The sequence below is a fragment of the Coturnix japonica genome, chromosome 7, assembly GCF_001577835.2.
Source record: "Coturnix japonica isolate 7356 chromosome 7, Coturnix japonica 2.1, whole genome shotgun sequence".
NCBI classification, from domain to species: Eukaryota; Metazoa; Chordata; class Aves; order Galliformes; family Phasianidae; genus Coturnix; species Coturnix japonica.
Window position 1 is genome coordinate 26,574,994 of NC_029522.1, and position 144,179 is coordinate 26,719,172.

At 35.0% G+C, this 144,179-nt stretch overlaps 3 protein-coding genes across 5 annotated transcripts in view; 1 reads left to right on the plus strand and 2 right to left on the minus strand.

Moving 5' to 3' along the window:
• Nucleotides 1–230: 230 nt before the first annotated feature.
• Nucleotides 231–18,602, minus strand: SLC38A11 (solute carrier family 38 member 11). Of its 3 annotated transcripts, XM_015868845.2 has the most exons (12): nt 18,422–18,602; nt 16,660–16,777; nt 16,253–16,327; nt 15,059–15,193; nt 13,685–13,750; nt 12,032–12,138; nt 11,597–11,676; nt 8,376–8,446; nt 7,850–8,011; nt 6,084–6,196; nt 5,318–5,449; nt 231–3,075 (listed from the first exon to the last, which is right to left on the minus strand). In XM_015868845.2, exons 1-12 carry the CDS (start codon nt 18,464–18,466, stop codon nt 2,830–2,832), a joined length of 1,350 nt encoding a protein of 449 aa, XP_015724331.1. In that variant the 5' UTR covers nt 18,467–18,602; the 3' UTR covers nt 231–2,829. The 3 variants fall into 3 exon arrangements, with proteins under 3 accessions (XP_015724331.1, XP_015724333.1, XP_015724334.1); XM_015868847.2 differs by lacking the exon at nt 15,059–15,193; XM_015868848.2 differs by lacking the exon at nt 7,850–8,011.
• A 26,663-nt stretch (nt 18,603–45,265) lies between these two features.
• LOC107317008 (sodium channel protein type 2 subunit alpha-like) lies at nt 45,266–114,433 on the minus strand. Its single transcript, XM_032445798.1, has 30 exons — nt 114,185–114,433; nt 107,872–107,914; nt 106,019–106,147; nt 105,187–105,469; nt 99,123–99,437; nt 96,853–96,971; nt 95,881–95,970; nt 94,756–94,884; nt 93,971–94,062; nt 92,755–93,027; nt 92,411–92,474; nt 91,241–91,382; nt 90,876–91,082; nt 87,336–87,635; nt 83,670–84,017; nt 81,977–82,109; nt 80,580–80,818; nt 77,677–77,850; nt 76,135–76,491; nt 73,435–73,920; nt 63,379–63,499; nt 62,653–62,807; nt 62,218–62,391; nt 58,227–58,349; nt 56,098–56,379; nt 53,113–53,166; nt 51,919–52,056; nt 50,249–50,353; nt 49,510–49,780; nt 45,266–48,556 (listed from the first exon to the last, which is right to left on the minus strand). Exons 5-30 carry the CDS (start codon nt 99,384–99,386, stop codon nt 47,364–47,366), a joined length of 6,033 nt encoding a protein of 2,010 aa, XP_032301689.1. The 5' UTR covers nt 99,387–99,437; nt 105,187–105,469; nt 106,019–106,147; nt 107,872–107,914; nt 114,185–114,433; the 3' UTR covers nt 45,266–47,363.
• Nucleotides 114,434–123,073: 8,640 nt separating this feature from the next.
• The window catches only part of LOC107317007 (sodium channel protein type 2 subunit alpha-like), a 68,235-nt gene continuing 47,129 nt past the window's right edge, over nt 123,074–144,179 (plus strand). The window contains 3 exon segments of the mRNA XM_032445889.1: nt 123,074–123,352; nt 140,860–141,179; nt 142,350–142,468. Of these exon segments, the coding sequence (XP_032301780.1) occupies nt 140,913–141,179; nt 142,350–142,468 (386 nt within the window). The 5' untranslated portion in view covers nt 123,074–123,352; nt 140,860–140,912.

Here is a 144,179-nt window from a genome sequence, read left to right on the forward strand (position 1 = left end):
TGAAACATTCTACTTACTACAGAAAGGACTAGAAGATGCTACACTAAATCTAATCATAAGCAAATATTACTTATAATACATTCTTATCTCAGCAATTTAAAATATAGTCCAATGAAATACAGTTTACACTGATATAGCACTGGTGTTAGGTACTGGAGATCCAAGAGCTCCCAGCTTACATCTAACTATAGCACAAGAACAATGTTGGGGTTTTTTTGGCTCTCATGTTGGAAGCATTAAAATCAGTTGGGAGTATTTGCAAATTTTCAGCGAAGTTCCTTCCTCAGTTCCAAGAGGCTCTTTCTTTGATGTCTTAACTAAAGTTTCAGGATGTTTAACTTGTTGCATCCTGCTTTAGTTCCAAGGTGTAAAGCCTCCTGGAAAGCCCCAGAAAGTTCCAGTCTTTCAAGAAAAAAATTACGAGCAAAAGTCCATATGAGGAAGAAATAAATCCTAATAAAATAAGGTAGGAATGCACTACACGCAATTTATTACACAATATAGCATGGAATAAAACTCAGGGAATATTTCTAGCTAAGTCTTTGCTAATAAATGCAGTAAATGTTCTTTAATGTTATAGTTTGGTGTATTAAAGGAAACAGTAATCATATCTATTAACGAAGTTTTGCATTTCAAATGCTTACATCAACATCTGCATTCAGTTGAGGGTTAATGAGGAAGCTGCCAACAAAGTCAAGAGGCTATTTCCAAGTTTCTTTGTAATGTCTCCTTTTCCCTGACATTTTAACCAATTGTTGCAACAACTTCAAAGTAGTTAGAACTACCTGGAACCAATTCCAAAAGGCTGAATGTTTACAGCAAGCAGACTTGTGTCTTTACCACTGGTATTCTCAGGCAGTACAATATCAGATATTTGTAGGAAGCAAATAGCGTTATCAAGTTCTTAATTTAAAATAACAAGCTTCCTGCATAATTTTCTGCATTTCTGCATACACAAAAAGAATGAAGTGGGGTCTCTTGTCCAGTTTCAAAATGAGTAATTATCCTGAAGTATAAAGGTATGGGTATTTGATGCATACTGGAACCTAGTATTTATAAACCAACGTGAGCACACATGTCCATGAAGTACCCTCTATAACAACCAAAACAGATTGAGACCAAAGAATTTCATATAGCAGTAAAGTCAGAAGGTATCCGACTAAGGTCATTAGCTGAATGCAGATTATGATTACAATACAGCATTGAATGACAAACAAGAAAACTTTTACTTATTTCCTTCACTATCCTGAATTCTGTTCTAAAAAAATCCAAACATTGCAACAGGTCAGAATAGAAGAACTGCTTTTCAAAATTAGAACTCCATGTAAAAACACTATTACAAAAATACAAACCTTTTGTGCACTGTTTTTTTTTTTTTTTTCTCCACAAGAGGGGATTTCTCCCTCCTTCCTGCTATGGGAATCTTGTCAGTCTCATGTTCTGTACTCACAATACATTTCTTTATTCTATTATTTGTGTCTTTTTTCTCCTACTAGTGTTAAATGTTTACACCAGAGTCCTATTAAATCCTCATACTACATTTTCATTTGCTATTCACAGTAACACTGAAGAGTTAAATCCTTCCCCCACCAGATCCAATTAATACATCTGTTGAGATATAAAAATTGCATGAAATAGTGTCACGGGTTTACCGAAAATCAAGCAGGACAGAGACAGAAATCATCGCAATTTAGCTGTATAAAAACTGAGTAACATTACACGACCAGTTATTGAAGTCTGGTTAGCAAAAGGAATCCCAAAAATCTAGATAAATAAAAAATTGACATGGCAAAATACACAGCATGACTTGATAAAAAACATTTTTGAAAGTCCAGTGTTTATAAGGAGGATAAGGACAATCCTTAAGATTTTTACCAGTAATAAATTACTCATATTCTATAGGCATATGTGTATATTTACATCTCTCTCAAACATTAAAAAATCCTTAATGTTAAATGAATTTTGAAGAACAAGATAAATCAGCAAAATGCAACAAATCATGACCAAATCTTAGATAGACAACTATATACTGAAATGAATCATATCCTGGGTGTGTATCAGTTCTTCAGACCAGTTCCAGAAATAAGTTATAAATATAAAAATCAAGATGTGATTGTTACACACATCATTTTCTTCTCGACCTTACAATTTCTACAAAGGATGTTTAACTAAATCTTTTAAAAATTCAGGTATGTAGATTGACTCATGTGAAATCTTTTTATCTGAATAACACAAATTGTACAAATTGCAGTTGGATTCTATCAGCTACAGCTCAATTAGATTACAAAATTAACATTGAATGGAGAGCCAGTACAAAGTATGCTTTCAGATCTAGAGAACACCTACTGTAAAATAAAAGACAATTAATAGATGTTTTTCATTTTAACAGCACAAGTTGAATACATGGAGAGAGACCCAGACACACTTGTTCTCAGGGTGGCAAAAAAGCTTCATGCTATAGCATACTAATAAGTTTACAGTTATTTTAAAATTAATAAAAATAATGAAAGCAATGAAACATGGGAGATGTTTACATTTCTACACATTTCACATAGCTTTTAAGCAGTATTGGTGACATATTAACATAAAAAACACAGCCTTTTTGATAGGTTTGGCAGGTATACAAGTAATGTCCACAGCAAAGCACCTCTGAGAGTTTGTTTCAAAAGTTAAATGTTTTATCTGAAACAGGATGGCAGTATAAAAATCAAGCAGGTAAGTTTATTTGTGTGTATATGAAAACAAAATCTTTGTTCCAGCTATGTTTAAAGTGGAACATATGGCTTGCTGGACGATGTCCCTGATCTAGTTCAGAGACTGGAGCTTTACCTATGGGGGAAGCGTACCGTTGTGAAAAGAAACATTACTAGCAAAGCAGTAAAACATTTCTTTTCCATGGCTACATTCCTGGGGATGCAAGATAGTCAAAACAAACCCAACTGTCATCACTAGCACACCGACAGCAAGAATCAGGCAGGAGATGAGGTTATCTGAATGGTTCCAACGCTCTTCAGACAGCCTTAGATAACACGCTGTTGGGATGATAAAAACAAGTGGGGTAGCACTCAGAACTCCCTGCATATGGGAAACAACAAGAAAACTCTAATAAGCATGTATATTTAGTGAAGAACCTGAGTTTGTAAGTAACTAATAGGCTGATGCAGCAGTAAAGCTGGAGAACAGAGGCCTTTACCACTGTTGCTAAATAGAAAACCTTATTTTCTAACTCACAAATAGCTTGTAAAAGACTATTTGTGCTTTAGTGATACAAAAATAGTATTTTATGATGGAAATACTTCCATTAGATCATTAGATATGATTAGCGGAAGTTTCTAAGCTTCAGAAGGTCCAAGCATAATAATTCTTCAATATGGCAACTGATGTGAAATATTTAAGATGTTCCACTTAGGAGTCTAGATCTGCTCAAAGAAATGGGAATGGCATGCAGCAGGTCAAAAAATGGTGATAAACTTATAATGACTTGATAATGACTTGATATACAGCAACTTCTCTATGAAAGCTAAGCTCCTTTATAGAGTGAACATCCCTTACTAAAATTCAGCTTCTCTTTAGTCATTACACATAAAAATGTAGATTAAAAGCAAATGATCAAATACTATAGAAGAGACATTGCTGATTAACATATGAGTAACAAGCCAATACATCATTTTATGCAAAAATTTTGAACACCTTCTGTCACAAACTAAGAAAGTTTTTAAACTAAGTTATGGTGAGGTAGCAATCCAATCTACTGAATATCTTTGCCTCACTGTACACTCTTTCGTACATCTTTATGATAGAACCTGTTAAGAGTGATCAGTACTTGTAACAAGTATCTTTTATAACAAAAATAAGGCTCATGATTGTGTGAAGTAATGCAAACCAGTGTTACAAGCTGCTAAGTCTATAGATGCTCAACTGCCACATGACTGAATGTTTTCCCTGGAGAACTGACAGCAGGCAAACATGAAGGCTTTGCTTTGTTTTAAAAGCAAGAAACAGTGAAAAGGTAAGCAGTCAGAAGTAGCAGCAAATTCCGTCTCCAGTGAAGAACCAGAAAACAGCCCTACTATTGGAGCAAAATTCTGCTGAGAAGATCAGCTCTCCTTCATATGCAAAAACTTAGTCCATTCGCTAATATCAAACTTGGGTCCTTCTATTAGCAGCAAACAAGACTCCAAACATTCTTTGTAAGCACAACTGCATCCCAGAAAGACATGCATCTCTAATGTCAACTAGTCTCAAGATATAAGACATAAGCTACCCACTCAAAAGCCTGGCTAACATCTTCTGTTTGAAACTGAACCAAACTGTTGGCTTAACTGTTCTGTAAATGCTTAGGCCTCTTTGGGTAAACACGTTGCATTGATTGAATACTTACTTTTGAGTAGTTACTTTAAAATAATTCAATCCTAAATAGGAATCATATTTATTCATGCTAAAAAAATAAGTAATTATTTATTATTCTCTAATGTAAATTTATTCTTGAAATATAAAAACTTAATACACATACATAGAAATAAGATGTGCACACACAGTTAATGAGGTTCATTTTACCAGGATTCAGATATTTGATCCAAATAGGCATGTACGCATGCACAAGTACAGATAATTTTATTGGTGTGTATACGCACACACAGATCAATTTCATTCAGTTGTGATGTAAAAACAGGAGGAAAAAAAGATAGAATATAAATTACCATGTCATTAATGAGGACCACTGCTTATTTTCAGATAGTTACAATTTGGAAAGGGTTAGCTGAGAAGATACTTGTGTAGGCAATATTTCAAACAGAGGGCAATTAGGTAGCATATCTGAATATTCAGACCAATGGTATAAGATTAGTCCAAGCATGCTCTGCAATATCACTGCTACAGAATCACTCACTCCCTCTCAGTCAGCAGATAAACTGCACAGTAGATTAGAACAATATAAACGTACTTGAATGCATCATGAAGCATAAAGAATAACTCCCACATACAGTTTGGTAAACAAAGCAGTTCTTGTAAAACCAGGTTATGACATTCATGTTATGAAATCATTCAGTTTTGCTCCCTGCTAAATCCAAGAGGTCAAGATTCCAAGTTGCTGTAAATTGCTAAGTAAAATAAAAAAACATCCAACCATTTGGAGTTTTCTTCTGAAACATTCTACTTTAATTACATTGAATAATTCCCTTTTCTTCTATTGACATTTCTATCCAAATACTACATTGAACTGCGTAAGTTTTTTACTAGAGCTACGGACATCTCAGAACTCGGCTTGATTTTTTTGAAAAGTGACAAATTAAGTATAAGAGTATAAAGGTTCACTTACATTCAGTTCTAAAACTATTCCAAGGCAATCATACACTAATGATACACCAGTCGCCACAGCAATGATAAATACTGTCACAACAATATGGAAAGCAGTTGAGAGGTTCCCATGGAAAAATACATTGGCAATCACCTGAAACAAAACCATAACTTTAAAACTTGATTTTACTCTCTATCTCAACAAATACCTTATAACAAATCTTCTAATGTTAAGAAACAAAAAGAACAGGTTAGAATATACTGACTGAACCTTACCTTTGTTGCTTCATGAAAGCATCATCTGCTTCCCAAAGTAACTCAGAGCAAACATTAACAAAATTGCTGAACACTTTCCAGACTGGCTTAGAACATCTTCAGGATTTGTTTTCCTCTCATTTGGCTGCTACAGAATAAACCCACTTTCTATTGTTTATTGAACAAATGGATTTCCTCAACAGAAATACTTTAATCAAGCAAAAATGGGAGGCCTAACAAACATGCTACTTTTAGCTATTCAACATAATATCAGCAGTAGCATTTATACCTATACAATCAGCTCTTACACAGCCCTTTTAGCTATTATTATTAACATATTGGAAAATAAAATAAATGCAACATTATATTGCCAGAATCTAAATGGCACATGCACCATCACATAAAGAACAGCATGCAGCAGAATAAGATAACATTGATAATTATTACACATCAGCCATTGACTCCAGCAACAGTAAGTGAGAACACTAGTAATATATCAACATTGTTAAAGGGAGAATGTAATAAATGCTTACCTCTCTGGTGACAAAACATTCAAGAGGGAAAGTCAGAATTACAGTAACTCCATAACAAAACCTTCCAAAAGTTGCAAGGTTGTCATCTCTACAGTAGTTTTCAAATATATCTCCTGAGGTTTAGCAAAACATCAATTAGATTAAACTCTTATATTTTGCTTATTTGTAAAGTGAAGAATATGTTAATAGAATCACTGGCATAATTGAGATTTCCTAATCCCCTTTCCTCTAACATCAAGAGGAATCTTCACCTTAACCTATTAGCAGGTTTTGTTTTTTTTTTGTTTGTTTGTTTTTTGTGGTTTTGTGTTTGTTTGTTCTTTACTTGGAGCAGAACATCTTACAGAAATATTTTAATGGATGCATATCAGAGTGTCATTTGTCATCCCCCCCTTATTATCAGTTTTGTTTGAAACGCTGGTGTTTACCTTGGTAGGAAACAGAAAAAGCTTCCATATGAAAGACATATTTCATTTAAAAATGTAAGACATAGAACAATTATACAAGGAGACCAGGAAATTAACCCTGCATAACTGTATTTCCCTTACAGTATCTTATCATAGCTGGTAAGCTGTAGTGAAAAATTTCAAATATTCTGATCCTGAACATATGGATTATTAACCTGTACATCTGGTTACAACAGAAACACTGATAAAGAATTCAAATCATCATCTTGCTTTGTGGTTACAACAATGAATTTGGAATAACAATCGATGTGACTTAAGAAAAACCACCAGACCACACTAAGACAATGTATTACATCCTTTCTACCTGGTTATTATACTGTTCTACTATTCACTACTTTCAGGATTATGATGGCACTAAGGAAAGAATGAAGCGCGCTTGAGAGAAAAACATCTAAAAGATTTTGACAGGAGATGCAGAAGGCAAGGTGGAGCCCATCTCCAATACAGTCATAAGCTGAGGGATAGTTGCAATCAGAACTTTCTTGTTTGAAATGTCAAGCCAGTTTGCACTTACTCTACCTATAACTGTGTCTAGGACAGTAAGTTATTCTGCATTAACATTACAGAAAGTACAAAAAAACAAAACCAAACAAACAGGTAAACCAGTAACCTCCATCCCACAATTCCCCTGTTCTCAGCTATATACCTTTCATTACAGATTAGACACCTTCTCCTGTGATTTGACACAGCACTATTAAATAACAGAAGAGCTGACTGCAATGTGTATTTTACCTTGAAGAACTAATACACTGAGCAATATTATGCCTTTTCTTTTGAAAGCATTTCTCCAATTTCTTTTTAATAAAATCATGTTAAATAGCATTACGTATTAATTACTTTATATATTTACATATTACATACACACAGAGAGATTATGGAAGCACTAGTTATGTCAGATGGCTGTTGTAAAGACATCAAGTATCCCTGAGTCAGAGCTAGGATGCCACATTTGCACAGATAGGAGAATGTACACTAGGCACCTTATACAAAAAGACAACACTTTCTTCTTCCTTCTCTCTTTGTTAGAAGGCCACATGGCTAAGTTATAAATGTTTAGTCCTCATCTGGATGTGGAAGCACTCAAAGGGGATTTTCACCAGTGAGGCTTCCACTATTAACATCTATCTGACATCTTTGTAACCTGCCTTGGTTGATGGGTAACTAAGAGAAATAGCTTTCCTAACTATTCAGGTCCATAATAGGTGCAAGAACACCAAACTTATACACAGCTGTTAGCAACAGGACTGAAAGTGTAAGGACTGTAAGCAAGCATGAAGATCGAGGGATTGAGAAGTTTACCTTCTGTGTATCCTGTAAAAGTCATGTATCCACATACAGCAAATAGTACGCTGATAACAACAGCAAGTAAAACAGACACATGTGTGATTCGAGACCAGTTGTTTAATGTGGGTTCTTTCAGAGAGCCATATATTAAAAAGCTGTTATGGTGGCAGATGAATGCTGAAATACACATAACAGTTAAAGGAAATAAATGAATCCATGTATATGTACATATGAAATAAATTAATGAAGTGTATATCCTCCAAAGTAGGAGAGACACAGCAGTCTGATACCACTCATTACTGAACACAAACATTAAACCTACAACGAATGGAACTTCTACTCATTTGATGAAAATTTATAGTCCTCTTAAGATAACTCTGAGGATATTACCATAAAATACCACAGTGTTTCTTCCCCTCTTCCCCATAAAGATTCAAAAAAACAGCACCCCAAAATAAGAAAAAAAGACAAAACAAGTTTTACGTTCAGAAAGTCATTTCTTAAAGTTGGTCTTAAGACTGAAAATATGAAAATGACTTACCAAAAGACATCACCCCAATGGCTTGCAATGCATTTGATTTTGCAAATACCCATGCATTTTCTGATTTGGGTCTAAAACAGAAATTGTCAGTTATGTTATGCCCTTTTCAACCATAAGTTACTAAAATTAATTTTAAACATCATGCTATAATACAGAATTCCTATCTGAATTAAGGCAAAGTGTTCATCAACAATAAGTTCAAACCAAAGAGATACTTTTCTCATCTCTTGCTTTGAGAAAAGTATCCTAGGAACTACTTACAGCCAAAACTGTCAGTTTGTTTCAGCAACCAGTTATGTAAATAAATTATTCAAGTCATCACTTATCAAGAAACAGTAAATGAGAAGGTAAATGCTGTCACTAGCTTTGGATGAGGTTTTCTCAACCCAAACCTTCCTCAGACCATATGAAGTCATTTTATTCTTCTGAATTTACACACGTAAGGCATTGTTTCTAGAGACTTATTTGTAAATCACAAATCAAGCGAGGCAGTTTGTATTTATTTACATCTTTTTCAACTGGAACAGCTGCCCAGGGAGGTGGTGGAGTCAGCAGCCCTGGCAGTGTTCAAGAGGCATCTGGATGAGGAGCTATGAGATATGGTTTAGTGGCTTGTTGTAGCTACGGTAATAGGAGGATGGTTGGACTAGATGATCTTGTAGGTCCTTTCCAACCTCATGATTCTATGATTCTATAAAAACTATGAATTACGTAAATATTGTGCATTTATCTTGTGAAACAGACATTCTGATCAAACATAGCTGCTGCATCTCCTTATATAGAGTAGCAGCCTCTAATTTGATACTAGTGATTTCAAACCAGTTGAAGTGCCTGAATAATTCATATTAATGATTTTGAATGCTTTTATGAGGAAAATATTCACTTTTGATTCAAGAAGCAGTAACAGTATCAAATAAAGAGAGACTACAGAAAATAACATTACAACAATTCAATCACCACTAGAGGTCAGCTAATTTGATATCAAATATACAGAATGGAAATCTGCCATATTCTTCGATGACAGAATTTTTGAAAGTCAACTTGTGTTTTTCTGTTCACACTTAGTATTTGGATTATCTCATGCCCTACACAGAAAAAGTAGTTCTGAAACACAAAGAATGCACATACATGAAGCGCTTCTTTATCAGTGTCATGGTTTTATAATTTTGTAATTTTGATTTGTATCCAGCAATAAATGTTAGCTTCACTTTTGAAACATTATTTTTTGCAGTACAAAGGTATCTGAAAACACAGTGTGAGTTAACTCTTTGATTACAGTAGATAATTCCCTAGCTACAAGCAGGTGTAAACAGAGCAAAGAATAGGCCATCTAAGTGCATTTTTTATCCAGCATCTTAAATAACTGATAATAAGCTCTGGGTCCAGAACACCAGATTTTATTCACAGGAACATAACATCCTTCAGACAATAATAATAAAATACCCAATCTAATCAAAAGTAGAAAAAAGGATCTCAACTTCATCTTTGTCATAAGAGGAGATAAATTAAATCGAATAATCCCTCAACAGAAATATGTCTTTTCCCCTCATAAGAAGTAACAAGAAATGAACACTCATTACATTCCAGAACAACTCAATTCCCAAAGCAACTAGAAAATAAAACAAAATGCAACACTCATAAGCCTCATAAGTGCTGTTTCCAGCCTACAGTTTCAAACGCATCAAATCACCGCAAACAATAATTCTACAGTAAACTTCATGAACAGAGTAAAAAAAAAAAAAAAAAAGGAAAAACCGCCAGCTCATAGTTCTGCAGAGAAGAGTTCATTATTTACACTAGATTGCCAACTCAAGGCATCAAACCACATAAAGTGGAGCATTACAGTCCCCGAAGAACACATCTGAAAGGGGCTTTGAGACACTTTGGATGTAAGATGCATCAAACACTACAGCAGAGGCACCACAGACCGTACTGCAACTGTGTTTATTGAATGTATAGAAAGAATCACCAAAGGGAAACAAATTACAGTTTATTATAGGAGTTTAGGCATTCAGAAGGGAAGGAATAGTTTGCTCTCCACATCCAGTGTGGTTAGGCTGGAAGACAATGAACATGAAATGTAGCAGGAGAAACATGGGAAAACTTCCTAAGGGAATGCCAGTTAAGAAGAGGACTGGAAAATCATGCAGTTGTCAAGAATAAGCTGAATAATACCTGCCAGCAGTAACAGACCTACAGCCTACAGTCAATTCTGTAACAGAAATTAAGTATCCTCTCTTGGCTCCATCAAGACTTGCTATGGTTGAACAAGTTATTTTCCTATTTGGCAAACTTGGGTTGTATCATAATCACATTTAAAAAAAAAAAAAAAGAATCTCAAACTCCTCTTCTATTGAGAAGGACTCAAGTAAATGCATTACTTGTTTCACCTGCTGAAATACAAGATTGGACACATTAAAATGTGTTCTTTATTCTCACTATAAAAAAGGGAGAATTAACTGCTAACAAAAAGTTAGAGCAGGTCTTTAATAATTCAAGCATACATTACATAAACTGTAACAGACATCAATGCAATGATTATGAGGTAAAAAAGTAAATAATAGTTTATCAACATGCTAGATGAGCTTATTTTTATAAGTAGCATAATAGGAAAACAAGAAGCATAATGGCAAAAAGTCACTAAGAAATTAAGTGGTAAGACTAAAAAATTCTCAAAAAACAACTTATTTTAAGAGATAACAAAGCCACATATTTCATATTTTGATGCACCACCACTGTTGAGAAGAAATGTTACCATAGTAACAAGGTCAGGAGTAGCTACTATATATAAACTTCTTCCTTTTTCAACAGGGAATTTTGAGATTTACCTTCCAAGTACACTTAAAAGTGTGTTAAAACACAGTAAGAAAAACAAGTCACTTAAGGAAAAATGAGGGCAAAGGGAAGAATACAGGCAGAAATCCCATCCTGTTCCAAGGTCTTTTTTTCTGTGGATGATGCTACCTCTCTGGCGCAACTTCATAAACTACTCTTTTATTTATGTTAGAATCATAGAATGGCCTGGTTGGAAAGGACCGTAATGATCATCTAGATTCAACCCATTTTTTACTACTAGCAGTCGAGATTTACTTCTTTAAAAACAAGAAAATATGTTCCTACCAAAGCAACCACATTCAAAACTAAAGAATCATAAAATAAGAATGATGCAAATGATTATATATCTCAAAAATTCACTTTCTAGCAAGGGTAGGAATACTTACATCTGTGGATCAAGCGTTACTGTCCTCACCATCACAATAACCAGGATGACAATGGTTAAAAGCAGAGAAACAAGAGATACCTGTAAAAGAAAACAAATTCAGTCAGTAAACTGCTGAAAATCTCTCTTCTTAAAAGTGCAATTTTTTAAAAATTCTTATTAGCCAACTGAAATCTTAAATATTGCACATGGAATACTTATATATATATATATATATATATATATCCATGGCTACTAAGAGTAGATGGAAATAACTACCCACTCACGTAGAGACCAAAGTTCTGTTTATGCTTTTCTAATTTGTCTGATACTTCCTGGGGTAGAAGATGGTCTCAACTTCAAAAATATATGCTCTAGTTGGATGCAATTCAATTCAAATACTTTGAGTTACACATGACTGGTGCTAATTTTCTAATAGCACATAAAAAAAGTTTACCTTTCCCAATTTTGCTATGTCACGATATAAAGATAAGGGCAACGTAAAGATGACAGTGGTGAAAAGAATTATGAAGCGACGATCAGTAAGCACATTTTCAGATCCAACTGAAACAAAGAAGCAAGTAGGTTACTTCTCTAAGAGACTGACACCAGAATAGAATAGTTGCACTCAGAAGTCTAACAGCTATAAACTTTGACGCTAATAACTTTTTTATCCTCTTTATTCCAGATGAATAACAGTGAAATAAACTCTAGGTATTAATAGGGAAGCCATACACAGACATTACACAATCAGAGTTTTTCTGCAAACTTAACCAACAGTTCATCCTATATGCTAGTATAATGCTATAATTGTATGATAACAACAGAATGGTAAAGCCCTTAGCTACAGCATTTGAGTACAGCTCAAATGTACAGCTCCCTGATCCTTTGGGAGAATATAATGCCTTTTCCACTTCTTCCTAGATAAGCATTGTACCAGCCAGGTGAAAAGACATGATTCCTTCCATTAAAAAGTCATACTGTATATGAATCATTTTCTTTATCAAGCTGAACAAAGCATGACAGTTAAAACTGTATTCCATACTTTGCAGGCTTTTCCTACTTAACATTATAGTCTTCCTAGGGAAATCAATCAGTTCATACAAACACTAGTTACTACTTCACTGCATACATGCTCTTTTTAGTATAATTTGTCAGTGAAATATATCTGAACTTAGGTGGCTTTCAGCTGAAAGAGATGAATGCCTACAAATTACTCCAACAATTCCACACTGAAATCTTACAACCACAAAAGGATAAGGAGTACACAGATTAAGACCTCAGAATGTTTTTACACTATCTGTAGCAATTGGAGAAGTGAATGCAATGGGAAAGGCATCACAACAGAGGTGTGATGGACCAACATGATAGAGAAGTACCATGAAGAATGGGAAGAAGAGTGCTCACCCATATCAGAAGAGTCTGGGTTTGCAGGGGAAAACTACACAAAGGAGGGAACTCTAAAAAGAGATTCTTCCCCAGTGGCAGTCAGCCCTTAAATAAGGTCTAAGAGAGGGGCAGCCAGGCTCCATCCCTTCTGGTCATACAGCTGAAATGCCTTCACCCGTGCTTCCAAGTCTCACCAGATCTTTTCCCCAGGTACTCAATCAGTGAGCCTGGCCATGACTCAACAGTTCCCATACACTATCCAAGAGACTATCTGCGGTTACGTGCACAGTTTATGACCAACCATACAAGCAAGCAAAAATACAGATTAAATCCATTATACACAAGTCATCCAGAATTATTCACTAAATGCAGTATTAGTATTTAAATATTTATTATATCAAATATCCAAAAATATGACAAAATATGATCTTATTATCATATAGCTGTGGAAGACCATTTACTTAATATCTCATTAAATAATGTAACCTCTCTATCAACATTGAGTTCAATGACAACCAAGGATCAGGATTTATAATTTTGCTATTTTTAAAAGAAAAACACTTCAACTTCATAAGTTGATTGACATTTAAGAATACTTCAGACACAGAGTAACAGGTAGATTATTACTTCAGTTTGCCACAATATGATAAGCCCTAAATAAGTATCCTATATTCCTACCTAATAATTTTCTCCCATTCTGAAATTTTAAAATGCATCTTACCTCCAGGAATTCTCAGGAACACTTTAGTTAAAGTGTCTCCAGTTATTATGTTGTAACTAATCATAGCTTAAAGAAAATTTAAAAAAAAAAAAAAAAAAAAAGTTAGAACAAATCAAATATAGATTATTTGATAAACCTTTAAATAGATGTATTGTGTGGGCTTCAGGGTGGCATGCCACAATCCCCTTGTATGAATTCTAGCTAACATTGAATTTTAAGATTTAGGCTGAAGACAAAAAAATAAAAAAGCTAGCAATTGCCTTATTTCAAACAGGTAAAACCTAACAAGAATCTAATCTGATAAGCAAGGCCACTGTGCTATTACCATATAAACTTAATACAGAAGGGAGGAAAAAAGGCTTCAAAATTGCTTTGTTCATTTCCAATTTCAATTCTTTGTCAGCTGATTTTCAATCTTCTGTTTCAATTTAGTAATGTTTCTGTATTAGCATAATAAATCAGTCCTGCAATCAAATGCACAGGGTTTCCTAGTTCATGTCAAAAGTATGTGGAATCTTTCAGCCCAAGGAAAAAATACGGGTATATAAGAAGATAATGAAAATGGACTTCCATTACTTTCCTTCATGAATAAGGACTATGATTGTAATGTATTCTGCACTGAAAGCACGCGTGCATACACACATGCACATATACTAACATGGACAATGACCTTAACTAACACATAAACACTCACTGCTGTGAAATGGTAAGTTATTAACACTATGTATGTAAATAAATTCAAGCATATTTTGTAACTAGTTTCATGGTGAGGACTGAGGTCTTCACAATTATTTCCCATATTCTCTGTGATGTAATAGTTACACTCTTTTAAGTCAGCCATAATGGATCAGTATTTTAAGATGTGATTCACTAGTTCACTTTAAAGGATGATCCTTGATAAAATAATTAACAGGTACATGCAGTATTGTTGCCCACAGTAACTCCAACCTGACTCTCTTAAATATCTCAGCTACCTAAAGTGACTTCAGAATAATCATAAGGATGAACTTTTCTCTGGGACATTTCAGTTACCAAACTCAGATTCTTACTATCTCAAATCATCACCTTGAGCAATTCTATATACAGTGCACTGTTACTCTGGAAGTCTCCCCTTTGCTGTTCTCATAGTTACTTTTGCCATTGATTTTTAAGAATGTTAATGTTTTGTGTGATCACATTTGAATTCATTTCTATTATTCTGGTTCTCAGATTCAGTGAATTCTTCCTCAGTCATTCTTCAGCATTCTATTAAAAAACAGGTGCATACAGTTTACTTTTTAGAGTTCTTGAAAGTTGTCTAATGAAAGAATAAGATTGTGTGAAGAAACCTTACTATTTATAAAACTCAGATATTCATATTTTATGTCATCTTACCAATAAATGGATATAAAAACTGAAGAGTTGAAAGAATTAGATAACCTAAAAAACCATATGTTTTTTTGACAAGCTCTTGATAGGTGTTGGTGCTGGAGAGATTTCCTCCCTTGATCAGTAATATAATGGAATAATCTGTTAAAATAGAAAATTACTGTTAAAGGCTGGCAACTAATTAATGAAATGCTAACAACTAGCAGTTAGTTACTACTCGTTTTCACTCCTTAAAAAAAAAAGGTGTGTAAAATGAAAAACAGCAGTGTTGGAAGACCAGAGAAGAGAATGGTAAGGGAAGTCACAACAAGAGAGCAGAAATCTCATTATTTTTGTAGATAACCAATAAGGCTAAAGGGAAACTACTGTCATAAGCACCAAAAACGTAAGATTTAATAAACAAGGGAAAATTATACTAATTAGGTGAGAAATTTCATTATATTTGGGTAGAGTAAAACATGACCAATGCCTTTCATTTATCTTGAAAACCATGGACTGAGCCACTCTTGTATGAAGAAGCAATGTGCCTTGACAGAGAGCTTATGTCATAGATGGAATGCTCCAAGATAGAACCTCATCCTTTTATGAAGAACAGTATGGGATGTGCTGTTCTTGCATGCTATGCTTTTTATTAATTGTTTGGGTACCATGTAATTTTTCAGTCCGGATTAGTTGTACCACAGAATTTACTACCTTGAATAGATGTCTTGACAAATAGGGCTAGACTTCATTTATTCTTCATCTGGCTTTCACTTAGCTTGTAATCTGTGCTGCAAAAGGAACAGCTCCTTTCAGCATCAGTGTTTACTATCTTCTAGGACTTATAAAAAAGACTTCTTTTTGAAGGAAAATCCATGTGCTGTTTTGTTTTTTTTTTTAATGAATCACAATTAAAATGTTCAAAATTATAGTTACTCTGGAAGGTTTTAATTCCACAGTACTACTCCAAGTGACATACAACCAACTCAATAATACAGTAGACTAAAATAGGTGATTATAACACACAAATAAGATCTATTCTTCTAAATGTCACCTTGACCTAGTCTAAGAAATTAGGCTTCACTAAATAAAAGGTACACAAAAAGCAGCTTTATATGTTGTACAGAGTAACTCTCTACTTCTACTAATCGGCTCTGGGGATTAGTGAGGTGAAAATAATTCCCCATTTTCACATTATAACACAAACTGCTTTTACAGTACCTGTGATATAAGCAACCCCAAACAGAAGCAGCACTCCTAAAGGAAAACCAGCTTCTTTCATTGAGTAGGGCAGTCCTGAAAAAAAAAAACCAAGAGATTACAGAAGAACTTTTACAAATAACTTCAGAAAAGGTTAAGACAATGGGCCACTGTGTGAGAAGTAAGCACTTGCCCAACCAATACTTTATGGCCATTACAGCAAAAAAAGGCCATAGGGTATTTATCACAGTCTCAGACCTGATCTCAGCTGACAAAACTGGATTTTCACATAAGAAGAGACTAAAAGTAGAAAAAAAGACTTCAGCAATGAGAGCCCAAATTAAGAGGACAGCACTTTTCTCAACACTGAATAGTCACTTGTGCATAAACAAGGCTGAACATATGATAGTGTAGAAAAGTACACTTACCTATAATACCTGATCCTATGATGGAGTTGATAATGTTAAATCCAGCTGATGCCAGATCACCATTTCCTCCTTTACTCCTGGGCTTACTAACCAGAGCTGTATGGTCATCTGTTTCTATCTGTTTCAGGAAGACAAGAACAAGATTAAAAATAGGTGATAACATAAATTTTACACGTATTTAAAAAGGTTGATTCAAACTAAAAAAAAAAAGTTTACTTCCATTGACCCAGATTTGTAGAGGTATTTTGATAATTACATTTCATTTTTTCCAGTGAGAAATCAAAGGGGTGCGAAGCATCTAATTCCTTCATAAGCCTGAGCCATAATCTTCTGTAATTAATTCTTCGCTGAAAAAATATAAGTAGAAGAACAAAAATCTATATAAACTCAGAGTTAGGCTGATAAGGAGCTTTTTAGTCAAGTTCCAAAGGCAGAAATACTAATCAAGTATTTTGGAAAATATTTTGGTTAATCTTACAGCTCAGTAAAAATAGCTGCCTGAATCAGGGGAATTAAATCAATTTCAAAAGTTACTTGTGAAGTATGTCAGTGTATTGAGATGCTCTAATTCAAAGTTTTCTCTGGTATTTTCAATACTCTTCTGTCTTTTCAGTAGTTTAGTTCATCATGAAAAGTAAATGGCACCACAGAATTGGGTAGCCTCAGAAAGGTTCTGTGGGAAAGTCTAGTACAAAGTAAATTTAAGGTGCACATTTGTGGCAGCTCCAACAACTGAAGTAATTATGCTCAAAAAGCATCACTACATAGTCCTCTACTTAGATCAACACTCTATTGCCAAAGAACATTTTAGCTTTGCTAATGTCATGGCCCAAAACAGCAACTGAGCACCTGGTGGGAAGGTGCCAACCCAGGGGAGCTCAGGTGTATGCAATACCCCTCAGTGACTGGAAGAGGTGAAGGCAGGATCCACTCCTTCCTGCCTGCTTGAGACCTCCTGAAGGTAAGCAGATTTTCTTCTTTTGTTTTTGTGGCTGTTGCATTTGGGCTTGTTCTCATTTGTTGTAACGTAAAATTGTGCCACTCTGTTATTATTGCTATACTTTGTATTACACTTACAGCATTACAAAAGGTTGCATTCTTCCTTTGTGGAGTTTGTTCTAGAATTGTGAATGGTACATGTTATTTCATCACTGATGCATGCAGTAGGAGCATTCTCTCCTTGATCTCCAATGACTTTTGCTTCCTACAGCTCAGCTCATGAGGAATTCTACCAAACTAGAACAGCCCACTTTCCTGTTTTGAGTAATTACTAGAATAAGAACACAGTGCTTTCTGTACAGCTTGAAAACTTTATAGCCCTTAGAGCCAACTACCATAGCAACAGGCTCTTGGAGTGGCTCTCAGGAACTGTGCGGCCAGCGTCTGCCATCAAACAGCCATACTGACAGAATCAAAGAACTGTGCCATCATTAAGGGTGAAAAAGATCACCAAGACCATCTCATCCAAGCTCTCCACACCATGCCCACTAACCACATCCCTCAGTACCGCATCTCCAAGTACAACGACTCCACCATCCTCCTATGCAGTCTGTGCCAGAGTAGTACAACTCTCTGAGAGTTCACCAACGTTATATATGGGTATATATGGACTCATCAGTTTACTTTTCTCTTATTCTTCTCGGCGTTAAAGAGAAACTCAGAGATAACAAAAGCTACGGCTGCTGCCAGCAAACCCCGACCAGAGCCCACATCGCAGCATAAAGCTCTGCAGCCTGACAGAGCTGAGAGCTGCCCATCTCACCTGCGGAGCCCTGTCCGGCGGCTGCTCGCTCCCGTCGCGCTCCATGGCCGCGTGCTGCTCCCCCTCGTGCCTCCGACCCCACGAGCCCCACGGGAGGGAGCAAAGAGGCACGGGGCGGCTCTCGCGCTCCTCTCGGGGCGGGCGGAGGTAACGGCATCCGGCTCCCTCCCACACAGCCGGATGGTCTCGGTCCACAATGCCCGCATGAACCGGGGCTATGCTTATACGCAGAGCCGATACTGCTTTCGTTGTTTTTTCTCTCTGTTAGGGTGAGCTACGCGGAAAGAGGTAAAATCACCGTGTCGATGTTTGGAATCCTTAGTTACTTCGTTTGTCTTCTGCTGAGAGAGCTCTCACTTTGCGACTTTGCAAACATACAGGAAAATGTGCACGAAGAAATGTGTATCTAAAGCAAAGCTTTAAATTAATGACAGCAAAAAGTAATTGCAGGCGGTCATTAACTTCATGAGGAATTCCTGTAGGCAAAATGTAGGGTCTGTGCAGCTCAAAAACAACATTGAGAGCTTTCTCCAATCTCTGGAGGGACAAGTCAATGGAACTTGAACACAACATTTTAAATAAGATTAATTTATTAAAGCAGGAAAAAACTAAAACCACAGAATTAAGAAATATGCATTAAATAGCAGAAGAAAACAAAGCAAGATAGTTTGCTTTGCATGCTCTTAACTCTTATATTTCACAATATTTTGCTAGGTTTGCAATGGTTAAAGGAGCAAGTATGTTGTGCATCAATAACTTTGTCCTTAAAGATCTATGATGCGTGTGATTTAATGTGAAGAACAAAGTGCACACAAAGAGCATATATGATATATTTGTTATGTAGCTTAAGCAGACAAGCTTCACCTCCTTCAAAAAGAAATCTGTAATTAACTCCATGACAAGCTGCAAATCTGACATGTATTGTGGTGTGACCAGTCAGGTGACGCAAGTCAGCAGAGAAAACCAGAGAGGCCTCAAGTGCAAAGATTGTCCCTGTGATTTAGTAGCAATTTGGGTTTTTTTCAATTTTCTTTAGAGTTCTGTGCAAAAACAAGGAAAGAAGCTGAAGCTGTTTGAAGGCAGAGTGTAATAAGTGATATTAGAAAATTGCCAAGGTAACATTAAGGCTCCAGGAAATGATGCAGGAAATTACATAACCAATAGGCCTGACAACTTCATTGAGCAAAATAGTAGAAACTGTAGTAAATAATAGGATACAGTGCCTTCGAGTATGTTGGCAGAGTTTTGTGGAGTAGCCTTATATCTGTTGTTTGATAATGTTACTGCTAAATTGCTGAATGCCAGTAGGAATGATCATTCATAAGTACTAAATGCATTAAAGCAAACAAGACATTAATAAACAGAAGAAACTCAGTACTTGTAAGTAAGCTGCTGGTGTAGTCCAAGGATGTGTTCCAGGTCATCTGAAAACTTAAAAGAAAGGAGGAAACTTAGATATAAAGCTGGCATAGAAAGAGAAAGGCCGTGTGATATGAATTGACAAACATAAGAGAGTTCTTTGGCTGTTATCTGTTTGTTTAAATGAATGACTAAATTAGAAGTAAAAGAGCATTTTTTGTAAGGGGTGATACAATCACATGACACTTTAATGTCAAACTCATTAATCCTTCCTGAAAAGGTCAATCTTTTACTTTTTAGTAGTATCTTTGTCTATGAGGCATATGAAAAGAGCTGCTGTTCTTCTCAATACTGGTTTAATTTAGCTTGCATGCTACTGCAAGTTGTTATGGACCACTTTTAAAAGAGGTATTGCTGATAAGTGAGGTGTTGTAATGTGTCTAAGCACAATGGAATGGAAACTGTCCCTCTTAATTGACACCGCTGAGAGGACAGTCAAGATATACTAGGGAATGCGACCTCCCTGTCTTGTAGGTCTAAGCAGTCTCCTAGCCCTGCTTGGCTGACTAGCCTAACCTCCAAGCAGCTGGTGTAAAACATTACTGGGCCCCTTCAGTGCTTGATAATGGAGACACTGATGCTTGGCTACGGCCTTGGATTATTAAGTCGGCAGGCTTGTCTTTGTTCTCCCTTGGAGTCTCTGGCTTTTAGCATTTGCTGTCTTCCTCTTATTCTGAATTTTGCAGCTATTTCTGTTATACCCACTTTTCTTCGCATGCTCTTATTTTAACATAATTCCTTTATATTGCAGGTGTTTTGTTTTTAGGTGGTAGGGATTGCTGTTCTGGTGATGTTTAGAGGAACTGTAATATGAGGTGTATATCATAGGTTGCTTACTGGTTGTGAAATAATGGATCAATAGGTGTTGCCATGAGATGTTGATCCCAGTGCTCTTCAGGCCTCTTATTTAAGTTACTCCTCTCTTAAATATAGAAAGATATTCATTTAATGAACATACTCCTGATTAATGGTATTTTACACTGCCAGCCATGCAATTATTTTAATTGAAAGAAAGCTAGTGAGCTATTTTAGTGTACGTTAAACTTCAATTCCTGACTACAGGATAATAGACATAAAAACAACACTACTGTATTATTTTAGATGTAAGAATATAGGCATAACTATGACAAGTAGGAGACTTGGAGGGAGAAAAGTAACGTGTGAGTGACTGAAAGCATGCAAGCCCCCAGCCAGCTTAAAGGCATTCAGTTATCAGAAGGATAGAAGGTAAGGGCAAGGATGTATGTTTCTCTAGCATAGATATTTGTGTTTTTGTTAAACGTGTGAAGTTTCTTTGCTATGTGCATAGCTGATTTATGCTGAGTACAACTGTACTATGGTTACCAGTTAGTTGGCTTAATTGTTCGGTTCCCTTTCTGAGCTGTAGTGGAAATCAATGTTACGTAAGCGCTGGTATTCTGCTGCATGTTAGCAGTTCAGTAATCACATGAAGTGCAGTACTGCAGCCTTTATTACTGTATTTCTCCAGTGTCCTGGCAAGTCCTGTATGGAAGTAAAAACCAGTTTTTTGAGCAATATTTATTGGCTTTTATTTTCAAAGGGTTGAAATTGGTGATGCTATATTAATTTTTTACTAGCTCCTGCTGCTTTGGTTCCACCTTCCTTCAGTGTCTTCAGAGCAAACACAAAGCAATGACATGATTTATTTGCTTTTTAGGGATTATCTCTTTTGTTTTCTGAAATAGGTAATGAACTGAATATATACTTAATGTATAGTGATATATACTTTATGTACACTTAAATGCTAATGCCTTCAATGTGACAAACTATGGCCTCTTTTGGAAAACCGAAGTTTACTTAAGATTACCTAGTATTTTTCTTCTAGATAGGAAACTTAGGTTAAGCTACTTCTACTCCATCTATGTTTGTAAATTGAATAGAGTTATTTTTCTTATACTGATATGCATTGACATTGCATTTCTAGCACACAGTAGTAATTATTTGCTAGTGTTTATAATTCCTCTTTGCAGAAATAAGTGGTTTTCACATAGCAATATACTCATTCAACTCCTTTCTGAGCTGTGTCGTAACGGGCTCAGCCAGCAGGGATTTAAGAGCAGCTTTTTCTTGGGCCTTGAAATTGTTCATTGCTGCCATCCACTAGGTGTCTGCAAATTCCCTTTGGAAGACTGTTGCTGAGAAACAAAACTGATATCAAAATGTCAGCAGTCAGTAACGACGTGCATCATCCTTCAGGCACCAGGGGGCAATATTTGACTTCTTTTAGTTGGGTACTGTCAAGGGCTAGCAGTCCTAAATAGGCTATTGGCCCGTGTGGTATCTGGTGTATGCTGAAATCTGTCAGGGTTGTCTTTTACTTCAGTTACCACTTATACAGGCCCTAAAGGAAGAAGCGTGTGTTTTGTTTTGTATTAATAAGCACAATGACAACTGTAAATTAATAGTGAAAACAACCCTTTAACTCATAATATGTGGGTTCTTCTGATACCCTCAAGAGAATTGGTCTAAAATAGAAAATTTAAAATACAGTAATTCTATTCCAGTCGTTTTTCTCAATGACTGACATAACGTGTCATAAAATGCTCATTACAGTCTTAGGAACTTGACGTACCTTAATGCAATCTCATGTTTCTCTGTTTCTTTGCAGAGTAAGGAGATAAGGTGGTACAAATCTGGTGAAGGAAGTTGGTGTTTGAGTCAAGCCATGTAAGTACCTACACTGCAAAATATTACAATTGCTACATAGATTATAGTTTGATTATTGAGTTACTAGACATTTCTTTGCTATACTTTGGAAACTGTTAACTCCCCATAAGTCTTTCTTCGTTTGCTGTTCTTTTAAAGTTTGTCTTATGGACACAATATTAATGATGAAATCTTGACCATAGTGAAGTCAACAGTATAACTCTTAAATGCTCTGATATTTTATGAGTATAGCATGAGAGTTCACCAGTTACATACATCAGAAAGATATAATCAAGTATCTCACTATGCTGCTTGTTGTAGCTTGTATATCTGATGGAATTTTTTCTACCTGTAAGGTCCCCAATTAGGTGCTACAGTAACGCAGATTTGGAGGACATTAATCAGTGTAAAGATGAATGTGTTTTGAGAGGGAACAGAGAATGGTCAGCTTTTTTTGTTGTTTTTGCTTTCTTCTTTGCAAAATGACTAACAAGGGGAAGAAGGAAAGAAGGAGAGAAGTAGAAATGAATTGTGGGAAGTAATGATTTTAAAATGGTAGGACAAAAATAAGTAGGAGGCAATTGGGCTTGTCAAATGCTGTTTTGCTAATGACTTCCCTGAAATTTAGTTTCTCTTTTGATAGTGTTTGCTGCCTTTCAGATTTTTCTTTCAGAAGTATTTTTCTGATTTGCCACTCATAAAATTTTATCTCGGTTAGGTGACTAAGTGCTTCCAATCATGGTTCAATTTGTAATCATATCTGATTGCTTATTTTAACATTCAATGAATGCACTTTATTGTGAAAGGCAACCAAAATTTTTTTGGTGACGTTTCTTATTTTAGAGAGATTGAAGAGCTTCATGCAAATATGACTTCTTTATTTTTTCCATTATTATAAACAAAGAGAAGAACAAGGAGTTGATAGACTTTGATCTTACTTCCCTCCTTAGACAACTTTCCAAATGTGTGTTGTCAATTTTAACTTCAGTGAAATATTACAGCATTTCTAAAGAATCTATTCAACGTTTTCCAAAAATTTGAGAGAGCAGTAGTTAGTCAAATATATTCCTGTTGTTTAGGAGTATGTATGTATAGGCCCTGTATACTGGAATACAGAGATTTTTCCATTAGTAGTGCCTTACAAATCTCTCTGCATAAATTACAGGGGGCATCAGTGAAACCTTAGTGAGTCTTCTGCTTCAAAATAACTTGTTGTCAATTAATTCAGACTAGGAGTTAATTAAATTTTATGTGGTGGTGGTGATTATTTAGTATTTCTCATAATAATTTGTTAATATATGACAGAATGAATCCTGATCCACAAGTGGGTCTCTTTGCCTTTAGGGATAGTATGATGAATAAGAGCAAAAAATTGTTTAGTGTTCCATTTAATTAACCTCACAGAACAGGAGAAAGTCACATAACATTGTTTTCCAAAATGTTTAAAAAAATAGGAGCAAGATAGACTGGGTTTTCAGAAAGGTTTATTTCTCATTTTAACAGTGTTCCTGTATGATTTTGAACATGCATTCTGTGTATGAATTTCCTACTCTAAAAGTGACAAAAAATGGAACTTTCTGTAAGATGAAATGTACCATTACTTTTTTCTTTAGATACAGGTGTGATGGGTACTATAGAAATTACTCCAGGAAAAGAACAACTTATTAGACTTGATCTCTTTCAAATACAAATAAAGTTACTTTAAGTCGAAAATTAAAGAATAAATTCACTTGCAGCAGGTAGCTGAATTTATTTCAGTTTTGGTCTGTTGGGAGTGACTTATGTAGGAAGAAATGAGAGAAGTTCAACTTGCTAATGTGGAGCCTGCATGAAGTTGCTAAAAAGGAAAGATATGTAGGAAGAGCCTATAATTTTAATTCCTATCTTTAGTCTTGGATTAATGCCCAGAATAGTGACAAATAAAACGTCACTGGGAAAGACTAAGAATCATCTCCATTGGTAATAAGAGCAAGCTGAAGGAAAGGATAGCTGCATACAATTAAACTATTTCCTCACAAAAACAATCTTTTTTCGTTGTTGTAGTTCTATTTTCAGTACAGATAAGTGGAAAGAGATTGTGTTTTTTTTTTAACACTCAAGAAGCAATTTCATTGGAGGGGAAAAAAATGTTGATAATTACACAATTATATATTTACAATGTGCACATTGTAAATATATCCATGATATATTTCCCACACATACACTTAACTCTGGTCCTTAGACAAATTCAGATGAAGGTATTAGTATCTCTCTTGAAATCTGGAGCATGCTTTCTGTAGGGAAGTTATTAACAGAGGCACTTTAAGAGCTTGGAATGAAAGATTCATGCTTTATGTGAGAATGTATTTTCAATAGAAGTAGAAGCAGCTTGCATCATTTATTTAATTTTCCCCTCTATCATTTAAAATATACTTCCAGAGTATGTGCAGGTGCTCTAGTTTAATCATTAAATAACTTTCTGCATGCTTTAGTCCCATACTGCTGCAATAACCATCCCTTTAGAAGCCTGAGTCTTTACCCTTTCTTCCACAAGAAATGCTGCCTTAACTGCTATCCCGTTTCTGCCTTCCTTCCTCTGAGGGCACTGTGAGCTTATACTGATGGGTGTGTATTTGAAATATGCATCTTTTCCATATCAAGGTAAAAGGAAATATGATTCTATCATATTAAAGGAACAGGCTACCTTGTACTGGATCAAAATAGCTCCTTGTGCTGCTAATTTAATAGGCTTGGAAAAGTGGGTAATAGATTTTTCTGGTTATCCTCATAGCTGGGGAGAATAATAGTGATCCCAGTAGTTCTTACCTCCTTTGTTCCAAATTTGAATAATTATTTATATCTGCTTTTGAGTTAAACTGTTTGTAATGGCAGGATGTGGTAGCTCTGACCGTCTTCTGAGAAGCTTTAGGAAAGTGAGGCTCTGGTGGAAGAATGATGAAAGAAGGGCAAAACGTGGGGGAAACTCTTATTTTGACATGAGTAACTGTATAAATGATTCTTTCAAGGCTTTGTGAATTCCAATATATAAGTGAAAGGGAAACAGGTCATACCAGCTATGTTTATACACGAAACAAGATGTTGCTGTAGTACTGCATGAAGAAAATCTTCCCAGGTCTGGTTTTAGTTGTCTTAAGGTGTTTGTTTTTGTTGTTGTTGTTGTTTGATGTGGAGGTTGAGGGTTGTGGTGTTGTGCTTTGTTGTTTTGTTTTTTTTTATGCTTTTTTTATATCACTAGAAGCATGGTCAGTCTTAAATGAATACAGAATTGTAAGCAGTTCACTGCTGTTGTCTAGAAACAACAACCAAAATCCCCCCCAAAACAGCAAAAAATAAAATAAAATAAAATAAAATAAAATAAAATAAAATAAAATAAAATAAAATAAAATAAAATTATAGGATGATGGGTGCATCCAGGTTGGGTCTATGCTGAGAGATCAGTTTCCTTTGCCTGAATTCAGTTTATGTTCAGAATGACTAAAGGCGATCTTCTAATGCACCTTCCATTATCACATGGTGGTATGTGTATACAAGAATGTAACTAAAGCTGGATACATTATCTCTTCAAACACTTGTGTATCCTGCACCTGGCTTTTCAAATAGTCATATGAAATTTGGTAGCAAATGTAACTGATTTATTAGTCCCTATAAATAATTTTTCTTACCCCCTCTATTACATATAATGAGACAGTATTAAAGGCAACATCAGATTTACATGTGTATACTTTAGATGTCTGCATATTAAATCAGTGTTAATAAGTATCTGGCTTAGTACTAACTGGTAGAGATCTACATCCAGACTGAAAGTTGTAAGACCTCAAAGTACCGATATTTCTGGGGATGCAAAGGCATATTTTAAATATTAACTGGTATGAAATATCTTGTTGAAGCCTGTTGTTGACACACATTATTTAACAACAGCAAGAGTGTTTGCAAGCAGAAATAGGAATGTGATGATACAGCTGAGCAAAATACAACTCTAGTTATTATGTGGGGTTGCTAAGGATATAAAACTATCACCGATATTTCATTTTTGGAGGTCAGAGAATGCACTGTGACTAGTTATTAATGATGCACAGTGGAAAAAATGCTGTTAGGGAACAGAAGGTAGAATCATTTTACTATATGCAGTGATTACCTTGCATAAGCTGTACAGCCTTGAAGTAGGGTGGGTGGAGGTGCAGCTGAGTGGGAGGCAGTAAAAGGGATTGAGATAACATGATTTATGTGGGAGAAAGACAATCCTGTAAATAAATGTTAACATTAGAAATTTAACACTGGCTGGGTTATGAATTTCCAGATGCTTCCTGCATACTGATAATAAAATTGGAAATGTTTGTATGGTCCAGCTGATGGCCAGCATATTTCTAGTACAGTTTACCCAACTTGGTTCAGAAGCTCACTGATGTAGTCACAGTCACTGCAGGCAGGATAAGCTTAGATTTTCTTAAAACCAAGAATCACATTGTCATGAAGGAGCTGCATACCTTGATTCCTGTTAAAACCAAGAGGTGGAAATATGTGAGTTATAGTAGTTTATTTCCATTAAAAAAAACAAGCAAACAAAAAACAACAAAAAAACCCCTTATTTTTTCATAGTTTTTCAGTAAATATTCTTACTGATCCATTAGATGATATTAAAAGCCAGACTGACTTATTTGTCTCTTGTCAGTTTTATATACCTAGTGCTTACTCATCCTGATGTACAGCAGCTGTTCAGAAGGGAGTAGCTGCAATTCTTTTTAAATCCAGCATTCTTGTTACATACTCCAAGAGCAGCAGATGAAAGTCAAAGAGTGTAGCTATGTCACTCCTTTCCCATTGTGCATCTCTGTGTAGAAGAAAACATACTAATGAAGTAATCTTGAGCTGCTGCGTTACCACGCTAGCTCACAAGAGTGCAGTGTAGGGGCAGGCTGGAAGGATGTCGCAGTCAAGAATTAAAGCATAGCTGATATAGTAAGTCTAATTTTAGGTGTAACAGCCCTGTCTTCACAAATAAGAGACAGACTTAAAAATGATCCCAAGAGGTATAATACATGAGCTGTGTTCTTTATAGTGTTGTTTTACCAGTCTGTAATACATGTAGATTTTTATTTTTTTTTTTGTATATCTTTGCATACATTTAAAGAAAGTGCTTTCCCTCTTTCTTCTGAAATTGTAAAATATTTCACTTAAATTTCCATTTGCATCTGTTCGGGTGTTTTAATACTTTCCACAGCATCACATTTTAAATCACGTTGAATAACATAGGAAAATATTTATTTTACTGAAGATAAGTATAACCTACAAAAGGACTTTCTAACATGGTAAATTCTAAAAACACTTTCTTGAAGACTTGGTTTTGAATAGTTCTTTCTGAGAATTGCACTTCATTTAAAATGACAGTAGCTTTTGTACATACAGCATTTTAGAGGTGTTAAGCCATTTAATGAAGTACTGCAACACATCTAGTACGTACATAGCTATAAATACTCTGAGTGGGTAGTGAAGATCACCCAGCTAGATACATGTGCAAAATGCATGCCGCAGTATTGATCAAATCACTTAACTGCTATAAATAGCTAACAGGCAAGGAATCGATGTAGACAATTTGTGTCTTTTATTCTTACTTTGCTGACTTTGTTCATTAGATTCAACTATATGGAATTCTCCGTGCTATGAAGTAGATGAAGACAAAGAAGGACCTTATGAGTAGTTCATCCTTGGTACCAGGGCTTTGCTCAGTATTAAAGATGCTGACCTAGCATAATCCAGTTTCTGAGTCTGGTCCTTTCTAAGATGCCAAACAGTGTTTACAGGGCATGGAAGAATTTACAGTCTTTTTTTTTTTAATTTTTTTTTTTATTTTTTTTACAAGGATGTTTCCTGGTTTGTTACGTTTCTCCATTATATCGCCATTTTGAAAGGTCATTGAGTGATGTTGGTCACTACTGTTTTTTTTCTTTTTTTCTTTTCCTAAATGAGCTTACATTTCTATCTGTTTGATCTAGAAGGCCTATGATAGAGCTGAAACTCCAGTAACACAGGCCTTGATGGTTCTGGAAATGAACTGAAATGTGGGATTATGAGCAGGAAGACACACAGCAGGTGTTTTGTAACCTGTTCAGACAAAATTCAGACATGTTTCCTCACATGCTTTTCTGCCACTTCTAAGTGGAAAAAATGGTTTAGGATGAAATTTAAGAACAGTGTTGATTTCAGAAGGGAATGGCCTTTCACTTTTGGCTTCTTTTTAAAATAGATTTTTTTTTACCAGCACTGAGATAAGATGTGATGGTATATGGGGGGGAAAAAAAATCTGAAACTTGATTTTTATAGTTATATTCATTAAACTTACTTTTATTCTTCTTGTCAGGATTTTCTGCCTAGCTGTAAGCATGTATGAAGTGTCAGTTTTCTGCTATAGTAGACAGAAATTTTCTGCGCTTGTAATCTACTGCCAGTGGTGCAGCTACTGGCAGTAGATAATGTTTTAAGCATTTGCATCACTGAGCACATTTTACAAGCATTTTGAGCTACCCTACCATGCATTTGAAGGAAACATCTCTCTCTTTTTTTTTTTTTTTTTGGTCTCTCTTTTGACCACAAATTGAATTTACTTGCAGGGCTCCATTTTATAAAATACAAAAAGATGCTTGTTTTCTAGCAAATTTAGTTTTGTGCTTTTCTTGAGATAAGCTGAAAGGAATTGTAAACTAGGAAAATACTTTTTGATTTCCAAAAAATGAGGTGAAATAAGAGAGTTGAATAGGAAGTGATTATAGGGAGGAGGGACAGATAATTGTTTTTAAGTAGAAACTGTGACATGCAGGTCTAGAAGCTGACTTAGTTTGCAAATGTATCTGAAAACAATAATTTATAGGGCAATGATGTGCCTATCTGTTCTGAATGTTTCCAGTTGTATTTTGGTGTAGCCTGTGTATCTTGGTGTAGCCTAGTGTTTACTCTTGGAGGATTACCATTCTGCTCAATTCTAGTTTAAAAGTTTGCCAGAAGTTATTAGCAAGTCGTTCAGAGACTAAGAATTTAACAGCCTGTAGATTCTGAATTAATCCTGGAGGTCTCTTCCAGCCCCTACAATTCTGTGATTCTGTAATTTCATGCTTGTAATTTTGAATAATGTGGAATAATTGCCCTAATTTCAAATCTTTAAATGAAACAGTTCTGTATTCTTAGTAACATTTCATTCACCTAGTTGACCCTTCAGTAGTAATTGTGTCCTATTTCAGTACAGTTAATGCTGTCATGTATAGCTGAATTCTTCAGTTATGCCAAAAATGGTCAGTTTACTCAAATATCTATGGTAGAACTCAAACCTAGAAGTGGATGGGAATCAGGTAGCAACAGAATCTGAGAGAGAAGAGTGTTGGGGTTCCATATGTGGTGTCTCTGTGGGAGTCTGACAGATTAGAGGTTTGACTGTGATGGAAGTTGTGTATGGTGGGCATTTTAAATCTAAGTAATGATCTCAGTTTTGATTCTTTGACAGTAATTTCAAGGTTTGCATTTCTTTTACATGATAGGTTTGCCTACTGCCATACCCCTTTTCTTTTCCTCTTAAGTGTCCTAAGAAAATCTCTCTGTCCTACTAGATGTTGCATCATAAGTAGTGAAATTCTGGTGGATCCAGTGACTCAAACAATGTAATTTTTTCTGTCATTAAGGTTTTCAAGTTACAAATACACTGGGAAATCCAGAGTTTAAGGATTTTCCAAAGTGATGCAGATCATGAAGTATTTCAGTAGATTAAGGTTTTTTTGTTTACCTTTCAAAGGCTATTGAAAATTTTCTTCATCAGAAACTTTTTTTGTCCTGTGGAGACTGATATATATATGAAATTTTCAAATGCTGGATGAATATGAAAGTGAGTAGAATGGAGGGAAAAGTGCTGTGGACTGGTCAGTCCTCAGTGACAAGCAGTCAGAAATTTTCATGAAGTGACTGTTGCTCATCTTAGAATTGAGCTCATTTAAATGCATTGAGTGTCTTGTAAACCTGTTTACAGTGCATAAGCAACCTTCTTCCAGGAAACAGGATTTAAATATAATAGGGATGAAGCTGTGGTATAAGCGTAGCTTTGTTCTGTTTGCTGCACCAGAATAACAAACTAGAAAGATGAGGGCCTACCAGGACAACTTTTCAACATTTAATCACATGAAAATACATTCATATGAATCATCAGAATTATTCACAATTTTTCCCCTAATCCTAACGTACAAATTCTGCATCGTTCTCACCAGTAATAACCTGCTAATAGGAATTATTTCCAATCTCTCTAATATCTGAGTTGGTTTTTTTAATTTCTCTTAGAAAATTTAGAATTTAGTAGATTATTTAAATCATTTATAATAAGTAGGAGAAAGGTATTTGATATCTATGATGTTAAAATTATTTCTTTTGCAACTTCAGGTTTTTGAAGTGGGAAAAAGTTCTGTTTAAGAGTATCATGTAAAGGTCCAAGAAATGCTGACACCATAACAAACTACTTATAGGGTCTATTTGAACTCCAGTGAAAAATAGAATTTTTGGTTCCTGCTTACATGACTTTTTTCTATGTCATGTTGATTGCAGGTACCACTCAAATTCAAAATATGAGAATTTTCATTGATTCCATTGTATTTATTCATAAAAATACTACGTGAATAAGTAATCTGGAGGTTGAGGAATGCAGCTGAATAGTTACTCAGCCTAATAGGTACTTAACATTTATTTCTACATGTAAATGTTCTGGCTTTGAATATTTAACATAATGCAGCACATCAACATAGGAGATGAAAATAGTGTGAGCTGTTTCTGAGAGAAGCCTAAAAGCAGCAGACAGATTGGAGATAAAAAGAAAATATGACAGGCTGAATTTAAGGACTAAGAAAAGGGAGAATCCAGAGTCTAATATTCAGTCAATTTTTACCTTTATGGTTTGTCCTTATAATATAGAAACTGTACTACCATGGTGCAAAGTTACTGTTCTTTTTCTTGCATATTAAAATGTAAGAATATTTTAGTGACAATTCAGTAAGGAGAGACTGGATAAAGAGCTTGTGTGTTTGTGTGCCAAATAAACTCCCAACACCACTACACTATTTAAGGGCACATTTCTTAATGGTTGCTTCCTCCCTTAGACCACTGGGGGCTCATTTTTTTTTTTAATTTTTTTTTTTCTACTAACTCTGTATCTAATCTTGCCCTTCTCCCTCTCCCTCTATCCATGTCCCATAGGGCTCGATAGGTTCCAGTCCTACAGGAAGATATGTTATATATAAGAATGCTTTGTGTCTTGTATAGCTGATCAGACTCAAGATTAAGTTGTTTAAAATTTATGGAGCTGCCAAGTGTCATTAAAATTTATAAAGTTAGATAGAGCTTTTAGGTCTGAAATACATTCCTGAAGTTTTACTCAGTTGTTTCTTTGTAACACCTGTGTTATGTTTTCTTTTGGCAATAGACTTTATAATTCTTATTGAATGTAACTAATTGTCAATGACAGTTATAAAATTAGGTCTGATTTAATTTACTGAGGGAGCAATATCTGTTTACATCCTCAGAAGTATTTTTTCAGTACATTAATCTTTGCTAAATCTTCTGCTTTCGATAATAAATAACATCTGTATGTGAAGCTAAAATTGTATCACGTGACTTGTGTGATTCCTTTCTTTCTCCTGGCCTTCTATTTTTCTTTTGGTTAAACTGAGTTTAGCAATGTAGTTAGTTTTTACCATGTTTTTAACTGCTTTACCTTAAAAATTAAATTATTAGCAAAGTTGACTCCATGTGATGATTGTAGACTATAGCTCAAATGTAAGCGTTCACCTGCTAAAACTCCATGTAAATTCTATGTGAAAAGAATGGGGAGCAATAAAAGTATCATGTCAACAATCTGTCAGCTAACCCAGCAAACAGAGATGGAAATGTCAGCAGCTTCTCTGCCAGGAGGGATGAATCATTTCTCTCCCTGTCTGGGGAGAATCACTGAACCGACTTGCCAGACCATCTGCCCAGAGGTGCTACCCAAGAGGAGAAACAGTCTGCTGACTAATAGGGTTATGGATGCTCACCTATAATTGTTGCTCAGGTGGCACCATAAGCAAATCAACTGCACAACAGAATGAGGGAAGGGTAGAAAGAGTAAATCCAATGTAAGTCAAAAGCAGAAATGTTTCATAAAAAGATGTATGTAATGTAAGGAAGTATCTATTAAGAAATAATGCTGCTCTAATTGGTGAAAAGGATTCTTGAATCAGGCAATTCAACCAAATTCCATTATATATAAAATTAAGTGTATGAGAGTAGAGTTAAACTAACTAAAGGGAAGCTGACATTCTTTTTTAGAACTTCTAAATAGTGTTATCTCATTTCTTAAAGGTGTTTTGACTCTGATATTTTATTTAGTATTCTAGTAATAATTGCAAGAACTCATCTTAAGATCGAGAGCATTTAAATAGCATATACACCTTATTTATCCCATAATACTTGCATCTCAAAAACATAAAAATATTTCTTCTGCACATGAGGTAGTGGAGTTGGTAATCACATTGCTTCTGTATCTAGTTGGATGAAATAAATAGTACATTAAGTACAATTTTTACTCTTTATTGTTTAAGATATGGAACTCTTCCTTAATTCTTTATAACTTTGTCATCAATATAGGATCTGATCCCTTGTATTAGTAGCATGTCATTTACATTTACCTTTGGATATCTGTAATTTACATAGATAAAATCAATCTCAGACCATATACAGGGTTTTATCCTGCAGTACTGATTTTTCATCTCAGAATGTCTTGCAAAAAGCTTTAATGTCAATGTGGTTCCTTTGATCAAACACACCTGTGTTCATGAAAAATGTGTTGTTTGCAGGACTTAGTTCTCCTAAAGCTTGTTAGTCTTTCTAGCAATCTCTATTTCTAAACTGACTGTGGACTTATTCAGGATAGCTTGCTAAGATAACATACACTGAGTCCTGACTCCTTTGACTTCTAGTGTCTTTCAGGACATAGTATAAAATACTTTGGTTCTTTAGTTTCTGTGGGAAACAGGTGCTGTGTTTTGTGTTGCCCTTTGTCAGTTTTTCTTGCATTTGCCTGGTTTATAAGCTCTTTAGTGAACGTTTTGTGTTTTATGTGTATCATTTTTCAGCTTGTAATAAATACCACATTCAATAAATAATAGGAAATCCATCCTGAAATGCATAGTTAAATAATAACAGATGTCAGTATCAAGGTAAAACATGCAAGTGTGAAATAAATTAAAAATAGAACACTGGAAAAAGTTTACCAGTATAATGCTTACTGGAGTTTTAAGTCTACTTTTAAGTGAAGTGTTTCTTTGTTGCAAGTTGAGTTACTCTATTATATGTCTGGATTTTTAATGGGTTCTATACTAAGATATACGGGTCACTTTGTTCAGACTTGAAAAATTTCATACTTGAAGGATGCTCTGTGAAATTACACTTCCCTTATGATTTATGCTTTGAAAAGAATTGCCCAACCTAGTCTCCTGAAATGTTTACCTCTTGTGTTCTTGTGTGTATCCATATACATTTTAGTATCTGTGATTTGTTCTGCTCTCAGAGAATGCTACTGTTAATTATCCATTGTTAGTTTGAATTCTAGTCTGTCATTGCATTGAGTATTAGCTAATGCCTAAGTGTTTTCTTCACAGAAATTCAAGGAAAATAAGAGTTTATTCTATCACAGTTGTTTAATTTTTAATTGCCTTTTTCAAGTAACAAACAAGCTTGAAGCAAGACTTGCAGATGCTGAAAACTAGGTCATCTTGTTTATGCACAAACTGTGCTTGCTATACTGCAGAGTGATCATCTAAAATAAATAAATTAGAAAGCTAGGATATCTTTATTGCATCCAGCTGATTTTTTCTTATTTGTTCAACAATTATAATCCTATTTTTTTTTACTTGCTTGGATTTACTTGAACTCTTGGACTCTGAATAATTTCTAAGGAGATTCTTCATCATAAATGTGACCAATGGGGTGAAAGTAAAACACTATTTAACTGATCTAGTTGCCTTAGTAGGATGACTTTTCCCAGGACTGGTCACTGTGAAAGGAACAAGATCATGCGCGATAACTTCATATCATCTTTTCAACCATGAGATTCATATGAATCATGAAGACATAAGTGTTTCCTTCCCTTGCCTCATGTTAGTCATACCATGTCCCTTCAGTTCTGTTTATTGAAGTTATGTGTAAACAGGCTAGCAGTTCTTGTTTCCACTGTATAACCTTACTTAAATTAGTCAAAATTATGAATGGAAGTGGTGTAGTGCTGGCATTACACGTGGTTGCATGGAGACAATGGAAATCACATTCAGTGTTGTGACAGCAGTTGATAGAAATACACAAATTTATGTAAATACATTATATTTTATAATTTGATATTTATTTAGTAATTCCTTCACTTTCTTATAAACTGTGTGGGGTTTTTACTCAAAACATTACCACTAATGAGTAGGTTGATAGAACAAAAATGGAAGAACAGAAATTGGCTTTGTTATTTAAAACATTGCTTCACTTAAAAATTATTTATCATAACAAAAAGTTTGCAGAGATGGGTCAGATTAAGAATCTTCTATTTTTCACTGGGTGACTGAGCTTTCAACAAAATGTTTTCTTTATGGCAAACAGCTCTACCTTTTAAAAACAAACAAACAAACAAAAAAAACCAACCTGTCTCCTTTAAAATGAAATACTTTGAAACTGAAAAGTGTCCTTCTGTTCTCACAAGAAATTTTCAGTATTTCCATGTAATAGTGTAGGTAAATAATTTTATTTATTTTATTTTATTTTATTTTATTTTATTTTATTTTATTTTATTTTATTTTATTTTATTTTTAAAGCCATTGCTTTCCCTTTCCTTTGTAGACTGGGCTCTTTTATTCTACTACATGTTTTACATTGTGCTTTTGCATGCTGAAACTTAATTTCCCTCCTGTGCTCCACTTCACCATGTGGGAAGAAAGGATGTTTCTTAGTTATTTTATTCATCACTTCTTTACAGATCAAGACACTTTACAAAGAAAAGCTTAAAGCTTGAGGCAATGAGCACATTCAATATTAGTCATGTGACTCAACTGTCCATGGATTAAAACAACATTTAACCCTTGCAAGCATTTTATCAGTGTTTTAATCAGTGATATCCTTTATCCTTGTATGCTCAAATCTCAGTTCAGTAACCTCAGTAAGTTCAGTAGAAATACAAAAGAAGCTGGGTAGAAAATGTAAAGCAGAGTGATATCTCTATTTTATTCTGATAGTTTAAAACAAGTATAGAGAAGTTTTGGTGATATTGATGGTGTATGTATTACCTACCAGATACTAGGTTGGATTTGTAGATACAGGTGATACCTTTCCTTGGAACAGTTGTGTTGGCACTGCAGCACTTAGTCACACGAAAGATGGAAATGGCAAACTTCAGAATTGAGGACAACTCAGAATAACCAGCTTATATGATTAAGGAGATGGTTTGTTCAGGTGGAGCAAAGGTGAATGTGGGAGGGACTGTAAGCAGACAAGAGGTTCCAAGGTGATCATTTATTTAGGGAAGTGGTAGTTAATTTGTAGCCTGAGGGAAACAAGAATACCTTTCACCTACAGTCAATTGGAAAACCAGAAATAGCTTAGCTTGACCTTAAAATTCTGTCCCTGGAATTTGAGTTTAGAAGGAAAATAAAACAGAGCATATCTTTAGTGAACAGTGTAGTTAAGTTTCCTCAATTTGTAACTAAGTAAATGTGATATCCCTGAGAAATGCTATTGTAATGCAATTTTGAAAGTATTTTCTTTAGAGGAGGCTTATAGTTCATTTATCTGAAGCATCTTTTCCTATCTTGTATGCTTTTTTAAATTTTATTATTATTATTATTATTTTGCTGGTACCCTATTCAACATTACAGCCTTGTGGATTTAGTTTTATTTTATTGTTCTGGCAGAGATGTTCTTGATGGCATCTTTTAATACATCTGACTTAATTTAGAGAATATGTATTTTGCATGTGTGTCACACAGACCCTTGAAGTAGTTTGAAATCAAGGTGCTTAATTATTAATAACATACTGTATTATGCATTGTACATTAATACTAACTGCTGCTTCAATTTGCAGAATGTCTGTGTTTTTGGGGCTAGATAACCATGTGAACCATCTTGGTTTTTACTTCCAGCTGAAGTGCTATTGTTTTGATGCTGGAAGAAATTCATTACTGTGAGCATGGTGAGACACGGGAAGAGGTTGCCCAAATTGGTTCTAGATGATCCTTCACTTGAGGCATTCAAAGCTAGTCTAGCCTTGAACAACCTGGTCTAGTAGGATGTGTTACGCCTATAGCAGAGGGGTTGGAATTAGATGACGGTCTTAATGGTGCCTTCCAACTCAAAGCATTTGTGATTCTATGAAATGTTGCTCTTTCGTTACTTAAAAGATAAATTAACCCTTTCAAGAGGGTGACAGATAATCAGGATTGTAACAGTTCACCAGTTGTTTTAAATTTAGTATTTAGACAAAGTGGTTACGCTGATCCTGAAAATGATTGCAGATGTTCTGGGTTTTTACTTGCTTTCTCAAAGCATTTTTAATTTCCGTTTTAACACAGTAGCTAAATATTGTGACTAATGTATGAAACCAGTATCTTACGTGGTATGGCTTGTTAATATATTGGTCTTGATAGCTTGGGTACAAAACATAATACATAGCAGAAGTGACATTAAGGGTAGACTAACCAGCTACAGTTACTGTATGTTTGCTTACTTTTCTGTTTGTTTGTTTGTTTGTTTTTTTAATGACTTGGCTTTTAGGTAGAGACAAATATATTCAATTCGTAGTGCATTACAAATATGTCATAAGTTATTACTAAACTTAAAACTTGTGAAAGACTTATTAGTATGTAAATCTGCTTAGCCCATAATCATGTGCTATTTTCATATGGAATCAGTTTATTTAACCTCTGTGTTTTTGCTTGCTTGAAAATACATTGTGGTACTTGGCCTGTAGATCTGATAGTTCGAAACAAAATGAACTGTCTGATCTGCTGTTATGTTTGCTGAAGAGTTAATGTCTTTTAGTTCTGAAGATTCTATATATGTGACAATTTTCTACTGTTCTTGCAGGCTGTCCAGGTTCTGTGTGTTGCATATCTTTCATTAAGAAATCTTTTATTGTCTGGTCTTATTACACAGACAGTATACAAAAATGAGATACTAATTTATCAGTAGTAAATTGTGTGGTAGATACTAAAACGTGGTGTACTGTAGTATATGCCCACAAGATGGCAGATTAACATGTGACCTTCAACATTTGCTGAATTCTGTTTTTAGACATGAAATCGTGATATTTTATTTATGCTAAAAAGCCTCTATCTGGCTTTGAATGGCATGTGTTGGAGAGTGCCTATAAACAGAGTACATGGGCATCTCACTACTCTTTCGTGGTAAGGTCTAGTTAGAACTGAACTAATAATGTATCTGAGCACTGAAACCACTCTTTCCATTCTTCCTAATGTCATCAAAACTTTGTTTACTAACTATTTGGAAGACAAATCAAAAAGTTTTTTACTTTTTATGTAAAGATAGAAGAACAACTTCCACCCTGTCTTCTGTGCTGAAGAAAACCTCCCATGCTGATGGGAAAGCCAGAAAACTTGGATGAATCTTTAGGATCCCTAGTTCAGTAGCTCATTTCCATGTAGGAAACTGGAGAACCAACCCAATTTATCAGCACAACCTCTGGGAAATATGCATATGGAGATAACTCTAAACCACAAGGCAGAGAGAAGTCAGTTGTTCTTACCCTTCACACACACTTTTCAGGTGGCCAGTTGAACACTGGCAACCTCTACCAGCCTACTGCTTTTTCCTAAGGAAACCTGGTATGCTGGGATGAAAAGAGGAGGGAGATGCTTGCCGTCTTGCCAGTGTGAGGTCAGGCAAAGTAGGGATGTGGACCCACATTTTATAGGTGTTAGGTGCTGCTATCTTTCACAGCGTGCACATTTCATGAGATAAATGCTAGATATCTGGTATAAGAAGGTGGAGTTTCTCTGCTCCTCTTCTGTTAAGGCTGTTTCCTATCTGTGTTGGGAAGCATTTGGCCTACTTATTTACATTATTTACATTGTTTTCTTCTTTCCTTTCCTAAGTGGCACCATGACAATAGTTTAGCCAGTTTCTTTGTGATTTTTGGTCAGCTGCTCTTTGGAGTCTAAGCTGCCAAAATATTGCAGTCTGGATTGGTTTAACTGCAGATAAACAGCATCCCATACATTGCAAGCATTTGTACTGGAATAAAAGCAATATGTAACAATGATTGCAGCTCTCTGTAAAATCTGTGTTTACTATGCCTGCATTTTAGGCTGCTTGGATGTGCAGCATCCCTTTTACGATTTTTTGTACTCAAAAATCCATTTTGAACAACTTGAAAATTTCATTCTTTTAAATTTCCAAGCCACTGTTAGTTTTGTGGATTCATTCTCATAAGAATTATTAATATAATCTGGAACTTTCTTCAGATATTTTACACTTTGAAAACTGTTTTCTTTGGTTTCTGCTAGAATCAGGCCGACAATGTGTGGCCTTCCTCAGCAGCAGCAGCAGAACAAAGCTCTGCATTCTGGCTGCTTGTCTCACTGCAGGCAGGTGGTGATGTCCTGTCACCATGCCGACACACAGTCCCCAGGGGGCTCTGGTAAGATGATAGTGGGGAAGGGCAGTGAGATGGACTCCTGGCTGTTGGGTCTTTTGTATGGCTTGCACTAGGTTATGTGCCTACCCTGTCACGTGAGCATGCGCTCCCTAAATGCAGCAGTCAGAGCAAATATATCACTGCAGACAGCGTGCAGCAGCTGCTCACATTTAGCATTTAAAGTCATTGTGTGGATCGGAAAGATGAAAGGATTGTTATTCTCACAGCCTGAGCTTCTGCATTATGTTTACCACTGGACTTCCCAGTGAGGCACTTCAGAAGCGTAGATATGTGTGCTGAGGTGATAGCAGTTTAATGGGCAGCAGCTAGTGCAGTGGCCTAAGTGGGATGAAAGGGCTCTGTGGTTGTAAGCATATCTCTGGACAAAGAGTAGACGTGCTAAGGTGGGAAATGTTAATGAGAATAAATAGGTAAAATCCTTCAGCTCTGTAACTTCCTTCCTGACCTAGTGGGTGGCAGCCCTGCCCATGACAGAGGGTTGGAACTAGATGATCTTTAACTTCCCTTCCAACTCAAGCCATTCTGTGATTCTATGATTTTACACTCCTCTTCTGTGGCATCACCTGGTAAGGCTTTTTTTTGAACTTCTGAGATGGGCTGAGAAGGCAGCTGGAGCTGGCACTGTAACATGCTTCTTGTCACTTCAGTGTCACTCTGCCTACTGCTAGCACTGCAACCTTTGCAGCATTACAGGTAACATTCTCTGCTGCTGGAACAATTAAGCATGTGGCTATAAAGAGCTAAATAGTACAGACTGAAAAGTAATAAAGAACTGTCAGCCCTGAAGAGACAAAGCAAACAAAATGAAAGCTAGCTATGTGGTTCAGAAGGAATGTTGGTTATTTGTTGTTGTTGTTCACGTGATTTAAGGATGGGAAGAAAACCTGACTTTTTAATAGAGAATTAATTAGAGAGAACTGGCTAAATGGAAGAAAAGCATCTGGTTAGTACTCCCCTAAATTTTTTTTCACAAAGTCCCTGTGGTGAGTGAATGTTGCCACCTGGATCTTGGCTTCCTAAGGGACTGTGCATGTATTTCCAGCACTGCAGAAAGTTGCAGGCGATTGCTCACCTTGTACTCCACATGCAGCAGTTCCTCCAGTCTGCAGCTTGCTCCTCAGGATTCAGGAACAGAAAGTAGCAGTGACCTAGAAAAAGAAATATCATTTTAGTGTGAAATATTTACAATCTTTAGCTTCTGCTTGGCAAATTCTGCAGAATAATGAATTGGAGCAGCCATGCTGGCAACCTGCTTCCTCTTCCAAAACTGTCAATTATATATTCTAACTAAAGTACAGCATACAGCATTTTTGTGTATACATACAGTGCTTGTATTAGAATTGCTAGAACAGGAAATACAGGCTTGCAAAATCACTTTGAAAAGCTACTTGCTCGGTTGCCTAGTTGCTTTGCTTGCTTCATTTACAATTTAGTATCATGAACTGTCTACCTAGAAAACATACCTAGCAAGTATTCTAAGACTGCTAAAAGAATGGGAAGCATTAGACTTTAGGTACCTGCTGCATTTTAGGACTTTTATTTGTATATCAGTCATTAAGAAATGTAAGGTACCAGCTGAACTTAGTTCACAGTATGCAAATAGCTACAATGATGCTGGGTCTGGGAACTGAGAATTCGTCTATAAAGCTGTTCACTGAACTGCCCCTTAAGGCTCTTAGCATCCTATACATTCCCGTGTATATGGAAAGTTGTGGGTTGCATGGTGTCCTCATTTGGGACTTAGAATCATAGAACTGCTCAGGTTGGAAAGGACCTTAAGGATCATCAAGTTCAACTGCAACCTAACCATACTACCCTAACTCAAACAGCTCTCCACTAAATCATGTCCCTGTGCACCACATCCAAAAGGTTTTTAAACACATTCGGGGATAGTGACTCCTCCCTGCGGAGCCTATTCCAGTGCTTAACAACCCTTTCTGTAAAGAAATTTTTCCTGATATCAAGCCTAAACTTACCCTGTCACATCTTAAGGCCATTTCCCCTTGTCCTGTCACTAGTGAGAAGAGACCAACCCTGCTTTTGCTGTAAGCACCTTTAGAAGAGAACAGTAAGGTCTCCCCTCAGCCTCCCTTTTCGCAGATTAGGCAGCCCCAGTTTCTTTGATCTCTCCTCATAAGGCATATTCTCCAAGCCCTTCACCAGCCCTGTTGCCTTCTTTGGACCTCTTTAGCACCTCAATGTCCTTTCTGTACTGAAGAGCCCAAAACTGAACATAGTACTTGAGGTGAGGCCTCACCAGTGCTGGGTACAGGGGCAGGGTTACTTCTGTTCACTACACCATTTCTGATAGAAGCCAGGATGCCTTTGGCCTTCTTGGCCACCTGGGCACATTGCTGGCTCATATTCAGCTGACTGTCCATCAGTACACCAAGGTCACTGTGTCAGGTGGCTTTGCAGCCACTAATTTCCAAGCTTGTAGGTTGCCTGGGGTTGTTGTGACTAAAATGTAGGACCTGACACTTGACCCTGTTGAAACTCATACAGCTTACCTTGGCAACTTGAAAGTTTTCACTGGATGTATCAGAAACACAGAGGGGCCTGGGTAGGGATAACTGGGCAGGTAAGTTAAAATACCGATGTTGCTTGTCCTTGTTTGCCACTGCATAAATTGGATGAACCATTTGTCATTCAGGAAGGGAGACAGCATGCTAAATGGAGCAGTTACAGGTCCTTGTATCTAACATATGTAACTGTAAATATGTGTAAATTCAGCATTTAAAAATACAGACTAGGGGTTAAAATACTGCACTATTATGTGAAGATACTAACGGTAAAGTAAAAATTGCTTGTCCTCGTTTCTCCAAAAACTCTGCAACACATGAATTAAGGATGTGCCTGGTGCAGATGGGAGATGTTAGTAACATCCTTTCTACACAGTATACGTTCATGAAAGTAGCATATGCTATGCCAGTTCTGTCCCCTGTCACTTTCAGAGTTTTAAAAGAATGTGCTGTTCCCTGATGCCTGGAGTTGCAAACAGCAAAATCCCATCCAAAGAATAAATGTAACCTATGATATGCATCCCACATGTTAAGATCTGACTGCCAATTAAAGCTACCATCCCTTTTTTCTTTTGTATCTTTTTGTGCTTCTGTTTCATTTGATATAGGTTAAAAGGGAATTTATATAGCTTTTTCACTGCATGCTTTCACATGCTTCTCATCTTTCTCTTATTTGCATGAAGAGGTAGAATGAGGCCTTCAGTGCTCAGTAGAGACAAGAAGCTGTTAATTTTTTCTAGGTCAATCAATTTCCTTAGATCAGAGCTGGGATCTCTGAAGTGTATACACTGTGCTTCCTACAGAGTCATAAAACTGGATATGTCACTGTCATTCCCCTGTAACAGAAATGAGAAAAATGGTAATAAGTGTAAATTTTTGTGTCTGTCAGTTCTATTTTTTGGGGGAAAAAAAAACCCACACCTCATAATGCAACCACTTAGAGTTTTTGTATGAAATAATTAGGAATTGTGCGGGTTATCTTTGAATATTGATACACTTATATGGTATATTGCTAAAATGCTTTTTTTTGTTGTTGTTGTTTGCTGAACTGGGTATCAATCACAGCACTAGGCTGAGGGGAAAAACAGCATGACCCACTTTGACTAAGGATGGCCAGTTTCACTCATTAAGGCTGTACTTTGCTTTTATTTTGCTCTAAGCACATACCTGTGGCATATCTTCTGATAGCAAATGCCATGCTTTTACATTTGGAGACTGGTGGAGTAGCATGTACATGTTTGCAGTCCATGCACAGGCTGTAAGAGTTTTAGAATTGATATTGACTTTCTTGTGAGAGGTTGATGTTTTAATTTAAAACAAAAATTAAGGCAGGAATGCCATGGTCCATATAAGGGCTAGTTGATTTTTTATATATATTTTTAAATATGTATTTCTGATAAGAACCAAGAACATCTTTCAGGGATAATACTGTTTTTTCCCTTCTTTCTAAATGTAGGTTATGAGAAAAACATTGCATGGCTTTTATTATACAGGAAATGTACTTGAAGTGCAGAATGCTTGGGAACGGATGCCTGCTTTACTGCTATAAATTGTTCATGATACGTCTTTTCTTATACGCATCAAACATAGCACTTGCTGTAGAGATGCATGTGATTTGTCTCCCCTCTTGAGAAATGGTAATTGGCTTCAGTTTACTTAGGTTACTACAGCACAATTTATTTTCCTAGCTCAGCTGAGGCTCATATTGCAGCATATTTTCTTCTATGAGGGTGAAGTATTTAATTTGTAAAGTGATGGAGAGTGTGCATTGCATTATAGAGACAGAATGCATCTCTGCTCTGTGGTGTTTAGTGGAAACAGATCAAAGTACTTGACCGTCCTCCTTATCTTTTCTTGTTAAATTGCACATGAACTAATCATGGACTTTCAGAAAACATCCATTATAACCAACTTAGTAATCTGGCTAATGAACTGTGGTTACTATTTGCTTTGTCTGTTTATACTAAATTATTTCTGTGGCTTTCTGCCTTGGTCACATGGTGTTATTTCTGTTCTCTAAATGGATAAGCAAACATTTCTCAGGCAGGAAATAGTGAGCAATGAAAACATGCTTTAATTATGGATTTTTCCTGTTAGTTAAGTGATTTTTGTTCCTGCTCATATTTCCTTGTAATTTTTCAAGGAAATCTCTCTAGAAGAACTAAAGAGATGAACAAAATATTTGCAATAAATTGCACTTTAAAGAGAGCCGAGGTCTTCAGTTGAAATATATTCACACAATTATAATTATTCATATAGTGTTAATAATAGCATAACATACCGTTCTGGAAATAAGCCCTCTGAGCAAGGGCTTTATTGCTGCCCAACATAATTTTACTTTTTGAATGATTGGTTAATATACATATCTTAGACAAATACAATACTGCATGCAACTCATAATGACTTCTAAGAAATACTGAGTGTTCACAGCTTCCATTAATTGATGAGTTCGTTTCACAATACCTTTTTTTGCCGCTGCGCCCTTCACTTTCTTCCTTTGATAATACTTCAGTGTTGAATTAGCTTCAATTAATTCTGCAAGCTCATTACTCTTTTATGACAGTGCACATGTTAGTACTGCTGCATTAGCTTGTGTGAGGCACTAAGACTTCTGGGAACACTAGCTTGGGAACAGCAATGAGCTGTGCTGTCCTATGAATTAATTCTCATTGTACTGCATAAAGATGTGTCTCCTTTCTGGGCATCCATGTGGAAATTTTTTAATTTAAAAACTCATTAAAAAAAAGAGCAAGTAATCAGCATACACTACAGGAATGACCAGGCTTTACTGTCAGTATTACTAATATTGTCATTTTGACAGGTAAAAGGTTTAATACATAGCGGAAGGCATTATGTCTGCAGTTGTACACCTTAAAATTCAGCTGTTCATGGACAAGGGCTGGTACAGTCATACAACTGTATGTATTTTGCTAGCCAAAAGGAATCCTTCTTTGCTAACTGGAAACTGTGAAGTGGACCATAACCTCAATGTGGTAGGAATATAAAGCTATATTTGGTTGGAATGACCTATGCTGCTGTATGGCCTAGTAGCACGCAGGTTCTTTTGAGTGATTTTTTTTTTTTTTTTTCTGGTCAAATGCTCTGAAAACATAGGAGTGTGTGATATGAGATTTAAAATATACGATCTGTCTATTGATTTCTGTGGAAAAAGAAAATATGGACAGGAAGAGGTCACAGACGAAGTGCAGGGTAATTAGGAGGACATACCTGCAAAGCAAGCTGTCTTTCATTCCAGACTGAAGCAAGACTCTAAGCCATTGCCGCTAGTTCTGGCTGAAAGCACTGTCAATGGCCTCCTGCATAAAGAGTTTTGTAATGAGGTAGAGCACAGCAGTCTTGCAGAGTTCTGTAAGAGACTCTAAGTTTATGAATATTCTTACTGTTAATTTTTACTTTTAAATTCATAATATTGCCTTTTAATGTACTATATTGTTTTGACCTTGAAAAACATCAAAACAACCATTTCATTTCATTTTATCTTTTGTTGTTCAACAAAAGAACAGAGATAAATACAATAAAAAATGAAATCTTTATTTTTTGGCTCATTTGTTATATTTTTGTTTTATGATAACAATTTCCTGCATGCATTTCACCAACACATTACAAGTCAAAAGCATTTGTAAAAGAAATATCATACATTTAATGTTAGCTTGTGTATGAAACGCAAAGTGTCCTGCTGTCCTTGATTATACAAATGTGCCATTTTATTCTTAAGAAATATTGTGGGTCCTATTTGTAGAGGTCTAGTGCAGTGTGATTCAAAAAGAATAAGAATAGTCTATGTAAACAGATACTGCAAAATAGCAAGGATTTCATGAACACCGAGACTATCTTGGAACTTCTGATGTGATCAGCACTGGTAATTCACACATTTCCCTAGTACTTTCCTTGCTATGTCCATGTACCAGCTATAACTATTTTGAAACAATAAGCTGGGTTCCAAATTTACACAATTTACTTCACAATGAAATATATGCAAATATAATATTAAAACATGATAGTCTACAATTACTTCTTATGGTATGATTCCAGTTTGAAATTACTGTGGTTAGAAAGTAAACTGAATGACTGAGGAAAGAAATATAAGAAACAGTGATCTAAACTTAAAGACAGTCTTCTTATATACAAAACTGTTGCCAAATGGTATTTCTTTACAGTATTTATATATGCTAACCACATTTTCAACAGGCTAAACAGTTTGAAATATGGCCTGTACAGTCTGATTCTACACAATATAGTAGCCACTTCAAATTTAAAATGCAAAACTAAAGAAGCTCATCAATAGCTGCAAACTATTGCTTAATGATTTGAAAGAATGAGGTCTGGTTGGACAACTTTATTCAATTCACCACTGACATATGGCTTCCTACATTGGAGGCAGTGGAAGGAGCAAGATACAGCAGCGAAAGCATTGACATGCATCAGTTATGCTCCGAACTATCTATAATGACACAGAATACAAAATGTTCTGTTGAGCTTTTGCAAATTACCCACACTGTGGTACGTATCTGATGCAATTCAATGTGGCAAAGCCATTTAGTTCTATGCTCAACTCTGCACTGCAGTATGCTGTTAGTATATACATAGCCAAAGATATTTATTGGATGTTGGTCTTAATGAGAGAACAGAATAACTAAATCATAATCTAGGAAAAAAAGCTTAAAAACTGTTTAAAAAAAAAAAAAGAAAAGGTAAGAAAAAAAAAAAGAACTCCCAGGTATATTTTGGTGAAGCTATTTTTTCAAGTGTAGAAACCATACAATATTCTTTTTAGTTGTGAATATTTTCACTCAAGAACTTGTTAATGCTTAATGATTTGCATAAAAATAAGTCATTGCAAATTCCTCTAAATTAGAGGAGACTTTCCAGGCACATTAATCTGGATGTACATAATCTAGATGCATCCTCACATGTAGTCAGGATGCCTCAAGTTAAAAAGCAACTCTAAAACATGGAAGTTCTTAAAATCTGTAGCTTTGTGCAATGTCATATTTTTATTTGGGCATGACTGATAAGCGTAACATGCCTATGCAAATCACTTGCATCTGTACATAATAGAGAATCTGAGAGTAGAACACTTGGTCCTCATACCTCTTTCCCCAACATAAAACCCATTTACAAAAATAGTCACGGATAATAGTAAACAACCAGTGAATTAAAAAATGATACGCTAATACCAGTTTTGTAAAAATAGGACAGATGTAGCCATTGAATTACAAACAGTGAATAGAAGTACTGTTCTACATGTTTTGCAGTATGTGAAACACAAAAAACTATAGCTTTGCACGTATTTCAAGCTCCCTGTTCTCTGTGGAGCCATGTTATCCCTCATCCTTAGCAGTGTCAGCTGTAGTGAAAACAGTAACCTCTTGTCAGGTTTGTTACTCTGGTTCACAGAGTCACAGTTTGATGATGAAGGTTTACTGTTTTGTTATAGGCACTGACCTTAAGTATATATATAATGTATATTTATGCACACACACACGCGCGCACGCACACATATATGTAAAAACTGTCAGTTTGGCATAAATCTCCTGCAGGAGTCCAGTTGATGCTTCATTCTCAAAGACTGTAAACAAGCTGTCCCACAAGCAGAATTCTTACATCTTTATTTTTTATTTTCCCTGACATTTTTACCTTTGTAGTTCTTTTCTGCTTTGTCCTTCTCAATTTTTTCTTTATCCGGCTTTGTTACACTGTCATAGGATGGTGGGGAAGTTGTAGAGGAGCTCTCATCTGTTTTCTCTGGAGTGGAGTTCCCATTTAGTTTATCAATAATTGTCTCTTTTATAACTTCCACATCTCCTTCTTTGTTTTTATTTTTGTTATATATACTAGATACTTTTTTAACCTTTTGCTTTAAAAGGTAACGCCTATAAGCACGCTGAATAATGAGAGCAGAGACCTCCTCCTGTTTCCGTCTTAATGTGGTTGTGATTGGTTCATAGGAGACTTTAGAAGGATTGGCTGCCATAAAACGATCTTCCATCTGTACTCTGAGGGCATCCATCTCTCCGCTTTCCCCTAACACTCGTTTGGTAAAAGCAAACAAGATGTCAAGGCAGTGAATTCTGTCACCGCTTACCATGGGCAGATCCATTGCAATCAGCTGGATCTTGTTTGGTTTTGGTATATTAAGAGGAGGATCCAGAGCAGCTGCAAAATCAGATAGTTTACTATATTCTATGAATTGTGTTGCATCTGGATCAAACTTCTCCCAGACTTCATAGAACATCTCAAAGTCATCCTCACTCAAGGGCTCAGCACTTTCTTCAGTTGCAACACTGAAGTTCTCCAGAATGACAGCAATGTACATGTTCACCACCACCAGAAAGGATATGATGATGTAGCTGACAAAGAAGAAAATCCCAACTGAAGGGTTGCCACAGTCACCTTTAACAGAGCTCCCTGGATGATCTTTATGAGGGTCACAGTCCGGCTCCCCGCTGTTAAGTATTGGGGCTAGCAAACCATCCCAGCCAGCAGATGTGGTAATTTGAAATAGGCAGATCATGCTGTTGCCAAATGTTTCAAAGTTGAACATGTCATCAATCCCAACTTCCCTCTTAACGTAGGCAAAGTTGGACATGCCAAATATCGCATAGATAAACATGACCAAGAAGAGCAGCAGGCCAATGTTGAACAAAGCAGGAAGAGACATCATCAGAGCAAAAAGCAGAGTGCGGATTCCCTTTGCACCTTTAATGAGACGCAGGATGCGACCTATTCTGGCAAGTCGGATGACTCGGAACAAAGTAGGGGACACAAAATACTTCTCAATCATCTCAGCTAAGAACATACCTAGAGAAGAGAAAAAAAAAAAAAAGTGCATAAAATAACATTTTAATTTATTCATTCACTAATTATGGAAATATTTATTTCTTGCTGTCTTGAAAAAAATCAGTATAGGGAGTCTCTGCTTTTTTATTTTCAGAAATGTAAGGTGATGTCAGAATTCCTAGAAAAGTTAGTTATTGCAAAACATCATACAAGTTTTTACTTTTTATTTAAAAGAATTATAATAGTACTGTGTATTCCTTATATTGATATGACATCTAAGAAGGGAAATAAGTGTAAGAAAGAAATTGTTTTATGACAAGGTAGTTTAGTGTCTGTCTGAGTTCCAGTTTGTTCTAAAAAGGCCAGAAAGAGAAGTTTCTCTTAGAGACATGGTTAGATCTTGATGAGGAGCCTACTGCTTTCTTTTATGAAAGAAAAATATTGGCTTAATTTATGCAAATTAATGTTTCTTTTTTTTTTTTTTTCTTTTTTTTCACCTGAGGATCTGCACTCTATTTAGCAAAACTTCTCTCTGCTTTATTGGGAAGTCTTTGAGACTATTTTTTCATATGACTAATCTACACATGGGAAAGAAAATAACCTCTCACTGGCAGAAATCTAAATGTTCTCCAAGACCTTAGATAGAAAAAGCAATTAAAAATACTTCCCCCTTCATATATTCTTCAGTTCTACTAATGAAGGCTAATCTGTGGTTAGCATATACCAATAAACACTTATAAATGTGTATGTACTAATTTCACGTGCAAAATAGATCTTTCATGTCCTTTGATGTTAAAGATGGTAACTGATTCTAATAAGTGTAATAAAAATCTCACATGCAACATTTAACATATTATATGCTATAAAGTATAAAGATCAATCAAATTGTATAGAAAACAGAAAAATTCATAGTCTTGAAACAGCTGCTCTCTTTTCTGTCCACTAGTTTTTTCTTGAAAGGGAATTGCTCTTACCTACTATGGAGAGAATCACAACCACAAAATCAAAGATATTCCAGCCTATAGTGAAGTAGTAATGGCGAAGTGAAATCAGTTTGAGGACAAATTCTCCAGTGAAAAGGATAATGAACACAAGGTTAATCCGGGATAAAATTGTTTCCATTTCCTTACTCTGGTCATCTGTTTCTACCATCATCGTGACCATATTAAGGCAGATAAGTATCATGATGCTGATGTCAAATACTTGTTTGGTGACAAAATCAAAGACCATGCCTTGGAATTTGTTCTGCAAAAACAAAGAAAGAATACTTCTTGTACTCAGAACATATTTGCTTTTAGAAATGTCAAAGGGGAAAGCAAGTTCCTGCAAGATCTTCTGCACCCTTCTGTCTGCAACAGCAGTAGGATGTACATCCCCTCTTCCTACAAGTTCTCTGGAAGACACTAAGTTTATCCAGTGTAAACAAGGACCAGTAAATGAGCCAATTAATAGTACTTTTCTAGGGTTTAGGCAGGGAATTGTGAAACTTATCATGTTAACCTTATTATATCCCACACTTCATGTATCAGAGTCTGTTTTTAAAATAAATATGAAAGATCTTCTCACTCAATTAAAAAAAAGAGAAATTTTACCTTATAAGAAAAACAAAAGAAATCTTTTACTTCCAGACATATAACTTTCTCTTGTTTGGTTAAAATCATATTCCCAGATGAATATTTAATATTAGTGCTATTAAAGTCAAATAGTTCTTACCACTGGCCTGGGTATAGGTTTTTGTGGTTTTTTGGATCCCAGTTTTTTCATTGCATTATAATATTTCTTCTGTTCTTCTGTCATAAATATATCCTGACCTCCAAAGTGAAGAAATAATATCACAACTAATTACTAACATGTTCAGCATTTAACTACAGTATACCTGTCTGCCATTTAATATTACATTTATATTTGTTCTAACAGAAGTGAATTTTTTATTATTTATTTTTCATACTGGGAGCACATGCACACACAAAACCCCTTTCTAGTGCCTTATGAGGCTGACAGTTGTCTTTTTTCAGTGTCCTTATGTTCACTTTTGCTGACATGGCAAAAATGGTTCTTATTATAGCAATACTGTTAAAGAACTTGCTAATTAGGATTTTAGTGCACAGGAGCCTGTGTGGTGCCTGACATGTCCTAAATTCTAGACTGACTTTTAGGCTAGTGGGGAAAGTTTGAGGTTTAACGTGTGAAGGAAAAGACTATTTGAGTCTGAACTGAGGACAAAAACCCTGTTGATGGGAACTTCAGAAAAGTAACCTAAGTCATGCCATATTATAATTAATAACATAAAACTGCTAGAAATTGGCTAATTCAAATTAGACTGTGTTTGAAAATGCAAATGCTGACAGATGTGCAAGTAACTGAATTTCAGCCTAAAGTAAATTGCACTTATTAATAAATCTGAACTAAGTCAGATGGAAACAGTATGAAAGTCACTGTCTGCTAAAGTTGATATCAAAGCTAAGAGCCCATTCTTATTGGTAAATGTAGCCCCAGATGATTCTTTCAGATTCTTTCAGAATCATCGAATATGCTGATTTGGAGGGGATGCATACAGATCATCAAATCCAACTCCTAAGAAACAAAAAATTCTGTCATTCATAACTGAGTTTTACCGTAGATTCTATTTTGTACTGTTGCTTTTTGTTTAGCAGTCAAATAAAACCAAATCTGATGAAGCTGCTTTTTCACAGCACACAAAGGTTTACAGTTATCCTCATGTGATAGTTCTGTTCAGAGATTGAAGGCAAAGAATCATGAGACTTCAAAATATCTTAAATGGAATTGTAATTTTATATTAGTAAGAATATGTAAGAAATTTACCTGGAAAAAACTTCCTTCCTTCTATACACATACTTCATTATATCTAGTACTATAAATAAATTTCTTTATGAAGAAGCTCATCTCATTTTCCAGAGCTCAGATGTTAGAATAACAGAATTCTTTCACGCATATTTTTACTTGTATCTTTAAGCCTATTTGTGAGATCTATTCAATTTTTAACCCACTGTTTAATCTGTTTGTAGATCTAGTGTTTATTCTATCAACACACTGTCATATTGTAGCTTCAGTGTCAACAGTTTATAAAATTAATTCTTTAATTAGAAAGGAAATTCTTCTATGGCAAATAAAGAATAGCACAAATTCACTCCTTAAATCTTCATTTTAGCTCTTACACAATTTGTAAATTACCATCAACAGACTAACGATTTCTGCTTCAAAATGCTAAAATACAAATGTCAAAATCACACCACAGAGATTATGTTAATTTTTTTTTTTTTATCCAAAGGATCAAAACAACTTTATTTTTTCTCGTAACAATGAATTGTTAATTATTTATAATTAATGTTTTATAGCAATATAGAAACATTTTAAGTACTTATCTTCTTTTTTTGTTGATTGAAGTTGTCTATGATGACACCAATGAAAAGGTTCAGTGTGAAGAATGACCCAAATATGATAAAGATGACAAAATAAAGATACATGTACAGGTTGTCCTCATACTTAGGTTGATCTTCTACCTAAAAATATTATAAATTTTATTAATCAGAAGAATAGTAAATGTAAGAAGTAGTGTATGTAAATTATAAATAGGTATATGTTATTTCAACATTCAATTATTAAAAGGACCCTACGTATCCTTTCCCATCAGTATTGGGAGAATTGGAAGCTGACAGAATGATTATTCCTATGGAACTTAAATGTAAATGCACGCAGGTATGTCTTTATGTATGTATGTACAAACAAAACTCCTGACATAGGTCACGCTTTCTATAAGCTTCCAGTGACTGTCTTTTGTGTGAATTTTATTAAATTGCACCAAATTTCTAAGGAGGATTTTGCTATGGTCTCAGTTCTTCCAGGTTTCACATCTCTGACAGTGCCTGCATCTCAGCTGCACACCAAACTAAGCATAGAGAAGCTGAAGTTAAATAGGATATATATTCTATATATTCTGACAGATGAATATCACTATTTGATGACTAGTGTGACCATAATCTATGCTGTGTAGAACTAGTTCAGGTAACTGTGTTGCACTTTCTTGTACTAAGTAAACACAGTTGAAGTTTTCTAGCCAAATTAAAATTTTAACTCCTAGAAAACATAACAGAAGTTCTTCAGCCTTAAAACCTAATTGCACTTAGTAGCTGGATAACAAAAGTGTTCAGCCTAAATTAACAATGAAATACATGGCTTTATATTTTAATGACAGGTACATAAATTTAATCTAAAAGAATTGTTATGTAGTGTTACATTCTATAATCATGGTAATTAAAGGAAGTCATTCAAATACCATCTTATCCATTTTTTTTTTTCATTTACGTCACGTTTTCCAAAGAAGATCGAGTTAAATGAATTTTATTCACATTATTTGGCTAGGAAGAATTAATTTTTTCTACTACTAATTCTAAGATTCATGAAGTTATATGAAAGTTCTTTTCAAGCCTTTAAGATATCTGCAAAAAAAATTTACATTCATGTTGTTAATAATGCTACTGTAAGTGTAATTTTTAACTCTGTACTAAATTAAATATATCAAAATATAAGCAATAGATTTTTGAAATTCTCAGACCTACCTCTCGTGAATCCACTGCTGCATACATAATATCCATCCAACCTTTAAATGTGGCCTAGAAGTAAAATACAGTTGTTTTATCTACTCTCTAAAATTCAGTGTGAAATATAACTAGGTTTCAGAACTTGGACACTTGCTTTTAATGAAATTACACACACACAAAAATAATAAACCATATTAAGCAAACAGGAATATTAAAAGATTCTTCAGAGTACTAATGATTTTTTGATAAATTATTTTTAGGTATTTCAAAGATATTAACACTGGGCTATGAACATCTCAGCATGGGCACAGTATTTGTGGAGATGCAGGTGTTTACCTTGCAGATGACCAGTGGTAGACTTGGACATCAATACTGTAGATATTTAGGCACTATTTACAGTCATTTGTGGTGACAGCCACTTTAGTAAGCTTACAGTATGAACTGATGGAGTCTGCAACACAGCTTGTGGGCACATATTAACATGCATCTGAATGTTTTGCCCATGTCCACAGTTCCATGCTATTTTTAGAAATGTTTTAATCCCATGTAAGTAAAAGGAATAGACTCCATAATTAAAATATATGTTGGTTCTTGAGGTGAATGAGACCTGAGGAACTGTGAAAGAGCTGTGGTTCAATTTATAAAAACTTGGACTGATTTCAAATAGAAACTATATTTAGGTAGAATAATAAGTAAAAAAGATTTGTCCTAATTGCCTGAAGGAGGTAATTTTCATGGAGATTGAATGTCTGCTTGCCGAAGAACACTGAAGAAATGGTAAGACATGCTAGCTGAAAGTGTGAGTGCCTGCATGTCAGGCAAGATTTCCAGTATTCATAATAAAGGAAAAGTGCTAAAAAGTCTGAAATGAGCAGGTAAAGAGCATATCTTCTAAGGAGTGTCTGGTGAGGACCAATTCCAAGGAGTGAATTTGCATCTGTGTCTGCTAGAACTGAGCTCTCATGCTTCAGTACAACTGCCAGTTTCCACAGCAGAAGATTTGCACTCTGGGAATGTTCATGTCCTGATGAATTTTGCAATGTAGCACATGTTTACTAGGAAGGTATGCTTAGAGCAAGCATCATAGATCTTTCTGCCTCAGTTGACAAATGACAACCTTTTGGTGTACTTTGCATATCATCATTAGAAAAGTAGCAGAGTTTGATAACAGCTGGAACTACAGGAGGGGGTTAGAGGGAATTCTAAGTGGAGACATTCAGCTGAAGAAGTGACATGATACATGACAAAAGATCCCTTAATCTCAACAGAAAAAAAAAAAAACCACCTTTTAAAAAAAAATATATGCATATAAATAAATAAATAAATAAATAAATAAATAAATAAAACTAATATTGGTGATAATGGTCCACTTCAATCCCTAGTACAAGAGTGGCAATGACATCTGAAGTTATAGGTTTTGTGTTATCATTCAGTACTACAACTCATAACTGAAGAGTCACACTATCTTCACAAACAAAATTCTTCAAGCAAGGTAGTTAAACTGGGAGTCAAAGTCATCCAGGGATACTGAGATAGAAGAGATAAGTGCATCTTCCTTAGAAAACTTGGGATGCCAGATCAGTAAAAATCTCATGATAATTCTGACAGCTCTTCATACACTAAAGCTGTATGTCAAATTGCAGACAAGTGATTCACCACAGCTCAATCATTTAAAAATAATTGCTTGCTTCCTTGCTTGCTTGTGTTTTGGGTCAGATATCAGCTATCAGAATAAGGAGCCTCCGGCATAAATAAAAGGAACACTCAGTACCTAGTACAAAAACATCTCTGTGCCAGAGAGTGTAGGAAAAGGACTTAAAGGGGAAATATAATTTGCAGACTTTGTATTAGTAATGATAATTTATAGAATAAATATGCCATATTGTACAAAAACATCTACTAGTACACTATATATTACAAAATATATATTTTGTTTATTATAATTGCTTCATAAAAAGCATTAACAGAATAAGAAGTTTAGGAATCATGAATATAATTTTTGTAATAAAAGTAATATACACTTTCCTATTTAACCACAATTTAATGTCTTCGTAGTTTCATGTACTTCTTAATGAAATATATGTATTTCAGGAGCAAATGCTGTTTGTGAGAATCAAGGGAAAGTGTTATGAAATGATCTTAATAGCCAGGATCTATTCATCAGTAACTATCCATACTCAGACACTTGTACAAGCATTGTACTACAGGAAGACAGGAAGAATTCTTTGCATGGTACATGAAATGTTGGGTGCCCCAACCTCAGATATTGTATTACTTATGATTCCTTTCCCTAACCCACTTCAAGGTCTGAAAAATCAGTCTGCTTTTAAACTTGCACTGGAGATCTTCTGGGTTATTATATTCTTACTGTTATATCTAATGACAAAGTGGTTCCTTAGATGAGCATAGACACGAAGAAAAATAGTGACCTGTCTGTTAACAGGAAAAATAATTTCCCAGTGCCAAAATGTGCTGAGATCAATGGATTTTAAATGTGAAAGATGTTGCCGTGGATTTGTAGTGATATCCAGGAACAAATTATATGGGAGGCATTGGTAGTAGTTGCTCACATCAGATCATACACTCAGCTAGGATATTTGCCTTTTAAACTGCTCTCTGCCTTCCTGTCTTAGAAGATAACTAAGTTTGTAAAGGAGCAGAGAGACCTTTTTAATAATTAGAGGGACCTCTGAACCTTTTCTACTGGGACAAGAAATTAAATCCATTTCTGAAGTTTATATTGTGCAGCACTTGTACAAATTCTTTTACGTCTTTCCACTTAAAAAGACATGATGAGTCTATATTGTCTCGTCTGAAAAATTACTCTGCTACTATTCATTCAAAAATTACAAGTGCAATAGAGGCTTTTCCAAGTTTCTTTTGTTTAAGCCATACATCTTTGCTATAAAGAAATTATTTCACTGCTGAGCAGACTTATGTTGCCCATTTATCTTAGACTTCTTTAAGAGGAGCAAAAAGAAAGAAAAATATGAATTTACTTACTACTTGAAGCAAAGAAAGATACCCAGCTCCTACATTATCAAAGTTTACTTTCACGTTTTTCCATCGGGCACTTTGATTGTTTTTTATGAGTTCTTCACACTGAGTATAATTGTTGACATCACTGACATCAAACATCTCGCCTGTTGTGGTGTTGACACAGTGATAGAATTTTCCAGCAAACAGATTAACGCCCATGATGCTGAAGATAAGCCAGAATATAAGACAAACCAGCAATACATTCATGATAGATGGAATTGCTCCTACAAGGGCATTTACAACCACCTATTAGAGAAATCATACAACATAGTCAGTTTATGAACAAAAAAATTAAAATACTTTTAAGATGTTAAAACTGCTTTAATATGGAATGGATAGTTAAAATGCAACCATGTAAAAGTTAAGGGGAAAGCATTATTTAAGGTTCAATAAAAATCACCAGTGAGATTATCTAAAGCAAAAAATAAAAATGATATGGAAACAAAGACAATTAAAAAAAAAGTGAAAACAAAAGAAAACCTGTTAGTAGCAAGATGGATTCTTAGAATTTGTGTGCTCTAGAGAAAAAGAAAGAAAGAAATGTTAAATTCCAACAATACAAATCAAAATGTATAAATAAGAAAGAAAACAGAATAAGATAAAGAATGATGATGTGAAAGATGTGTGCATTTGAAAGCATTACAAAGTATTTTATTCACAGAACATTTACCCATAAATTGGAACCAATGTATTTTAGCATCTGCTTATAATGCAACATAATTAAGCACCTTTAATTTCACAACAGCATCTGTTATAAATCTTAGTTTTAAATTGTCTGTCTCGCTGTAGTTGCTCATGCACACATCCACATTTTTTTCAATTGGAGCATTTAATACAGCTGTGCTAGTATATGTGCTTAAGTGACAGTAACAAATCAGATTAAATCCCTTGACAAAAACGTAATTTAATTACTTATTGTGACTGAACAGAAATGATATACAAGTAATTTCTTTTTACTAAACCATATTTACGTATAAGACTACAGTAGTTTTATGTATAGTGAAGAACTATGAATGGTTTTCAAAATAATAGTATTTTTTAAATCTATAACTTGACTGAAAATGTCTGAGATCCCGTTTATTAGATAGGAGTTTACAAACTGTCTGTAACGCAAATTGTGCAAAACAGAATGGTGATGTGTCACAGGACGCAGTGCACTATGCTGGCTTGTGAGGCCGCATTTAGGAAATCATCAGCCTCTATCCATCTATCCAGACAGAAACCACACTATTTTCAGACTTAAGTCTTATGAATAAACTAAAACCATATTACAGCATCCAACATTTTTAGGTGAAAGACTAAGGAGAGATTTCTTAATAATACTGTATTGTAAACTTTTTATGTATCTATTTTTCCAGGAAGTAGCACAGTCTGTGTTTACAGGAGACAGCAATAGTCTTTTTTGTCAGATGACAGAATTTGAAAATAATAATTTCCTCAGCAGGAAGGATTTAGCTGTACAGTAAGAGGAGTATGATGGTAGGAGATGTATTTGTAAGAAGTATAGGGCACTTGTTGAGAAAACGTTTTCTCAGCTCCCCCCTTCTCTATTTCCAGCCCTAACCATATATCAGGTATATGTTCAGAGAACCCTCCCTTAGTAATACAGCATGTGTTTGGGGATCTTTTCCATGGACTGGTAGAGAGCTACAGGGAGGCTTTAGCTGTCTTTTTCTCACTTTTGTTAGTTTCTTCATCCTTTTTTTCCCCTGGCTAATCCTGTTTCATCTGACTCAGAAATTAACTCAAGGAATTCTTGAGAAAAGTCCCTGACTAAACAAAAGAAAAATAAAGCTATCTCTGTTCTTTTCCTCTTCCATAGAGACCCACAAATAAATGGAAATTTTAACAGCCATGGGGCTGAGATAACACAACTGTGCAGCAGTGAGCAGGCAAATATAAAGAGATTAAGATCCCGTATGCAAAAGTTAACTGTATGCATATCTTGTACTTAAGGACACAATGAAAGTTATTTTCCCACACTTTTCCAAGAATTATCCTTCTGGTGTTCTTTGTAGGAGGCATGAGTATCATAATTCTACATGAGCTTTTGTATTCGTAGATTAATTTGGGCTCATTCATTTTTTTCTCACCCTCATTCCTTCAAATCGTGACAAGGCTCTTAAAGGTCTTAAAGCTCTTAATGTCCGAAGCGATTTAATGGCACCAAGTTCAGAATAGCCCAAAGCATTGGCTATTAAACTAACCAATGAGACCTATAAAAAGAAATAAAATTAAAAGTCATTCCTCAGTTTATTTAAAAATAATACTAATTGAATATACAGAAAGATCAATAGAAAGATCAATGGAAAAAAGCTCTAGCATAGTAACATTAGAGGACGAATCCCATGATTTTCATATTCCTGGTACGTTATATGGAGGCATGTTTGGAAAAGGATTATATGCTACAAAATATCTGTTATAATTTAATAGGGCTTAATAGTGAGATGAAAGCAGAGTCCTGGTGAAAGAGGAAGTCCTCAGAAATACCTGAAGATAAAAGAACCATACTATCATTAACTTTAATTAACAATCAACCTTCCAAGAACTTTAAATTTCTGCATATATCGAGATAGTTTATTAAATACTAAGAATATGCTTAATAATGATTTGTAATGATTTGTAAATCAGAAGCATATAATAGAACCAGTAGCCAGGGTCTTCATGAGATATGTACTGACTGAGGTGTTACATTCTCCTTTGCCAGTCGACTCTCTCAAAAACTCTTCTAAGTATGGGAAACATGCAGTCTGTCTGATAGATGCTAACAGATGCTAGCATTATAAAATTAACTGTTTGATGATCTCCAGCCATAGTGACTTCCTGATTCCTGATTCAGTGAATTTTCTATACAAGTCAATCCATGCCAAGGAGCAATTAATTTGTGTTTCTCAAATAGAGCAGATTTTAAACAGTATTATGAAAAAAAATAGTACATTATCTCACTTTTGGCAGTTTTAGAGACATGAGGGAGGAAAAATCATACTTTACCCATATTTTATTTCAGTTTAACCACCAAAAGTACAGAAAACATATAAATGAACATAGGCATATTTCAGACCTTAAGAAGACACCTCAAATGCTCTTTCTTGTACTTCAGCCTCAAGTTCTTCAAATAAATGGGTGTACAGAAATAGGTAAGATACAGAAACAGTAAGATTTTGCCCACCATATCGAAAGGTGGTTTTCTGTGTTACTTATCCAATAAAAAAAAAATTAAATGAATTACAGACACTAGAGTTTGATCATGTCTCAGTGGAAAACAGGAGAGCAGATGGAAAAGCAACTATTTCATTATTCAGTTGCTGTGCACATTAATCTAATAGAAAACAGTATTTTAGTTAGTAGTTTTCAACTGGATTATGTGTCATGACGTTTTAGTCCAGATGAATTACTTGCTAAAGTAGCTAATCTATGTCATTTTATTCTAGGCCCTCAGTGGTCTATTACTCTCCTCATTTCCAACAGGGCTTGAAGTATCTTTCCTGTTGTTCATGTGTTTAACTATTGTATTTAACTAGGAATAGATTTGGAAAATAAATAAATAAATAAATAAATAAATAAACCTTTCAGTTGATTAGTTGATGATTTTCCACATTTTTTAGAAGATAGATACTAAATTAATAGTTTCCCAAGAAGACATTTCTGACATTCTCTGAGGTAGGGCACTGGATTTAATATATCCTTTCTTATGCTTTTCTGTTATGATCCTATACTAATATAACATTACATTCATAGAAGCAAGAAGATTTTGTTCCCTTACTTTCTGAATAAAAGCCTTTGCTTTCATACATATATCATATGAAATTCTCTTTGAACTGTATAATTGGTTTGGATATGCATAAGACATACAATACTGTCTAGGAAAATAACTGAAATCTCTCTTTGTATCTAGATTCCCAAGATTAGTATTTACATCTTTTTTCACCTTATGAGGCCTTCAGGGCAGCAGTTGTCTTTACAGAATTTAGTATATTGGTACAATGTGACCTTGATCATAACATTGCTGCTGAATTACTTACTTTCAAAAGCTAATTAAAAGTTTGAGAGCACACTTTAATTAAATTACTTCATCTGTTACAACAAATAAGTGAATTATTTTCAGCCATATTTCTGAGCTGAAGATATATATAAAACACCAATATTATCAACTTTTAATGTACTACACGGAAATCCCATTTGGGTGGCTTTTTTTCTCCCCTCAATTGTTCAAAAATTGCAATTCTAGCACGCGTGAGCCATTTCAGTGGTGAGATATATGAGCATTACAGATTTTGTTCTACTTTCAGATAGATACATTACTGCCCTGCAGTAGTTGGCAAATACATGATTTATTTTCAATGTTACTTACTTCCATTTTCCATACTTATTTCCACATCAAATAAAATTTATGAACACAATAATTTAGAAATAACAAATAATAGGACTACCTTCTAAAGTACACATAGCATGAAATATCCACCTGCAATAACACAGTTTAGCAGAAAATGACACAATTTTAATAAGAAGCAAACACATTGGATATTCTCAAATGCCCCGTCATCTTCCCAGATATCCTATCTCCTAGCATTGTATTTGACAAACAGAAGTCATTTCAGCTGTGCATTATAACCTGGACATAATAATCACATGACAGAAGGCTTCTGAACAAAGATGTGACTAAAAGAATCAAGGTACACTGAATGAAGTATTCAAAAGTAGAAGGTTCTGATGGCATTTGACTGTGTTTTTGTTTATAAAATTAAAAATTAATTGAAAAAGTTGGCAAAATAAGCTGCTTTAGTTACGATGATGGTGTTTATAACTGAGAGCTTGTTCAGATAACAGCATCTCTGAGGCTAAACTATTACTAAGAAACCATGGAGTATGGCTTAAGAATAATCAGTTTAGGTTTATGTTACAAAAAGGATAAGCAAGACATGAGTTGAAGTTTATTTAAAATAAATTCCATTCTTAATGTAATCCTGGAAAGAAGCATCTATCTACGTCTTTAAGATCCTCTTAGGAAAACTATTTACACTGCTCAATACTACTGTCTATTTTCAGGAAAGAGCTCAACAGTATGACCAAATTAATGTGGGCTGGTAAAAAAAACAAAAAACAAAAAACAAAAAAAACCCATCTATTCTGAGTGATGGGCCAGTTTAGGTAGGGTTGGGTTGTGTTTGTTTTTTTTCTTGCCTCTGGTTGTCAAAAATCTGACATGTTTTCACTATACATCCACAAATAATAACTATTTATGGATCCTGATTTTATTCACATTTCTCAAAAAATATGGTAGCTTGGGCAGAAACTACATTTGAGTGTAAACTACATACATGTCCAGAAATGGACGTTTGCCCTAAGATGCCATCTCTGAGTTAAAACACTGAGGATATGTATAGCCAGTGAACTGGGTCAGATAATGTGCGAAGGCAAGGGACCAAAATATTCTGGGAGTAAAACCAGCTTTGATCCCTTCTGACAATATAAGCAAGGCCTTTGCACAGAAGTATATCAGAGCTGGGAAGGCAGCCAAGAAATCCTCTTTCTCTTCTATCACAAACCCTGCCAAGTCACAGCTGATTTAACTATTGCAGATTGTCAACCAATTAAAACGTTTTTTTCTTATATTTAATTATTTATTAGCAATTAACCACTGTTTTTTATTTTTCTAAAAGTGATAACAGAATAGATCTGGGGAATGAAATCCTGAGAATTCAAGTGAAATCTAGACCAAATGTATCATTTCAGTTGGAAATCCACAATACTTGTTGAAGAGACCTGTGCAAAGTAGTGTCTTTTTTGCTAAGGAATAAGTTAGTGTAACAAAAATGCCACTAAAAACGTATCATTAAAGGTTCAAAATTAGTTTTTAGTTGTTTATTTTTTAATAAAAACTTAAGCTTGATACATCCAATTAAGAATAAGCAAACTGATGGCTAGTAATTCTTCTTCTTCTAGGTATATACCTTCTTTAAACAAGGCATCAGATAAAATGGGAATTTTTTTTGCTTTCTAGTAAAAAGATTGCTTATTAGTACCAAGCTTTACAAGATAAATACTACTGTAGTGAGGTGCAAAGTTGGAGACTTACATACTTACATCAACAATCAGAAAGTCCAGCCAGCACCAGGCATTAGTAAAATATATTTGGAAACCATATGCAACCCATTTTAAAAGCATTTCCAAAATGAAAATGTATGTAAAAACTTTGTCAGCATATTCCAGCATGGTCTTGATAGTTTTGCGCTGTTCAATATATATATCTTCAAAAGCCTGTGCATAAAAAAATAAAAAAATCAGGTGTCACTAATGTTCGAGAGAATATAAATGATTAAAATAAGCAGCTGCAGCTTCACGTTTTCAAGACTGAGCCAATTTTCAGTAAATAAATCATGAAATTGTAGAAAACAAGTATTGCACAGCTCCAATCAAAACAGGCCTTTTTGATGCAATTTGAATTTTTCTGTTACTGGTGAGTAACTATCGAAATATTTCAGCATCTGCATTTATTTTTTATTTTCATTTTTAACTTACTAGTGCTCCACTGCTGAGGAGAATCATGAAGACAATGAACGTCTCAAACCAGTTGTGCTCAACTATGCTGTAGCAGGTTTTTCTAAGATTCCACCAGATTTTTCCTTTGCCATCCTCTATACTTACTTGGCAACATGGAAATTTCTTCACGCAACCTGTTTAAATTAAGAAATATTAAGAATTAAAAGCAAATTATTCTAATGTAAATAATTACTGTGGTATCAAAATTAGTTAGTAGCAGTAATTAACTTTATAATATTTTTAAAAATAAAATAAATATTGTGATCTTCTATGTGAATTTAGATAATTAGTAATTTGGATTGAAATCAGACAATACTAGATATAATTATGAGTAAACTGTACATTCATATTTTTCACCATCGATATTTAATCATTCTTTTTTTTGATGGAGTCTCACAGAAATGATGTTCTGAATTTTAAGGTCTCAGTCATATAATGAAAATGCATTTTAAGAATGGAAAAGTTAATTAAGTTTCTTAATTACAAGATGTAGGCAGTTGTCAAGCAAAGTTACTCAAAGCTCAGGGAAACCTTGTTCTGGCATCTGATTTCCAGCATTCTAAGCTTTGAGTGTTTTCTTTTGATTCTAGGGGTCATGAAGTTCCAACAGATTTTAAAGAGTCCACAGCGTAGATATGTCTAATAATAGTGTTTTACACTAATACATCTCCAACACATCTCTTAAGTTAACAGTTATTCTACAACCTTCTGTAAAACAGGCTTCTGGTTCAAGAGCTTCTTCAGGTTCAATTTCTGCTTGCTCTCCCTCTCCAGGAGGGGCAATATCAACTGTGCTGCCTTCAGATGAACTGGATGCATTTAGTTTCTGCAAGTAAAGTTCCACAGAAGAATTTTTTCTCATTAGATACGTATTCTGTAAAAATTAGACTGAATCAAATCTTGCCAGTGTCTCACTTTTGAAAACCACTATGTTTACACTGATAAATATGCATAATAAAAACACAGTAATGAGGTGTACACAGTATAGTTCTATTTCTCAGTTTAACTTCTCATAAGAAATAATTAAATATGATTTAGTTACTGACCTGATCCACGTATATTACTTCTGAATTTGAGGCTCAGTGGAGTTACAACTGGAGATCTTACATATACCACACTCAAGCTATTTTCTTTTTATAATATACTAGTTTACATTGCAGAAGTGCCTCAGATTTCCCAGGAAAATGACCTAACAGAATGAACTAAAGGAATTAATCTCCACTTTTATCTTCATGTCCACTGCAGATGGTGTTCTCACAAACCTAAACCATATCCAGATGAAAGAGTTTTAAATTTAATATTAAATTTCTGTTGTTTTTGTTTGTTTGTTTGTTTTGTTTTGTTTTCCCCAGAAAGCACAAATTACCTTCTCTGAAATCTCTTCTTTGATTTCTAATCTCCTGTGAATACTGAGAGACCTCCCGAGGTCCCTTCCATCCTGAATATTTCTGTCATTCTACTATTTGTATGTTGTCAAATACTATGGTCCTCACTATGGTAGAAGCACTCATATATGCAAAAACTCCAACAAAGCAGCTCACGTTACATAAATCTTCCTATCAAGTAAAATTTGAATCAGGAAAAACTGCTTATCAGTCATGCAAGACTGCCCATAATTTTCTTCTTTCAAGAAAGCATAGTTAGAATGGACAAACCTACTACAGATGCAAAAACTGAGCATAGAACTTACAACTTGTTTTCATTTGTATTGTTTATGTATTAAATTTCTTCATCCAAAATACATTTTCTTTATTGTGAAATAAGGTTTCTAAACAGAAAGCAACATTAAAAAGAAAAGCATGGCACTGAAATACTTCTGGTTTGTTCTGTGTAGCAGTAATTCATAGGAATTTAGAGGAGCATCCTGAATGCATTTCTAACACTGAAGTTGTTTGAGGTGATGTAACAGAAAGGCATTTGATCACTAACATTTTTACAGTTTTCAGCTAAGCAGGTCTGACTGTGAAGTTTGACCTCTGTTAGAGTTTTCTATATGATTTGTGAGAGAATTCTCAACACCAAGCATTTCCCTCATTTAGCTTTCAAGATAGTGACATTTTTAGAATGCGTATAAAAATTTACTTGTTCAGATGATTTGAATAATTTTGCTTCAAATAAAAAAAGAAAACTTTTTTAATAGGCAATATTATGTATTCTTTCTTTCAGAGACACTGCTGCAAATTACAACTATTTAGTTCATTAGTTCAAACCTTCAGTAAAAGGCAATGGGAGCTGAGAGTTTTTTTGAAGCAAATGGCACACATCTCCTTCTATAATTTGGTGAGTAATTCCTCTCTCATATTCAACTCACGTGAGGTGATTTATGTTTTAAAATAATTTATGCTGGGTAATATGTAATTTCAGGGCTGTTTCAAGAAGCCCTTTTGCTCTCACATGCATACATTGTCAATACGGAGTCAATCAGACCTCAGCTTACATAGCTGTAACTGCACTGTGACCAAAAGTAAAGGACTTGTTGCATAATGGAAAGGTTTCTGACAAGCACACTGGTATTAGTTTGAAAACCACTCTTTCCCTTTCCAAATACCATGATCTGTCATACCTGGAAAATCACGTTGACAAATGTGAAAAGATTTGGATGAATACCCTGAAATTTCAGTATTTCCAGTGGTTAGCTTATGCTTAGTAAACATATAAGTGTCACGTTTCCCCTTTCATACTGCACTTCCTAATATGATTTCCAAAAATTATGTACGTAACATTTATTGCTGTATTGCCTGTAACTGAATGATTTTACTGCTGGTCATGCAGTAAGGGAACCAAAATGTTCTGTGCTTTGTATAGTGGAAATATTTTAAACTTTGCTTTCTGTATTACATTTACAGACCAAGATGCACTTTACTGTACACTATATTAAGAATCATTAACACAGCAACTAATTATCCACATCTAAGGCTCTTTTTAATAAAAAGAAAGGAAACAAGATCTTTGTCAATTCTCTTATATATCATGGTAATAAAAGAAATAAAGATTATGAAAATTATCACAGAAATTATAGGCAGTTTCTTCATTAAATAAAACCTAAGTATTGTGAGAACAACAATCTGCCATATTTAAGTTAGAAAAAGTAAAATTCATTTATGGCTTGATCCATCATCATTAAAGCAATGACTGACTTAACGGTAGCAACAGAAAAGTTCATAGTGAGCATAGATAATTAATCTGTATGAGTGCCAATTAAAAGGTAGTCAATTCTTTAATGGCTTCGTCCCATGCAATCTGTTTCAGATAGTCCTGTCAGCACAGCTGCTAAAAAACAAGTGACTGAATTGCATTTTATATACAGTAAAACAAAAAACTATGATTTTCTTAATTATACTTCAAATAAAGCATTATCTTCATTATTTTTCAAATAATCTCAACACTGAATGAATGAAAAAAAAAAACCCACAAACCATGAAGTTACTAAAACTGCCCTTCTTTGCTCCAAGTCCCAACATTAGGTAAGAACCATTAAATTTTAAATAAAGAGACTAATATTCTACTGCTTTTTCTAGCAATAAAACTAACAAAACTAAGGAAACTCAGGAGACATTCCTTTCACCTCATACATGTGCTTATCAGCCTCTAGAATATGCCATGCCCTAGAAATACTTATTTATGTCTTCAGTAATACAATACCCCATTTTTCTTGACAAGGATACATCTGAAAGCAATTGCTTATGATGCAGCATTCTCAAGTCCTAGGTCAGCAAAACAACATGCTTTTCTAGTGCAGAAGCCTGAGCAATGCTGTGGAAATCACACACAGAAATAAAATCCCAAAAAAAAAAGACTACATCAGTGGGATTGTATTTTTCAGAAAACAGTATCATAATTCTTATTGTTTAAGATATAACAGAAAAACGCTCCATCACCAACCCAAACACTTGGCTAAACATACATATAATCAGCCTCCATAACATCTTTTCAGAGCAGTGCATCTATTTTCAACAGCTTAGATCATTAAAACAAGCTTTGACCAACAGCATGTTAATGTGCCCATTTACGAGAAAATGCATTCACTTGAGACCCAGTCTTGCTCTCATGTGATTTTGTTCTAAGAGCAAGAGTAGGCAACAAAAAACTTTAAGCTTTACAAACTGCTTCATGATTCAAGTGACAGTAAAATAAAGGGATTCAGCCATTACAAATTGCCTTTAGAAATTTAGCCATCTTGTATCATCCTTCGAATCTTTAAAGCTGCACTGTAATTAAGTGACAAAGTATAAAATAACAGAGCTTTATGATTCCAAAGAGATTCTAAACTGACTTTAAATCTCAAATCTTAAAATATTTGACTTTATATTAGGGAAACAACTTAAAAAAAAACTCTTTCCATAGAGCTCTATTTGATGTTTGAGGCATATCTTGGTTTAAAAATTTATCGCTTAAATTAGAGAGTTTTCCTCTATATAAATAATATAAATAATTAATATTTTAATTAATTTTTAATAAATAATATTAATATTAATTAATAATTAATATTAATTAATATAAGTAATATAAATTACTGTTGGTATTACTGAACAATGTATACTATAATCATATGACTACTATACAGTCAACAGATCACCCTACACAGTGGTACAAGCGGAGCAATGCAGTTATTCTTATGAAGCCAGTGAGACTGCCTGAATGTAACAACTTTGAATCCAGCTGTAGGACTGAAATCTCAGTCTCAACAGAATTTTGATTTCAAGTTTTACTGGCATAATTTGAACTTCATAGTTTCACATCACTTCAGTTCCTGTGTAATATTTGCCATCCTATTCCCAAAGGCTTTGCCAACAAAGCTGTAATGGACATTATATTCACTCACAATGAAAAAAAACAAACAAAAAAACAAGTAGGATAGATTTATACACTTTTATAAAATTTATACATTTTATAAAAACAGTGCTGACTACTCTATGGTTATTCTCATTTACTCTGAGTAAAGTCTGCTTACTCAGTCACAGACTTGGTTGTTGTAAAACACATTCAATAATGTTGCTGTTTATGATAGAGTTTAACATTTAAGAAAAGATTATTTGCTTAATGGTGCACTGAGAATTTTTTTAGAGAGTTTTTTTTTTTTTTTTTTTGCTAAGAATAATTTCAGGAATTATGAAACTGTTTGTTCTTTTTGCAGTTTATAAAACTCAAGATATGCACTGCCCAAATGAATACAGAATGTAGTTTGTAGCATCTTGAGGATTTGCATTACAGTGCATTGCAGATTTTAAAATATATCAATGTAATTTTTATGCAAGCTACTGCAATAGTTTAAATCATATTCATTAATTTCATTCATTAAGGAGCTGAAGTGTGGCAATAATCATTACATAAATGACCTAGCATGTTTCATTAAATATATACATTTATAAGGGCTGAATCAAAAAGGGTTTGTTTTTATTTTTTTAAAAACTGTGCATGCTCCCTTTTTTCTTTGGCCTCTTTGAAGTATAACATTCCAGTACTTTTATGATCCATACTTCATAACCTGCAGAACATGCAGTTATTGCTAAAGACTTTATTATAATATCCAGAAAAATAATTAGCAGAGTTAAAAAATGTATGTTGGGGTTGCCAATCCCGCCTGACCATGCTGTGATGTGAGTCCCATGACTCAGCAGAGAGCAGCTGTGCATGTTTCTACTATCTTGCAATGGATAGGGAAGGAACATAGCTGAATAGCATGCAGGCCAATCAAAATCCATTAAAAAGTGATTATATATATATATACATATATATGTATAACTTGCTTAGGTAACCTGTGTGAAAGTGGTGACACGTTGCTCTACCTGGTTAAAAAGCACCAGAGCTGCATTCTTGATTGCTCCAGCTTGGTTTTACCCCTGTGAGAAGTAAGAATGGTAGGTAGTGAAGTTCAAGACACAGGATCTCTAGTTTTCTTCTTTTTGGAATTTCTAAGTCAAGTATGGCTTTAACACAATTAAAACATAGTTATTAAATAGTTAATGATCAGCTGGCAAAAAGGGAAATACATACCACCTGGAATGCTCAACAAACCTTTCTACAGAGCTTGTTATTTTATTTTAGTGAAATAAGGGTTGCAGGAACTAGACCCAGTACTCTGCGATCTGAAATTATGATTCATAAATAAAAATGCAATGATTAAATTCATAAAGTCACAATTAGAAGATTTGGAAATCGTTACAGTATTTATAGAGTACTTAATGCATCTTAATGAAAATTTAAAGGTTTTTTTTTGGATTAACATTCTCATCTTCATTTAACTTGCTATGTGATATGTCTTTTATGTGAAAAAATGTACATACAGTAAGCAACATACTATGAAGATATATGTCTTCCCATTCTTCCTTCATACGCCTCATAATAGTGGTGAAACTTGCTTACAGATGGCAATGAAAGTAAAAAGCTAGTCCATATCTTACAGAATCTGTAACTTAAGAAGTTACCATCTGTGATTTGGTAAGTTGTAGAAGGGGGAATTTAGGTGGTTGGATTTTTTAAAGGAAATGTGATTTTAAAAGGATCTTCTAAAAAACGTGAAAGATCAAATGACTACTATGCTTAACTTAGGGCACACAATAACTCTGTTTCTGTCTTTTCACTTTACCTAGCCCCAAATCACAAGTGATGCTTATCAGACAACTGAACTTATTCCTGGGTTTGAAAGCTCAGTAGATTAGATATTGAAGGATATCTTCTCTTTTATTAAAACCACATGTTGTGACCTCAGAAGTTGATTGAGCAGCCTTATTTCTAAACATAAATTCATACTTACTGTAAATGTACTTAGAATATAAAGACTTTTGGAATTCTGCAAGATAGATACCTGCAGATATTTGTTTAGTAGTGAAACCAGCTCTACATAGCTGAAGAACATCTTTGAAATTTGTTGAAATCCAAAACTTTCTTCAGAACATTGTGATTGAGAGCTAACGTGCAGTTATTAAGTAGTACAAAAACACAATAGTTAGCAGTCTGATGTGTGGCAAGATTATCATATTCCATTTACATCACTGATTATCAGGTATATGTTGTAATAGAAACATCCAGTTAAAGTTAACGTTAAAAAACACCAAATATCCCCTTCAGTTACTTCCTTTTTTTTTTTTTTTTAACCTTTAAAGTTATTACTTTTTAAGTTAATTATCTTGATTATCTTATTTTCAGCACAGAAATTTGTTATTTTCTCTCACTAGCTACTGCACCCCTGTTTTCTTGTAGTAGGTATTGGTAAAATCCTCCTTCAATCAAATCTTCTTTCAATTACTTTTAGGCAATTATTATCCTAAAATAAATGGTAACTTTTAATGTCTTTACAATAAATCCTTTCTCATCCAAATCTCAAGTTTTCCATATTTAGTTTTCACAAAATCTTAACTTACTTGCTCTGGTTTTAGAGTGTTTTAGGATCTATGTAAGACAAGCAAATGCAAACAGGAAGCTACAAAAGAAATATTCTAGCATTGTGTGTGTAAAAAGAAAGACACTTTTCATTAACTTAAATGATGTAAAGTATAATATTCATTACTGGTTTATGTGTCAGGTGCTGAAACAATAAAAAATCTTGAGCTTTCACCATGTTAGACAGCTATTTGGGTACCTTCAAGTATTCAATGTCAAGTCACTGCAAAATATGCAAGGGAAAAGCCTTTTCCCATCCCCTGCTTCTAGCACGAACTGTTATTGGTGACAGGCCTAAAATAATCATTCTGCTCTTAACATCAGCAGCAGTCAAGAAAATACAAAAAAAGAAAAAGTTCACTTTACAGTTCTTGTGCAGGTCAAGCTTCCCAGAACTCTGCTGCTAAAATATAAATAAATGAATAAAAATGAAAAAATGAAAAAATGAATAAATAAATTAAAGAGGATATCTCCTGAGGGAATTTTAAGTGCTAAGTACTGCCACAGTTAAAGCAGGGGATTTCAGCCCCATCTCTTACCCTCCTTTTGCAGACCAGCCCTCCTCCAGTCAGGAATGTTGTCTCAGTGATATCCCTTGAGAAGCCAGATAAAGCAAATGACAGTGTACTTTTCTAAAGAGGTAACTTAAACACTGAACCAATATATTCTTAATTTCCCTTAAAAGGAAATCAGAAGACGGCAGGAGACAGTACTGTTGACTTGATAGAATAAGATTAGGAATTCTGATAAATTCCTTTCACATACAAGAACAACTTTTCATATATTACCAAAGCAGTTTCATTTTTATGGACACAATAAAATAGAAGTACTTAATCATTTTTCTAAAAAAAGAATAAAGAACAGAAATGAAAATCGCTACAAAATTCACATTTTTCAGAGCACTATTTATTAGCTAGCATTCACAAGATGTACTCTTTTGTTGTTCTGATATACGTCACATGCTAGATAGTTCTCTATGAGCAGAACTTGAGGGAAGCACTATTGCTCCAGCTTTGCAATGGTAGTGACCACGACACTCTACGGAAATCTCCAGGCTCTACAGATGCCCTAAGGTTATTTTATCCCTGTTGAAAATTTCTCCATAACTACTTAACATATACTTTATCATTTACTTGTTGATTTTCCAGTCATTTGTAATTTTCACTTTCACATTGTTTTTACAGACATTTGGATTTTATTTCTCTTCCTGAAGACATAGTGATATTTTTAAAGTTCATTTAAAAAGGCAAAATCACTTTTGATTTAGCATAGTACTGAAAGTTCAGAGTGACCCTAGAAGAAGAAAAAAGTTTGATGCCTGAGACAAGTAAAGATGGGAATATACAGAGTAACTGACTTGTGAAAATACATTAAAATCGCTACCTTAATTAATTTTCTTAGTGTATACTTACATCCTTCACTTTGAAAGCAGAGGAATTTCTGCGTGAATGTTGCATTTGGTTTTCTTCAGCTATTCCAGTAAAATACATGGTGGTGCATGGTTAAACTGATGCATTTAATTTATCTTAAAGAAGAAACAATGAAATGATACCTGTGGGACAGTTGTTTAATTTATATTGCTCTAATGACATGCCTTGCAAATACACTGTGGCAAAGAAGGTAGTAAAGACTGTTCAGGAATCTAGAAACAGATGAGGTTGGTAACCTCTGAGCTCTGTGGCTGAGGCTAGTTTGTCCTGTAACCACAGCTTATTGCCTTCTGAACTTCCTAATGCATAAGAAAAACTTTTGAAAAAAGTACATATTCAGAAAATTTTTAAGCATCTTTGTAAGGCAGAGTTATTAGGAAGGCCCTCATCACTGTATTTCTCAAAACTAACCACACGGAAAGCTGAACATTTAGATTGAAGATTCATTTTAAAGAAAAAGAATCAGAACATATCAGAAAACTTGGAAGATAACTGTAAAGGCTCATTGGAAGAAAACAACTTCACTATATCAGCTTACATGAAAAACACTTAGGTCTGAGACCCAGAGATAGCTTGTTTTCTGATATGACTTGTGCTCATAATTTGTATAATTTGCACTTATTGATTCTCTTATATTCTGAAATTGTCGTGACAGTTTACATGCTACATCACAGTAATAATTGGCATTAAAAATATTTGTCCTGTAACTGAGCAAGTCAATGAAATATCTGTCTTTTAATCTTGCAGTGGTTATGCATAGTAACCTTTACTGCTGCAAATAAACACTCACTCTTTATGTTACTCTATTTTCTTGAAGAAAAAAAGCATACTATAATTAACTGGGTCATGGCAATCTGCTAAAACCATGTGATGTCATTTGGTACTGCTGTGGAACACAGCATTATTTGAAAATATAGCAGCTTTCTTACAATGGTACAGTCATGAATGCAGGATTTCTTTTATAAAGGAGCTTGCTATATAGTAAACAGACTCTTTTGTATTAATAACCTACCTACATCACAGCAACTGATCCAATTGGAAACATATTTATCCAAGGTTCCTGATCCCTTAAACCTCATAGTCCCTATATTTCTAAAAGCGCTAAAAATAAGTTTTCAATTTTATTATTATTTCTTTGTTGTTAATGCATTTGATAGTTTGCCATTGCTCATCACTTCAGTGTACTAACTTTTCTATTAATACTTTGATTACCTGATTGTGTTTGCTGGTATGTGAGCTACTTGGCTTCCGTGTTTTAGAACAACCTCTGTCTCTTTGCCCAGTAAGAACAGCATAAGACTTTCATGTAAATTGCTTCTTTGTGCATATATACTACAACATCAGTGTGCTCTCCAGGACAACTTGAGACATTGCTTTACTGTGACACTGATCTATGTCTGAATTGTTTCAGTTCAGGCAGACACATTCTCTAAACCCAAAATCTGTATGAATATTACTCACAAAAAATGTAGATAATTCCAAATGCATAATTTATTTGTCATTCCTCAGGGTTCATTTTTAAAACTACCCTAACTAAGAAAAAGCCTTTGCTTTAAAATTTAAGTTTGATCAGATATGCAAAACTATATGCTTGTATATTAGCCTCCTACAAGAATCTTATTCCACAAATCCTGATCACATTTAGGTACACAAAGGATGTTTAATGACATGTGTGCTAGTCCTAAGACATCATTAAAAAAATGTTAAATCAAAAACCATATTATGTATCTCCCAAATGCTAATAAACAGAGCATTAGAAATGTAAAGTCTAAGGACTCTTATAGCACTGTCACATAGCACAATTTTTTCTTTGAATTGTATTTAATTAAAATAATAAAAAATAAAATATATTTACAAGCAGTGAGACTATTTTGAAGAACACTAAGTATGAAACAGACAAATATGTAAATGTGTGACTACAACCCAATAGTTAAGACACAAAAGCTCCTACCTGTTTGCTTTCTTCCATATCAGATTCACTGCTAAATTCTTCTGTATTTAAATTTTCAAAGTCAGATTCTCCAACAGCAATTGGTACTGTCACGGTGAGGCCTGGGTTGTTTATGAAGGACATGTAATCGCTTTCATCAACAGCATATTTTTCCACACTGCTGCCTGTGCCTACACCACTTGTAGTCCCATTCCCATCTTTAAGATAATTCATATCTTTGCTTATTTCAACAGCAGTATGATTGGAAATGCAGCTGTCTTTCTTGTTGTTTAGCTCTTCAAGTGCTTTGATTTCTTCTAAAGCTTTCTGTTTTCTAATGAAGGCTTTTTGTACGAATTCCTGTATCTTTTTTTTAATATAATCTATTCCCTTCTGAATTCTTGCAACAGCAATCTGGAGATTGTTCATTTCATTATCATCATCTGTAGCAGCAAGGTTGTCTGAACTAAATGAGCTCAGCAGCAAGGCCAGAAACAGGTTCAGAACCTAAAAGATGAAAGAATATAGCTTTATATGTAATAAATACATGTATAAGAATTTCATATTTTTAGAGGATAGTGTAAAAAAGCACATACTGTTTTGAAGAACATTCACACTTGCTAATTTTAGACAACTAATAATTCCCATTACAAAACCTCTCCATACTGGTCTTGGTCAATACCAAGAAGATGAAAACAGGCAAGCTAACATCTAAACATTTTTTACTTCCTATTTTTATTTCATATTATTTATTTTTCTTGATGTAGCATGATTGTTTGAAGTGTAAAATGAAAAAAATAAATAAATTACAAAATGGTAGCTATGAACATCCATTAGAGGTCTGAAATGCTTCTTTCTGAGTCTCTCAGTGGAATCACCTTGAAGTTAAGTAGAATTTAAAAAGTATTATCCTATTAAATTAGAAAGATTTCTATGGTACATTTATTTTAGAATCTTACATCAGTTAATGTTATAATAACCTACTTATATTTTCTACCTACTGTTTGAAGGATTATACCATAATACTGTGATATTCTGTTAATTCTGGGCTTGTCTCTTAAGTTCTATAAACCTTGTCAAAAAAAAAAAAGAATAGAAAGAACATTTTTAAATGAATTTTTTACTTTAATCACAGTTACTAATAATTACACTATTTATAGTTGGATTTTTTTCCTTTTTTCACTTGGCAAAGAAGAAAAATTTATTTGATCTTACATAGGAATTCAAAGTAAAACGGACTTTCCTCATCAGCAGATAACAATGCAAGCTCCAGTATTGCCTGAGAACTGTGGTTTGTTACTTCAAAATTCAAACATTTTTATTGTTTCAATGTCACCTCCAATAAACTACAGTTATTTCCCTAAAGCCTACAAGCTACAAATCATTTCATACCTTCAGTTTTATATATGACAACTTTGTATACATTCACATTATTAAAGGAATGGATTGGTAAATGGCTGAAAAGACTTTAACGTGGTCTTAACTATTTTTGGATTATGTGGAGGCCACACGGCATCAAAAGCTGTCACGACATGGCTAAATGACAGCCTACATCAACTTCCTTCCACTTCATTCAAGAAAAATGCTTTGCCTCCATCATATTTATATCATTTCAAGATACAAAAAAAAAAAAGCCCTCTGATCTACCAAAAAATCATCAAGTCCTATCTGAAATAAGTCTCCCCTTATTTAAATGTCTTAGACCTCTCATTTTTATATCTATTCAAGATATAATTCTTCAGACTTTCACAATTCCAGGAAAAACAACAACACAGACAGAACTGAATAAGTAAATATTTGAAGGAAAGAAAAGACAATATGAATGTTCAACAGTATTATATCCAGAAGTTAATGCTGATAAAATAAAGAGTAGGTTACCGATCATAAATAATTTTCTCAGGCTTGCACATTTCTGCAAATCTAATGTCAAGACTGCAAAGTCGTCCAAATAACTAGGACACAAACACTGTTAACTCTATGTCATAAAAATAAATCATTAAAATCAATCACTAAAGGAAGAGAATTTGGAGAGATCATGAAATATAAATTATAGGCATTTCAGAATTAACTGTGAACATTAGAAAAAAAAAATTAAATGTAGACATGAATTGTGCATTCCAATTATAGTCCTGATTTCTAAGAAGTTTTCACAATGCTTTATATGAACCTTTCATCATTAAATTTCAGCACGGATTAAATTTTTTCATAAAAATTTGTTCTATAATTTTGAATTAGAAACTTTCAAACACATTTTTAGCAAGGAAGACCAATTGTTCTGAAAATATTAAGGGTTTATTTCTATACCTGAGCAGCAGGGCAACAGTTTAAGTGCATGAATTCAAGATATGCTACTGTAACAACTACTACTATATAGTTTATTTTAATTAAGTCCAAAGTATTAGTGTCAGAATTATCTGCAATGAGTGCAAGAAAGTCCCTTTTTTTAGGGTTTTTTTTGGTGTTTTTTTTTGTTTGTTTGTTTTTTGTTTTTTGTTTTAAATAACGTCTACTTCCACTGTAAGGTGCTCAGTGGGTTGTTTTGGTGCATTCCTGCATTCCTAGAGCCATAGTAACAGTACTTCACTGAAAGGAAATAAAAGTGGAAAAACAAAGAGAATGATTTTTTTTTTCTTCCAAACAGAAGCATGACAAACATTCTTACTGCCCAGTTGTACATAATATATATTTTTGCAGCACAGTTTAAAAGTGTTCATCACATACCACTAGGTTTCCAATCACCATGACCAGCATGAAAACAATAAGGCACATGGTTTGGCCTGCAACCTCCATGCAGTCCCACATTGTTTCTATCCATTCTCCACACAGCACTCGGAATACAATCAAGAAAGAGTGGAAAAAATCATGCATGTGCCAGCGTGGAAGTTCACAGTCACTGGAGATCTTGCAGACACATTCCTTGTAGCTTTTCCCAAACAGCTGCATCCCAACCACAGCAAAAATGAAGACGATGATGGCCAACACCAAGGTCAAGTTGCCCAAAGCACCCACTGAGTTGCCAATAATCTTAATCAGCATATTTAGAGTTGGCCAGGATTTTGCCAGTTTAAAAACTCGTAGCTGAAAAACAAAAATGCAGAGGAACCATTAGTTATACCACAGTTCTTGAGATATCTTGTGCCATTATTCATAAAGAGTTTGATTTGCAAATGCCATCTGTTATGATGTCAGTTATATATAATCTCTTTGGCTGCTGTTTATTTGTGTTTTTTGAAATTAGAACCTATGGAGATAGTTCACAATAAGTTCCAGAACTAGGGAATGAAGGAAACGTAAGAACAAGATGTGTGATCAAAAACTGCCTCAGTTCCTATTGACAGATAGAAGCTGGTACTCTTCTCCTTGCTCTCAACAGCTCCTTTGCTGGCTTAATCCCATGTTTCTCTCAGCACCACATTGGATATTATAGGCATAGTTCAAGAGAAATTTTAAAGCAACAATTTCATGTTGATCTTGAGATGGCCTTTCAGGATATTATACTTACTAACTTAAAAATTATAGTCTGTTAACAATGGAACATGAAGTTGGGTACCATGGCAGCTGATGCTAATAAACTATGTAACTACTCTCTGCTCTATATACTCAGAATTAACATAGGTTCAAGTAACTAACATAAGAAATACTAATAAGACAGACTTTTACATCTTGACACTTGTGCCTCTATTAAACTTACCTATAGATTAGTTTGTGTAGAATATGAATTGCTGTAAATATGTTATTTTTAGTACAAACTCAGCAATATTTCAATTTAAGTATTCTTTTCCTAAAAACAGTTTATTCTCAGTGCCCAGTAAAATACTTGTTGTGAAGAGAGGACACGCTTAAGGATTTTACAGGGAACACAAAGTAATGTTCAAATAAAAACAATAAAGATTTTATGGTTCTTTGTTCTAGTGGCAATATATATGTTCTTCCAGATATTCAGCTTTGATGAATCTTACTGAACTCAGTATAATGAAAATTTTCAAAACTTTCAAAAGATAGCAGTTTGCCTTATGATGTCAAAGGATATCAGTACAATAGGATATCAATAAAACAATTTGAAACGAAACGATAACATTTGACTAACACCTGAAACCTGTACATATCAAATACAACTTGTTACTTAGGAATATATGAAAAAATATGTGAGACATATAAGTGTCTAATTTATCTTTACACTACCGGTAATTATTTCACAAATCAGGACAATTCTGAAGTGATACAAATGCATATATATGTATAAATAATCAATAAGGCATTTACCAGTCTGAATGACCGAAGAACTGATAATCCTTCAACATTTGCGAGACCAAGCTCCATTAAACTAAGGCTAACAATAATGCCATCAAAGATATTCCAGCCTTCTTGGAAATAATAATAAGGGTCCATAGCAATTATCTTTAGTACCATTTCTGCTGTGAATATCCCAGTGAATACCTAAAACAAAATCAATTAATTGAGTTATTCTGACACACATAAATATCTGAGCAATTTTTTCTAATCCAGCTTGATTTCTGTTACCTGTTATTTGTGCCTGTTACTACGCATAACAGATGACTGTTATCTCCAAATAGCATCTAAGTATTTGGTAATTAAAAGCAAATTGCTAAATCAAGACAGATATAGAAGGGTACAAAATTGATAGACTTCTATAAAAATATATTTACCAGTCAGCAGCTCATCTCCAGTTTACCAAATAGTAATATTCACCATTTCACCATCCAGCACCTCATCTGGTATGATCGTCTTTTTAGCCTTGCTTCTACAGGATTCTCACAGTAAAATAAAGCAAAATGACAGTAATTTCTATCTTTTCCCACAGTCTAAACAGAAGTGTTATGACAAACTTTCTGGGGTCAGGCTTCCTAAGGTTTCTGTTTTAGCTCTAAGTGTATGGGTGGAAGCTGAAATTTCTTGCAATAGACTTTTTGTAAAGATATAGAGCAATCAGGAACAGCTATTTTCCCATGTGATAGCTATTTCCTTCCATGAAAAGGATTACATGGTGAAAATGTTACTTGAAAGATCTGAAGGTGTCAACTGTGAAATGATCAGTGCTCCTTGTTTTTTGAAAATACAGAATTAATCCCAACGTGACATTTTTGCAGTAGTAGCGATCAGTGGTAAGTACAGCATAATAAAGTTATAGGGCATAATATAAAAGCCACTAAAAGCATTAAAACATTTGAATATTGTACACAATACTCAAACGCTATCCCACACAATCCAAAAGTCTCTTGATATTAACTGATGTGCTCTGCAATTGCATTCTGATAGATCTTTATCCAGATTGCCCTTAGTCCTCCCACCAAGCTGTATGGAAGCAAAGATTAATTTTACAAACATAGTATGTACGTAAATATGGAAATTATAGACAGCTTTTAATTTAAGAACATTAGAAGATGGATACAACGGTGTGGAAATATTCACTATTTTCAAACTGGAAATGCTAATAATTTTTAAAGTTCATACTTTTGAGAAACTGAAAACATAGCTAGAAACAATACACTATTAAACTGAGATATGAAAGGTGTTACCATATATTCAGAAGAATGTAATAGGTATTTCTATAAAGAAAATATAAATGTAAAGAAAATATAAAGAAATAAAATAAAATATAAATAAAAAGTTAAAGATATCTAGTGAGAAAACTGTCATAATATTTATCAAAATAATTAAAAACAATTCTAAAGCACTTAATTTAAAAATATTTCCTCCATACCCATTCCATCCACAAACTACACTTCTTTACATATCAGCATTCACAACTACTGTTGTACTGTTGTACACAACTACAAAAGAATTTCATTTTTAGCAAAATGAAATTCAAGCTTTGTTTTAATTAAAAATTTTGCATATTGGGTTTCAGTATTATGAAAATCAATAATTGCACTTTATTTCCTTTTCATTAAAATACTACACAAAGGAATGTTCGCATTTGCTATATTTAATCTATCCTCAAACAGCCTGCGATGTCACAAGTGAACAGTAAATTAACATATTTTATATGCAAATTGCTTAACTAAGGTTAATAGATTAGTACAGTGAGCTACAGAGAAGGTAATTGGAATCAGCAGGAATAATATTAATTGCTTGTATATGGTCCTGCTTAAGGATACTGAATTGTTACAAAGGTAGTTAATATGAGGTAGGTACATATGAGAAAAATGTTTAGACTTTAATCACAGAACTTAAAATTTTCAAATCAAATTTAAAAATTTTCAAATCAATGAATTTAAAATGTACTTTGACTGAGTAGTGCATTACTGCTCCATTCAAATATTAGCAGAATATTCAAAACTAACCTTTTTGTGTTATTAGTTCAAAAGACTCAGTAGTTTTGGCTTTCAGGACTGCATGCCCTGGGAGTCAGTCCATATCTCTCCTATGTAAACTACCTGTAGTTATTTGAGGTGGCAACAATTAAAAAATGTTTAAGTCCTCCCCTAAAAGAAGCACTTGCAATGTTCATTCCTCGGTATCTTGACCATCAGAAGAAAATATGTGTGATGTCACATTTAGGTAATTGCTCAGAAAAGGAATTGAATGTAACTGTAAATCTTCAGATCAGATGAAAACCAGGAATGGCACCACTAATAGACTTCCAAATAAAAAGTGCTTTTTATTAGAGAATAAAAAATAATCTTCCTGTTTATAATTTTTTTCAATCAAATAAAGTGGCAGGGATAGATTGCTAACAAGAAATATGCCTTTCTTTGAAACACACTTTCATTGTTATTTAACTGAAAAAAATACAAAACGAAATTCTGACATATGAATGTTTCAACAACTTCTCACACAAGAAAAATATTTTCTGTGAGGGAATATAAACGTTGTAGTAAAAACTAAATAATCTACCTGAGCCCTTTAAAGATAAAACCTCAAGGTAGACCTCAAGAAATAAAATCTGTCAACTGAAGACATATCCAAACATATCTAGTTATTTCATTTTAATAGTTACCAGATTCATTAAAGTCTCCAGGAACTCAGTTTGTTTAGGAAAATCATTATTAATATAATTATATAATTAATATATAAATTATTAAAAAAATAATTTAAAAAGAATAGATTTAGAGCCTGTACAGTGCATTTACACATTTCTTTTATTATTATTATTATTAAGAAAAAAAGTACTTTTAGATCTAACTGCACAATAAAGCACTCACCAGGTTTCCCACAGAAAGGACGCTGCTAAATTGTTCTGTCATTGGGTAATGTTCCATAGCCATGAACAAAGTGTTCAAAACAATGCAGATAGTTATAGCAAGATCAACAAATGGATCCATCACAACTAAATTGACAACGTGTTTTACTTTTAACCACGGACTCCAGCAATCCCAGATCAAGAAAGTATTTGCAAATTTGTACCAGCATGGGGGACATTTCTGTCTGGATTCTTCAAGTTCTGGAAAAAAAAAAAAAAAAAAGAATGAAAGAAAAAAAAACAACAATTAATCAATAGCTTGATTATAATCTCTGTAAAAGCTTGTTTAAAATATGTTAAAAAAACAATTCATTTAAATAAACAGCTCAAAACTATCTAAGCTTCCCTAAAACCTGTAGACTGTGAAGGCTGTCTCCTAAGAGTGAATTGCCTCAGATATCTATCTTAAGAGACACTCTTGTCTCTTAGAAATGGCAGCATAGGGAATCAACAGATCTTGTTTAGGCTTGTTGACTTGTTTATGCTAGATGTCATCATTTTGGATAGAAAAAGTTACATGATGCCCCACCAGCAGCCACATGTACAAGATTCTTAAAATATAAATTTTTTAAGTATGTAACATAAATACATATTTTGATTTGAGCTACTACAATTGTATTTGCCTCTACACTGAGCCACTAGTACAGCATAGCAGATATATCACTTTCAGTGCATGTACTTACAATGTTTACCTATTTCTAACATAAATAATGCCCATTTTTCTATTTCAAAAATGAACAGTTGGCCTTATTTGAAAATGTCACATATATTTGCAACTTGTCTATCAACTGAAAAATAGAACAGTATTAGAAGTAGCAGAACAGCTCCGCTCTCTATTAGAAACTACTGTTTTCTTCCATTTCACTGTCAGTGTTGTCAAAGTCACAAAGCAGTAACTTCTACTGATTTAAAAGTAATGGTAATGAGTGAATTTGATGAAAGCACTAAAGGCAGATATTTGCTTATGTGCAGAGTACTTAGACCACAAGATATGTAAGAAAATGCTACGTAATACTTTCAGTGAAATTCCAGCATAGTGGCAGGAATTGTTCATCTTTGAGACAAAGTGCTTAGGAACTCACTAAAACACATATATTTAAATTCAGACTTAGTTAACATTAAGAATGCTGCAAATTTTTTGCAGAATTATTTTGTCCTTTTAGAATATGAATAGCAGGGTATCCATACCTTCCCCTATAGGAAGTTAAATTGGATTAATCCTCTTTTGCTTATAAAAATATTATAAGGGCATTTTAATATAAATTATGAGTGTACTAGGTTTTCTTTAAATAGGCAAAAACTGTATGTGTGTAGTTAGCAGGGATTTAGTAAACAGTTTTATCTGAATGTATCAAATACCTTCCATTGTGTTTGTAAGTATACTGGCTATACTCATTGCTCTTTGTCTTGCAGCAGAATCTTCCAGCATTTCCATGGAAATCTGATAAGAACTCAGTCTTCTTTTTCTTATTTCTGTTTCAGTAGTCGTGCCCTGTAATTGAAATACTGAGGAATTAAACCATTCTCTTCAACAGCCAATTAATAACATTTACTGCATAAATGCATAGTGACAATCAAAATCAGACTTGTAGATTTTTCTAACACACTAAAGATTTTTCTTCTTCAGGAACCTTTTTGCTTTTGAGCAACTCAGAGGAAGCACAACAAATAGGCAACAGAAGGAGAAAGCAATGTGGGAGCAAAGGTGGCTCTCATCTAAGTGTCAGAGTGAGCAAAGCTTTTGCTAGGTATCTTTTCAGTGGTGATTATTATTATTTCAAGAAAAAAAATTAAGTTGAAACCTGTCACCTTAATTTTCAACAACTACTCATGTTAAATGATTATATGAGTATTAGGAATTAATTATCTCACTAATACCATATACTCCATTCTTAGCCTGACAATCATGGTTGGAAAATTTTATATGAGAAAGAAATCACATCATGTTAATGTTTCATCTACCTAATCATGTCCACCACAGTGCTCATACAGAAGTCATTATATATATTCTTATAATGAGTAAAGTCCCTTTACATTTTCCTCTCTATTTTCTATGGCTTCTAGTTATCTTTTCAAAGCAACAGTACAAGACTCTGATTTAAATGTCACAGACATGCCACTTTTCAGTAGTATGTGGTTGTCCTTACAGATGCTTTTCTCTTCTTTTGGAGCACAGCCCAGGAATTTGACCACAAGAATGGTACTAAAACGTTCCTAAATCATGGTTCTTGCTTCTCACTATTATTCATGCAAACCTCTTATCCTCTTATTCTTTTTTTGTTATTTTGTCCCTATCCAGAAGAAGAATAAAGGTTTCAGAACTTTCAGAAGATTTCAAGGTTATATTAGTGTGAAGATGAAAAAAAATTTTTGAATATTTATTAGTTCTGTTTCCTTTGCAAAGGGTCTTGACTAAAAAGGCTACATCTTTTTTTTCGAGTATTTTTTTGAAATAGAACAATATATGCATAATATCTAACATAATTTTATTTGATATTTTGTAAGAAGCTCTGAATCGAGGTAGGACAGAAGAAAAAAATGTATGGTAGTACTAATGAAATCTCAATATTTATTTATAATGAAAATATTTTGTCAGAGTATAATAGCCATCAAAATACAATATTAAAATATTTTGTATAAAAAACTTGCTTTTTTCAAAGTTTGAAGAAACATCTAAGCTTAGGGAAACCATCTGAAGTGCATGGTAATAGCAAAAAATCATGAGAATTCACATTTTGCAGGTGGTTTCCTATTCCTGTTTCTTTAGTTTTATATCAAATGCCTACATTCCTTTTTGAGGCAAAACAGTGTACAAAATTGATTTAGTTTATATGTATATACACTTCTTCCTCTGTGCAAATCTCTTGTTGAAGGCAAGGATAATATAGTACTCTCATAAGGCTCAGACATACAAGCTTGAGGACTTTTTTTCCCTTTTCTCCTGTAGTTTAGAAATTATTACAAGTTATTTCTCACAGCTGTAAGAAATGGCAAGGCACGCAAAAGTAAACAGTAAGAAAAAAATCTTGTTTGCTTGTTTACTTACAATTACCTCTGGCAGAAGCTGTCCAGTAGGTGAAGTTAGAGTTGAAGGTCCTCCAACCAAGGAGACTACTCCATTGCAATCTACAGCGCTGTGCATCTTCCCATTGGCTGGAAGGGCTGGCACCATTCTGGATGACATACTGGCCTGACTGATGTTACTGTTACGCCTTTCTCCATGTTGATTTGGAACAAAGAGAGAATCTCTTCTGCTTTCATTGTCCTCAAGAGTACTGTGCTCATCATCAGCAAAGTCATTTTCAGATCCTATATCCCTTGTACGACCTCTGAAACTGAAAATGCTTGTTTTGCTGTTGCGCCTTGGTGAGAACAGGGAACCACGGATGCTTAGCAAAGACTGTAAAAGATTTAAATAGAAAACAAAAAAAGAGAGCTCTATAACTGATGTTCCAAGATAAAGAAGATCTTGGCTTTTCAAAGAATATTTATGTTGCTGAAGAGGAAGAATTTTCAGTTTTTTCTTCAAGAGTACCAATGTGGGGAATTGCTCATTAATGTGACTGAAGTAAATGGGAAATTTTAGTTTAATGTAGCAGGACTGAAGAAATGTTGTGTTGGAGACATAGCAAGGTTGGACAGTTGGGGCAAAAAATGGAGTTTGAGTTTGTATGGACTCATGAATGTAATGGAGTGTTCTATCAAGGCCTTGCAGATTTACATTTTGTTCTGTCTTCTAGCTGAGCTGAAAGTCTTTTAGTTTTTTTTCCCTTCTTCATCCTTTGGAGTCCTAGGGATTCCAACTTAGCAGAACTTGTCTGCCATCTTGACAATTGTCTCAATAATGGTGAAACAAGATAAGCAGAACTCTAAAACTAAAAGACAGGGGCTTGGAGAAGCTTTGGAGGGACAGTGTGAATATGCCTAGTAGCACTCTTTGAACACAGCATTCAGTGCTGCAGTAAGCTGCACATCTACCTACCATGTGTCCATCAGGCAAATCACAGCAAACATTCACCAGGGACACAGCTACCCAAAGATATCCTCTTACAGATCAGAAAAATAAATCAGCGGTTGTTGGTAATTAATCTTTTAATTACAGTAGAGGCTTAATGGAATGTTCTTCTCCCATGCTACATATTTTATTAACAGCATTCATGAATAAATAAAGGGAGTGCTAACTGTGGAAAAAAGACACCTTGCGTTAAGCTTTCTTCATCCTTGTCTTTGTGCAAATCTTTGTATCTTTTTTTTATGGTAAAACTGGTTTCAGATGATTCTCAATTTGTTTACAGGTGAAAAGTGCAAGAGCAATGCCATCCTCCCAGAATAATTATAATTAAATTAAAGTATATAAAAATCCATAATAATGTTGAGAACCAAATATTCAGGCTATATAAAAATAAATATAAGTGTATCACTACATATGCATACATATGATGATATGTATGCATGCATACACATTATATGTGTGCTGAACTAGGAACACTGCTTTGTAATGACTTGTGGGTGTTTCCCATTATGATATGTAGTTTTCTGCTCTTATAGCTATATCAAATCATAATAAATTGGGCTGAAATTTTTTATGTTGTCAGCCTCAGGCTGAGTTACTTAAGGAATATCAGCCAAATGATTTTGCTATCAATATGTAAAGTTGGCTGGAAAAAAAAGTTCTGTTTTTTTTCCCCATATAACTAGCTCTAGCATCTATAGGAAATGTCAGTGAATCCTGACAAAACAGTAAAATAATTACTGCAGCTCTTGCAATTTTGTCATACTATTATTTGGCCCAAGTCTTTCAAATAATCACACACCTACTAGGATTCAGCTGACTGGCACTGCTACCCTTACTTTATATAGAAAGCTCCCCTTGCTGCCGTTTTATGTGTTGTCCAGTCTTTCCAATATATGCTATCAAGCTCTAAGCACAGCTAAATGGATCAGGCCCCTCAGGGACTCAGGAGCAGTATGCCTGCTTTGAATATCCCTGCTAGGTTTGGACAAAAGCTATAAGCTAAAATGACAGCAATTCTAACACATGTAGAGGCAGAAATATATTTGCCTTCATGCTGCTGGCAAGTAAGATGCAAAAGGAAAGCCTAGCTTTTCACAGAGGGTGCATCATTCATTCGCATACAGAATAGTGTGTCAAAGGACAAAACCTCTATAGGGGCTGGCTAGGCAGATTATCTCTCCTTACCATTCTACTGTGTCGTTTCATGCTCAACCAGCCTATTTCACTCAGGAGCTTTCTGCACAGATACATGATAAAACATAGCTTCCTTCTTCAGTATACAGAACAGCTCAGTCTTGGTTTGTTTATGTGCAGGCAATATTTGTCCCAGAGTCTTTTTGCATATATGCAATTACTAAGGCAATTTTTAATTCAGTTAATTATCTTCAATTATACTATTTACTTGATGGAAATATCTTTGTATTTTAAAATCCCAAATGACCTTTAAAAATTTATTTCAGGTGGTCACTTATTTCCTTCCTCCTCTATAATACATGATGTCCCAAGATGAGCAATTTCCAGTCTATTTTACTATTTTTTGGCTTAATTTCAAATCTGAAACATACAATCTTTTTTTTTATTCCAATAGATTTTTATTCAATCTCCAATATGAATTCACATGATTTTAGTATTATTTAAAGTAATTTCACATGCCTTGCCTTCCTAAACTTGCTCAATTTAGATGAACGTTTCATACATTTTCATGACAACTGATAGGGTGAAAGCTTTCTGACAGTTTCAGAGTATGAATAAATACATGCAATACTTTATTGTATGTTAATAAAGCTACATAAAATCTATATTCCCTATTCAGACTTTGTCTCAAATTATCCTTCTTAACAGACTAGGTATTTTTTCTATTGATAATTTAATTCTGCATCGATCTGTGCATGCAAACATAAATATATTTAACATAAATGTAATATATTACTTAATCTTATCTTTCACCAGAATAATATAAAATAGCATCAGGGAATTTAGACTAAACAGTGGAAGAAGCCTGTTGCTGAGTACTTAACGCACAGGACGAGCCACCAGAAATTCCTTTCTTGTCAGACTTTATCAGTGATTCTTCCTGAGTGCAGTCAAGTCACATGCTTTCATTTTCTGTAAGATTCTCCATCTTGCATAATGAACTTCCAATGGGAAAGAATAGTATGACTAAACTTTGTAAATTCAAGCCTAAGCAATCCCTATATATTTTGTCTTTATTACAGAATACTAGAACTACCTTTCTGTTTATCTATTGTTTAAATGAGATAATGAAAGTCAAAAGAAACTAATGGTAGAATTTCCTGTTCAGAGCATATTGATGATATGGTCTGCTTAAAAACTTACATATTTATAAGGTTTTGAAATGGATGCATAACAGAGAACTGCAATTGAGAAACTGCAATACAAATATATGAATACTACTCAGTGTCTTTGATTTCTCTCTAATCTACCAAATACATCTTCAAAAATAAGTTTTCAGATATATTTTAACTAACAGTTAAGACATTAACAGTTAACATTAACAGTTTTCCTTGGTACGATCTTTTTATCCCTTTGCTAATAGAATGGGTCAAACTTTAACACTGTTAAAACTACTAACATTGCTTTTTTATTTGCTCACCTTTTAGATAAATTCCAATATGTAAAGTTCAAAATAAAAGTCAAATTAGAACAGATGTGCATGGTACAATAGAAAAAAGTGTGCTGTACCTGATGGGGAGATGTGAACCTTTTTTCATATGTCAGTTGACTTCCTTCTGTGGAGAAGCGAAAACTTTTTCTTCTGATACTATCTTCTGACTCAGACTTGGGGAACTTATCATTATCTCCCTTGTCCTCTGCTTCAGACATTTCTTTCTGCCTTCTTCTCTTCCTTCTGTTTCTTCTTTCTTTCGCACTCTTCGAGCTCAACTTTGATGCTTCTGAAGAACTTTCCAAGAGTTCTCCTAATCCCCCTACCCCACTGAAATCCCTTGATGCAACTGATGCTGCTGCCACTGCTGCCGTTGCCTGTTGGGTTACAAAACATAGTATTCATATTGAGCCAAAAATGAACAATTTTATTGTTTTGTATCAATTGTTTTTATTATCCATCTGGTAGTGTTGTACACAGTCAAAATGAACTATTGAGTAGTAGTCGTAGTAGTACTATTGAGTATAGTTCCTCACCATTTAGCAGCATGGCTTACTTAAACACCAGATTTAGCAGTACAAGAGCATCATTGTTCCTTAAAGACTTCGCAAGACACTGGTCTAAAATGAAGATAGTCAGGAAAGTGTAAGCATGAGGCATTTTCATCTACTTCAGACCTTTTTCCAGATTTCCTCTTGCCTGACATCGCAGAATCACAAAATGACCCAGGTTGGAAGGGACCTCAAGGATCATGTAGTTCCAACCCCCCTGCCTAGCAGGACCACCAAACATACACATTTACTAGATCAGGTTGCCCAGGGCTCTGTCCAACCTGGTCTTGAACACCTCCAAGGACGGGGTATCCACAACCTCCCTGGGCAGCCTGTTCCAGGGCCTAACCACTCTCCTAGTGAAGAACTTACCCCTAACATCCAACCTAAATCACCAGGCTTGGAAAGGAACTCTAAGATCATCCAGTCCAACCATCTACCTATCAATATTTCCCACTAAACTGTGTCCCTCAGTATAATTTCTAGATTCTTACTGAACACCTCCAGGGACAATTGACCTCCCTGGGCAGTCCATTCCAGTGCCTGGCTTCTCTCTCAGCGAAGAAGTAATTCCTAACAAATAACTTGAATCTCCCCTGGCACAACTTGAGGCCCCTCTCTCTCTCTAGTCCTATTGCTAGCTTCATGGGAGAAGAGGCTGACTTCCACCTGCCTACAAACTCCCTTCTGGTAGTTGTAGACAGCAACAAGCTCATGGTTATGTTCTAATTTAGCTGATCCCCTCTAAGTCTTTACAGAGAAAGCTAATCCTTGACATCCACCACGTGAGTTAATGTATCATAATCCAAGTAGCAGGTGATTGAATCCAGCCCTTTCTTGCTGTCATCACAGCAAGGACACCTTCTTGACTTCTACTTTTACTAGGAGCAGACACCCTGCTTAAAGACCTTAATTTGTCTTTCAGCACCATATTCCTCCTCATGTTTCTTTTCCCACATTCCCACTGTAGCAGCACTCTAGGGCTTTGTTACAAACACACACAGGTACATTTAATTCTTATTTATGCTGCTGCTAGGGAGCAGAAAAAGGTTAGGCTTTTTCTGTGATGAAAAGGGATGAGATGGAGCAAAGAACAGTCCCAAAACTCAGAACCCTTGTCATCAACTGCAATGGTCAGGATGCCTGATTTTGTTCATTGAGAAATTTGGTAGGTGTAGTCATGAAATAAAAGAAGAAATAAGAGCATAACCAGTACTCTTCCTATAAAGAAATGTCTGGGGGACTAGCTGTGAAATCCTGTTGTGTAAAGTATATTTGGAAAGCTCGTAGGCTCCAGTGAACTTCCAGAAAAGGATGGTGTGAGAAATGGCAAGAGACTAGCACTCCATAACAAAGATGACTTGTAATTATCCAGCAAAACATGTTATACTTGACGCCAAGTATTTCAAAAAGGATAGGATTTTTCTTTATAGCAGAGAAAGATAGCCCCAAATTAGCTCATTCCTAGTACAAATTATTGACTTTGCATCACAATAAGCAACCTATGCTATACAAGTTGACTTGATACAGAACTTGCCTGCCAATCAGTGTATAAGATTTAAAGAGGATTATGAAGTGTTTATCAAATTAAAAAAGAGATACTCAAAATTATGTCACTCTGGTTTCACAATATTGTTCTTCTGATGCTGTAGCATAGACAAGGGACCAATGCTGAATCTTTGTGTATGTACTTAGTACTGACAGCAAATTTCAAAATAATGGTGTAAACTAAAGCACAATAACTTAGATTTGTGGATGAATAGATCCCATTTCAAAAGAGTGAAAAGATGGGTTACTGTTTCATGAAATAATTCAGCAGCTCAGTTATCCACCTTGAAATTAGCACTTTCCACAAACATTTTCACACACAAAAGGGATCTTGTCTGTAATGCTGCTATACTTGGAATTAATTGAGAAATTATTCATCTAAAAAAGTAACAACAACTTGGCCTTTATCCAGCCTTTCTCATAGTCTGTTGCTTCCAGTTCTTCTCTTTTTAAGTCTGGGTCATCTCTGTCTCTGTAATGAATCACACAAACATCTAGATAGCTCTTGATGTAATTAACAGTGGCTTAGTGACTTTCAGGGATGAAAGTATAATATTTTTTAAGAAATGTGCTCTTTACTGATATTTAACATTTTTGCTAATTTGCATTTTGCACGATTATTCTTTTTCCTTAGAGATTTGGAAGTGATAGGATTTGACTAAATTAGACATATACTTATCAGATCTCACAGGTCATGTACAAAACTTAAGTAAAAGATTCGGGGTTTCTTTTTCTGTTAGCACTTTCATTACAGAATCATTCTGATCTAGTGAAAGTAGCTTCATGAAAATACTACCAAAACTGTAAATTCATTGAAAATCCTAATTGATAGCTTTTTATGAGCACTGTCCTATTAAAAATTATTACCAGAGACAAAGCAATAGAAAATAAGTCCAGAAATTAGGCAGATATCTGATTCACAGAACTGAATTCCTGAATAATAAATATTCTCTTTAATATATAATTCTCTTTACAAAGAAAATAGAGATTTATTTAGTAGAATTAGTACCCTTATTAAAAATACTGCTTGTCTATTCTAGGGTTATGTAAACTACTGATTAACTTCATTGTGTTTGAATTAGGGATCTGCTAAAATAGTTTGCTGGATAGGAACCTAAGAGAACACTGTCTACAATCCATCTCTGTGTTCTATGAGTATTAGAATGGAACTATTAACTACAGTGAGCCTAGAAATTCTCACTCAGAACACAGATCAGAAGTACTTATATTTTTTTTTCCCACCATTCATAAGATCTGTAACTTTAAAATGTTATAAACTCTGACTACTTATTCAGGTTAGTAAGACATTGTTATCTCAAATATTTTACTTTTTTTTATAACTTATTTTTATGTATCATTACTTGCCTTTATTTGTCATATGGTTAATTCCTGATTTTTCACTGGCTATTTCAACTTGTGAAACATGCATGGCAAACAAGATTTTTCTTCTAATTCATAAAATTTTACTATTCATTCCTTAGAGTAAGCCTGTTTAGAAAGTACAGTGTCCATCATTACCTGTGCTTCTTCTTGCTGCTTCTTTAGCTGTTCCAGCATCTGTTGAAATTCTGCTTCTTTCTGCTCTGCTTCTTCCATAGTTGCTTGGTTCTGCTCCTCATAGGCCATGGCAACCACAGCCAGGATCAAGTTGATTAGGTAGAATGAGCCCAGAAAAATCACCAGAACAAAAAATATCATGTATGTTTTCCCAGCAGCACGTAGTGTCTAGAAAGTGGAAAGCATATCTGCTTATTAGTCCACATCTTAGTGGTATTAGTCCACCTCCATGGTGCTGTTTTGACCCCATATTTTTTTGCTGTTAACTGAACATTTCAACTTATGTCAAAAATAGCCTAGATTTTATGTCATAATAATTTGCTTACCAGTTGATACAGGTTTTCCCAGAAGTCCTGAGTCATTAGCCGAAAGAGTGACAGAAAAGCCCAACTGAAAGTGTCAAAACTTGTGTAACCATAGTTGGGATTTCTACCAGCTTTCACACATATATATCCCTCTGGACACTGCCTATGTGAAAATCAAACAGGAGGTATTTATTCATAACTTTTATTTTCCTCAGTAGTATATACAGTGCATATATATATATATATATGTATGTATGTATGTATATGTATATAGCTCCAGAAAAAATGCCTATTTAATTATGCTGGCCCATGGCTTTAGAGGGAAATTGACTTTGCAGCAGAAGTGTAGCTGAGGATTTCCTCTATCAAACAGCATTATTGTGCTGTTTGTATTTGCTGTTGCTTCCATGGAAATAAATAGGAGGCATTACTTTTGGAGCGACTTATACATGAATAATGGATTAGAACTACGTTTGTTATTTCTGCACAGTAAATCCACGAATTCCAAAATCAGAAGAAAGTTAATTTATAAACTATGTTCTAAGAAACAAACAAATATAAGAGTCAATGAAAAATATCTTTTTTAACCTTTCGCTATTTGTATTGACCGGAATGTTTAAATGCTCCTCAGTCATATTTTGAAAAGTCTCTATTCTGAATGATTAATTTCCTGGTAAAGATAACTGCTAAAATGTTGTTAAGGGTACAGACAGATTAAACAATATGATTAGCTAAATCCAATTTACTGTAAGAGATCTTCTACGCAAAAGCTGAAATTTTTTTCAGCTTAGTCACAGAAGCTGGTTAGGTACCAGTTAATGCTTTAAGCCTAACAATTGGCCATGTGTGTATGGCACATTTTGCCAGTGATAAAATAGTTTCAGCCTTGGAATATGAGGTAGCCATTGTACTTTCTAAATATTTTATATATTCTCTTTCTCAGTTCTAACCTTAGTTTTCATCCTACTCTTTTCAATCAGTTAATCTCCAGAGTAGACTCTCCGGGTTCAGACTTTATCAAGATCAAATTCAAATAAAGCAAAAACAATGACTGTTAGTGAACATTTAGACCTAAGTAAGAAATCATTGTTCTGTATCACTACTAAATGGGAAGCTGCAACTGCTACGAATAGGCTTTATGTTACTGATTTTTCTAAAGAATAAAACAGATGATTTTTGAAAGGGTCTTACCCTGCATCAGAGCTATTACCACAAAGTAGGGCATCTCTTTGTCCTTCCAAAATGTAGAAATGAGCTGTGTAGAAAGCATTAGAAAAGTATGTGATTAGATTAAATGCATCCTTAAAGGACTACAAAATAAAATAAAAATAAATCATAATAAAATCAAAGTGGTTAGTTTCTAATCACTTTGTACTCTGTTTAGGAATGCTTCTGTTTACTAAACTTGTTTATTGTATATGTTTGATCACTATAGGTCAGTCACTGTAAACAACTGTACATAAAGCTTCTTGAATTGCAAATATTTATGTACAATAACCACAAGTATATAAAAAAGTTATATCAGTCATTCTTACTTTCATCCTCAATGTAATCCTTCCAGTTAAATGTGCTCACAGTTGTATTAATAAATGTACCATTTTCATCCATTGTGCTATTAAAGTAGGAAATAACATTTATTTCAAAAGTAGAATTGTCTGGAGGCCACTGCAGGCATTTATTCCTCAAGTTGCCCATGAAGAGCTGCAGCCCTATTAGTGCAAATACACTCAGACAAAACACAGTCAGGATCATAACATCTGAGAGCTTCTTCACAGACTGAATTAGGGCTCCCACAATAGTCTTTAGGCCTGCAAAGAAAAAAGATTCATAGGTTTATCAAAGAGGATCTTTGCCCTTTCCATATATCTCAGATGTCATGCAGACACTTAAAAGAAATTACTGTTATCTGTCAAAAAATAAAGCTTCATGAACAGCCTCAGAGCTTGTGAAGATGCATGAAAGAAAAATATTTTTTAATGAATAAGCAATGTACATACATTCAAATACACAAGAATATCATATAATTCTCAAGCAGGAAATTTATCAACCATACTTTTCTGTTATAGATTTGATTACTTTTATTTTTCTCTCCATTTAATATACCATTTAATATTTAATAATAATATTTAATACAGTTATTATTTAATAACAATAACAATTTATATTATGGGTAACACTTAATATTCTTCCAATAAATTATTTTCCAGTGACTCCACAACAGTACAAACTGGGATAGAATTGCAAGTGATTCTGAGAAAAAAGAAGTTTTAGTTGATAAATTATCCCGTGCAATACTTATCTCCTGTTTTGTAGCTTTGTTGTTGTTGTTAGTTGATTGTCTTCAAGGCAAATTTCAGTTTTAAGTAGTAAATTAAAGGAAAAAAATAAAAATCAAAAAAGCCAAAGCAATAAAGCATTTTTAATGTTAAAGAGACAATTCGTCATAATTGACATGGAAAAATAAAGCAAAATAATCCATAGGCCTCACATTTCTTGTTGCATGCAAGAATCTGTTAAACGCAAAGGCTGATTTTGCAAAATAAAAGAAGCTAATGCTAAAAAGGTAAAGAATCATAATCCTGGCTTATGATCCATGCCTTTTTTTCTTTCTCCTTTTTTTTTTTTTTTTTTTTTTTTTTTTCTTTTTGCAACACGAGCAGAGAATATAAAGGCTCAAAATATATGCTCAAAAGAAGTGAATTCAACTTCAATGGAATGACAGTCAGCCTCAGTGTTTAACCTAGCTCTCACCTGGTATCACTGTGATGGTTTTCAAGGCACGGAGGACACGGAAGGTTCTGAGGGCAGAGATGTTCCCCAGGTCCACAAACTCTGTCACATATCTGTAATAGGGGAGTTCACACACAAACACAATGACAGCACACAAATAACAATTGGAGTTACAAGGGGCCTAACACCTTACACAGTTACTTCTTACCTGGGATTACAGAAATAGTTTTCAAAGCTCTCAATACTCTGAAAGTTCGAAGAGCTGAAACATTGCCTAGGTTTACAAATTCTGTTACATACCTGTAGGATTAAATCACAGTTATTCAGAATTGAGGCAGAGCTTAAACTAATTATGAGGGTCTTCAAAACCTCTGTGTCAATATTAACAATCATACTCGAAAATTTACCTGTCTCTTCAGTACACCTTGCTATACATATTTTCATCAGTTATGCTTAAATTTCACTGACATGTAAATCACTGATTTATATCTGAACAGCTAATTAAACTAATTAGCTTGTAATAGGTCAGTGACATAAGTCAAAGGGATCGCTTCTATTCTGGTGAGCAGAAAAATATAGGACATGAAATTAGTGTCCCTCAGCAGTAATTACACTGGTGGCTGACACTCTGTGCTCATTCCTGCCATATTTAGCTTTGATTTATGCATACTACAATGGGTGATACAGCATCTAAACTTCACAGGTTGCAGTAATTAAATATTTTTAAATGAATGTATTCATGATAATAATAGTGTTTGCCACTAATTTCATGCCCTAAAAACTTAAGATGTTCTTGAACCACTTACGCCATTAGAATGACACTGAAGTCAAGCCAGTTCCATGGATCTCGCAGAAAAGTAAAACCTTCTAAGCAGAAGCCTCTTGCAAGGATTTTTATCAGTGATTCAAAAGTATAAATTCCAGTGAAAGTGTACCTGAAATACATTAAAGCAGGTATGATGAATCTTTGCATAGTTATGCTTGTAGACAGTGGCATTCATTATCAAAGGTGACTTGCATTAAACATATTTAGAAGTGAAAAGAACAAATCATTAACTTGACTTTTAATTAACTCAATCATTGTTCAGTAGATGAAATTTAAACTCAAGAGGCATATATACAAATCATTTTCTAAAAGCTTGATTTAATCTCCATATTTGTGCTTGCAATTAATTTGGGACTCTGGTATTTATAGATATATTTCAGAGTTGATATTTATATGTACACTTGGTAGCACTCACAAGGCTGTTATTTTGTTGTATTCACAAATCAGATAGATGTCTAAGTGTTTTAAAAATGCAGGTTTGTTTGAGTCAAGATCAAAGAGTTTTATGAAAATCAGTTCAGGATAATAATTCATGCACACAATACAGGTTTCAAACATTAAATATAAGCATGCTTGCCCAGGCTGTTGTTCTTGAAGATGGGAGTGTGATTACTAATTTACCTGGTGTGGGAACCATTTATTTGTAAATATAGAATAGTCAATTATAACCACAGTAATGGTAATGCAGAGACTCCCTGAGGCACACATGGGTCTGTGTGAACTTACAGAACAAAGGAAATCTACCTGAGGATCCTACTCCTCACCTTTCAGCCCTCTCATCAAACCTCACAGCCACTGCTGAGTAGACTGGGGAACAGCTGAATATTATTACAGTTTCTATACATAGCATTCAGGGCATGCAGTGAAATAAACAGAAATCTGTAATGGATATTGAAGAAGTGGAGGGAATGAAAGAAACTACAAGCAGTCAAAATCTGTTTTTTATCAGTAATATAAAAGAAAATATATTAATGGCCTCATGGAATCTGGTTCTTCATGACTATGGAAAAGCATATTCTGCTATGCAGCTTTTCACAAATCTCTATTGTTTAGAGCCATGCAAAATAAAAGAGGTAAAAATGAAGAAGTAAAAATGTTAACTTACTCTACATTCTTCGTCCAGTCAGGAGGGTTACTCATGGTCATAAATACACAGTTGGTCAAAATAGTGCACATAATAAGCATGCTGAATAATGTAGGTTATAGTCAAGGGAAGTAAGTCAGAAAAACACGACCATTTTACAACACTTAAAGCATCAAAATATTAAGTGCATGAAAATATGTACAAATAACATGAAAATCTAAGTGAAATCTGAAAATAAAGCTCTGTACATAACTGTCTATTTAAAACAGTATGCCATCTGGCATGTTATGGTGTAGTAACTGTAAAACATTGCATTGCTTTTATAATTATGGCAGGTTTGGGACATAAATTAAAACAGAATACATACTTAAGTGTGTAAAAATATGAAATGAGTACCCAAACATAATTTCTCATTAAAGCCAGGAGGCTCATTCTAAAACATCTGCGTGCACACACCCAAGTTTTTATTTGGACGAGATATTCTCTATTTTGACCTGTTTTGTGTTTTGTTTTTTTTTAATAGAGCATCAAACCCAGTGTTGAAAACACAATACTGAAAAAGTATGTCTGAAAAACCAGCTCTTTGCTCTTGCTCTTTTGTCCTTGCTAAGTGAGTCAAGTATATGAATAATACTACTGGTCTTAGTAAAAGAGTGACCTTAGATACATTTAAGTGCAATGGCTTGTTACTAATTTGGCCTTAGCTGCAGGGCTTTGCATGGTATCAAGTCTCTCTTTGTATATAAAGCTTGATATTTAAACTCTTTCAGCATTAAGTGGTTCTGCATAGAATTCTCCTGATAGAAATAAAGACCATTCTGGAATTAAGATGTGACATGGCTGCTTTTTAGGTCTGAGAAGTGTATGTTTAGTTAGCATACATAGTACACCCACATGGACATCACTTGTAAATCCATATGAAAAGTATTATTTCAGTAGTCACTTCAGTTTTAAAGGGCGAAGTTTAAATGAACATCAAGAATAAAAGGATATGAATGTACCAAAATCTTGATAGCAATTTTTCTTATGGGATTAAAAGGAGTTAAAATATACAAGGCAGATGTGGCACTGAATCGGAAAATTGCCTTTCCCTTATTCAATACTATGAAAGTCTGCAAAACAAAAATTATGCAATTAAAATGCAGCACTGAGTATACAAGTGTCTTTATCTCCTTATTAAGTATTCCGTTCTCTGTCTGGTTGTTTCAAGTTTAATTCTACTGTCTACCTGTGGTAGGAAAACAATTGATTTCTATAAACGCAATGGATTAAACCTTCCATTAGTGATTCTCCAGTTTGCTGACTTTCCTGGCACATAGACTGAATTCAGATACTGTTAATGTTGGTGGGAATTATCATAAAAAAATTAAGTTTAGCAGTTATAGCAAAATACAGCATTTCATCAATTAAAAATATTTCCAGAGTTGATTAAAGTCAGAATTTCAAATTAATACTTCTACCATGTCATTAAACACAAACAAAAAAATCGTGATAACAGAGACATTCAAAATTCCAGTTTGTGTTTAGAACAATTACTTGAGAGAATTATATACATGTATATGTGACTGCAAGGACAAACACCTGTTCACGAAACAATGAAGCATAATTTTAAAATAATTTCAGATTCATTTGAGAATTTAAACATTACCAATATTGATTATATGTATCTTCTAAAAGCACATCTGGAAAAAAAGTGAAAGGAATGAATAAACTGCCAGCTGACATCATTCTAAGCAGCCAATGACAAGCATAACCAGAACCAATAACAACAAATATTTTCTTTTTTTTTTAAAAAAAAAAGTGTTAATTTTTAATAGTATGCATATGTGCCCATATTTGTGGGCACCAAATTTAGGTAGTTATTATCTTTTCAAATATAACCTGATAAACATATGCTGAGCATTCACTTTCATTTTGTTGCTGTTGGCTGTCATCACCAAAGTGTTTCAATTTTTATTCCAAGTTTATTTGTGCTTGAGATAAACTTGCATCTTTAATGCTGTCTGAAATTTCTTCAGGACATGACTATTCTTCATTCCTTTTGCTCTTTGTCAGTGGTAATGGCTCTGCTTTGTGTTACCATAATGGAGTCTTTGTTATGCTCTCAGCAGAGCTATATGGTATCACTGCTTTCCATGTTGATTTCTATTCTCCTGCCTCTGATCAGAAAAGTGCTGCCCTCCCCACGGCCTTTGCTGCCTACCTGGCCTGCTCCCTCTAGGAGAGAAAGATAACCTCATTTTCCTGGGATAGCCTACAGGTAATGGATCGTTGCCAGCACCTGCTCACACAGTGATGTTGTGCATGGCCTTGAGGATGACAGTGCCCTTACACCTACTGGCATTTCTCTCTGCTTGTCAGTCCTTCACCCAGTTAGAAATAGTAGAACAACTCTGCCTGTCCCAACAACACCCTGAAGGCAGTCTACAAGTCCTGCATGATTTTCTCTGCATGGACAAGGTGGTGATTATGAGTAATTTCTGGTACAAATTGAAGGAGGGATGATTAATTCCAGTTCATTATTTCAGATGTCCATTTGTTTTCTGTTGAGCACATTAGGCTAGTATTGAACATAAATGCAGATGTCACCTGTGATAAAAGATTCTGCAGTTCACTAATTATTTTCAGTGGCCTAACAAGTCCATCAATAATCTGAGTTTCTCAGGCTATGACTACTTTTTCTGATTGGATATCAGAGATTCAGTACTCGGTTTTCTGAAACTTATTTGTAGACTTGTTGAAAAAACTTCATACCTGAACTTACTTATGAAACTTCATTCCAGAGTGGTTTTTTAACTAGTCTGTTCTGTAAGATCCAAGATTTAAAAAGACATCATGCCATTTATGTTATTCATGTTAGAATATGTGATATAGCTATAGAAGAACTAAGAAATATGGCAACAGTCTTTTATTTCTGAACTGCGTGATCTGCTTCTATCTGGTTATGTACAACCACCCCCACTTCAAACTCATGCTCGGACAATTTTGTTTCTCATATCCAGTCTTACTGCTAGGCTGAAATCAGGAACATTCAGCCATGTGCTCAACTTCAAGAAAGTTCAAGGAAGTTATAGCTCCCTTAACCTAAGGTAAATAGCAACAATTCAGTAGATGCTGAAGAAGTCACAGTGTAGAAAAGCATAAATCAGTCCTCTTAGATGAAAAGATATTTCTATGCATTTAGTGGCTGGGTGACTCTAACCATATTTTTCTGATAAAAAAAATAAATAAATTATCTCAAGTGCAGAAATTCTACTACTCACTTTTTTATTGATATAATATGGGTCCAGGTCTTCCAAAGGTTCAGAAACCATTCCTGGAGGTATGTCGCCATAAATAAATGGCAGGGTCTTTCCTGCCTCCAGGTCACTGTTTGGTTTTGGACCATTTTCATCATCATCATTATGTTCTTGTTTGGGCTTTTTAGCTTTTTCTTCTGCAGAACGCTTTTCAATAGCTGCGAGAGAATCTCTAGTAAAATAGCGGAAGCTTTCAGGTCCTGGTGGTACCAGCAGTGCCTGTGCCATGTTTTCATCCTGCAAATTTAATTCCTTTTAGCCTCTTGCAGGATGAATGACCTACGAATAAAAATGCAAATCAGTTAGGAAAACTAAACTGTACCACCAGAAGACAAAATAAAACAAGTGAAATACATTTGCACAGAAATTTTCCAGGCCTGAAATGGAAACAGCATATTTCAAGGCTGGATAAAAGTTAAAAGCAACTGCCCACTTTATGTAGATATTTTTAAAGTTTATGATTATTTTTCAACTTTTTCCTGTTGGTTTTGGAAAAGACACTGCTTATATTCACTAGCTCTGCTTTGTTTATGGCCTTAGACTATTCAAGTTACAGAAAACTACTGATACAAGTGTTTTAAACATATATTTCTTTTTTAATTGCAACTGTAAATGCATATTTTATGAAACAGTCTTGATATTTAGAAATCTATATTTTTCTTGTTAATACATCACATCTTTTTTTCTTTTCTGAAGTTGAGAAATCTAATTTTACTAATTAAATAATTTGATTAATGCTGTTTTAATGAAAACTAAGTGATGGAATGAACAAGCATATTTCCTTCTTACTGGCAGTTTATTGTACCGAAAGTGAATTTTAGGCACGCAGGCAGGTTAGTGTCCATATACTGACAGTCTGTGAGATGTGAATCAAAAGCACAAATCTTTTAAGTAAAAGGAGAGAGGACACCTGATCAAGACACTGTTCTAATTTCTTGCAGAATTATCATAACATTATTTCAGACTAAAACTAAATAAGAACTGAAGATTGAGGTTCCATTTGAATGTCTTTGGTGCCGATGATGGCTGCTATAGTTTCTGCTGCTTTTTCCTGCTCTCTGCACCAAACTCCCCACTTCAACACAGGTCTCTTTATGTAGTCATGCAGTGAGTGCATCAGATGAAAGTAATGTGCTTTTCTTCCAAGTCGTTCTGCGGTGGGGCCTGTTGTTCAGACTGATGCAGTGTGCAGCACAGTGGTGAGGGGAAAATGGATGGAAAGGGGAATGCCAGATCTTGTTAAGCAGCAGAGCCACTAACTCAAGAGCATTATTTGCTGCATATTTTGCAAGAGTTCTGTGCATTGTTTGGTGCATTGCATAATTGCTTTTATAATTTAAAAATTATGAAAATTGTTTGTTTGTTTGTTTGTTTGTTTTTTAGGGTTAGTGAGTTTTGGTTCCTGAAATGAGTGGGTAGAATCATGTTGTATGCATAATTAAGCCATTCAGCCTTCCCTACATTACCTTGTGAATGTACAACTGTATACTGTAGTTGTTAAGCGTAGATTTGAGACATAATATTATACTCATTAGTATTCATATGGCAATCTTTCTCCTAAAGCTCCTCCCCTGTCTGGAGCAGTTTGTAGAAATGGCATGCTACAGTAATGCCCTTTGAAAATAATGATTCCTTTCAAATGACCTCCCCAAACCCAAATCCCAGACAGAGAAATAATATGTTAAAAAATGTTTGAAGAATTTGCAGTGGAAAAATGGAAGAAGAAATGAGGCTACTTACTCCTAAATCTGAATTACCAAGCAAATGACTTCATAGGTAAACTTGCCCCTGTGCCACTTCAAATTTATGGACTGTGTTCACAGCATGGCATCAGTGTGTATGATGTGCGCTGAAATCACTGAAATAATGCAACTGGCAAATTATTGCCTGAGTAACACAACACCAGAATGGAGGTGACCATAAGTTCATAAATTAAGTAAATTGTGAAGGAAACATGGAGAAAGTTTTTCGCAAGTAAAAAGTCTGGAGAACCTTCTGTTAATGTAATTTAATAAGTAAATCCAGGAGGGGATGAAAGTATTGATGCATTTAAATTGAAAAATAAATTATTAAGTGATCCAGTGCCTCCAGCAAGCATTCTTATCACATACTGCTACACTGCTACCAGGGTTGGAAAAGACCTCTAAGATCATCTACTCCAACTGCCCACCTACCACCAATATTGTCTACTATACTGTGTCCCTCAGTGATGCATATACCCTCTTCTTGAGTACCTCTATGGATAATGACTTTACCACTTCCATGAGCAGCCTGTTCCAGTGCCTCACACTGCTATCTGTGAATAAATTTTTCCAAATATCCAATCTGAATTTCCCCTGGTGCAACTTAAGGTCATTCCTTCTTTGCTAATATCTGTTTAACCAACCAGGAAAAGGTAACTTTTAAAAAAATAATTAACGTAACTCCCTATTAAACTCAAAAATTGCCCATTATTTGAGAATTAGAAGAGCATACATGGGAACAGTCCAGAAACATTACTGAAATCCTGTCTGTACTATTGACATGCTTCTGTATCCTTCCTAACTGCGGCTATTACAAAAGAATCTTTGTATACTAAGTATGCTCAAATCAGTTTTATTTAGATACTACACTTCTGTAGTGGAAATTCTAAATCACAGCTTGACTGAAATGCATGGAGTCAGGAACCACTCCTTCCCAGACCTCATTTAAGTGCTGGCAGTGGTGGATCTTGGGGCGTCTTGGAGATCCTTGTGTGCCTGAGGCCTCCTGAAGATAAGCAGCCTCTTTCTTTTTCTTTGGTCTCTAAGGCTGTTTCAGTAACTCCAGGTTACTGTAAAAGACACATTTTATACCAAATAAATTCATCTAGTGGTCTTTGCGCATTTCATTCCACAAACCCTTTTCTAGTTTTCCTTCACTCCCTTACTTTAAAGATTAATACTTACTATCCTTATATGTTCTTAATTTTATGTATATTTCATTTAATTGTATTAGTCCTAGGGATAAGTTGTTGCATTTTATTTTTGAATATAATTATCATCTCATCACTTATACAGAAAATGACTAGAAAGTAGGCAAAATATCTGTGCTAATGATGCCAAATTAATTTGTTTGTCATTGAAAAATCCAAAGGAAGTTGCCTAAAGGTATCTATTTTTAGGATATCTTAAATCAGGCAAATGGTAAAATTGGAAGTGGCACTGTAAAAGCGAGGTGAATACCGTGATTATTTATTAAAGCCACCAAGATACTGAACAAGTTATCTGTATTCTGTGTGAAACAATCTACAACCACTCTTCAAAACTTTCATGTTATGAAAGTAGCAAATCCTGTGGTGTTTCTTTCAAGCTGCTTTTTTTTTTTTTTTTCTTTTATTTCAGAACACAGGCATTTGAATTATTTTCCTGCTTTTTTTTCTTCCCCTTGGGGAAGCTAACTGTGAGATTTTCATTGCATAAAAACTGAAACACTGGCACACAAACATGCAGTGGCACAATGCAACACTAACAAACAGAATCTGTAAAATATCATATAACGTAATTTTCTTAATCTAATCATTAATTTGAGAGGTTGTAATTTAGCAGTGATATCTTCTAATGCGTCAAGTACAGAAGTAGCCTCTCAGATGGTTTTGTTAAAAGCAAACAATCACATAAAAATTAGGTTTAAAACAAAATCTATTCAGAGTCATAGGTGTTTGTGATACTCATTGGTTGCAGAAGGGCAGTGAAGACATTTTCCAAATTTAAAAAGGTGGGACTCCTACTTTAGGACAGACATAAACAACAGGGTTGGTGGTATCGCTTCAGCATCAGCTGGAGATTATTGTCTGCTACTGTAGAAGTAAAAAGATTAGGTGTTTGCTGATGTCATCAGAAAAGTACCTCAACTTACACTACTGCTGTCTCAATGAGAAATGGAGTACAGGCGGACTGCAGGCAGTAAGTACCTAAAGGAGTCACATCATCACAGCTCCTTCTCTTACTAGCAATTCCAATGCATTCAGTTGACCATTATAACAAACAAAGGGTGAATGTTAATTTAGTGCAGAGATTTTCCACTAAGAAATACTTCTAGTGAAATAACACATATGCAGATGTTTACTTGACAAAGAAAAACCTGGCCCCTTGTCTGCTGAAAAACTTCAAAGGTGTTTATTTTCTTTTCAATGGTTACGTGTTGTTGCCATACTTTTTCATGGCATCTTTGAATCATTTTTACTGCTTTAAAAATTGATTGAAAAACAGAACTAAAAATAGAAGACTTGAGTTTTTAATGCTTTAATTCAAAGTGCAGTGCAATCTATTCAATGCAATGGAGAGCTGATTGAGATATATAAAGAGCCATCCAGTCAAAACCATCTGTTGATCCTAAGTCAAGGAGCTCCAGGAGCCTGTAACTGTTTGTTCCAGGAAAGCAGGCATTTTCAAGGAAAGGTCTGGCTGTCTGAAACCTGAAAACAGCCTCTAGTGCTTACCACCTGATCTGAATCTGCCTCTTCTTTAAACTGTAATCTACTAACTTATACTGTGATAATTTGAGTTTGCAGTTCCTAACAATGCATAGGATTTGTTTTCCTATTTTCTATTCCTTCCAATGTTTATCATCCATCCATTCTGTCTTTTTCCTTAGGCTATAGTCATTGATAGAGATGAACTGTAATTTCTTGTATTGTTTTGTAAAGTAGGCCTTAGTAAGCCTGTAGGCAATAGTACTGCACAACTATTCAGAATAAAAATGATGAAGTCACCAGAAGGTATTTATTAATAAAATAAATAGTGGTTATAAATAACATAATACTAAAGTACTTACTATTATTAGGATACAAAATAACTAATAAGGGAATGCAATGGTAATAATATTTGTGTAATAAAAGCCTAGCTTGTAAGTGTTTAGAATAGGATAGTAGTAATTAACTGAATGTGAATTTGTAGCTCATTGACTGAAGCCTGACCAGTGATCAGTAAATACAGGAAATACCAATGAAAAACATGGTCCTTAAGAGGTTTTACACATGATTTTATTTAATGTTCTCATCAAAAGGTGTTCAGAAAGGTCTGAAAACATGGTAACTACATTTGAAGGACTCCAGCTTCAACAAAAGAAAATAAGAGTTAGAAAATCTGCTTAGAGTATAAAAAAAAAAAAATGAGGTTAAATCTGACCAATAAAAGATGTCAGACAGGTTTGAGCTGCTTTCAAATTTCTGATCTAATCTGTTTTGAATGTTTGCCTATCTGAGAGATTCAGAAGCTGGCTTTTGGGATATCTACAAAAACTGTTCTCTTGTCTTATGTTTGAACCCTCTGGCATCCCACTTCTTACTGTTTGCCTCACTGCAATATTTGATTGTGGATTCTTTTGTTTGTATATCATGCTTCCTTCTAGTTGGGACTGAAAACAGTGGCATGGATTCTTATATCCATGCAGTGTATGCTTTATCTAGTAAGCTTGGTCAGGCAAAAAAAAAAAAAAAGTATGCTTTCTAGGGAAATGAATATGGGTTCCCCAGATATGTATCTGAAAACTGTAGAACAACAAATACAAACATTTTGACTTTTTTTAGTCATAAAAGCAGAACAAAATGTTTATAAATTCTTTAAATACAGTCTTTATATATATATATATATATTAAATACAGTCTTTATATATATATATATATATTATTTTTTTTATTTATTTATTTTTTAAAGAATGAGTTGCTTTTGAGAAGGTGTGAAAGGAGATCATATATGAATGCCTAAATTACTTGAGAAGTAATCTGAAAAAGTCAAACACATTCATCTGAATTAGGGTCTGTTTCTTAGCCTATCAGCATAACTAGAACATATGCTTTTTTTTTTTTTTTGCAAATCCCTTGCAGAGATCCTTAAATTCTACTGGAAAATAACTACAGTAAACATGCCACATTATTAGGTCAAAGTGCAGAAACTTAATGATACTCATTTTCCAACTTATATTTTAGAGAAGATATATAGCACCATTTCAAATGCACACCATATAAATCAGAACATAATGTCTGTCTGAGAAGAAAGGATAGTCTTACCTTTATTCTTCCAAGAAAAAGCAGATCTCAGAATTTAGCCACTGGAACTTTTGCTATCATGAATACAAACAAACAAACAAAAGCTTCATTTCTAGCAGAAAATTGAATTGCTAAGAAAAGTTTCTCCTTGGGAGCTGAAGTTTCTTTGAGGCTGAAGATTCTCAGAGCTCTGTGATTTTTTTTTATATTATTCCAGTGTCCAGAACTTCTCAAAATCAATTGCAGTAGGCAAAGATAAATTTATGTCTCCATATAGCCCCATTTTTCCAACCTAAGGAAAAGACTTAGAAAAAGGAGAGTGGGACACGGATTAGGCCACAAAACCTAACACAGATTGAAGGTACACTTCTGAATATCTTTTAAGTGATGTGAATTTCAAAAATTCCACTTACTTTTTTAACTGCATTCTCTAACTGAAAGGGAGAAAAATGTCTGTTGAGATTACTATCTGACTAGTTCCTTCTTTAATAATACAACTAAACCCAGACTAACAGGAAGGTTCTCAACTGTTGCTTAGGAAACTGCAAAGACAATCATTACTCTCCTCTGGATTTACAGTCCTTAACCAGGAATAAAAAGTTGATTCAATATGTTTTTGGAGGAAAATATGGATACTTCTGCATGTTATTTATCTTTAGAATGTTTGTATAAGTAGGCTTTTTGTGTAACAAAATTTTCTTCCATCTCAAACAACACAAAGGCCAGTGTTTTCTCCATGTTCTTCAGATTGTATCATTACAAGAGCTGACTAAAAGTAAGCTGCTGCTTCCTCAGCCTTTAAAACAACAGTATTCAGAGCATATATTTAATTAAATTTAAACAGCCTACTTACATCTTGGAAACTTCAGTCTTCAGCAGCTCAGACTGGGATCAGATATCTTTGAGAATTTATTTCCATTTGAACCATATTTCTGGCTCAATTAAAATTTATTTTACATTGTCATTATTTTGTTTCTTATTCCTATGAAAGAAGAAAAAGAAAAGGCATCCCTGTAAGTTCTACTTCTTGCTAAAGCGTCCTTTATAGTACTTTTCTCCAAAACGCTATGAGAATAAGCAGCCATTGAAAAGCCTGTGGATAAAATCTCGACACAGATCTGTTCAAAGAGAATACAGATTTTCAACTTGGCCACTGCTTCTTTTACAAAGACTGATCTCAAAGTATTCCTACATAAAATATGTTCAAAATACTATTACTAGTCACTGTTAATCTAGAATAACTTTCTTTCTCAAAGATATAGTAAGTGATGCCTCAATTATATCTTTTACTTGTTTAATAACAAAATCATTCACAGGATTGCTCACAGCAAACTTTTCATGTCCCAGTCATTTTGAGTGAGCCTCTGATTCAGCACATCTTACTGTGGTGAGTCACTACAAGAGGCTCCACTGAAGATATCTGAAAGCTTCATCTCCACTACTACCCTCAAGGGATCTTGACTCTGATACTGCCACCAATGATACGTATCCAGCAATACAAATTTTCCACTGAATGTAGCAATTCCCTGGGGATGCGTAGGGGGATTACCCATCCCTTTGCCCATTGGGTGCATCTGCATTCTGCCTCTGAAGTAGCATTGTGGCTGTAATCTAATCTCATGGTCAGAGACGGGGCAAATAAGCGAAAACTGTTAACTTATGTTGCTTGCAGGCTTTAAAGATATGAAAGAGATATTATAGCTTTCTAATGACAGAAACGTCACAAATACTAAGTATTTAAATGACGCTTATTTTCAAAGGAGGTCTTTTAACTTCTGGTCTGTTATTAAAATAATCGCTGTGTGCAAATGGTAGAGGTATCCATATTTGGCATGGACAAATTTAGTAACACTAACAATGCAGATAATAGCAATAAATCCTTACTTTGAATTAGAGCACAAGGTATTCATAGGCAACATTTTTTCACATGTAACTCTAACCTTCTTATCTCTATTTATTTTATTTCACTTCTGTTCTTACTGGCTGTATTTCCAATGGATGAGGGATGCAGCTGTATACCTACTGATGCTGTACCCCATAGCAGTATCACTGCAAAAATCAAAGGAAGGAGGTTGGTGAAACAGTGAGACCTTTGTCCCAAATTTATACTCTAGTAAATTAATTACAGAATTTAAATTTCTCATCTCATGTAGTTCATAGCATCTTTTTTGGTATAAGGTGAGTACGTGTAATGCACTGCAGCAACAACAACAACAAAAACACAACAAAACAAACATACAAACAAAAACACAAGTCAGTACTTCATTATATTTTCTTAATATTTTGCCTTAATTTTTGTAGTCTTTTAATCTATTGTAATTGGTTCTCACCTAAGAACTATAAAGTTGTATAAGCATTTTTAAGTAATAAATTTTCATTGCAGCAGAAAGCATCTATAGAGAATTATTTTGGAAGATATGTTGACCAAAACTGTTTTTATTTAGAGCGGGTTATCCTGCTTCAATATCCAGGAGTGAATCACAGGTAAAACCTCAGGCATTCATCAGAAGTGATTGCTGATGAGCAAACTACACAATATACTCTTAAGTACGGAACTCTTTCCCAAATTCTTCTGCCTGTATGACATAAGCATTCCTTTTAAGATGAAATGGAGCATCCTTTATATATTTTTTACATGCTTCAAATTGTTTCTTTGTGCACTTGAGCTCCCTTTTAATGTAAGGGTGAGCTGGGAAAGATAGTTACCTGTTGTCGTTACATTGTTCTGTGGAAGAATGTGTCCATGCCTCTGAAATGTGATTTTGGAAAGAAACAGGGTTATTCAGAATTAGACACTCGTATAAAGATTGTTTTTGTACAATATACTAGTGATGGTTTCTGTTAAGTGGAATTCTCAAGTTAGAGGCAAATTCTGAACAATGAATGGAACTCTAGGATATTTGAAATGTTAAATAATTACAGAAAAGTTAATCTGCTTTTAGATTAACAAGAAACAGAATCCACAGAAATAACTGTCCAGATTCAGAATTATTTGTTGCGTGTTTCCCATAACTTTTATCCAACTAATTCTGAGTGTTCTTGAACACTTACCGCTACTTACTCTGGTGGTTTTAGAGACTTCACAATGAAGCATCACTTAGCAATGTCTAAATGCATTGCAATATGACTCTTGCTTTCAAAAATTAAAACAAAAGGTGTTTGCAAAAAGTAATACTCTTCTAATTTTCTCTAGAGAAACTTATGAAAATGCATTTACAAGGCAAAAAGTTGCTTGAAAAACGAACAAGAAATACCAATATAAACTCAGAAAATGAACAGAATCACTAAGAACCATGCAACTGGGATGCTTGTTTTCTTAGAATTAATAACCTCCAGAAAATAATCAATACAAAAAATGAAAGAATAAAATTTGTATAGCACAAGATTAATGGACTGTATTTAGACTTTGACCGTTGTCTAGGGAACTGAAGGGAAAAAAAGAGGAACTTCTTGCTGAGAGGTTTATACAGAATTCTCAGCTGTATGTGGTCTTTGCTATATGAGGTATAAGCACAGAAATTCAAAATGAAAATAGTACATTTCATATCTGTGGCTTAACACAATCAATGAAAATTATACATGGATTTCTTTAAGTTCCATTTGCATGGAATTGCTTAATAAAGTTAAATTAATCCCTAAGTTTAGAAAGTTTTCTTAATGGATTATGGAAGTACCATTTTGATCTAGTCAGAACTACAATGGAGTGAAGCCTATGCAATGCAAGTTATCCCGCTTCTTTAAAAGACATCTTTTCTTATACTGTTTATGTAAATCAGCCCAATATTGTACTAAAAAGAGGCCTGTGGTTTTAAGCAATATACGCTGTGGTACAGCTAATAGAATTCTAGCATTCTTTCTATGCATTAGTATATAGGAAGAATTCTAGCAATCTGATAAATAGAAAACATGAGGCAAGTAACTCAAACTAGTAATAGTGAAAACCTTTCTGCAGGACTCCCTTAATACTCAATTACAGAAATTCTTTTCTAACACAGCTAGAAATGTATTGCTTTTGTTCAGAACTTGAGTTGGACTTTTTCATATGAATCCTAAGGGAGGTCGTAATTTTAAATAAACAATGTCTAATATAAGCATAAATCTATAAATGGAAGTGTCTGCTATGCATCTCTGACAAGGATCTTGTTGAGCAGTTATACTGGGAACACAGTGAATAATACTGATACTGTACAAAGTCTTTTTCCATGCTGACACCTGTGAAATCATGTCAGATTTGCTAGTGGCCATCATGTTTTCAGACAGGAACTTCTGCAAAGTATGAGGCTGTGCCTGTCACAGTGCCAATACGGGGAGTCAGCTATATGTTGTGCATGCACTGTTTGGCTGGTCTGTATACATGCAGTCCCTTCAACACACGGCTGACATCAGTTTTGCTATGCAGGTAGCACAACAGTACAGCATGTAGGCAATTGATACATCTGGTACGTGTCACGTATTAGTATGTACAATGCAATCATGATACACATATTCAATCTTATCTTGTGGTAAGATTTATAACATCCAGTGACATGACAGATTGAGCCATGACCCCAGAGAAGCAGCAGGGAAAATCCACATTGAAAAAAGGGCCTGTGCGTATGATAGCCCTATGATCTACATTTGCCTAATCAGAACTCCTTAATAAGGAAAGATCAGTAACTACAAGCGCTGCTCTGAAAGTTAGGGAATGATAGAATCATTTGATTTGGAAGACTCCTTTAAAGGTCATCTTATCCAAAACTCCTGCAATGAACAGGGACACCTACAGCTCCATCATGTTTTTCAGTACCTGGTAACTGTCACCTATTTTATTATGTTGGCCCATGACATCACAGGCAGCTGTACAGCAATTGAGGTTGAACCTTCCCACCAATATTCCATTACATGCTGCTGCCCTGTGACAGATGGCAGAAGAGGGGCAGTCTGACAAAATGGTGTCCGGCATGGAAGTGCCTGTAAAGCAAAGGGGTGGCTGAATTCCTCCATGCGGAAAAAATGGCACACACTGACATTCAGTGATGCTTCCTGAATGTTGATGGGCACCCCGCAGTGGATGTCAACACAGTGAGGTGGTGGGTGGTGCATTTCAGCAGTGGCAACACTGGGTCACCCCTGCAGGTGCAGATGTGTATGAGTGCAGCACACAGGTTCTTGTTCATTGCTGGTGAAAATGCATAGATAATGGTGGTGACTATGTTGAAAAACTGTGTTTTGTAGCTGAGACTTTGCTTTATCAAATGTTATCGTGCTGTTTTTGTGCTTTTTGTATCAGTTGTATTTTCCATGGGAATAAATAGGAGGTATTACTTTTGGAGTGACTTATGTATAAACAGTGAACGACTAGACAACTAATCTGAGCAGAAATAATCTTTAAGATTTTTACATGTGAAAGAACACATAAATGCTTAAGTTCTTTAACTCAATTTTAACTTTTTACAATTAAAAATTGTAATTAAAATGTTATAATTATTTGAATGTATTTTTATTTTAATTTAACTTTTAAATTAACTTTTATTATAAAACACATTCTGTTCAATTTCAGTTGTTAGAATACATGAGCAGTCATTTTTTTGCAGGAAGGCCTTAAAAAGTCTGGTGACCACTTACAAGTCTTTTGAGAATTTAAAATGACAGTTTTGGGTTGGGTTGGCTGCTGCTTTTTTGTTTGTTTTTTGAAGGGCTTTTGGGTTGTTTGTTTTTGTTGTTGTTGTTCCTTTGTTTGCTAGAAGGAAATCATTTTGGCAGTGAAAAATCAGATCCATTTGTGACCTATAATTTAATTAGCATGCTCCTGTTTAGGATGATAGTGATGGTACTTATACACACTATGGTTGTTCAAAAGCACATTCTGCTCTTATTTCATATTTATGTTTTGAAGTAATGCAGCCTCTGCCTGAGCTACTCTTATCCTGCCCTTTACATATCTACAGGACAAGAAAAATCAAGCAATTGTACTATCAGAATAATACTGGGGATTTCAGATAACCATGAGGAAAACTGGTGCAAGCAGGTGAGCTTAATGTAAGATACCAGCTCTGAGTTCCTATGGGAAGGCAGTCAATTACTTAGGTTGTTCTGGAAGTAATGCCTCCTGTTTTTTTTCTATGGAAACTACAATAAACATAAAGAGCACAATAACACATAATAGCGTTTTGTAGCTGAGAATTTGCTCAACTTTTCAACATAGCCACTGCCATTAGCTATGCATTTTCACCAGCAATGAACAAGAACCTGCATGCCAGGCATGTAAAATAAATAATTTAATTTTTTTAAAAAAAGCAAAAAAAAATAATTAAAGGAGTATTTGTGGGAAGGTTCAGCCTCTACTTCTGTTTCACCAACATTGGCATTTGAGGCTCTGGGCCAACATAATGATATAGGAGGCATTACTTTTAGAGCATGCCTCATAGATATGGGAAGTGCTGTTGGCAATGTGCTTCAGAGCTTTTAATCAGAAACAGTAGCTGGGACAAGGAAAAGGAGCTTTCCACTAAGAGGAGACAATTTAACATGGATTTTATGATGGTTGACACTTTATGTGATGGGCTCACTGAAGCCTCAGTTCAGCGTATACATCTGATGTGTAAGCAGTGTGAATGCGTGTCAATTTTATTATGATACTTTAAAGGTTTTATGAATTCAATGTGACACTGATGAAATGATCTTTGCTGCAATATGTGTTAATCAGCAGAAATTACTGATTAATAGCTACAAGCTAAAGAATACAGAGTAGAGGAGCACACTGAGTGGCAAATAAACTTATATAAACTGAAGTTAAGTTTCTAAACTTTACCTAGAATTTTCTGATTTTAAAAAAGAGTAAATCCTGAATCTTACTTTCAACAGTTGTTTTCAGAGGTCAACAAATAGGTAATTTAAACAAATAAATCACCAAATATCTGATACTTGTACTTATTTTGGATTTAACTTCAGCAGAGTTCAAACATTTTTTGTCACCTTACATCACAGACAGTATACAAGTAAAAACTGCCAGGATTTTTGTGTTAGGGAATCAGGTCACAACTTCCTTGCCTACTCTGAAGAAGTCTCAGCATCTGCTGTTATCTGATCCATCAAAAGTTGTGGGACTTCAACAATGTATTACATAGCATATATTTAACACATATGGGGCCAAGAATGCAAGCAGCAGCAGGATGCCATCAGTCACAAGTTCTGCCTTACATCCCACCTTCATTATTGCTTCTAAAATTCTTTGTCTGCTGAGGGTGTAGAAAAAGAAAAAACAAACCTACAAATTAACTCATCTAGTGCTATCTGATGAAGGAAAAGGTGAAAATACAAAATGTAACATCAACAAATTGATTTGGAAGGAGCACTTCATATATTTTCTCCCTTCCCTTGACACTCCCCACCCCCAAATACCTGATATTAAAGGGAAATGACCAAATTACATTGCTGACAAAAGCTTGGAGAGTATAAGGGAGCTGTTCCTCAGTGTCCCTACCCCTGCTAGCCTTTTTATTACCTCAATGCAACTTTAAAAGGCAGCTTAATTAGCACAGCTGAGAAAATCAGTGTGAGGTCTTAACTTTTGCTTTTTAGAGGAAAAAATAATGAGCTAACAATACAAGCATATTTTCTATAAATACCAAGGCCTAACAAATAACATATCTGTTTAACAGGTGCTATGGAGCTTCAAATTACCACAGCAGCTTACAGTCTAGTCTTTAACACAGTCTTTCCTCCCAAAATGGAGACATGTTAAGATTAATTAGACTTAAAAAGTCTTCATTTCTTCATTTGAAACTGTTTTATTGAAAAGTCCATTGTGAAAGCATAAAAGTGGTACATTTTAAAACAAATAGCATCATAATTATTATTTACTTATGCTGAAGTTACTTACACAAGGAAGTCACAGGCATACTGAATTGGCGATACAAAGAATATGAATCATAAACTTCATCCTTTCCTATCACTGCTTCACGTATAGGCCTCGCTGCTCTGAGCAACAACTGAGAGTCAATCCTGCATCTTTTTTCCAGTGTGGTATGAGACAGTGTTTTGTAAACAGTGAGCTCCTTGATGCTGTTGTATGTTTTTTGGGTATCTTTTTATTTCTGCTTTTTTTCTCATGAAAATTATTTCCAAATGAATACTACAGTACTATATATATTGGATACCATGTGAATGTACATCTGCGGAGCCACTAATGAAATAAGAATCTATCAAAATGAGCTTTATTTATATTTACCTTTTACCTTTAAAAACTGAATGCTGTAATTACTTCTAAAAACAATGAATAAGACAATAGATAAATGGAAAATGACATGAAGAAATTTATCTAAACTGTCCTATCATGAAGGATATATTAAGCTAGGCAGCGATGTTATGGACAAAATGTGAGGAGTACTGTCAGTGTGGCCCTCTGGTTAATTAACAGTTGGTGACTCCATTCTCTCATACACGCAGACACACAATGTATATTCTATGGGAAAAAGAAAATGGCACAGAAGGAAAATATTTCCTTGTATGCCTCTTAGAAAAAACTAACCAATAAGGAGATTTTGTCAAAACAGACGCACACACACACACACACACACACACACACACACACACACACATGCATATTGAAAATGGCATTAACAAACCACATGGATTTTATTCCTGTATTGTCAGAATCTGAGATGCTTGGAGTCTTACGAGACCTGCTGTTCCTGAGCCTGGCTATCACCACATTTTCCTTCTTAGGAAACAAGGTCATTTCTATAAAATGCCAGGAATTAATGTTGTACACCTTGATGATAAAAAGATCTGATTTTGCAAGCAAGAGTACTGAATTACATTATCACATTAAGAGGCCAGATACCAGATATAACTAGGTTAAAATGAAAAAATCACACCATCATCACAATCAGTCAGTACAAAATGGCTTTGAATTCTCCATTCCATCTTTAGCTCTACCTTAACAGCAAACCAGAGGGTACAATCTCTTTCCAAAATATGAAAAAGATCACATTGCTAAGATTGATTATGGGTAGGATTTAATGTTTTTCCAGCTTACCTGATTAAAGGAGAATGAAAAATCACTGCAAAGCCCAGCATCCAAAAATAACGTGACAATATGTATCCCCTGCTGAAATTGTACAGATTTCCATCCACGAAGCTTTACTAATTAATCGTAATTTCTGTATTCTCAGTGGAAAAGAAAACACAGAGACCTTTCCAGAATCCTCCCCGATTCTGCCTCCGCTTCCTGTTCCCTCTCACTCTATGGTACCCAACATGTATCAGAAAACAGCTTATTAGGAAGAGGGAGGGCGAAGGGTGGGGGAGCGAAGGGGGAGAAGAAATGAAAAAAAGCGGCACCTAACGTGGCAGCTCCACCTACTGGTAAAGATAACGAACACGTACAAAGCGTCAGCTTGTAAAGCATCTTTACACTACACTTCAGGCAGATCCTGTGTAGTACGTTCCTCCAGGCAAGAAGCAGAACAGACCAACAGAGCCACTCCAATTAGCGAATAGGCCTTCGAAAGATTTTTTCTTAACTTTTTAATAATTTAATTTAAAAGCAATCTGAATGCATTTAGCAGTCTTTAGTTGTAAATCTTTTGTTCCTTGTAAAAATCTAAGAGAAGAGAGAAATGTATGGACTGACTGTTCCCCTCACTGCTCTGTGCTGGATTTGGTGTGTATCTAGATGCTGTCCTATTCATTGCAAACTACCATGCATCTATGGCATCATTTGTTTTATTTTTTTCTGTGTCTAAAATGCGCTATGCTTATATAGAAGTCTCCAAGTCTTTCCCTTATACAGCATTCCTGGGACTTATATATTCTTACCTAGGACTCCTCTGGCCATTCTGGGAAGAATTATAAGGCCAGGGGCTCCAAAATCTGGTCTGTGCACAATAGTGCCGAGTGAATATTGTGCTTCAGGCAATGCTGAGAGACCACTATTGTCCCTAACTGATTCAGTACCAAACTACCAGTTTTGTTCAGTCATGTGGGATTTAACCAACAAATGTTATCCTCCCACTAAACAAGACAAAACAATATAAGAAACAAGTACTACTTTGCCTCTTCATTTTCTTTAAGTGCCTTTTCAGCAATGGATGGAGATGGTTCAGTTCTCGGTTGTAATGGTCATGCACATGTTCTGGAAAACCGCTGGGCTGTCAGCATGCATCCAGCTCATTGGCTGCTATGGAGCCATGACTGCATAGAGCAGCAGCCGCAGCAACAGCTGCTTGCAACTGCTGTCCCTTATCTATACTGTTATCAATAAATCCCTTTGTCAGTTAGCATACTGAAACCACGATCCTTAAGCATTTGTGTTGAATAGTGAATAGTCCTGATTATTTCAGTTCAACTTTGTGCGTGCTTAACAGGTATGGACTGTGAATTCCTGAATTTGGCTTACAAAGGCAAACAGTAATCCTAAGATGGCCAGAATAGTTTCTGCATAATAAGTGAAAGAGAACATGCCCCTTTCTTGCAAGTGCAGGTACATTTCTTTTCTTGTTTGTTTTTGTGAAACTTGAGTGCAAGGGTCTGGTCCTGATCACACTGCTCAGGCAAATCCTGCCTTTATTTCAAACATAGTCTGAGGGTCTGAACATACACCAGAGTTTTATTTAAAAAATAAAATTAAAAAGTTCTCCATTTAATATTTACATGTTCAAACTTTCAGAAGTTAAGAAGAAATACGTTTTCACAAAATAAATAAATAAAATTATTCCTTGTCTCTCAAGCAGTGGTGTTGCTCTCATAGGATTATGTTAAATTAGTGAATCCATGAATGTGCAGAAGCTGGTGTCTTGGTTTTAAGCTCATTAGGAACATTATTTTGTAACTGTATTTTGTTTTCTAATGCAAACTGTTCCTTGGATGGGGCTTGACTTTGCTTACATGCTGCATAACTTTTATTTATTACTTTTGATCACAGACACTTTTTTCTGGGGGTCTTTAGCATGTCTCAATGTCATAGTCAAAATGCAATCATTTAGTCCCATCATAGTAAGGAGATGGTTATATATATTGAATCTGACACTGAAAAATTAAGAAATTCTAATCTATATAATAAGCTATTTTAACCTTATTAAAAATAGGAATCAGCAAGAGAAAAAAGGTGTGTAAAATGCAGTTTTGGTTATAGGCTGGTCCGGAAATTTGATTTCTGTTGTAAGTATTATAACAACATATTCTAAAAATAAAGAATTTTGGCATGCTAGTGTTCCAAAAGATGGATAGATAATGTCGTATTGTCAAGGAACCCTCATTCCTACTTTTTTTTTGTGGTAGTGCCCTACTGCTAATTGCCCTCTTCTGTGATGTACCAGATTGAACAATGACTATGCATAATGTATTCTTCTATACTAAGATGACCTTCTTGTAGGTATAGGTCTGATGTTAGAGATGTGTTGTTTCTCTGACTTAAAAAGTTCAGTGATTGACCTTCATCATTAAAATAATATCCAGGAAAGAAAAAAAAAATAAATAAATTTGTAGATGCACAAAATACACAGGAAGTATTAATTAATGAATATGGCTCAGAAATGACTCATATGCTTCTTGAATCAATGTACGGGACTACCTGCATATTGCTTGATTCAAATTCACAGAAACCACTCCAAGCCTGTGATTTATGAAACAATCTGATTCAGGTTCTGAAAAATTCCTTAACACTTTTTTGAGTAGTGGATTGTAGAAAAACAGGGCAGAAGAAAACAATTATGCTGTATGCGTTTACAGAATAAGTACATCAAATCGTCTATGTGTAGAAAAAAAACAAATGAACAACTGCACTCAAATTTTTAAACATTAACATTCAATTTAGAAAAAGATCGTTCATCAGAAACAGGTATAAAATGCATATATGCCACACATACTACGTATATCAAAGGCATGTGTATACAAAGCCTTATGTACATAAAATCTTTTTCCCTCCTTTCCACTCCCCCCATTCAACAGTAGAGCAGTGTAAACTAGACTGCCAGATCTGAAAATAAAATGCAGTCAATTAAAAGACAACAAATAAACTGCTTTGACAAAAGTAATTTATAATAGGGCCCGTGTGGCACTTGTTCAGTTTAAATTATTAGTACAACATTAACGAATCATCACAGAAAGTTCATAGCAGAAATTACATTTAAAATTATAACTCAAAAAGTCTTGGCATTTCTAAATAATTTGTTTGTTTGGGAATCTTGCCCCAGGTGCAGTTATGCTCTCAGAAATGGCTGAATAAATGCAAAGCTATTCAGTCACTTTTAACTAAATAGATGAAACAGAAATGTTGAGAATCTTAGCTGTAAAGAGAAAAATAACATTAGAGTGTTAAACATGAATGCAGTTCCTGTGACCCTTCATGAGACCTCATATTAGGGCAGACCTTGCATATAGATTGCATGTAACTTCTCAGCAATATTTTGTTTGATTAGTAATATTATTTTGGGGCAATAATTTGAATTGGTAATTCTCAGGTGCTTTTATGAACTATACATCATGATACTCATTGTTTGTAAAATTAATGTATTTAAAGGCACAATGCGTATGTCCAGCTATCTATTCCTTTAACTACATACCTGCCTCTGAAATGAACTAGAGTATATGGCTAAGTGATATTAAGTTATACACTGGTCGATATAAAAGCTTAAATATATTTTTCAACCTTCCACTTCTTTATTTTCACTAGAGTAAAGACTCAGAAGGATGGATTTTAATAAATTTTATGCTAAATAACTAATACGTGTTTTCAAGCCTTGGACTTGATAGTCACTTTAGAGCTAATAATCTGTATTTTCAAGAATCTGTATATATATTTGTATATATATGGATAAAGAGGAAGCTGAAGATATGCTTCAACAACATGACTTCTCTGTATCATCAATAATTACATAAGATTCTGTCTGTAGGATCTCTTAAGAGTAGAAGGACTTCATAGTAAATTAAGACTTTCACTGTTAAAATGAAGCCTTTGACAACAAATCAGAGAGCACATTACCTGAAAAATTATCTGCTTTAAGTTATTCATAATAATATCATAATAAAGATATGTAATCAGCAGTGCACTATGTAATGACTGTAGCTTTTTACAATAACACGGAAGTATTTCAACATTAACTTCACTATATAACAGAGCCCTCCTGTTCTTGTAGAAAAATAATACAAGTCTACACTCAAATGGCTTCAGTCAGTGCAATCCCAGTAATTCCATTGTTTTAGTAAAAATTAACTAAAAAATATCTCAAAGCATAAATTAACATAGAATAGCCACTCCAACCACCTTCCAGTTGTGCCTATGTGCTTTCAGAATACGGTCCTCTTGTTGAAATCATAATAATAAAAATACTGTTAGCTGAACACAATTATTAGCTATATTATCTATTGTCTGGGTTGTCTCAATGGAGTACAGTCACAAATGATCGCAAATTCATTTAAAAAAAGCCCCTCTTTTTATTGATACATCAGTATACTTGTAAAAGTCACAGATAGGCCAAATTATGAAAATTTATTATGAAAAATTATGAAAAACACCATGTCTATATGTAATAAATCACTTTAGGAACAGAGATAATATTTTCTGGCTTTAGAAGGGGCTATAGGATAAATTAATTATGTTAGCTAGCCCTAATGTAGGCTGAAGTATTTTAATATTCCTTGTAATGTCTAAGAAAACCAGCCATGTCTGGGAAGTTATTTTAGGCACTATATACTCATAGGTTATAGACCATCTTCAGAAGAATTCCATATATATTTATATGATGAGACAAATATACAAAGATGAAATTCAGGTGAGCAATTTCGAAAGGAACAAATAGAATTTCAGATAGACAAATGAATTAAATGATACCTCAGCAACAAGTGCAGTAGTGCTCTCAGAGCTAGTAACAAAATCTAATAATGCTCTCCCAGGACACCTATAAACAGAGAGATTGCATTCATCTGTTTTCATTCCATTTATTGCTACTGAGTCATGTGGTTTAATTGGTCAGATGAAAGGTAATCATCACTTGAAGAGAGGAGAGCTTTTGTTAAGCAAACCTCAAGTTATGATTTATTTATTTCCTAGACTTTTAAAGCTGGACTGCTTAGAAGAATTGCTCTGTTAAATAACATATGCTTGCCAAGTTGATTTTGCATTAGAAAGTTTATCTGCATTTTACAGTATGCCTAATAGTTATCTGTACTGAAAATAGCGCCTTTGTAGTTAAATCAGGGAACCATACTACAATGAGAGAAATAAATATCTTAAACAAACAAAAAAAGACTCTAACACGTTAAAGAGAAATAATTTTACCGTGATCTGCTTTGATCCAAGAGTGATAAAGATACAGAATGTATAAACTTCTCGATGCACTGAACTGCGAAGAGAGCACGAGCTAATGCCATAGTGGTTCTCACTATGGGCGTACTAATGTCACAGACAGGAAAGATGGAAGTGGTGTGTATTTTTAAAAGCTGTTGTATCCAGTCCTTTCCAAATCTGTGTTCTCAACGGGTCATTAAAAGTGACTCAGTGCTAGCCTCCAGAAGCCAAGAAATGACTGGCTTTTTGAAAATATTACAAATCTGATTTACAATACTCCCTTATTCAAGAATAATTACAAAAATCAAATAGTTTTCATTACATAGAAAATATTCAGGAAAATTTTAATTTCCAAAGCTAATCTTAGTTTCGTCTTAGGTGGAGATAAAAAGGTACCATGCACTAATATGCCTCAAATGCCAATATTTCATGTCTGAAAAAAATGTAATAAAATTAAAATAAGCTTGTCATTTAGTAGTCACAAGGGTAATTTTTGTTAAAGTAATTCTGAATCAGGGGAAAAAAAAAAATATGCTTCACACTTAGAGTTGTCCCACATTTCAGTTTCAATTCCACAAGTGATTTGAAAAGGTGACCCTGAAATATTAAGGTCAAGAAGGGCAGACTTAAGATTTAATCAGAACTAAATAACAAAGGCTGATAAATTGTGATTGAAGTTAATTTTATGTCTTTTAAGAAGATGACAGACAAAGAAACCATGAAACTGCTCACTCTGCAGACCTGCCTTCTATCTTAGCAATTTAGGCCTAGAGTTTAGAGTTTAAGAGATTTATGCATAAAGATTTCAAAAAGGAAATTTAAAGATTTAAAGATTTCAAAACGGAAATTTAAGGGTTCTAAATATGTGAAATAGCTATTTCTTCGAGGCATCTAAAGAGCAGGCGTAGATAAATTTCTGTTGGCCAGAACAGCTACTGGCATTGCACCAGAGGCTTAACATTCTATGTACTTTGGGAACTGGTGTTTGACCTTTTGCTCCATCTCTTCTGGGTAAATGTTTTTGCATGGTTAAATAAAATGGTTATTTTTTATGCATATGGCTGTTAGCCATGCTCTGAGAGGCAAAGAGAAATTTCTGGTAGAAACTAACTTTATCAGCATGGTTGAGTAAGCAGAAAGATTCTTCTAGCTGTTCTAGTTTAAAGACTAGTTTAAAAATGTCAGAAAATGAGATTTGTTCCATCAATGTATGTTTTAATTTGCATATAATTATTATTAATGTGATTAATTAAACCATTATTAAACAATGGTTGTAGGTGTTTTTGGAGAGTTTTAGTAGATTTAGAATCAGCTCAGAGAGTTACTGTCATTTATTGATTTTCACTGTACTCTTCTGAATTTTTCATAGAACAAACTATTTTTCTCACACAGTTGAAACAGGCAAGATTATGCCACTGACAACTGCAGTTTTTACACAAGTGGAAACTTAAAAAAAAAAAAAATCTGTTAAATTACTTTTTTATTATCTTTGACTTACATTAACATTTTATGTCTTAACTCATTTTTATTTGCTTTTCATAGACAACACAGAAAAGCAAAGCTAGCTTTGTCAATGAGCTTTACCATTAAGATGCAATTGTGAAATATCTACATATTAAAGAAGCTATCTGTAGAATGATAACAATTACAGTTTGTTTGTTTGTTTGAAGAAAAAATTGAGTGAGTTTGGGAGAGAGAAATAGCGTTTACAAAGGTGCTGAAATGGATTTTTCTACCATCAATTATTTTACTAAATGATTACTCTTCAGCTAATAATTACATATTAAAATCATTATAAGTAATAAAGAATCCGATCACCAAGTCTCTTGTAAAATATTTATCTCATTTCTTATATTTAATTCAATTTTTTTCTTTTTTGGAAGTGAAAAAATATTTTATTGCTTATGAAGTTAAATTAGTAAATTAGGTTAATACCTGAAATTTCAATATTCCAGGTAAATTCAGTAAGACACAAAGTAGGCTTTAGAACATCAACTTCACAAATTAAGGCCTGAAATTGGCCTTGATAAACACATAATAACTTAATAAGTATTTCCATGGTTATAAAAAGCTGTCGAAGTATATTCAGAAGTATGTAACATTAAATGCGTTTTGGGTCCTGCACTTTGAATGCAAAGCTGCGGCTCAGCACCAAGGACAGCACTTATTCAAGTGCCACTACAAGAGCAAAACCTGTACTTTTCAAGGAAAACCTTGACTTTTTTAAAGCCATGAAAAGTATTTGATATATGATATAGTATTTTAAAGCAGCATTTCTTTACCATAAGGTCAGAATGGAGCAAAGTTCTTCATGACAATCTCAGTCCATTCTCACACATTGGTGCTATGACATACTGCAACTATTTTCATACTTCGGATTCTGTGATAGTCCTGGATTCTATTGTAGGGATTGAATAAGCATAGAAAATGATCTCCTTCCTGAAGAACTGGTACTCCAAGGATTTTTGATGAATGTGATGAGTGGTTTAACACATGTTGTTACTGAAAGGGACAGTCTCCCCAGCAACTTCTCTGTATTCATATTAGCGATTTTGTGATAAATCATGGGATCTAATTTTGTTGTTGTTGTTGTTGTTTTCTATCTAGATGCTCTATTCCTAAATAACTCTTCCTGCATTCTTCTCCTGTATCTCACAGAGATAAAATTTTCCACCAAAACTGATAATCGTCATGCCAGCTCTGCATGGGGATGTCTGGTAGTCATTTGATGCATTAGAGCAAGTCTAAATGATAGAAGACTTTGAAGACAATAGTGATAAAATAGGATGACACATTAATTTGGTATTGTAAATAAATTGACAGATTATTTATTTTTATTACTAGAAGAGCAGACACACTCAGCTACAGAGCATCCCAGCACTTCAGTAATAGTAAATCCAACACTGCTGTCAAGGAGAACATGGTTAGAGACAGATGGAGTAGGGCAGTCAATTTCATATTAGACTGATAATATCAAGAATACTACGAAGCATATTCAGGCTGCCATAAAATACAGGATAGCCTTGGACCACAATTTGTAAAACTAATCAATATAATAACTCTTTACTGAGCAATAATGTATTATCCCAGGTTAAATCTGAGCATCCCTTCATTTTGTCTTACATAACAATTTTTCTTCTCTGGCTTTCAAAAAGATATAAATATAATTTTTATTTTGCACAATTAACAAAAAAAAAACAGGAAAGAAAAAAAAAAAGAAAAAAGCAGGAAGTCATTTTCTGTTATTTTTCAGGGGTTCTGAATGAGGAATTTTTTTTTTTTATTTTCCAAACGGACCATATATAAATAAATCATAAAACACAGATGCCTTGCAGAATCTTGAGTTGTCTGCAATTCTTTGCATACGTATGTGTACAAATACATACTCTACTAATATAAAAACTTTGTGCAGCCTAAATCTCAAACGGTTTTTTAAAAAATGTATAAGCGTTCATTAGTCCTGACCTAGTTACTTCATTTTAAACTTGTGCAATCAAGAGCTAATATGCGATTTAAAACTGAAATGCTGTCGTTTCGATAGGGTGTAAAAAATTCAGCTGAGCTCATTTCCTTGCCAGTAGGTGGAGCTAGCACGTAATATGCTGCCTCCTTTTTTCCTCCCCCCTCGCTCCCCCTCCCTTTTTTTTTTCCCCACACCAATTTTCTGATCGATGTTGGGATTCACAGAGTGAATCTCAGAACAGGAAGCAGGAGGAGAGACTACAGAATACTGCAGAGGCTGCTTTGTTGTTTTGATGGGGAGGTCCTTTCTTCATTTCTTTCCCTTTTCATTTCAGTGAAATCAAGAGTTTACAAGCTTTTTTGCTAAGGAAACTGAACCTGCAGTATAAGGAGCCTTATTATCTACAAGTGTACAGATATTCCTTATGCCATGATTTGTAATTCACTCATAATCAGGTAAGAAATTTAGATATTTTAATTTGAAATTTACTTATTAGGCAATAAATTCCAGTTGTTTTGCACCAAGATTTCTGTCTTGCGGTGCCACACCTAGTTTTCAATTAATATTAATACAGCAAGAGGAGAGGCAACAATAGCCATCTTTGCAACTGCATGGATTTTTCATAGCATTTAATTAGGTCTTTGCACGGAAATGAAACATTTCGTTGTTCACTGGAGTTCTCTGGTTGGTCCTATATTTTATTAAGATTTTATATTTAAAATTAGAATTACTTCTGAATTTTTACTTTTAATCCCAACTGTGGTAATTCATTGTTTTGATGTGATTATCTACAAGTGTTTTCTTTTTCCACTGGATGTTATATTCATGCTGTATCCAAGATACAAATTGGAGGGGTATTCTAAAGCATATTAATGCATCCCTGGGATTGCTCAGTTTTAAAACCACCATGATTTAATGCAGAAATGTGCTGTTGCTTCTTATACTGTCTTCAGGCAGAGGCTTTCTTGACTTCCCAAATTCATCATTTTGTTTCTGTGGGGAGATTTGCGGGATTCTCCCCTCCCTCGTCTCCCAAAACAGCCTCTCCCTGATGGAAGACAGAATGGAGGACTCGTCTGTGACTAAATGTGGTTTAGTGCTGCTGTAAATATCATATGAGACGCATTCCCGTTTTGTGAAATGTTTTGTGTATAAGAATGAATTGTTAATGAAACAGCTTCATTTCATATTTTATGAGAAAGGAAATATTTTTCATCCATCATTTTTTAGATGCATCATACACACTAGGAGAGACAGCAGAATGACTCAGGAGGTGGGAAGCTTATGCAGCACCCCCTGACTTTTATGTGAAACCTGCTTTTTTTTTTTCTAAAAATCACTTAATTACAGCAACAATTCATTTATTCAGGAAAAATAAACAACATAAAACTGAACTGATTTACACCATCAGAGATCAAAGAAAAGGGCTTGGTAGCTAGCATGTGAGCGAAAAAATTATGTGTGATAAAATAAATGCATTATGCTTTCTATTGTTTGGATGTAAATAGGAAAGAACTTCTGCAAAACCACTTATTCAACGGTATGAAGGTAAATAGGAAAGTACTTATGCAAAAACACTTATTCACCTGTATAAAGATAAGCATTTCTTAAGTGATAAGTGAAGCAACAAAAATGTGCCTCTTGGGGTTTGGATGTTAGTTGCTGCCTCAGCTTTAGATGATTCTTTTGATATATGTGAAATGTTAAGAGGGTTCACGTGTTCTTGCAATCAATGAATATTGCCTGCTTAGTTGCATTTTTCTGATCAGTGTTTACATTATGTATATATGGGTATGGCTCAGCCATAGTGTCTGAAGAGACCTTCATTAGGTGGTAAATCATCATGCAATCTTAAACAGATCTTGAGTCACATATGAAATTTCTTCCAGCGACAAAAGCACTAAATAAACAATGTTCCCTTATAGCTGTAGGCCCCAGTTCAACAACAAACAGGCATGTCAGTGGAAAGGCTCATGGCTTTAATATTATGAGATAGATAAGTACCTGGGTCTGTTCTGTTGATTTTTATTTTTTTTTTAAAATTATAACACTCACCAAGGAGACAATAACTTCCTTTATCACAGAAAAATTTACAGTGTTCATAAATTTCAGCCACTAGGCCAAACTAGCATGTATCTTCAAAGTTAAGCTGCAGATTGAGATTTCAAAAATACTTTTAAAAGCCAGTGAGTAGATAAAAGCCCTATAGGAAAATAGGAAAGCTGAATTCTTGCAGATTTTGACCATAATAACTGTGAACATTAGTCTTTGGGAAATGTGAACACATTGATGGGCATATCATATCCAAGTATGATCCTGATACCTTTCAGAAGCAATGGCTGAATTCAGATGTTTCAAAGGTGGACCCAAAGGAAAGTTGGCCCTACTAACCTTTTGTGAAATTTATGTAACAAAAAAACTTAAATATCTAATAGATTTTTATTTCATCTCATTTTAATCATGGCGTTCTCTGTACCATACAAACATCAGACCTCCCCATCCCAACAGCCCAGTCCCATGCTGCAGCCCTAGCAGCAGTAACGCCCTGGCTTTCTCAGTCACACTGTAGTAGGCACTGGTTCATGAATCTGATCAGTTGTTGCCTGCTCCAGTTCTGAGGGGGCTTTGAGACCCATCACAGGGGGATGGAGAGGACATTAAACTAAACAGTGCTTAGAATGAAGCTGGACAGTAATGACTGCAGCTGCAGTCCTTTCTTGAACATGCAGCTCTCAGCTGAAGCCTGAAAATTACAAGCAGGATTTTTATTGTGCTACTTCCATTGTTCTAAGACCTTGCACACTCTTATATCAACCTCTCCACGGCACAGTGTGAATCCTTCTCTAAGTTTGCAGTGGCAGGCCCTGGTCCTGTGCTGCCCTGGAATGGGAACAGGCTTTCCTCTGCTGAAGCCCACCCAGCTCTTGGGCCAGCTTACTGCGCAGGCATCAGTGATCCTGGAGGCCTTCATCGTAGAGCCATCCTAAAGCACTTGAAATAATCCATTTCTTGTCCCACCTCTCACTGGCAGCTACCAGAGTGAGAAATTCTGGGCTAAAAGGCAAATGTGTCAATGGTGGCCTGAATCTTCTGTTATTTGTCTTGCAAAGACGATAATGTACCTAATTTCAAAGAGGTGGAAACGTGGCAGGGTCAAATGATGTTGAGAACCACTAATTATAATAAAGATAAAAGCAGTTGGGGGAAAAAAAAGAAAAAAAAAAGAAGAAAAAAAAAAGGAGGAAATTAAGAATTCTGCAATCAATGGATTTTGGGGAAGATACACAGTAAAAGTTTAGGACCAAAATATTCAAAGTGGACAACTTAAAGAGATGTTGTATAACTATATTCATGTTATTCAGTTCAAATTCATATTGTTTCCCAGCTCACAACTTTACCTCTTTTATTTCTTCTTCTGAGTTTCTTCTTCCTTTTCATCCTCTCCTATTTCAGTTAGGCTTCTTTCTCTTTCTGCTCTTTACTGGTGTGGTCCCAGCAGAAGCCCTTTGCTTCTGTTCTTAAGTTTCAGCATTTGATGTCTCAGCAGCTACGATTATCAATTGCACTGAAGGGGCTGCTAATGCTAGGCAGAAACACAGCCAACACATGGAAGCTCTGTAAGTATTATTTCAAGCTGCTAAGAAGCTTTTTCTGAGCTTGTCTATAGATTATTTTAGAGAAGTGCTGAATGGCCAGATTTCAATAAATTTAAACAGGAGCAACAAAAGAAAACTTTTATATTCCCTGAAACAGCCTACTTGAAAAAATTTGGAGTAAAGAGATTGTAGCAAAAATGCTCAGTAAATCTCTTGATAAATATTCTAATACTGCAGAATTACCAGCCATACAGAAGAAACAACCATTGAAATACATTTTAATTTTTCTATTTAAAACAAACAAAAAATGCCATAGATTTGCTTATCTTGCCCTTTGTTTTTTTAAACTTGTAGGTCAGTGATATTATGCTTTCAAATTTTTTAAAATGGAAGATATCCACAAATGTATTTTTCTCTATTGGATGTTGGAGTTTTGTTGTCATAAAACTGCGAGCTGACTTAAGAAAGATCATGAGGCCACATGAATTTACACTATCAAGCTTAGTTTTCTCTCTCTAACCTCACTGAAAGAAGTATTTCACCATTTATAGTATCATTAAAGAAAGAAATTCGGATGAGGCCAAACGCATAATCAAATCCAGCCTGAACAACTAAATTTTGGCAAAGCTGAAGGCACTGAAAAGACATTCTCATAATGGAAAATACTAAGCAAATAAACCTCTGTTCATAGTACATGAGGAAAAAAAAAAAATCAGCAATAACATTTCTATCAGCTTCTCTATCTTAAGACTAGCAAGTTTTTGTATAAGATTTTTTTTGAGGCTTTGCGTAAATCTCACTTGCTTCTTAATTCTTAGCTTAGCTTCCCTTCAGTGTGGGTAGAAACAGATTTTGGCCAGGTAAATGGTTCTTTTGACTTGCTAATGCCAGCTAATTCTTACTCATGTTGCTGAAGATCCTCACAGGTCCTTCCCATTGCTTGGTGAAAACACAGACCTCCCCTACCAAGAAACAGGATAGTGTTCAAAAAGATGATGATTTTTCCATGCAGCCTGCAGCTACCTTATTTAGACAAACTTGTAACATTAGTAGGCATTCATTTCAAGATGATGGATGTCCAAGTTTTGAACATATAGAAAGGTTTAACACAGTCCTGCCATATGACACAAGATGCCTTGCTTTTGTGTCATACAGTGCTGTTTGTCTGGTTTTAAATGGAATTGCGTGGTACAACTTTTGTGTATTTTTAGATGTCAGAAGGACCAGTCCAGACTAAAAATACTGGATACCCCTCAACCCTGCAGTAAAAAGCATGATGGAAGTAGGTACAGATTTGCATGAGGCAGCTCTCAGGTCAGTACTGTGGTTTTGAAGGCAATGCAAGTGTTTTACGGAACTACACAAACCTGCTTATTGTTTTGCCTACTTAGCTGGCCTCCTAGCCTTTCACTCCATAGCTTTCATTCTAGTGGTGCTGAGATTAAAACTAGAATATTCCTGTACTTACTGTTGTCATTCTTCAGACAGCAGTGCAAATTTGGCTTTACTTAAATTATTATCAGGAGGCTTTTAGAGTGGAGAAGAAACTCAGTCTTCATATTTGAATGGATATTATTAATATATACTTTTCTATAATGTTCCCACCATTTCTCACTTTCCTCAATGTAACTGCAAAATCCTCCGGTAGACTTCGACCTCTATGTGATTTTGTTTGATGATAAATGTAAATGACTCATTCTGAGTCTGACTCAAGTTCTCTATAGCAATACATTGTGTTCTAGACTCACTTATTCGTCTTGGTTCAATCACTGATTTCACATATGTATACAAAATGGTGCCAGATATATGCAGAGACAAATTTGACAGTCTTTGATCTTGAGAAGAAAAGTGGTTGGAGTTTAATGTGTCATGAAGTGCATACAGATAGAACAAGGTCAGAAAGAAGTGTGAATAGTCCTTTCAATAAGCACTGTGTTCTGGATTTTGTGTTTGAAGATGAATTCCATAAATAGGCACCAACAAAAAGAAGGCTGAAGTAGTGCCTAAATATCTGAGCAGACTATGTGCTCATAGGGATATTTATGACAAATTTATTTACAACCACAAATATTAAGAGAACTTTGCTCAGGATATTGGAAATTTAATGGCCTTTCTCCAACGAAGTGACAATTGTTTAGTAGCACTGTATACTTACTGTATGCTCTTTAGGTATAGATTTTTATATCTAATGCAAACAGTGGAAAATCCAACCTGCTGGGACACAAAGAAAGCTCTGTGAGATCAGTTTTCTTGACCAGAGCTTTCTGGAGAGGTTGTTGTAACAAGGTCTATGGTACACAAGGTCGTATTACAGGAGCTTGACAGGTGTATCTGTAGTGTGTGCCTGCTCCATATGTTTTCTGTTTAGTGAGAGTCAATAATGAAACCATGGAAACAACTAAAAGATAAGTGCTGGTACCAGGCAGAATGAAAAAAATCTTCCATCTGTAGCTGTGTTAACCTGAAAGTAGCCATGGGACAAACACTACACGATTGTTTCCAGACTGCGATGATGCCTGCACAGACATCTTAACAGCAAATGTATGTGCACGAGTTTGAATTTGCAGCGCAGGAGTAGGTGTCCATTTTGTGGAATGGTCATTAGCACAGAAGTGCTGACGGTAGACAGCCTCCTAGGTACTGCGGTACTGCTACAGAAAATTACCCAAGTGAAGTACTGAGAATGTACTCAGAAAATACTGGGATGAAGCATGAGCTGCCATTTTACTTTGATTTGGCTTGTGGAATTTCTAATAGTAATGGATAAAATGGAAAGTTCCCAGTTTCACTATCAGCAGTGAACCACATTTATAAAAGTCATTTTTCAGCAGAATAATATTTAGCATCTTGCAACCAGTTTGCTTTTGTATTCTTGTAAAATGAACATATGCAACCGTCATTGAACATTTTCAAGAGTTACTGTTTCAGATGATTTTGTTTTTACAATACTGCATTTTTTGGTAGAGTTAACATTTAAAGCACTCCACAGGCTTTTACAACATTTGGGACTGTAAAAAGATATTTGTGCTTTTGCCAGCACTAGTTTTTAGGAATTAAATGATCTTTGTTCTGAAGGAAAGCTTTTGCCCTCTAGGCCAAACTGAAGGCAGGTTAGCCTTCTTACAGACTGAATGTTACTCTACTGCACCAGCATCCCTAAGGAATAAATAAATAAATAAATAAATAAAATTGAGTGTAAGTCTATGGCTTTGAAGATAATGACCTCTAATACTATACAGAAGAGATGCTATTACTCATGCTGGTATCTTGCCCTGTGGAGTGTCAAGTAGGCAAGAGGCTGGTAACCTAGAAGCATTTTCCACTGTTGGGAAAGGAATTATACTGATTTTCTCACTATTCATTTAACTTCCAAATTAGTTAAATGATTTACACATTCTCAAAAATGCTCCTAGTGAGAAAGACAATGGAAAGGATCCAGTTGAGTGAACTTGGGTAAATGTTGTGAAGATGGGTGATCACCTCTGAAACCATGATAAGAAAAGGAAATATCCCTTGGGAAACTAAGGAAAAGATGAGAAAAGAGATTGTTAGCTGTGAAAGCAATTGAATGTAGAGATCAGAGAAGTGATGTAATAAAAAAATATGGAAGGAACACAAATTCAGTACATATGAGGAGGAAAAAACATTGTAAAGCAAATGCTGAGATGTGTATTCATTTTCCCTCTATGGCAGTGAGCAGTGCAATGCGAAGGGCTCCAGTGGGAAGATCTCTTGGCAGAGGTACACCTCCAGGTAGCAGGTGATGCTGTGAGGAAGGAGCATGTGTAAGAACTCTTTGGGGATCTCTTGTGTTGCCTCTAATTGGAACCTGCTTTCCTGGCTTAAACATAGTGACAAATGAAAAACTCTCTTGAGGAGATTTTCAACATCTGCTCCCTTGCTTTATTCAAAGATACCACCACCAACAGCAACAAAAAAAACACACAACTGGATACACTTAAAAAAAAAAAAATAAAAAATTGCAGTTAAGAAATGATTCTTGACAAAATGGGCGTCTGTATTTTAGTCTGTGAGCTCTGTAGATTGTCCTAGGCAGTCCTTCTTTTCCTCATAAAGTCAGATTATAATGAGTGAGCCCTCCTCTGTTCTTTTTGAGCTGCCTTGAAACAGAATCTGTTTTTATCAGGCAGTTACTAGAACTTTACAGATGTTGGATCCCTATTTTTTCTTTTTTCCATGAGGTTTTTCCCTCTTACAAAAAGAAGTCTGGAGCCAAAATGGATTTGTTTCAGACAGATACATAATAAAACTGTTTTCCATTTCTGGCACATTCTTATATTTACAAGGAGAACTTTTAAATTCACTTCCCCAGGTACTGATTTCTAAGTATGTAGATTTTTAATTTTTTTGTAACATAATGCATTAAAGCCTGCAAAAAAATTTAAAAGTAAGTTAACATGCAATCCAAAGCAATATTAAAATATGTGTTCTTAAATTGTTTCAGATATGCATAGAAAAAGTCAAGATTTGAAATAATGTGTGCATTTTATTGCAGTATTTTGCTGTTAGGTAATTTACGAAAAGGATCTCATGATTGTGGCATTCTAAAAAGTTATGTTCCAGCCAGTGTTGACGTTAAACCAAGGGACATTAAACCAAGCCATACCATGCAGAATGTCAGAATAAACACTCCTAATTATCTCTTCTGATCCCACATCTACATATTTGCGTTGCTCCCCCAGGTCTTTCAAGTTCCTTGATGGAACTGCGATATCACCTTTTTGCTCTTACTTCTGTGCGTATATCTTCCATTTGCATTTTGTCCTTCAGGATTGCTTGATTTATAAAGATATTTTTATAATGTTCATAATATTCTTAATTAATATCTTAATATGATGGTTAGGTTATCATGAAAATATAAGAGGCAAGAAGAAAGTGAGCCTGGCAAGCTGTTTCAGTTTTTTTTAATGGCATTTCTATTTAATTGTGGGCCAATTAACCACTCAGTTTCCTTTCAGATAAAAAAAAACAACCCTCTAAATTTAATAGAGAGTTGTTTAATGCTTCCTAATGTTATATATCTGACTGAGCTTTTCATTACCCAGAGAAACAAACATGCTGGTCAGGTCACCAGGGAGTAGTGATAATGCCTTCTCTCTCCCTTTGCATGGGAGGCAGTAGGGAATGAAGCTACAGCTCTAAGGTTTTCTGCTGGTTCTTGTATGATGGACCGGGAAATGCTGCATACCAACATAGCTCTGTTCTGTACAAGTTACCAACCATAATATTAATCGTGGGATCTTATTTTATGCTTTTTGGTATATTTTTTCCTTTTTGGTTGCCAAATTTTGAACATACATCCACCATTACATGCCTCAGACTGCTGACATCTTCATTTAAAAAACATTCATCTGTAGAGATGTTACGGACAGCTGGCAGAGCTGTAATAAATCATAGCTCTAAAATTAGTGCAATTAGTTTGTATTTTAAGTACTACAACAGGAATATTTGTGTCTCAGTAGGAAAGTTCTTTATGTTTTTATATATTATTCTGCTTCCCAAATCAGAAGTGGTTCTTTACAGTGAAATAATGTTAAAAGATGAAGAACAAGTGGCTGTTATTTCATTAAGAGGTGTGGAAACACAAGGGTTGTTCTAAATACTCAGTATTTTAAAAACCATATGAAAAGAATGTTAGTGAGTGGCAAAGTCAAGCTGTAGGACACTGACTAAAAGCAGTCTTTACATTGCGGAAACTGGAGTTACAGTTTGTAGCCACCTGTGAAAAGTGTTATTTGAGTGAATTGCTTGCCATCGTATCACAGTACTGAGTAGGATTCATCTCATCTCCCTCTCTTTATAGTCAGTGTGAAGAAACAGGCACTTCTAGGGCACAACTTGCCTCACCTTAAGCTAGATGTCTAAAGTAAATGTAGCACAATCAAACAAAGGGTAGGAGAGGGGGAAAAACAGCAAATGGGACAGATCAGGCACCTCTTCCATACACAGTACTGCCAGTCCTGTGTATGATTATCATGAAGCATGTTAGCCCATAACTAGTAGATGGCCTGGGCCCATCTGCACTATACCCCTAAGGATAAAGTTCCAATTGCTAAGCCACCATAAGGCTATAAGAATATTAACACCTAAATAGGGGACCTTGCCTATGACTTGATTTCCACAATCACAGAAGCCAATTTGCTTTTGGCTCATTCGAACTAACACTTCCCTGACACAAAATCAGCTATTCCCTTGCAGTGGCAAAGGGAATCTAGTGGAGAAGATGGGATTTGTCCCTTTCTTTGCTTGCTTCAGGGACGCTGCACGCCGTGGCATCCTGCTCTGTGCCGGGATGGGAGGGGAGCTGCGCTGCCCTCAGGCTGCGTCATTCCTGCGGGAGCCCTCAGCGCTGCTGCTGGAGATCTGCAGGAGCCCGACAGCGCCCGCACGGCTCCTGAGGGGAAGCTCCTATGTTATCCACCGAGCTGCTCGGGCCCCTGAGTGGAGCGGTCCCCACGATTCTGGTGTCGATCGAGTTTTGGTTTTGGGAACGAGCTCCTCGAGCGGTCGTTGTGCTCGTCGTTAGCATCCTCGTTTTGCGGCTGCGGGTCTATTGAGAGAATGCACCATTTCGAATCGGATCCTCCTGTTAATGCTGCGAAGTTGCAGCTGAGATCTGTGCTGCCTGGTGCTTCCTCGTGTGCACAAAACCTAAGCTCGGGCTGGATCGGCGGAGGTGATTTTTTCTAGTCCAAACAAACCAGCAGCTAGAAACAAGGGTAACTTATTTTAAACGCGGAGATCACGTCACCGCCCTCAACTCGTTACGCCCGTTTCTGCGGTTTCGCAGCCTCCATTTCCTCCCTAAAACACACCCATGCGGACGAGGGGCACCTACTGCAAGCCGCACCCCCCGCAATGCGCAGATGAACGAGGAAGCCCGTCGGGCTCGGTCTGCGTGCACCAGCCCCGCCTGCAGCTGCGCAGCCCCCGCAGCCCCCGCAGCCCCCGCAGCCCCCCGCATCCCGCGTTCGGGCGGCGCCGCCGCACCCGGGCGCAGTGCAGCGCAGAGCAGCGCAGAGCAGCGCCGCCTGCCAGTCCGCAGAGCGGTGCCGCATCCTCCGGCTGGTCGCTAGGCAACCCCTCCTCTAGCTCCCTTCACTCCATCCTCGGCCTGTGCTGTTTCAGAGCACGATTTGTGTGTTGCTCGTCCAAAATTGCTAGGTGGTTTTTTATAGGGATGCTAAAGGCAACATAACTGGAGTGTTCCATGCAAAAGCATTATATGGTTGCATTTTTTGTATCTACGCTGAAAGTTAAGATTAATGAGGATCTCATTCTAGACGTCTTTACATAATCCCCACCCTGGGAATGTTAAGCGAAGAGCTGTAGTTTCTCAGAATCGAAATCAGCATATTTTATTAACAACATCAGCACTCTCCTATTCAGGCATCTGGAAAGCTCTAGCTCATCCCATACATATGGCCCTTCTGTTATCATTGCATCTCTGAATTTTGTAGTCACTCTCCCCACACAAACACACTAAAAATGGATATATCTGTAGCCTGACACACAAAAATACTCTTGTGGGAGCAAGTTTTTCCCAACAGATATCAGGCCAAAGATTGATCTGATTAAAGGCCCAGCTCAGCTGGGTGGCTGAGTGGCCTTAGTCACTCCATCAGCCTCACCAGGGATTTGGTGAATGATCTCACAGTACTTTTCTCCCACACTGCAGTTTGCTATGGATGAATAGTTATTGTCAGTTATTGACTCACAATAAATAGCCAAAAGCAGCAAGATGCCAATTAATTTATTTTTACCAGTATATTTTTCTTATCTCCTTGCAGTGCATCTTGCCTTAGCCCTGTGAGCAGTACCCTGTGTGAGAAAACTGGTTTGAAGGAACCTCCCAAGTTTCCCAATAGAGGTCTTTGTATATCTGTTTTTATCTTAGATTCCTTGCCACAAGTTTTGCATAAAGTGTTGTCCTAACATATGGTCTGTGTTGAAGGGCAGAGGGTCTTGGAAGAGCAGTCCTGGGGCTGCTATAACAGTGTACTTACTATGGTAATAAGTAAGTAATAAGTAATAAATAAGTAATATACTTACTATAGTACAGTAAGTATAGTATGCTTACTAGTATACTAGCCTGATGTGATCTCTAATTTAGTAGCATTTGGGTGTTCCAATGAACTGTTTTGCTTTTTTCTCCTACTTATGCAGTGTTCTACACCAAGTGTGGGATCTGTTTTTATATATGTGGACTGCACAATTGTTAGAGCTCTGTTCAGCTCTAGAACTCAAGCAGTGAAGACCTGTTTGTAGTCTGGAACATTAAGCCACATCATGCTGCATAGTTAGGAAAAGCACTAAAATTTGGAAAATGCTGTAGACAATCAGCTAGTCCTTTCTACTCCAAAAATGAGCCTCTTAACTTCTTTCCTGGAGTATGATGAGTCAGCTCTTTGATCTGGCTGAAATCTCGTCATTTATAGTTTTCAGCCAGATGGGTGATCTGATCTGACTCAAGTGCATAGTGTAGAAGTGCCAAAGTGAGCACAGTGGGAAATGACCAGAATAAGAGCGAATGGAGAATGAGACTGTCCCTTCTGACAGCACCTTCTTATATTGACTTAAGGTTTTTTTTCTGAAACTGCATTTCATAGGTGATTTTCTAATTACATGCCCATTTTACATGTTGGACTACGTGACGGAAGCTGTATTTTTTATATTGCTTTTCTAAAAAGCCTTTTGGAAGAAACTGTTGTGTAGAAACACAAACTGTATCTTACCATTCAGTATGCATGTACTCTACAAAGAGACCTCAGTTAGAGCTCTGATTACTGAACATTAGAGCACCACAGTATGAAACACACAGACCTCAAGAACAGGAAAATTGATTTTATCTGCTGTATACTAATTTCAGCAGTGAAGCAGTGAGACCATGAATCTTAACTGAGATTCTACACTAGCTGCAAACCTTCTCCGTTCAGACAGGGCAATCAATATAATACAATCCTTCATGCAGAGCTGTGAGGTGCTATAGCATCCAAAAGTGCTGTAGCCCTTTGAGAAGCAACAACATTTTCCAGAGTTTATTTTGCTCGTGTAGGAATAGCAGTGGTGCAAGGTGCATACAAGAGTCTGGACTATGGAATGGCTCTTTTAAACTTGTCTTAATTTCTTCTCATCAGGCTAGGAGAAAAGGAAGAAAACTAGATGGAGAAAGAGGTGAGTAAATTAAATCTGGTAGCAGATCTCTCCTATTCCACATGAATGCTTCCTAAGGAACTAATCTTCCTCTTTAAAGAATCACTTAAGAGCTTTCCTGCACATGATGGGACTTTCTTCTGCCCACATCTCACTTACTCTTGAAAAACTCTCAATGAGCGCAGTCAAAATCCCATTCTTTTCTGCTTCTCTTGTATGTAAATAACAAGCTTTTACTGCCTTGAGGCCAGGAAAGAACCGTAACAGATGGAGCAGTGCAAAACATTAAAAAACAATATTTAAACATGATCCTTAAACATTAAGGGTTTGTTACAAGTTTCCAGATTTTCATCCTGATCAGTTTGCTACAAAACTCGCACTCATTGCTGATGCTACAAGGCATCTTTTTACAAGGCTTGATCTTTCTTAAAGCTTTGGAATGATTGAGGCAAGTCTGCTCTCTGTCCGTTGGCAATGGTAAGAGGTTTTCCTAACAAGTCTCTCTTGCTTCAGTTCAACCCTACAACCTCTTTGCCTCTATGCCAGATAAAAAGAGAAGACATATTTTAAGTAGAATGGGGGAAGAAGTTCCAGGAATTTCTTTAGGTGCAATGCATGTGATCAAATGTGTAGTATTTACAAGAAGGTCAATACCTCTTCCCAGTTTCCCTTTTCTGCTCCCTTTGCAAGATTAATGTTCTTAGAATGGCATTAACTTATTTTGAACACTACAGTAAATACCAAAGTAAACTAAGCTTTGGTCAAAGTTGCTGGTTACCAATATATTTTTGGGATAAATTCTGTTTAATCTTTCTATTAATTGTTTCAGCAAAGTGGAGATATGCCAGTGTAATTTGTTCCAGTCACAAAGTTACAAGGCATTGTTAAAGAAGGATCAAGCTGTTACACAAAAAAGACCAGATGAGCTTGATGACTAGCATTATTGGGACGAGATGAAATTCAGATCTTTTAATGAAAAGGCATGCACTTAAGGACAATTTATGAGACTACAGGAACACACAGCTGGAAATAACTCAGAGTAAAAGAATAACAGAGCCACAAATTGATGGCAAGTTGCCATTTGTGCATTTTAATGCTCAACACTGAACAAACAGTTTTTTTCTGAGGAGAGGCTGGTTATTGTTTTCCATCTTATTTTATTAATCAAGACTGTCTATAGATGAATGGCTCCTAGACACCCAGAAAAAACTCAGAAGTTTCTCAGTTTTGTCCTGTCAAATATAATTGACCTTCATGTAAAATTTGTTTACATGAGGCACAGAACATTTCTTCAACTCTGCTTTTTATATGGGCCATGAGTGCTTTCCTGAATGAGTAAAAGAGAGAATAGAACACAGACGCTTCATGCTTTCCTACATCCCATAACAGTTGGAGTACGGATACCACCAGTGACAAAACTAATCCTAAGGTACATTGGTGGCTGCAGGCTGGAAGTGACACTGCAGTCAGAAGCTACCTGTTACCAGAATTCTCATTATTCCATGTTTATATTTTAAGTAGTTTTGATGTGTTTGAACAAGAATTTTTAAGTTACATTTGTTTGATACTTGTGATTTAATTTGATTATTATCTCTTCCTATCTCTATTGATTTTATTTATCGCAATATAGCTGTGTAGCATCAGATTATTGTATTTTAATGATTGTTACTACCTTCTACAGTTATATTACTGTACTGTCCTCTTTAGAAGTACATCTTTTTCTCTTGCAAGGATGGCAAAGACCATATTGCATCTGTGTCTCTGAAATGCTTGCCCTTTTCACCTTACACTCTAGCAAGACCATAGACACATGAAATACTGGGATAGTGTCCCACTGCCTATTTTCTTCTTGTTCTTACTGTTTACTGTTTATCCTAATTCTGTTTATCTAGATTGTATAGAACTTGTGGAAATCAAATCAATGTCTCGTGATTTCTGATCCATGCAATAAGAAACACATAATCAGACTAATAAGAAAATGTGACATGGTGTAACAGTCACAACAGAGTGAAGTCCCTTTCCCATATTATGTGATCTAGTCAAGCTTTTTGGGTACTCAGTGTATTTCATTTTCTTAAGCAGCTGCACAAGCATATGTACAAATCTACATCTATAAATAATAGACATTGTTTTGTAGTTAGATCTTTTTCTCCTGTGAATCTGTGCTGTCTTGTAATTCTCTTCTTTTGAGACTTCAAAGCTGCTTCAAGTAAAGCACAATTCTAATTAGAATCAGCCAGAAGCTTTTAGAAAAAAATAAAAAAATAAAAAAATTTGGTTACATAGAAATATTTGCGTAATTTCTATTGATTTCATGGAATCAGCTATGAAATTGCAAAAACTCTGTCAAAATACTTTTCATTTGAAGAGCACTTTTAATATTATCTTTAAATACTCTTTAAGATCTAAATGATTCAAAACCAAATCAATAGTTCTTATGTGATTAAAGTATATGTTGCTTGTTTGATGTATTTGTTCTTAATTGCTTAAAGCTTTTGAAAACTGTCTTTTGGTGCAGTCAAACTGTTCTCTTACCACAACTGCCAAAGAATCAAATTATTGGTATTTGTCCTTCTCTTTGTTGTCTTCTTTAAAAAGCCACAGAAGTGGCCTTTTTTAACCTCCTATATTTTCCTCCAATCTTTCTCACTTCACAGTGACCCTTTGCTTTTTGTTGCTTTCCACAGCTTCCTTAGTCCTTTTCACAGCACAAGGAAAGGAGGTGGCTGAGGGACAGAAGTAACTGGCTGCTTGCAGGTCTAAATCTACAGCTACAGGAATGTGTTGCCCAAAAAGTTTGAAAGAGATTTGGATATGGCTGGGAGTAGGAGGGAAGGGCAGAGTATTTCTGGTGCTGAGAAAGAGAGGATAAAAAAAGTGAGATTACTGCATCAGGAGAGAGAAGACTGAAAATCTGTTAAGTGTAGAAAATACAGATAAAGAGTAAGAGAGAAGAAGCAAGATGGCATTTAGGTGCTACAGGGCCAGGGATTACCATCTCCTAGGCCTGGGAGGACTTGGGGTGCTCCTGGTGATCGTGGCTTGCTCCCCGCTAATAGGTAGTGACTGCTGTAAAGGAATTCACTACTGCAGTGAGCATTAAAAACAGCAGTCTTTCTCTTGCATTGAGTTTCCTAGATTACATGTAAAACATATTGTATAAATGTGTTTTAAAAAATAAAAGCTTTGATTTAAAATAAACCATACTATGGAGAAACTCAGCAGCTGCCTTGGTGGTACACTCTGTGCAGCCTCCATTTTCCTATTTCTCATTTTGCTATCCCTCCTACTTTCTTTTCTGTATCACCTTTCAGTTTTAACAGCTATCGTCTCAACAGCAGTAGCTGCTATATATTCAAAAGAATTTTTGAGAATCCAGAGACCTGTCTGGTTATATAAAATCATGTATTTTAGTCCCGGAGTCTCAGTTTAAGCAAGTGTTTGAGCGTGCAAAAAATTCTTCACCATATCTGACATGAATTTCTGGATGTACATCAGCACCATCTAGTGGCAGAAAGAGTTACAACGCCTAGTAGGCTCAACAGGAAATGCCGGTGTTGACTTCAATAACCAAGATCCTTCAGCAGGAAGTTAGGTGTGGTCTGTAGAAGGAGATTTATAAAATAAATAAATAAATAAAAAATTAAATAAATAAAAGACATGATGGAATTTATCTGCAGTGTGCCTGGGTGCCATTCCAAACCCAGTAAGTGCAAGATTCTACACTGGTAATGCATTTTTAATTGTTTCCAGCAATATTAAGAGAGAATTATGCCTTTTTTTAATGTATGTGATTAACAATAAAATCTGAGAGGATTCTGCAGCAGGACCACTTGCATTTTCCTCATTAACCCTTCTGCTGCTGCTGCTCTGTGCATGTGTTCTAGCAGCAATTTTGTACAGACCTTCCATGACAGAATGCCCCGGGTGCTTTTCCCTGCAATGGAAGGGGTTGTTTGTGGGGAGACCTGCAGAAGTTGAGATGTATGTGGATGTCTGTGTAGGTGTGAAGAGCTGTATGCATATGGATGAAAAGGAGGAGAAAGCATTGTGCTGCGGTTTATTTATCAGGCTTCCAAAATATGGATTTGTTGCTGCTGTGCAGGAATATGTGTATTTAGGTAAAGAGTAAAGTAGGATTATGCAGACTGTATTTTAACTGTTGCATTATTTTAATTTGATAATCATTTCTAGGATATATCCACTTACAGAGAAGTTACTTTTATTATTGCATTTGCTGTATCTTTACTGTGCTTACTCAGGATAAGGACTTGAGAAAAACAATTGAAGACTACAGCAGAGGTAGTGTTTATAATTTCAGATTGATATACTTGCATTAGGGATATTTATGTTTGTTCTTTCTAACTGAGCTGTCTGGACCTACTAAGAAAAAAACGTTCTGCCCTTGTTATTGAAAAGTGAAAAACGTTACTGTGCGTAATGTATGGCATCAAAGTGTGTTATCTAATGATTAAATACAATTTTTGTTTAATTCAGCAATTCTTCCAGTGCACAATGTGTTGCCAGGCAGGGGATCGGAATGCAGGTGCTTGTTTCTGATTCCTTGTTTCCTGAGCTGGCAGCTCTGCAAAGGCAGCATATTTATACCTGAGCAGAAGGAGCATCTCATGTTGCTTTCAACTACGCCCTCTGGCCTTAAGTGCCAGTAGTGGATTCTAAGAGTCATTTTTGGTCCTTTTAGCTAGAGGGATGATAGGTTCAAGGTGCAGCTTAAGCAGGATAATAAAGATGTGAACTGACTGCATTCTCACTCCTCAGCACTGATCTGTAAACAATTCAGAACTGTTGATGTCTTGCAATGAATGTGCTGTAAAAATATCTCCTACTTTATTCATTACCCTTGAAAAAGGAAAGATGTTATTATGCGAGACATTTTTATACAGGTGCTGTTTTTTGTTTGTTTGGTTTTGTTTTTGTCAACCTACTTTCACAAGCATTAATAAAATTTTAAATTAAATGTTACCTCCAAGAGGAGAGCTGCAAAGGAAAATGGCTTATCCTGAAATGAAAGCAAATGAAAAAGTGCATTTTATAACAACATCCTCTTCATCAATAATTACTGTATTTAACAAAGATGTCCCACAGAAATTTCTAGGCAGGAACATTCTTTTACATTGTCTGTGACTATGTTGCTCTAATTTGTGTGTGTGTGTGTGTGTTTATATTTTTAGCACTTTTTTTATGAGGGAGGCTAAACAGTAGTTAAGAGGTGCAGGATGAAAAGATGGCACAGTCAGTGCTTGTACCACCAGGACCAGACAGCTTCCGCTATTTCACAAGAGAATCACTTGCAGCTATTGAACAACGTATCAATGAAGAAAAAGCTAAGAAATCTAAACAAGATCGTAAAGACGATGATGATGAAGATGGCCCAAAGCCAAACAGTGACTTGGAGGCAGGAAAGACACTGCCATTTATTTATGGTGACATTCCTCCAGGAATGGTATCTGAGCCCTTGGAAGACCTGGACCCATATTATATCAATAAAAAAGTGAGTGTATTGTGTCTTTCAGTGAAACTTTAAGATTAAATACAGCAGACTTTCTTGGCAGGCTGAGCATTTCCACTGTTTTGGATCAAGTCATCGCTTACCATTATATTCTAATTTCTTTCATTGGCAAAAATCTCAGTTGTAGGAACAGAAGTTAGAAATGCAGGTTTGTGGAATCCAGTCTGTAGACAGAAGTGAATTCAGATTTATTTTAATATTCTTGTTTTCTTAATATTTGTAGCTTCCAGTGTTTTATTCACAGGACAACTATCAAAAAAGTAGCACAAGGGCTATCTTCAGCATGCTAGTATTTCGTTAATTGTTCTATAACACATGAAAGGAGCAGATCATTTTGGAGTCCATTTCTAATGGACTCTAATGTGGTCACATTAGAGACTAATTCTTTATCTTCTACAATTAAGAACCTAAGTATGGTCTGAGAATCAACATGTATCTGTGTATCTGAACATGTGTTTCACTTGGAAGAGCTGAAGTTTATGATTCCAAGCAAGGCAAGGACTTGTTTTCCAGGATTTCAGCTGCTGCATTTGGCACATCTTCTCAAAAGTAGGGTATAGTCTTTGAAAACACTGCCCTCTGATTCCAGCTGAGATAGGTGACAGCTCCTGACAGTGCTCCGGGCTTTTATTGGTTATGTCCCTTTGGGCTTTTTAGAGCTGCCACAATGTTAGGTAGATCCTCATTCCTTCAGTGAGAGTGAACTTCCACCTATATTTGGAGAGAAAATATAAATAGATAGGAATTTACCCAAGTGCATGGATATCTAAAGAATTTTTAAAAGCACTGAATGTTAAATATAGGATTCATACTTCTTCATTTCCCAGGTATTATGAAAACTGTTACATTTATATATATAATTATTATTTTTGATGCTGGCAGTATACATGAATCATTGCTAAAACCATGGAGAGGTAGTGAAAATACATAGATCATTGAATTCTGTATTAGGTAAAAGTAAAGCTTGGCTTAAGAAAAGTAGACAGAGTTGCAGTTCTGAAACTCACAAGAAATAGATAAAGGGGGAAGCAATATGATTAGGATCAGGATTCCTTATGATTTCTAAATAAACTGACAAGGTTTTGACCATGTAAACTGTAACTTGTTGGTATAATTTAAATGTAATTTTTTAATTCTGTGTTTCTTTTCCAGACATTTATAGTATTGAATAAAGGGAAGACAATATTCCGATTTAGTGCCACACCTGCCTTGTACATTTTAACTCCTTTCAATCCTCTTAGAAGAATAGCTATTAAGATTTTGGTACATTCATATCCTTTTCAAGTGGTCAGTCTAAAACTGTAGTCAATGAGATGTTGTTTAGTATTTAAATCATTCACTGGCACGTGTCCAAGGGTTGATATGGTCTATGGTGCTTTGTCTCTTCTTTCTATTGTTTCTCTTCTGATCTTTTTCTTTTCCTCTTAATTGTTTATTATTGCTGGATCATAATACAGAAACATCAGAAGACAACCAGTCATCTTTGTTTACAATTTCTTCCTCTGTCATTCTTCTTCCTCCTCCTTTTCCTTTTCTTCCTTTCCCTCTCATTTTCCATGTAGTTCTCAAACTTCTTTTCATCTTTTCACTTCCACCACATTTTTCACAAACTATAGGTATATTCCTCAAAATACTTTCAGTTCATCACCAACACCTTGTGTTAAAATGAAATCTTTGAACCCAGCTATATACTTGCTTGAATATTTAGTGAAAATTGTGTTTCATTATTCCTTTTCATTTTCTGATTCAGATCCAAATTTCAAGCTAGTTTGATAGAACAGCTGAGGTTTCTTATTTGCATTCTCAGTCCTCTGGGTATCTTACCTGTCTATTTATTCAATATTATTGCTTTATGCACTTGTAACCTTTTATAAACTTTTATTTTTTTTTCTAAGTACGTTGGATTTTCCACATTATAGGTAGAGATTTACAAATTTATGTAGTCGTAATGACAAACTTATTGCTTTGTCTTTCTCAGTGTTTGTATTGGTCTGATCCCAGATAGTGATATAAGGTCACTGAGGGATTTGACTTCAGTAAATCTGTTTACTTAGGAAGCATATTTCAGTGTGCAAACATTTGTATCAGAGTCGGTTTTTGAGTGTCTTTTTGGGGAGTGGTTTTATTTTTTTAATTTTTTTGGTAGCATTACATAGAGAGATTCTAGGATCATGTAGAATAACCCTTGGAAGGATTCTGTTATACTTTTGGTGTAATGGAAGTCTGATAAAAATGATTATCTAGTAAGTGTTGGATAACATTATCAGTGGCTAGCCTACAAATAACTTCAAAATCAGACAACACTGTGTAGTCTCTATTCACTTGCTACTGATATCACTACAAATAATTATTTTTCAGCTACATGACACTCCATAGCATGTAACAAACAGTTAGATGGAGCAATGGAAGACTGTAGAACTGAGATGGTGGTGAATAGTTGGAGTGAATGAAGTCAGAATATTAAAAAGCTTTAATGTTTTGGGAAGGTATAGTCCAGTTATTTCTCCCTGATGAAAGAAGAGGGAGGATTTTGAGAGGATAGTTCATCATACAGAATTCTGAAAGCTGATGTAAATGTAGTCTTGTAAGTACTCATTATAGCATGGAAACCTGCATTTAGTTGGAGAAATTAAAGCTCATAAAAGAAAGCTTTGAGATCTTCCTAATTTTTGGTGATGGTGCCATCATGTGGACATTTTATGCTTCATCTGTGTGATTTGTTTTCATTTTGGTGTTTCTGTTTTCATCTCTAGTAATGTATTAGACCTGAAACTGAAGGTTTGTAAATACAGAGCAGTTCTGTCAAAATCAGTGAAAATGTCCGTAGCATGGAATTGTTCTCAGATTTTCTTTAGGGTTTTTTGTTTTATCTTTTAGAATAAAATGTGACTTGTTCTCTACTGCTTTTTATATTACAAAAATATATCATTAAAAAGATAATGCAGATAATTTAAATAAAAAAAACAAACAAACAAACAATGA

Excerpts from the sequence above, each read along its gene's own strand:
- SLC38A11 (XM_015868845.2), bottom strand. The coding sequence starts at position 18,466 with ATGGAGCGCGACGGGAGCGAGCAGCCGCCGGACAGGGCTCCGCAG. Across the intron at positions 12,139-13,684 it reads GTTCCTGAGAATTCCTGGAG|TTGGATCTGAAAATGTGCTT; the intron begins GTAAGATGCATT and ends TCTTTGTTTCAG. Across the intron at positions 3,076-5,317 it reads GAATAGTTTTAGAACTGAAT|GGAGTTCTGAGTGCTACCCC; the intron begins GTAAGTGAACCT and ends TCCCATATGCAG.
- LOC107317008 (XM_032445798.1), bottom strand. The coding sequence starts at position 99,386 with ATGGCACAGGCACTGCTGGTACCACCAGGACCTGAAAGCTTCCGCTAT. Across the intron at positions 87,636-90,875 it reads AGCAGCAAGAAGAAGCACAG|GCAACGGCAGCAGTGGCAGC; the intron begins GTAATGATGGAC and ends GTAACCCAACAG. Across the intron at positions 50,354-51,918 it reads TCAATCAACAAAAAAAGAAG|TTTGGAGGTCAGGATATATT; the intron begins ATAAGTACTTAA and ends TTATTTCTTCAC.